At 42.9% G+C, this 125,157-nt stretch overlaps 6 protein-coding genes, 2 long non-coding RNA genes and 7 other non-coding genes across 22 annotated transcripts; 13 read left to right on the forward strand and 2 right to left on the reverse strand.

Annotated features, from left to right (window-relative positions):
- Positions 1 to 30,946: 30,946 nt before the first annotated feature.
- LOC120816401 (uncharacterized) lies at positions 30,947 to 39,882 on the reverse strand. Of its 2 annotated transcripts, XR_013467136.1 has the most exons (3): positions 39,751 to 39,882; positions 33,818 to 34,193; positions 30,947 to 33,733 (listed from the first exon to the last, which is right to left on the reverse strand). It is a non-coding gene; the product is annotated as an uncharacterized LOC120816401 (long non-coding RNA). The 2 variants fall into 2 exon arrangements; XR_005711839.2 differs by lacking the exon at positions 39,751 to 39,882 and having other exon boundaries at positions 33,818 to 36,004.
- A 26,826-nt stretch (positions 39,883 to 66,708) lies between these two features.
- On the reverse strand, positions 66,709 to 76,692 carry mylk4a (myosin light chain kinase family, member 4a). Of its 5 annotated transcripts, none has more exons than XM_040172018.2 (15): positions 75,849 to 76,692; positions 73,570 to 73,707; positions 73,119 to 73,215; positions 72,480 to 72,855; positions 71,687 to 72,051; positions 70,921 to 71,026; positions 70,319 to 70,412; positions 69,861 to 69,970; positions 69,498 to 69,639; positions 69,327 to 69,397; positions 69,102 to 69,230; positions 68,874 to 69,026; positions 68,706 to 68,784; positions 68,362 to 68,416; positions 66,709 to 68,048 (listed from the first exon to the last, which is right to left on the reverse strand). In XM_040172018.2, exons 1-14 carry the CDS (start codon positions 76,377 to 76,379, stop codon positions 68,363 to 68,365), a joined length of 2,445 nt encoding a protein of 814 aa, XP_040027952.2. In that variant the 5' UTR covers positions 76,380 to 76,692; the 3' UTR covers positions 66,709 to 68,048; position 68,362. The 5 variants fall into 5 exon arrangements, with proteins under 5 accessions (XP_040027952.2, XP_040027951.2, XP_077955424.1 ...); XM_040172017.2 differs by having other exon boundaries at positions 73,086 to 73,215; XM_078099298.1 differs by having other exon boundaries at positions 71,687 to 72,048; positions 73,086 to 73,215; positions 75,849 to 76,521.
- Positions 69,436 to 96,769, forward strand: rps8a (ribosomal protein S8a). 2 transcript variants are annotated; one of them, XM_078099299.1, is made up of 6 exons: positions 69,436 to 69,439; positions 94,609 to 94,715; positions 94,948 to 95,047; positions 95,261 to 95,436; positions 95,848 to 95,977; positions 96,616 to 96,769. In XM_078099299.1, the coding sequence occupies exons 1-6, from the start codon at positions 69,436 to 69,438 to the stop codon at positions 96,723 to 96,725; spliced, it is 627 nt and encodes a 208-aa protein (XP_077955425.1). In that variant the 3' UTR covers positions 96,726 to 96,769. The 2 variants fall into 2 exon arrangements, with proteins under 2 accessions (XP_077955425.1, XP_040027805.1); XM_040171871.2 differs by lacking the exon at positions 69,436 to 69,439 and adding an exon at positions 93,541 to 93,666.
- hectd3 (HECT domain containing 3) lies at positions 85,644 to 92,764 on the forward strand. Its single transcript, XM_040171816.2, has 20 exons — positions 85,644 to 85,837; positions 86,183 to 86,642; positions 87,179 to 87,432; positions 87,535 to 87,670; positions 87,951 to 88,072; positions 88,453 to 88,566; positions 88,793 to 88,875; positions 89,046 to 89,211; positions 89,321 to 89,402; positions 89,818 to 90,000; positions 90,104 to 90,156; positions 90,253 to 90,421; positions 90,501 to 90,614; positions 90,718 to 90,807; positions 91,109 to 91,315; positions 91,417 to 91,546; positions 91,682 to 91,756; positions 91,887 to 91,968; positions 92,073 to 92,144; positions 92,378 to 92,764. The coding sequence occupies exons 2-20, from the start codon at positions 86,289 to 86,291 to the stop codon at positions 92,460 to 92,462; spliced, it is 2,571 nt and encodes an 856-aa protein (XP_040027750.1). The 5' UTR covers positions 85,644 to 85,837; positions 86,183 to 86,288; the 3' UTR covers positions 92,463 to 92,764.
- LOC120816712 (small nucleolar RNA SNORD46) lies at positions 94,765 to 94,871 on the forward strand. The gene has a single exon (XR_005711896.1). It is a non-coding gene; the product is annotated as a small nucleolar RNA SNORD46 (small nucleolar RNA).
- Positions 95,099 to 95,168, forward strand: LOC120816710 (small nucleolar RNA SNORD38). Its single transcript, XR_005711894.1, has one exon. It is a non-coding gene; the product is annotated as a small nucleolar RNA SNORD38 (small nucleolar RNA).
- LOC120816711 (small nucleolar RNA SNORD38) lies at positions 96,310 to 96,372 on the forward strand. Its single transcript, XR_005711895.1, has one exon. It is a non-coding gene; the product is annotated as a small nucleolar RNA SNORD38 (small nucleolar RNA).
- A 3,349-nt stretch (positions 96,770 to 100,118) lies between the features above and the next one.
- LOC144405511 (uncharacterized) lies at positions 100,119 to 101,631 on the forward strand. Its single transcript, XR_013467139.1, has 3 exons — positions 100,119 to 100,212; positions 101,157 to 101,263; positions 101,597 to 101,631. It is a non-coding gene; the product is annotated as an uncharacterized LOC144405511 (long non-coding RNA).
- LOC120816713 (small nucleolar RNA SNORD46) lies at positions 101,313 to 101,419 on the forward strand. The gene has a single exon (XR_005711897.1). It is a non-coding gene; the product is annotated as a small nucleolar RNA SNORD46 (small nucleolar RNA).
- Positions 101,632 to 101,677: 46 nt separating the features above from the next.
- On the forward strand, positions 101,678 to 104,126 carry LOC120816643 (small ribosomal subunit protein eS8-like; the record flags this gene model as incomplete). Its single annotated transcript, XM_078098919.1, has 4 exons — positions 101,678 to 101,776; positions 102,253 to 102,298; positions 102,824 to 102,936; positions 103,972 to 104,126. Coding segments are annotated over 4 exons (366 nt in total), but the record flags the coding sequence as incomplete, so codon positions are not given.
- Positions 102,062 to 102,124, forward strand: LOC120816708 (small nucleolar RNA SNORD38). The gene has a single exon (XR_005711892.1). It is a non-coding gene; the product is annotated as a small nucleolar RNA SNORD38 (small nucleolar RNA).
- On the forward strand, positions 102,636 to 102,698 carry LOC120816709 (small nucleolar RNA SNORD38). The gene has a single exon (XR_005711893.1). It is a non-coding gene; the product is annotated as a small nucleolar RNA SNORD38 (small nucleolar RNA).
- Positions 103,846 to 103,908, forward strand: LOC120816707 (small nucleolar RNA SNORD38). The gene has a single exon (XR_005711891.1). It is a non-coding gene; the product is annotated as a small nucleolar RNA SNORD38 (small nucleolar RNA).
- A 3,412-nt stretch (positions 104,127 to 107,538) lies between the features above and the next one.
- On the forward strand, positions 107,539 to 113,959 carry acadm (acyl-CoA dehydrogenase medium chain). The gene is made up of 12 exons (XM_040172408.2): positions 107,539 to 107,713; positions 108,903 to 109,014; positions 109,529 to 109,626; positions 109,970 to 110,039; positions 110,348 to 110,448; positions 110,917 to 110,997; positions 111,129 to 111,259; positions 111,497 to 111,605; positions 112,084 to 112,224; positions 112,558 to 112,653; positions 112,813 to 113,061; positions 113,147 to 113,959. The coding sequence occupies exons 1-12, from the start codon at positions 107,699 to 107,701 to the stop codon at positions 113,216 to 113,218; spliced, it is 1,275 nt and encodes a 424-aa protein (XP_040028342.2). The 5' UTR covers positions 107,539 to 107,698; the 3' UTR covers positions 113,219 to 113,959.
- A 639-nt stretch (positions 113,960 to 114,598) lies between these two features.
- On the forward strand, positions 114,599 to 118,919 carry rabggtb (Rab geranylgeranyltransferase subunit beta). 2 transcript variants are annotated; one of them, XM_040172410.2, is made up of 9 exons: positions 114,599 to 114,781; positions 115,130 to 115,237; positions 115,617 to 115,814; positions 116,016 to 116,121; positions 116,287 to 116,339; positions 116,423 to 116,533; positions 116,804 to 116,929; positions 117,194 to 117,343; positions 117,878 to 118,919. In XM_040172410.2, the coding sequence occupies exons 1-9, from the start codon at positions 114,779 to 114,781 to the stop codon at positions 118,016 to 118,018; spliced, it is 996 nt and encodes a 331-aa protein (XP_040028344.2). In that variant the 5' UTR covers positions 114,599 to 114,778; the 3' UTR covers positions 118,019 to 118,919. The 2 variants fall into 2 exon arrangements, with proteins under 2 accessions (XP_040028344.2, XP_040028345.2); XM_040172411.2 differs by having other exon boundaries at positions 114,715 to 114,932.
- The last annotated feature ends 6,238 nt before the right edge of the window (positions 118,920 to 125,157 follow it).

Below are 125,157 nucleotides of genomic sequence, written 5' to 3' on the forward strand. Positions count from 1 at the left end.
GGCGCCGGAGGTTGACACACATTCTGCAGTAAATCTGACCAGAGAACAGCGGCGTTTTGCGGGGGAAGGAGGTGGTGGTCAGTGAGAGGAGAGAGGCGGAGTGAGCGGAGTGCTGAGTGAAGGCATAGCTAAACAACCAACCCGAGATGGGGATCAACTGTTTTAAAACCATCTGTGATATTAAAGAGGCAGAAAGGAGAAGGAAGCAGGCTGACAAGATTTTTCAAAGACTGATTGCGAGGTAATATAATAGTAAATGGATTTCAAAGTTACTTTAAAATGATGCAGTTAATAGGTGTTACATTTTGACTTTCAATCCGCAGAGCCTCTGTCAATATTTAGCTTTCTTTTAATGGGGTGACTTTATGCTACTGTCTGACACTGAGAAGGCAGCTACTCATTGGCCGTCATGGTCAAAGTGAATGTACCTGAGAGTAGTTGTGGGTAAACCATTACACTGTGGGAATCAGGACTTTTGGACATAACATTGTGAAATTGTAACTGTTTAAAGAGATTTTGCACAAACGTATTTCTATTATGATTTTAAATTCTTTAAAATGTTTTATAATTTTTTTTTTTAATACTGCCATGCTTGTCAATATGTTTATTCAATTATTTTTCATAAAGAAATAATACTTTGTTCTTAGCATGGGTAATTACTTTGAAATGTATAATATTTGAAGAGTCAAGTCAGCTCTTTGCAGATATCATAATTATTCACATCTTGGACCTTTGAGTTATTAAATAACTCAAAAGATCCAAAATAAAGTAAAAGCTCAGCTGTTAATAAAATGTGTGATTTAAAGGATAAGTGAGGCTTTTACAGTGCATCTGCACCAAATGACCACAGTATATAGATGTTTTAGATCTGTAGGATCGATGCAGTTCCATCAAGCACTTTGCAACGTGTTGATATTTTTGGCTCTCAAAGCTCCCTTTTCGTTCTCGTATGAAAACGGACACTGCCCCCACCTGCTCAAACCTCCACTAAGAAGTCCCGATGAAGGGCAGATTTACTTCCATATCTGCAATGTCTCAAACCAATATTAAGTTTCCTTAACCCATAGAAAAAGAAAAGTAAATAACATGTTTGACAATTTTTATACATTTTTTTGATAAACATGTTACAATATTATAAAAGCTGAAGAAAATCATACTACATCCCACATAAAAACCTGATTACTGTTTCGATTTGTAGTTTGAATTACATATTTAACATCTTTTTTTTCAATTCAGCCAAGGTCATATTTTGAAAGAGTGATGTGACAGCTGTCATTTAGGGAGCGCAATGCAATTAATTTACGGGATCAGCATTTAATCAGACCCAATGTGGCTAATTCTGATCATTTGAAATATGCTTTGATCAGCTCGGGACATACTTTTATTTTTGAACGCTTTAGAACGAAGAACGGTAATGTTAGCAGGCGTTTCAAATTTCATTCTGAGGCCATGAAGCAAATAGAGAAGCAGTATTTGGAGACAGATGTGTGCTTTTTTACGGACCAGGGAACTTCCAGTGTTGCAACTCCAAGGTGAATAAGTCATTTTCTTCACACCACAATGAATCGGTCTCTCGTGGGTTTAGGAAGTAGTTCATTCTCAAATGAATTAATTCAGTCACAACATGAGACGATCGGTGCCCTGGTGGTTACTGGCAGCGGTTCAGTCCACGGATGCAAACTGACCTTCTATCACTCTTCACATGGTCACCTGTGCAACAGCGTTGAGGTGTAGAAATAAACACTTTTATTTGATCAGCATGTCTTGTGTTTCAGTGAAACCTTTTTGGCATTACACGTGTGGTTTTTTCCTAAAAGGTGTAAAAGGTGTAACAAACAGGCAGGTGGAACTATACAGTCTTGCAGGTTTTTATGTTGTGGATTGGAGTAGTTTCTACACTGTGACCTCTTGTTATCCTGCCTTCACTAATTAAGATCAGACACTCGGCATATGGACATGAATGCACACAAAACAGATACTGTCAAACTCACGTTTTATTTTCTCTAATTAGGTATATTTCTAGGTGTTATTGAATGGTGCATTATAAGTACAAATGTTAAGTGTAGTATTATTTAATATTGAATTACATTGTATGGTTTGATTTTAAGACTGTGTCCACGATCTTAAAATCCCTGTTCCTTCAAAAAAACTGCCCTAAAGTCTGGAATCAATTGAAGAAATACAACTAGAAAGGAACTCTATGTGTCTAATACACAGTGCTAAAAATACTACATTTGCTTGTTAACAGAGATGGCACAGATTTTTACTATTAAACTGAAATACTTTTCACTCAAAGAAAGTGGGTTTGGACCAAAGAGTCTGCAATGATACTAAAGAAAATTTAAATCACACATAGATTGAGACTTTTGATGAGGCAGGTTTGCATTTTTCCGCATTTTTATTTGTTTGCATTCGATAGTAAAATATGGAAGCCTCCATTCAGTGACTCTTATCACCACTTAGTAGCAGGTACTTGTTAAAGGCGGTTGAGAAGAATTAAAGCCATAACACTTTGGATGTTCATTCCAGCGGGTTGGTGGGTAGTTGATTGTAATCAGGTCCTAACTGCTGTTGAGGAAGGGCATCTGTCAGCAGACTGTAAGGCAGGAGATGCTGCTAAAAGTGTCTGCAAAAGGAAGGAAGGAGGGAAGTCTAAGACGGAGGGGAGACAAAAATAAGTTTGTCATTTCTTAAAAAAACAAACACCAACAATTAAAAAATGTAAACACAAAATCCCCACCAAGAGTTGACTTGGAAATTTGACTTGGGTCGAATACCTTCAACGTGAAACTGTCACTATAGAGAAAGTGAGGCCCTTATTGAGCATCACATGCTCATGGATGCTATTCATGGTGCTCTCTTTTTGGCCTTATGGCTGTCAGCAGTGTATCTGAGAATGCAGTACAGTGTGTTTAAAACTGCTTTACAGCTTCGTCATCAGTTAAAAGCCAGGGCTGCACGGTTTTTGCACTAAGTTGCAAATGGGCCCCTTGATTTTGCCCGTAATCGCTCCATAGTTTTGGATACAGTGTGGGATTTTTACCCATTATGCACTCCTGCACATACTGCAAATGCTCCAAGTAGAAAGATTATCTCATTTCAGATAGGATGGCATCCAGATAACATTTGGGGGAAAAAAAGTTCATGGGAACTTTGATGAAAATAAACAAGATCTGCCTCTACAAATCTCCTAATCATTGACATGTTTGAAATAAATGTGGTCTCAGTCACACGCAAATCACAGCCTGGTCAGTGCTATAATATGTGGCTTGCAATGATGACATATGTGTGTTGTACTGCTCCTTTATCCTCTACAGGACACGAGAAAAAAAGGTTCTGTTCCGCAGGACACGGACACACAAACTCATGTCTGCTACAACTTTACAGCAAATCATGGGAGTCGACGTCAGCCTTCATTTATTTGTCCATTGGTGGAAACAAAATAGATGAGAAATGAAGTGCTGGGACTGGCCTGACCTTACGGATGATTGCCACCTAAATAGCTGGGACTGAAATTGAGCGTTTTACACACGGGCAGCTTCCCAAGACACAATTTGTCCTCAGCTTCAACGCACAATATGGCATAAATAGTACGTATGCCACTTCTAATACCACTTTCCTTGTAACTCTTATATCCCTCTTTGTATAGAAGCATAAGTAGAATAAAACCACTAGTCCATAAGCAGCCGTGGCAAAGCGGGAAGAGTTTGATTTTGTTTTCAGCGTGAAGTGTCTTATTTGTCTTTTTTTTTTAAATGTGTTCTGCTTAAATTTTTGTTGCATGTAGTTATTTAGCGTAAAAGGGCAGAAGCCATTAGCACAGAGTACGACATCTGGAGGCAGTAAGAAGGCAGTACTAACTAACATTTGCTTTCAAAACGGCTCTTTGTTAAACAAACTACTACGTGTCTACTACTAAGAGTATGTAGACAACATGCTCAGTACCAGGCAGAAAACACTTCATACTGGCAGTGTTGCCAAAAAGCAGATTCAAATAACTTTATATGATAAATACTCTTTGTAATTGCATTCCTTTGCTTTTTTCTTCAAAAATATATCTGTACTTACTCAATTAAGCTAACACCATTAGCCGTTAGCTGAGGACTTTGACTGTAAACTGGGGAAAATAGCCGGCCCAAATCTCTCCAAAGTCACCCAAAGTCTCCCACAAACCATTCTCACAAATTAAATATATTACCAAAATGTTGAACTATTCCTGCGAACCAAAGCTTGCATGAAAAGAAAAAAAAATCAAATGTATTTCTTTTGCCCTGCGCTAATTTCACTTCAGAAGTGGTTCCAACATCTGCACCGTCCAGAAATAGTATCAGCCACATGTATTTTGGGCTGCGCCTGTAAAGCAAACTGTACGTGGCCCTCACCTCGGGTATTTTGTTAGTTTAGGAGCTTAATCCAGAGATACACCTCAGCAGCATCTGCCTGGGACTGGTGGGCTTAGGACTGAGCAGGGATCACTTATAATGGAATCCAATCCCTGGCTGTCTGTTTGAGAGAGCTGGAACCAATCGATCAGAGGGGAGCATCTGTGAAAGAGATGTTCATAGAGGCAGCTTCGACTGTGCTGGAGCCAGGAGGGCTACTGTCTGATGCCCCGGATCTGGCATTACACTGCAGCATTACCACTTGATACGCCGGTCAAGCTGGCTCTGACGGAAAAAACATAGTGAGATGTGAAACGGTGAAGCTGACACATTTCTGCCCCGACTTCTAATTTTTGCCACCGTCGCTGTCTTCGACCCCCAACTTTGCGTTGTCTTGCATATTTTATATCAGTTTCTGCGTTAAGTCCTTCTCCTCTGAACTCAATCCCCAGTCTGGCCCTCTGCTTGAGCCCCTCAGCTGCTGGTCTGCTCTCACACTAACCCCCTTGTTTATATCGGGGACGCAATTAAGTCGAAGCCAAGTAGAGGAGTCCCAGAGAGAGAGGCAAGAGTGCAAGCTTGTGAGTCAAATTTCAACTCCCTTGCTCACACACTACTCCCTCCTCTTTTCAACTCATTTTCTTTTTCCCTTAATCCGTTTGGCTGGGTCTACACTCCCGCGCTCTTTGTCGGCTTAAAAGATATCTGTTCCTCTTGAAAGCAAAATATCTGAAATATTGTTTGATTAATTCCTCAAAAACTCTGGCACTTTCCGATTTATTTGATGTTACTGCAGGTTCACTTGGGAAGAAATTGCTTCATAGTTTGATTTACCTGCTGGAAATGGCTACAGGAAGGCATTACCTCATCTGTGATGTAACTTGAAATCCACACAACGTATTTATTCAACTTCATATTGTGATGAATGTGTTATCCTTATTTGTGTGTGTTTTTTTTCCATTGTCTACAATTTCTTGTAATTCCTTATATTTTTGTCTCGGAGGAACTGGTCTGGGGGCTGAGTTCACGTTTTCCACATGTGTGGTCTGCCGGCCCAGGGGACCTATCCCGGAATCCCAGACACACGTGTGCAGGCAGAAGCAGTAGTGCAACGCAGAGTAGATAAACAGTGCTCTTACCGGCCACCGGGCACACACTCAATATCTAAACAATGGCAAGTTAACTACTTTGCAGGAGAGCAGCAAAAGCAAACACGAATACAAACGCGTCCATCTAGTAATTTTGGTCAAAAGAAAATATCTCACAGAGACACTGCGTCAACACAGGTCATTTTTTATGGCTATGCTCGACTCATAGTTGCGGTGATGCAGTGTACCTACGTTTCAGGCGGGGGGACCTTGAATGTGTTAAAAAGCATCATTCCTCTCTCGCTGGATTTCGTGTTGAGCACCCCCGTTGCCCTTATTCAACATTCCAGCCCAGCGTTGCAAGTGTGCCTCACTTTCTCGGGGGAGATGCAGGAGAAACTCCAGGGATGTGTGCAGCGTTGACGGACAGGGGGATAAACAGAGGGATTGTCCCTGACCTCCCAACACCAGTCTGGAGGAAGACGAATAGCCCCCCAATGGGCCCTGAGCAGATAAAATACACCCTACCGTCTTCAACACCAGGTGTGACAGCCATCAGGGGTGGCCTATCAGCAGGGGGTACAGAGAAGGGGAGGCAAGGGTGAGGGGGCACATTAGGAACATATCAGCAATTACTCTCTGGGTTTATTTTTCTTCCTGCTTTAACGCCTGGATACCAAGTTACATTCATCCTGGGTGTTGATTGTATCTTACGGTCTAAGTGAGAACACTTTGCAGTCATTTGTCGATTATCTGATAATGCACTCGCATGTTAATGTTATGTTACAGCAGTCATTTAAAAGCCCCGCGGATTGTTTGTTTGTCACGGTTTTTCTTCAGTGAATTCGCGGGCCCCAGGGCTTATCCGGTGAGCCGGGTTCCGTCTTCGCTGTGTGCGTACCCACAGTTGCAAATCAACTTCTTTATGTAATGGAATTCGCAGGGTCGAGGACATGTTTACCTCTTTTTCCGGGCCCATTAGGCACTAAGCGGCTATATCATATCTGACACAAGAGAACAGCTTCAATCTGTTTAAGCCATGATCTCTGACTGCATGGGGCCCCTCATCTTCAGAGAGGGGCCCCATGCAACAGAGATATGAAGAGGGATGACGGTCATTTATATGTCCTGAACTTTAAACAATAATGTGTTATGGGTGCAGACATCCCACAGACTGGACAACTAAGTGGGCTCCGCCATGCCTAGTTTGTGCTGCAGAGCAGGACACAGGTTTCGCTGGAAAATGGCTCTGCCGAGCATCTTAGTCCATAAAATGACATGTTTTCTCACTAAACAGTACATGCTAATTCCGTCTAAAAAATGATCAGCAAAAATGAAAGAAAGAGGCTGTGTGCAAGAGAAGCTCGTGTGAAAAAGGGAAGCCCAGACCTCCAATTTCCTGTGTGAGCATTTTCTGTAGAGCGGGAAGGCCAAACCGCTCTGCGGCTATCAGAAATCAGCCCAACAGTCCCCTGAGCCACCCCTGCCCTCGCGATACCCTCTCCCCCCCTCCCCGCTTTTCCTCCGAGCCCAGGCCTCAGGGCCACTGTGAGTTAACCTCGCTCAGCCGTGACCAGAAAACAGAGTGATATCTTACTCATCTAATCCCCCTCTCAGTCATCATGCAATAAAGTATGCCTTGCAACCCTTGACCTCACAAGTCAGAGTCACCCCCTCCACCCTGTAGCAACACCAGGCTGCCAATCCCCACCGAGGGACTTATAAAGACGAGAAACGTCAGAAGGGTTTGAACCACAATTAGGCTTAGAATGAGCATAAAACAAAGCCTTCAAAAGGGCCAGTTCATCCAGTACACAAGTATCTGTAAAGAAGAACAAATAACACAACACTTTGGTCAAAGGTTTGCCACAGTCTTAACAGGATAGTTATTAAGACATTTACGTTTTAGCATTTGCTTTACCAAAATACATTTACAACATTAAACATTGGATTGTTTGCCGATGCTACACGCACATATAGATTTGACTCAACTGTTTTAAACTTTGTTTTTCTTGGCAGTTTAGTTTGAAGGATGGTTCTAAATACTGCAATATAATCCAACAATACTCCCACTATGTTGAAGGAGTCAGTCAGAAAAGCAAATTGGAGCTGCAGGGAATTTGAAATACTTCTGTTTCATTTTGAAAAAAAACTGCATACTTGATGAGTAAATGCAAAGTTCACCCGAAATCCAATGATTCCAACTGTTGAAAGGATTGTTGGTTTCTAGAGAACACAACGTATGACGTGTGCCAACTGTTAGCCAAACACACCACGATCTCAAGGGGTCACCTTCCATCTTCAGATTATACGATGAAGCATTTTCACAAGGAAGCCTTTTTTATTTTTATTTTTTTTAATCTTAAATGCAGATGCACAATCCCACAATCATTGTCTACCTGGAAAATAGATGTGGCTTTACTTTCCATAAATGCTCCCCATACTTTCCTTTACGGCTCCTACTGCCCCTTTTGAAATAGGTTTACTTCACCGAGGTTCTCTCCATCCTGCAGCACCAAGATGCTTTGGACAGATGCCGACTGCAGCGAATGCGTCCCACCGCTGTCCCCGCCTTTACTCATTTTATGTAGGAATATCGCAGCAGGGGACTTTCTGGCAGTGAGGACGTCGGGAATCACAGAGGGTATGATGAGCGCAAAATAAGAACGTGACAACTACAAGACAGACACGAACGCATGTGGAGAGCCTCGTTGCCCCGTGTGTTATTGCGCAAAGGCCGCGTGCCTGCATGCTCCCCTCGGTTACCTTGCGTGTGCACATGTTGATTCACAGCGCATGTAAATGAATGTGTGTGAGCGCAGGGGGGGGGGGGGGGGGGGCGAGAGCGAAAGAGGGTCCAGGTCTCCCTTGCTCCTGCACATCTGGGCTTTATATCAGGCCTTTAATTAATCCTGAGTGAAGGCCAGGCAGTGACAGGCTGACTAGGCAGGCTCCAGTCCAGGACACGGCCTGATTTATTACAAGTGAGCTCCAACCAGCATTGATTTATTTCGGACTCAGGAAAGGGGAAAGTGGAAGGGGTTGTGTTTAAGGGGATTGGGGGGGGGGGGGGTGGACACAGAAACAGCACTGTTACACTGGGAAGGGCGACACCGAGGTTGAGAGTGACTAAGAAAGGTGAGTAACGGAATCGAAGGCCAGCAGTGACGACAAAGGACTGGCGGCTCGGGGATGTTCGGTTTGAGAGTTGCGTACCGAAAGCCGAAGGCTTTCTCTATTTTTAAACTGTTGGCAAGCAGTGAACCTTTTGAGAGAAAGGGAGCAAAGGATGATGGATTTGATGAAGGGAGAGATTATGAAAGTTGAAAAACATTCATCAGGTGGGTTATGTTCCCTCCTAGGCACGAGCTGTCAGTCACAGTGACTCCTCTGGCCTTATCTTCCCACACGGGGGGGAGGGGGGGTGTAAATCCTCCCTCGCTCATTTGACTTAATCACGACGGTCATCTCAACTCAGCAAAACACAGGAAAGCATTTCCCTTCCCCCTTCTCACCTCCCCCAGGACGGCAGGAGCGGCAAAAAAGGATGTTCCTTTTATTGTCTAACACATGCATCAAGTAGCCACAAATGGTCACGCAACTCAGTGGCACGATTGCCGCGTGCATTCCTGTGTTTGTGTATGAGGTTATGTTGCTGATTCACTAATTTTTTTTTTTATCTTTACGACGAGAAAATGACGAGTGCGGCTTAGTTTTTATGAGCCTCGTCTGCCTTGAACATGTTTCCCACTGATAAGGACTTTTACGACAGGCAACTTTTACACCAATACACAACTTCTCGCTTGCAGGGTTGATGAGCCAGATCCAGTAGATGAATCTCTCATTGTGCAACAGACAAATTGGCTATATTTCTAATTTCTGCGGATTTCAGACTTTTTTTAAATTTTGTTTGTTATGTTAACATTAAAAATCACAAAAACCTCTGAAAATCTTTCCCTTTAAAGAGGCACGACCAAACTTTAAACCTTAAGGCCACCAATCAAAAGTCCTTGTATGATGAGTTGGAATATCCATTTGTCTGTCTCTGGTTTTGAAAGACTCTGAATCCGGCGGCCTGCTGTGATTAACGGGCCTTTTTAGCGCTATCGTCTAGACCTCAAACCCCAAAATACCTTTGGGCATATCTGGGCGACACATCATTGTTGTTCTAGAGCTGCCTCCCGCATACCCGCCACAACATGGTCACAAAACAGGGTAGAACTGAATGGACGCCAATGTTCTTATTGACCATCCATCAACTTGATCCAACAGGCTGGTGTCTTGTTACATCTTTATCTGGAGCTGGATTGCATGTTTGATTCTTACCTGCTAAACCAGTGTTGTAATCCCAATTAGGATTGTTCAATATGTCAAAAAAAAAATGTCTTCCATTCAGAGGAATGTTTTTCATTTTAGTTATTGCAATTCTTATCAAAATAATTCTTCAGGTAGGCAATAGTTTAATGTTTTATATAATCAGTGAAGGGCCTGCCTATATATAATCTACAAAATAACATAAATTGAAGTGCTGAAAATGCATTTACTGTTTCTAGTACATTAAAATATGAATCTTTAACACTAAAACTAAAACTCTCTAAACTCTAAAATCAACTTGAAGTGAAGGTATTAAAGTCTTTGCGTACAAAAGTTTGAACTAAACTCAACAAAAACAACCTCTGGTCTGTAAAGTGACTTTTAAATTCAGTCTTTAAGATGCTGTAGAATTAAACCTTAATACTCCCAGAAGGCGGCCGGATTCACGTAGTGCCGAATCCTCCCGCCATCACTTCACGGCGACCAAAAGGGGACACAGAGCGGCAGAGTTGAAGTTCCGGCCAAGAGTGGATTGAGCTCGGGTTGTTTGTGATGTAGAGGCGGGGGGCTTTTTGAGTGGCGTAGACTCATATCTCCGGCCACTTTCAGAGCCCCCGCGGGAAATGGAGAATTCAGCTTTGCCACCCCTTAAGAACATATTTATAAGCAAGCCCTTCTCAATACAGACATATATAAAGCTAATATTGCAAAGAATGTGCTTTTATAAATAGAAAATGTAAAAAAAAAGTTTTATTTTGTTTAATCTTTTGCTCAAATATCCTTGTTTGGATTGTGGGGGGTTGTTGCATTAACTCTGAGGGCCAGCAGCAAACTGAGACTTAAAAGACCCTTAGGGGGAATATTTTGGGCATTTGTTTTAAAGACATTCAATAAATTATGACATATTATGACACCCTAGAAGTGCTGGAGCAAATATTGTAAGGCTGCTTAGACTCACAAACCATATGTGCATTAGTCTATTAATCAGAAAACTGTCACTATGTGACTTTCTAGTCATAGTCTAACTTTCATGCAGACATGTCACGCTTTGGATTTACCAGAATATATAAGTAAGTAAGTAAGTGTGTATTGGGCTGTATGACCAGTATGCTGCGGAGAGGTTGGGTGGTCCCAGTTTGTTTCTACTCCCTCCAACAGCGAAAGTGAACAAAAGAGTGAGTAAGGACGCTTTTCACATTAGCTTCAGGCTAACGTCTGTAGCTTACTCCATAGAACTACAGCGCGCCTACTAACCACGCCCACAATACTACTACGTTAGTATCTAGTGCTACAGGTTACAACGAAAAACAGCCAAATGTATGAGCAGCTTTTATAACTGTGCAGTATTTTGAGATCTAACCGATCTACAGTTGAAGCGATAGCGTTCGCCCACTAAGTCGACTAAGTTCATGAGATCTAAAGTCGTTCTATCCACCGAAAGAATACACAGACGTTTGCTACAATGGAGACGCCTGGTAGTGTTTAACGCTGAGTGAATTATAACAGCCCATGTTTAAAAATATTACGTGATTTTAAGTTGCAATCCCAAATTTTTATTGTAAACAGGAATATAAACAGTGAGTTTGAGATGATCGCTGGAGGGGATCGAAATATAAAACGTCTTAGTTAGACAGATTTGTCTTAATTGTTATGGTCATCACCACTATCTTCATCATGGTCTACACTAACAATACTGTCATCATCATCATCACTGCCATCATTGTGAATGTTTGCTGTCATCACTATACTGTCGTTAGCAAACTCTTGATATCTGGTGTCTTTTTTGGAACAGGCGGCAAAAAAAACGGTCAGCCGGTTCCCCTTAAAATTACCGAGATCCTGTTTCTGTTTAGGTCATTTTTACATGCTTGAGGATTCGTGTAAATCACATTTAAAAAGCATATACAGCTCATTATACCACTGAACCTCTAATTCAGCCGAGTGCACTGGAGAATATTCAGACCTCATTTGCGGTGTAAACATGTCTTTACTTATCCAGATTAACACCGCATATCAGATTACGGTTTCTTACCCAACGTCCCTCAGCAGAGCAGTTTGTAGGAAACCAACAACTGTATCCCAAAGCAACTGGTGGCAGCGCAATATTTTCTCTTAATTAGATGTGTTTTAAGTCATTGCAATCTATCTAGTTCCATGCTCATGTTACAGCAGTTGAGCTTTTTTTTCCCGACGTGTGTCACGCTGAGGTGCGCTCGGCCCGCTCGCCCGGACGTCTCTCGCGAAAGCCCAAGGCCACGAGCAGCGAGAGACCCGTCCATCAGCGGCAGTTATTAGGAGAGACCACCGGTGAACCGGGGGCCATTTGGTGGGCCTAATAGCAACGTGAGTGGCAGAGCTGAGGGACAGGAAGTGTAGCCAGACAGGTCGGTGCTGAGAAAAGCACTTTTCAGTGAGGGGAGGCCTCCTTTTCGAGAAAAAAACCAAACAATGACAGGGCCTATTTCAGGCTCAAACACTTCCACGGCTTACTTCCAGATGATAACGCGGCGTGGTATCTCTGCGCTTTTCGCTCGGGGAGGTGGTGGAAAAAGCCCCAAATAATCAAAAACCCCGTCCAATTTTCAATGATGAACAGAAAGCAATCATGAACTATTGGATTATATGGACTATATGAAATGGATTTTATTTTCTCTCCTTTTCTGTGTGCGGGTGCTCGGTTACAATCGAAGCCAGTTTGACAATAACATTTGGGACCCCATATGTTTTAAACGCTCATCGACATGGGAGGCTTTCACTTTACAGCTCAGGGTTTATTGGGCGACAGCTTAAACGTAGCTCGGGTTTCACACGGGACTATTTCAATGTTCAACTGCTCTTCTCCACTCGTGCGACTGGAAGACGAATGGGAAAGGAGGCATCTTGGCACCGGTAACCGATATAAATTAAGTGAAAAGGCAAAAAAAAGTATAAACTGTGATGAGGGTTTGTAAAGACAACAGAAGAGATGTATCTTGAATCTACCGCCGAAAGACTCAACCTACTGTGCTACACAGCTGACCTTCACTAAGTGAAGATACTTAGATACTTTGCAGGGATCAATTCCAGGAAAAAATAATTGCATGCATATTTGATTGGAGCCTCTAGTATGCTCATTCAACAGTGGATTTCCTACCATGTAAAAACACTGAAAGCCAATGAAGTCATTAGTGGCTCTGACATCAGACTTGTGTGACGCCGGGAATCGCTCCTTATCTGGTTAAATGGACGAACGGCCGAGACAGATTTACTGTTCGGCATGAAGGCAGCCCTGAAACAGGAGACATTACGCCAGTGTTTTTCAATCACTTTAAACTCTGTAATTGCACAAAAGGGAATAGGCGGCTAAAACGATACTCTAATCTAGTGAGAGAGTCACAGTTTAGGAATCCCCACGCTGTCAATGTGAACGAGGGTGCATTCATCTCTTGAATAAGTGGCACGGCAGAGTACTGTGCATTTACTGATGTGGAATTTCTATTACGGAAATAAAAATCTGCATTGTTTTAATACTTACAAAGAGGTCTGGTTTGTAAGTATTGCTCCGGCTATTTTTTATATCTGTGGAGCTCATTAGGCTGTCTGCTATGAGTGACTGAGGAAAGATGAAGTTAAATGACGCTTGACCAGACAAAGATCCAAACCGGCAGCCATGACTCAACAGACACAGGTTTTTATTTACCATGAAACCTGTGAGACAGACAGCAAAAACTAACAAAAACAAATGCGGAGGTTGGCTGAGATTTTCAGTTACTGAAAAAGTGCAAGTCTTGCTCTTCAGCATAATCTGAGCCAGCTTTATACTTTACACTGAGCCTGGCTTTACACTTCTTCATGTTGCTCAAACACCTCGTGGTTTATAGTTTAACAGCCAAATAAACACACAGAAATCAGAAATCATCAGATGTTACACATTGTTATTCTATTTCTAAATACTTCCAGACTTCCCTCTTGAGGCCCGAGCTCGATTGCGGACATAAACCTTTAAGAAAGACTGAATAATTTCCTAAAGCAGAAGGGCACTATAGTTTTTTGCAAACAGCTTTCAAACAGGAAAGCTGGTTACTTTTTTAAGCAAGTGAGTATTTACAACAGCTTGGATTGGTTGACATGTTGCTTTATTGTAATGAACATGACACTGCAGTTTGGTACAGTTATGTGTGAGATTCTGAATAATAATGGAGGTCAACGGCACAAAAAAGCTGGATCAGGCTTTTGCAACAAGATACTTGCAAGAAGGATCATTTCATAAATCTTTTCATTTTTTGAGAATATTTAGGACTAATAATGAAAAAACGAAAGAGAAAGTAAAAATAAGAAAAGTCAAATTTAAGAGTAATGAAAACAATGACCCTTAAAGAAAATAGCTGGACTCAATGTCACATTCTGTGACGTAAATCGTCTGTGTTTTTTATTCCTTCGCAGCACTGCTGCTGGAACAAAAGTGTGTGTTTTTGACCCTGCTGAATTCTGGGAATTTTAGTTGTTGTGTGAGGGTCTCAGAAGTTCTGCACTCCCTCCTGGCAGAACTTCATAAGAGGACTCATGCAGCTCAAATATTCCAGCTTCAAATGATCTAGAAAAACACATTCACACTGGGTGGTTAAATGTGGGCGTGCACTGTGTGTGTGTTTGGGAGGGATGGGAGAGTGTGTGTGTGTGCGTGTGTGTGTGTGTGTGTGTGTGTGTGTGTGTGTGTGTGTGTGTGTGTGTGTGTGTGTGTGTGTGTGTGTGTGTGTGTGTGTGTTGTGAGCTGTTCTGAGTCAAATTTATTTGTCTTTAACTTGTGACTGTAGTGACTGAGAGCACTTCAGGTCCTGCCAATATCAAATACGCTTCCAAACGACTTATCTGTTACACTGTGATTATTTTCTTGGTTCAATTTACCCAAACACAACTCTTTTGCCGCAGATGAAAATTCAAATATTTCTGCAGGAATTAAATCACAGATAGGATTAAAAGGCCCTGCCGGCCACACGTCAGCTGTGCTATCGTGAGAGAGTCCAGAGGGCTCATGATGAAAGTGAAAACTATGCATTCTCACTCACATGATTCTCATCCAACCACGCGAGCCATTTGTAAAAGGTCAGTTTCAGCTCGTTGGGCTGGCGGCCAAAGAATATCTAATGGAATTCAAATCTAGCAACGGAAAATGTCCAACGTAACACAAATGGCTTTGTGAGGCGGTTGCTGGGCGGTGAGTAAATCAGAGGCTATATTGCTTTAGGCCTGTCGACCACCCTGGCTTTCCAGCTCCTAAAGCCCATCCGCAGGCCAGAAAACAACTATGACGCCCAACCACTGAACCCCGGTGTTTCTAGGACTAAATTCTAAAAGTCCATCAGCAGCCCGGAACAAGAAAAACAAGCAGTCTGATGTAATCACTCTGATACCTACAGAAGCTCCTGTCTGCCAACAAATACTTGGGAGGACAAACTGTCCTGTGACTATACGTGACTGCATGTCTTTCTTAAATTAATGACATCATAAATAAGGTATTATTGTTTTCATTCATTACTTTTATTTATTTTATAATGGTTAAGAGAGGGAAGGGAATCATTTGGCGGGTAGTATGAGTCTGTGGTCATTTGTTGTACGTGATGTCTGTGCATTTCTTTGGCATTAAATCTAAACAGAAATGGGTAATATACTGTGACTCGGTGCTGCTGAAATTATTAGATATTACAAGATTGAAGGAAGAATAAAAGAAGAAGACGGCATTTTATTCTAAAACAATTCAAACATGTATTTGTATTTTACTTTTACTGAAACAAGTGTTACAAACAAATAAAGTCTGAATGCTAAAATATATTTTGCTTAAGCAAACAACAATGATAAATTAGAATTACCAACATAAAGGATACCATACAATTGCCACCATTGTATTTACATCCTCATTGTAAATCAGTGCAATCACATCTTTCCTCTCTTCACTGCGTGTTGGTGCTGCGACTTTGTCCCTCTTTAATCCTCTGCTGGTGTCTATATTCACAAATTAAATTACAAAAAAAAGCCCAATTATAATCACAATTTGTTGTTTTTTTGGTCTGTTTTTCTAAAGGCCAGAGCAGTAGTGATGTAAAGTTAATGCAACAAATGTTTATTTTTTTAAATGCTTATTCAAACCGCTGCGTATGCAAAGCAGTTCGCTAACATAGAGCAACCAGGTGTGGTAACAAAAATAAAGGTGTAGAGACCTGGGAGAGCGTCCAAAACCCCTCCGTGGTCTCTTTACTCATGTGAAATGTCTTGAGTGCGCTGGCCCCACGCTGACCACCTCCCCGTGGGTAAAACCGGTACACAGGCTCCGTGCAAAAACTGAGAGGATGAAGTAATTTCCTACTCATGTGGTCTATTAAGTCTGGCAACTGTGTGGCACCGTACCTCCCCGGGCATTTCTGGAGACAATGATGTCATAGCTGTTACCTCAGTTGTACAGCCTAAGTGCTGTAAAGTACCACTGAGGCCACAGGCAGGTGACTCTCAGCATCACTGCTGGCCCCCCGTTTTCATAAAGAAACTCCCCCTCCAGGCCTCTCACAGACAATTATTTGCTTAGAGTTAAAGTTGTACAAATTTCTAGAGAAGCTCAAGCTTCCACCAGCAGAACCTGCAGACTGCACACAGTACACATCGTGCATGTATCATGTTATCATGCTGTCTGGCCATTGCCATTATTTACGATGGCTCCATCCTGCTTGAAGGGTGCAAAGTGCTGCTAATAAACGGTTTAGGGTTTCCTCATCTGCTCGCTGCTTGCCAGCAGCTTTACAGAGGCCGTTAGAGCACTGACAGTAAATAGAGGAGCTGGACTCTTTGCAAATAAATATCTGTGCATTGGGAGGAGGCGGGCGGCAAGAGGGTAACAAATGCACGTAAGGAGAGAGAGAGACAGTCAGGGTGTAAATAACAGGTAAGTCACGGCGTCAACGAGGGAAGCAGAGGACTGTTAGGCCTTGTTGAAAGAGCGCTTGTGCGGAGACACGCCAGCAATAATATTTCACAGGTAGAGGGATGACGATAGCACCCACTGGCAGATGAGAGGATGAGTAGGGGATGAGTGAGAGGTCCCAGGCCCTCGGTGAACTCACTCCACCCACCCACTCCCCACCCCAGTCCACGGCTGAGAGGAGATACCACAGGAGCAGGGAGGCTGTTATTCTCATGAGTATCCCGGTTCATCAGCAGATTCTTATCATGCCTACAGACTCAATCTTTACTCCAGTTCAACGATGCAATCGCTTAAAAAAAATGCTTTAACTTTGACCCAAAATGTCATGCCAGGTCAGCTCTTATTTTTGCGCTTTTCACGGGTGAGAATGAAGTTGGGGAAAGTGGCATATGATGTTTACTGGTGGAAATTCTATCTCCCGTAGGCTCTGAGCTTTACTGTAGCCTGACAAGTCTCATATCGCTGTCGTCATGCTGCCGCTAGCGGTGCATTTAGCCAACAGAGAGTACGAAACCTAATCTGCTGCCTGGCTTAATCTACTAAAAGCATCAGTTGTCTCTGGTATTAGAGGTTTAATAGTTGATAGCGCCACCCTCATCGCCATTCAAGACCATTCTCAACACTGATTCTTATTTATTTTCACAAGATATTTTCCAGAATTTCCCCAATTGGTACTTCTTTTCTGCAACCAGCCTGACTGGCTTCAATCCTCACAGATTATGGCTCATTTAAAAACTTGTTTTTCAAGCTGCAGTTTTTCCGAGGGGGAAAAAAAACAGTTTTGGGTCACAAATTGGATGACAAGATTATTACCAATCTGCGACTTACATGTAAGGTAGAGCTAGAATTAGCAGCCATTTAGCTTAGCTTATCATAAAGACTGTAACCAAGGGGAAACAGCTAGCATGGCTCTGTCCACAGGCGACAAATAGGAATTTAAAAAGTTGCTGTTTCCTCGAAATACATGTTATACATCATATCTTTTGCGCACTTTTGAAAACATGTAACTGCAAAGTGTTTTATTCTTGAACGGTCTGCACAGCATAGGTTGCTAATTTAGTGCCGTATTCGCAACACAGGAGAATTTTCCGACAGGGGAGGAAACATGTGGGCTGCGGGTTCAGTTTAATTGTGTCGGACGGGATCAGATGTCCAGCAGTCCTCCCCCCTGTCCTGAGGGAGATGGAGAGGGACAGAGCCGCCTCTCTGGCTCTGAATTAATCAGCCGCATCTCGCTGGTCAGTGAACTGAAGTTCATTAGACCGCTGGGAGATGAAATGAGTGGGCAGACAAAAAGAGGGAGAGTAGAGATGAGGATGCAATAATGATGATAATTGATGATAATAATGATGATGATATTAAGGGAATTCATTTAGCTCAAAAAGTGAGTCACAATCCTAATTGGTGTTTTATCAGAAGGGTTTATTAATGCTGGTGTTTGTTTCCTGTCCTTAACTTAGTTTAATTTAATTGACTCACTTAAATGTCTATTACTGTTAAAATGCTTGTGTTGTTCAGATCAAACCAAAAACCTACAAAACTGAGTGACGTATAAGAGTCACCATGTAAAAAGAAAGTTGGGTTAAAGCAAACATGTGTGTAAAACATTTGTTTTGAGATTGTGATTGATTTTTTAATAGTTTGACAAAGAAACAAACGTTCTCCAACGGCCGGTCAATGTATTTCTAGTGAATATCTAAAAAAATATTAGATGTTGACACAAGGGCCGCGATCAGATACGAATAAAAGAATGATTAATAAATACAACAATGAGAAACAGTTTTGTTAGATATTTGTCTTCATGTGACGTTTCAATCTCAATATATTTCCATTTAAAAAGGAAGAAGTGAACAGAATAAAACGGTGGAAATATATTTAAGCTTTTAAGAGAAATTGTGATTTACAGTAATACAAAGGTTGCTCTTTTCATTCACTAATTACAAGCGAAAGCTGATAAGATTTTAGTATGTTTTTGTTCTGAGACATCAATATGTTACGTTATTGTTATATATGCGATGGTGCTATTCTTTCTCGGTGTGAGCTTGTATGTTTAGAGTAATGTTACTACTTTGCACGAGTACCTTGTATTATTAAATGAAATATGAATTATTTTCCACTCCAATTCAAGAGTTGGATGTAGAAAACATTTAAATTGAAACATTTAAAATATTTTTGAAATGACTCAAAAGTGAACGAGATACGAGAAAACAATTATGCACATCCGACATCAATCCTTAAACTTGATGTGAGCTAAAGAATTATAAACATGAACCTCAGGAAAACCAATGAATCAAGCCTCCGCCCTTGATATTCTCTATTCAACCCTTTCACCCATCGCTGCGTCCTAGCAGGAATGTGCAGATACAACTGATAAAGGAGGCGGTGAGGCCGAGTGAGGAGAGGAGGGAGAGCTTAAGCTGCTCCTTGTAATAAGCAGCGCCGTAAAACTGTGTCACAAAAATGTTGCCCACTCGTTCTTCTTCTCTCCCCTCCCTTTATTCTTTATGGGTCTGTAGGCGCATTTGTTACTCGTTTGATGGGCCGGGGGAGCCGTCCGGGCCCCGGAGTACAAGATATTATTCTTCACTCGCCCCCTTGCCCCTCAGCCCTCCGAAAATAACAGCCTCCAGCCTACTGTTTAAAGTCTCTCACCAGAGGGAGCGAGGGGGAGGAGAGCAGCGGGAGGGGGGAGGGGGGGGAGGTGGGGGGGGGGCACCAAGAGGCTGAAAGATGTCTCCATAGCTCTCCTCTGAGGAGATCAAAGTGGACTATTCCTTCAACCCCGTGGCACCATAATGCTTCGGTGGAGTCAGAGTGAGAGCCCTCGCTGCTCAAGATGTTGTAACATGGATGATTAGTGACAGTGTAATACTTTGAACATGCTCTGTACAAAGGGAGAACCCAGCTGAGCGGGAGGCTTTAAACCTTTTTTTTTTTTTTTTAAAGGGGGGGGGGGTCGGGTTGTTCCTCAGCCACCGGAGAGCATTCGGGACTGAGATGTACAAAGATATCACATTCATTTTCCTCTTTACATACGCGCCTCGGGACTAAAGTACAACAAATAGAGTGTGGGAGGCGGCGTGCGTGCCTGTCATACTTTCCCTTATTAGAAAAGGGAAGTCTGGGACATGTTTTCCAACGTCTCAATGACATATTTGTACAGGGAATCGTAAATATCTGATCCATAATCATATATCTAATTATAATCTGATTATATTGAAGAAGACATTTATTTTATGTTCTTTTGGATTTTGATGTGAAATATGGAGTCTGCACTGATAATGCAAAGCTTAATTGTTTATTAAATACCATTGTGTTTAAACTTGTCTTATTATGAGATGATTTAGTTTGATAGTAGGAACGTAGAGAACCCTGTACGCCAAACACAAGAACAGTTTCTTCCTGCATGCCGCTGCTCTCTCTCTCTCTCTCTCTCTATATATATATATATATATATAGCTATATATTTGTCAGAAAATAGTATATTCTGCACCAAAGAAAATTCTTCTTTTTTTTGCTCAAATTCCACCGACGTGTCGGTCCAACTTGCTCCTGCTCTGTGACTTTGTGCAGAGTGTTGTTAAAGTCTCCAAATTCCCAGGTTGTGACTAAAGGAACATGCTTTCTCAATGATTACTCGCTGAGGGCCTTATATAGCAAAAACAACACGCACCACTCTCCTGCTTGTGCCGCCACTACAGAGCTTTATGTCGTGTGGTCGCTGCTGGATAACATTCATTGTTCATTGTACTTCAGTTTAGCATAACGCTTTGAAATGTTTTCTTCAGTGGAAAACAGTGAAAGTTAGTGGAAATAATGTAGAAATCAATTGAATACAATTGGTAAAGGAAGCCGATTGTTTGCCTTTATTCTATCTACAAGCTGTACTTCTTTATCAATTGGGGTGAGGCATCCTGGGATCATCGGACATGACGAACGTGAAGAAACCGAAGCATTCCTCATAATTATGTTGCTTTTCTTGTGGCGGTGAAAAATGATTATTCTATGCAGAGGAGACTCTTTCAAGCTGCGGCGCTCGACACCTTTTGCGGTGCGAATGTGTTGTGGGTCCTTTCAAGTGAGCAGAAACATGACCTCCGGTGAATGCTAATTTTGCTCAGCATCTGCTACTACTGTAAATAAAGTCTTTGCTCACTTTTAAGGCACAACAACTTTGTTGACAGCTTGTTGAGCTTCCCCAAATTAGTAAAAGCAAATATGTAAAATTAACACCAGAGAAAATATTAAATAAACTGCACAAGCAGCTTCTAAAACTCATTATTTTTATGTATTTTTTTTAAGTATTATTGTTTTAAAAAACATTCGTATACGTAGTACTTACAATACTTATGATACTTAAGTATCTAAGATGATGACCAAATTCACGTAAAAATAAGAAAACAATCCCAACAACCAGCTCAGGCTGGATCTTAAGTTGCACTTTGCTCACCCTGTTGGACCTCATGCAATCATCTCCACTTCTTCACTATCAGAACTATCAAATCACGTCTGCACGGCGGACTAACAGCTTCACTGCCAGGTTCAAGATACAGGCGACGTGATCCACTTATCTCGAGCGGGCTTTACTTGCCTCACCTGCCTGCCTTTCAAGAGGAACAGGAAAGAGAGACGGAAGGAAACGTTCCCCCCGGCCTCAGGCAGCCATGACAGAATCAACCACTTTACGGCACATGAAGGGCCCATGTGATCACATGTTGGATCACTTGACAGGTGGAGGTGTTTTGGTGGTGGCTTCGGGCCGGATGTTGTGACATCGCCCGGCACGTGATGCGCATGACAGTTGTAACGCACGTGATGTGCCGTGTTTGTGTGTTTCGAAACATCTGCACCTACTCGAGCGACGTCCTCGTCTTTTCAAAAGACCTTTTCAATTGGTTTAAAAATATTCTAAATATTCCTTTCATAAATAAACAAGTTTAAAATAAGACAAGAAATGAGCCTTTTATGGCTCAGAATAGACTTGTCTCTTTCTGCGTGGCTTTCATGTTAGAGGAAGTGCAAAACAATCATATTGTTGCATTGTTACATTTCCTTTTCTCGCTGTGAAAGCCTCACATTGATCTTTATGAGGTCACAGACGGTCTTTTGAACTCCCTGTAATAATATAATCTTACTCCAGCTACCAGTGCGTAGTACAGAAACAACCCCACTGATACGCTTTACAAAACAAAGTTTCAACATGTATTGGGTAATGTAGAAATATAATTGTAAAATTAATTAGTTACATTGTTGCAAGATTTTTTGTTTCGTTTGACAGCACTCTAATCACAGAAAATATATCTCTCTTCTTAACAGTTCTTCAATAATAATATAAGATGAAAGTTTAAAATATCGCCCTGACAGTAAGGCTAAAGCAGGGGGGTTCTAGGCCTCCAACCCAAAATGTTTTCTCCAATTCCAAGAATCCTTTAGGTTTTTGAAATACCTTCCACACTGTAGTCGCTCTCACTGGACCACCGAATGAATAGAGCTACGGTCCTATAGATTCTGGCCCTGACCTTCTTTTGTGGCTTCTACGCTGCTACCACTATTACTACTTCTGCTAATCCCTCAAGAAATCTAATACCATTGAGTAAATATTCTTTTGTTGGCCGAATATCCACTTCGGGGTATTGGAAGATCCCAAAAGGTAGCTTGATTTGCAATTGTAGCCAAAATTATTTTGGCATTGTGATTCAGAAGCAGCAGATTTATCAGCTGAACTCGACCCCGGTATAGAAGAAATGTGTTACCGAAAACAGCCCCTGGACGACATCCCCATGTCTGGCTTAAGCCTTTATATTCACAACATCTGGCTCAACGTCTGCCAGTGTGAGAAAGTATAAGAGAACCTCTTTGTCAAAGTACTCTTTTTTTTAAAAATGGCAATCGTTAAAGGGGAAATTGATGCTTGTATTGAGTTTTTGTCTTACAACTGCATCCTTTCAGTGTGTTTTCATGTCTTCAGTTATAATAAGCTCCCACCTTCTGGTTGCACAAAAAACAACAGATGCGGCAAATGCCGAATTGAAAACTCAAGGCTTCAAAAACCAAGCGTCAGCTTCTCATATACAGTCTATGATTGATGTCACTCTGTAGGTAGGTCACAAAAAACACACTTGAGTAACCAAACAGAACCAGTCTTCCTCTTTTATTGTCTTGTTAAAATCACTGGCCTTTAAACGGCTGTGCTGCAGGACTGTGTAAAACAAGAGCGAGAGAGACATGAGAGGAGAGTGAGACAACGGGGAGAGAGACACGTAATTCATCAGACGTGTCACAATGTTGAGTCATGCACTCAAACTTGGCAGGGACTACTGAGTGATGTGCTGAGCTCATATGAAGAAAAGAAGAAAAAAAAAGAAATCGATGATTATCTCTTAACCGTAGCTGGCTCGCTCTCGCTGTCAGGACCCATCACCCAGGAGGAGGAAAAACAGCATTCTTCTTCTTCTACAGCTGGAATAAATGACCTGACAGACTCAGTTAGAGGCGCGTGATGGGGCACCTGTGAGGGGCAACCACAGATAATGGCAGAAGAGGAGGTTAAATGCTCCGCTATTCCTGTCGGTACAATTAGCGTTCAACCTCGTCTGTCTGGAACACGTAATATGTCATAGAGATAGTGGAGAGAGACATGAAGTGAAGTATGAGGCTCTATGTGAAATATTACAGAAAGTCCCTACTAATGTATTTGCTCTTTTTTTTGTTCCTTGACCCTCTTACCTCCTCTCACCTCCACCCTGCTGTAGAGCCCAGCTGTTGCCGCTGCTGGAGCCATTTGGTGGTAATCAGGTTCAGGCCAGAAGGCCCACATCCTCTCCTTGATTAACACTTCTCAGATTCTAACACAGTTCTCGACTTCTCTTGAATATTCGGCCAGATTTGCTCACCTTCTGAGAGATGAATAGCCCTGTTGTTGACGTGTAAAACAGCTCCAGCTTTGCTACCCTGTGGTAGATCTCTCTACTCCTTTGAAGAGGAGAAATAATGTGCCCTCCGACTCTAATACCACTGATGGGTTTCAATGCCATATTTGTTTATTTGAACATGCCTGCAGTGGAAGTGTTCTACTTTTTTGTAATCAGCTGAGTTTGTGAAAGGTTTCCTGGCCTCGGGTTTTCTACCTGGAGTGGAATCTGGACCGTTCATACGCTCCATTACCACGGCTGTCAGGCCCAACGAAGTCAAGGCACAGCACACAGATTAATCCCTGACTGCCAGTGACATGACATCTGGTCTGGACATCTTAAGAGAGCAACATTTATTCCAATTAAGTATTTCCATTCTGATCTCAGTAGAAATTAAGCGCAATGTACCACGTTCCACTGTGAAAGAGCTCAATGTAAGGCACCCAGCCGGGGCGTGCCAACATTAAAGACGTTGTTGATGAGTTAGTCTGTGTCTTGAGATAATAAAATGTGTACGATAAGAATCTTCTACTGACGGGTTTCCAGCTCTTCCACTAATCGACAGTAGGCGGCGGTAACAAGTCCTCAGAAGTTCGCAATGCGCTAGCTGGTGTTGACGATGTTTAAATCTGGCTTAGCAAATGTTTCAAAGTGAAAGAAATTTATTTTTCATGGCTTAATGATACAAACAAACGTGTAAGAAAGATATTTATAGAGGGGGAAAAAAGTTATCACGATGGAGAAATTCCTTCATGGACGAGGAAGCTAATTACAGAGCTCATCTCATTTATGGCTCTCTTGCAAGTTGATTCAATATGGAAAAAACATTTCAAATGACAATAACAAGGTGTGATTAGAGTCCACACCTATTATATTGAGACACCAATTGGTTTTAAAGAGCCTTTTCAAAAAAGTTGTTTAGACTTTTGTATTTGTTGGGGAAACCTTTAACTTTAAGCTCTTGTTTAAATTGTTTTCCAGAATGTTTTTCAGAGGCTGCGGGATCCTGATAATCTTGATGATCATAATCACTTTTTAACGCCTGCATTGTTTGAGCCAGACGGGATTCAGCCCGGGTTTCTCTCTGTGGATGCAGACATGCGAGTGTGTGTATGTGTGACGTGTCATTAGGATGCAGCCTGCTACACAAACTAGAGGCTTTGTGGTTAAATAATCACACACCGCAGGGGGCTCTTCCCTCCTCGGGCTCGGGCTGTGAAGTTTACATACCTTTCCGTCCTCCTTTTATTTATCAGTTCTTTTCTTTTGATACATTGAACATGCCTAACCACGTTTCCCTCCGGTGACATGCACCTTTTCATTCAATCCCAAACACGGCCCTTTGTGCCAAAGGCCCCCCCGCTGCCAAAACTACTTAGAAGTGTCTTTGAAGTTTTTTTGCCCTGTGTCTTTGCTATATTAACCTTAGACTCATGGTGACAACACTAGAGCTTCATAGTTGCCCCACCGTTAACTCCCAATGCTACTGGCTCATTACACCGTTATCCTGACGGCGAGGCACGCTTTTATGTGACCAACAGAAAGTGAGTAACCTTTTCTCAAATCCCATCAACAGTGTTTGATTACAAAGGGATTGTTTGGCTAATTTATCTATTTATAGTTGGGTATGGCACGAAAAGGAAGTGACCTAAATTCATCTTGGGCTGATTGGCAGACGCATCTGCTCCGGCTCCATTCATCACGCACACACGAAGGCCGGCGGCCCTCTATCCGAGTTAACCCGACTTGTAAACGAAGGATTGTGTTTTTATCAAAATTACAATTTTAGAGGCAATCGTATGTGTGGAGGCATTTTTTTTTGGGGGGGGGTAATTCATTGTTTGGTTTGTTACCCTTGGTTACGTGTTACCTGGGCAAATGGAGTACCTTTATATTAGAGACAGCACCACCTGTAGGACGGCCGAGGTCCAGCCCTCATGAAAACGCATCGTGACTTCACATCCAGGTGAGAGCATGTGGTCAGAGGTCGGTTACCAACTCAAAGTGTGACCACCCGGACCACAAAAGAGCTCCCAGGAGAGAACTTATAAAAACTCCTCACCTGAAACCTCAACTGTTCCTTCTCTCTCTCTCTCTCTCTCTCTCTCTCTCTCTCACTCTCTCTCTCTCTCTCTCTCTCTCTCTCTCTCTCTCTCTCTCTCTCTCCCTCTGCAACACAACACTGACACACATGACCGGCCTGGTCATATTCCCAGCTCTCCTGTAAACAGAAATATGGGAGTGTAAAAGTGACAAACTAGGTGTGCAAGATGAGCCTCGACCATCATTCGCCTAATGGGGGCAGAAGAGGAAATCTGCCAAGATCTTGAAAAGCTGCTAAAGTTTCCATTTCCTCATCATATTTGTCCTCAACATTCTTGCCAAAGCCTGAGATTAAAAAGAAAACGGACATCATTTTCAACGAGTTAGCGGAGGGTCAGAGATCTAGTTTCGCTGAATTTGCATCGTATTACATCTGAAACTGTGATCGTGCATTAACACCAGTAGATGGTATGTTATCTTGTTGAAGCCACCGGGCAGTGAGTCATGTTGCAATTTTACACTGAATCAATCCAGAATAATTCTGTATTAAAGATCACCACACCTCTGAATCATTTTGATGTACGGGGGTTGTGTGTGAATTACGATACGTGTTGTTTACCGCCTTAACTTCCATCTTCAGGGATGAATATAAGTAATTAGAAGTGAACTGAAAACAAGGAGTCATTCTTTGTGTGAAGTGAGCCACAGAGAGGCAGAGAAAGCGAGAAGGAGAGACTGATTTTTTTTTTTTACTCTTTCTGCACAATTTCCTTTCTATTTCCTCCCTGAAGACTCTTGTCTGCAGAATGTGCAGAGTATGCTTTCCGCGGACAGGAGGCTGTGGAACCGGCCAGAACGAGGAAAAAAAGAAGTGAAAAAAGGGAGGGAGAGGGAGAGAGACGCCCCTCCTCCCTCTTGCATTGCTATGCAAAAAGATGGAGTTATTACCCAGAAATCCTCACCGCCGTGGGTTTTTTTCTTCTTCTTTTTTTCAGTTTTTATCCCGCAGTTCCCGGAACACTGAGCTACTATTACAACCAGAATACTTGGACCGCACACCAGTCCCCCGCTCTGACGTCGAGAGGAGAAGGAAAAACAAATGGTCCTCGCTGCAAAGTGCAACCCGTCTTTGTTTCTGACCTACATCACGTCTAACTGGTGTTCGAGTGAGACAGCCAATGGTAGACTGGGCTGAGGTTCAGCTGTGGGTAGAAGTATTACAACGGTCGGATGAAGTTCCCAGCCGGCCCACCTGTTAACCGTCCCAAACATTCGTTTCGCTTTCAGCTAATGACAGTGAGGAGGCTGTTAAAAGATTTGCAGTTTGGCTGTAATTCAAATGCACATTTTCTTTTTTTTCTGCTGATGATTGTTGAAAAAATATATTCATTTTTTACAGTTGTACTATTGTGAATCTGGACAAACATTCACAACCATCTGTTATAACGACATTTAGCATCTGAACAAAGCCTTTTTAAGAATGTCTTTCATACCAAAATGTTGCCAAAAAAATATTTAAAAAATAAGTCAGATGATATTTTCTTTGAGAGACTAACACTGATTATCTTGAAAGTGTATTTTAAATGTATGACTAACTTTTTCAAGTTTTGAAGTCAAATAAGATTAGGACTTAAAATAAGAATGAAGAATAAGTCATGCAAATTAATCAGATCTAATATGATCTTTGGAAAGTTTGTGAACCCAAATAAGAACCCTTAACTACAAATTCAGATTCTTCTTAATCAAACATAAGGAAACAACTTATTTTACTTGCTCCTCAACATTTGATGGTTAAAAGTGAACGTGAGCTGAACCTCCCATAGAGTTACCTTTGTTATCATTGTATCATGTTTGCCCTTGTGATAATCAGTGAAATAATATTTGCGGTCACCTAAACAGCCTTGGTCTTCCATCAAACATCAACAAACCCTTCCAACGAGGCCGAACGGACCACTATGTGTCCTTTACAGCCGTGCTCAGTGACGGCCCTCAGCCTGACGTGGCCCAGGACAGGTGGCGAGAACGACTGCAGTTACTGGCCATTTGTCCTGAACAAATTAAAGCCAAAGTCCAAGGGCCACTTGAAGCACCCTCTAAAATGCAGAAGCAATGCATTCCACAATGGGTGTTATAGCAGAGGAAGTTGAAGTCAAAGAAGGAAGGATGCCCTCTTAAAAAACCAGGAAATGAGACTCCAGGATGCCAACTGCTCACCACCAAGGATCGGGTCTCAGAGCGAGGTACTTACTCGCTCCGCCGCGTCTATTTAGCCGTCAACGGTGGCAACACACCTCATTTCGACGCGTGTCAGACAGTGCAGCAAACAACAGGGATGTTCTGCCATTAGGGGGAGGGGGGAGGCGGGGGGGTGCAATGCTAATTAATGTTCTAAGAGTAGACTACGGTGCTACAGGCGTCTGTGTGTATAATACAAGTTACAGCAGGTGAGCTTTCACTGCTACCACAAATGTTTTTTAGACAACGTGACATTGCTCATCTCTTCCTCTCCTCTCTCTTATTAAGTCACTGCTGACACTGGCTGTCAATAAAGAATACCTTACGGTGCTCGTCAACCGTGCTTCGCTTCGATCCATGAGGCTGAGTAATGCCCCCCCACCCCCCCCCCATGTAAAGGACAAAAGCACACACGCACAGTGACAGAAATCAGGTCTGGATATTTTAACAGTAGGAGGATGCAGGAGCAAGGCCAAGGGCAGTGGGGGGGGGGAGAGGAAGGAGAGGGGTGATGGGGAGATAGACAGAGTCATTAAGATAGCTTGGGTGTCAATGTAATTCATCAGGCCTGATAAGGCCGTGGCCCGCGGCCAAAGAGCAAGGCGTGGCCCCTTTACACACCAATCACTGTCAATGGTAGCGTCCCTCGCAGTCGGTCCGTGTTTTAACTATCACTATTAGATTTTATTATTATATATATATGAGAATGCACAGCTGGCACATTGGATCATTCAGCATCTGATATTGTGTTGTGTGAAATGCACGTGTAATTGCTCTCTTAACATTTTAATCATGTATGAGATATTTACAGTACGTGTGTGAAGTCTATGAGCCAGTACCACGCAAATGGAATCCGGGTTGAATCCTTTTTTACTGTGCCCCTTTTAAGCTGCTATTATATCACACATGCATTTAAATTCCTCACAAACTCCAACTTAAAAACAGTATTCTGTAACTATTGCAAATTAAGCTGAAGATACTATAATGCATAATAAAATCAATTTCAACCCAACTGGTGTTTTTCTGCATTTCTTTATTGATTGCCTGTACATATTTGAAAATATGAATATCCCAAAAATGTATTGTGACAAATATTTATCTCAGTGTGTCTCGATATGTTGTATGAATTACATTCTGTATACACCAATGAATATAAATGCTTACGGTATACATACGGTCTGAAATAAAACTCAAACCTACAACAAAAGTTGTTAAGTGATAAAATAAAAGCACATTTTGACGGACATTTTTGTATTTCCAGTCCTCCCATCCCCTATGTAGTGATACAGAGCCAATGTAAACTAGGAACTGTGCCTTTGCATGTTAACTTTCCACCCATGAATGGGATTTATGAAAACCAACATAGCGTCATTGCTTCAGGCAATATATTAAGTTGCACAATCTGTCAAGCGCGCACACACGAAGCCAAACCGAATCAGTCCAACTTTAACACATTGCAACTCAAAGGACGACCAGTGAGGAGAGCTCTCGTTTTTTTCCTCTCTTTCAATTAAACAATGTTCCGTGTCTCCAGGCGATGATGGATGAATCCATCAGCTGTGTCGTCTCCTGATTAAGTGGCTGTATCTAAACACAACTTCCAATCTAGCAACTAGTCTCGGTAGCAAACTGCAGATGATTGATCGCTCGAAAAACGATTTCCTCCCTCTCTCCTCCCTCTCTCCTCCCGCCCCGTCTCTCTCGGCTTGTCCCACCTCCCCTCTGTCAAACATCATGTGACCCAGGTGCACTGCTCCCCAAGTGGCCTGGCCTCGCAGCCAGTTCTTCACAGTGGAAAGCCGCACAAATGGCCATTCATATCAATCATTACGCACCACCAACCAGGCTTTCTGTTTCCAATGGCTCCCATGCAAAAACACTGCAGGTCCTGTTCTGAACATGAAAAGTTGCTTGTGCCCGCAATTCAAGGTGCTAAAACCGGGTTGATTTTTTAATTTTTTTTCCCCCCTCTTTCTGCAGTGTTCTATCAACGTGGCGGAAGTGAAACTTCGAAAGGTTTTCAACACCGTCTTGATCAAGTTGGCGAAGTGTTTCATACGGTTAGAGATGCTTTGATGAAAGAGAGCAGTGTGGTGACCTCGAGGGGTGCGAGAGGAGGAAAAGGCTCTAGCCCCCTGCCGCATTTAGGAGGTGTGAAGGGCTGTCCAGGTTCCAGTGTTAAGCATCTGTCCCACCAGCAACAAGCGAGGCTGTGTGGCGACCGGCTTACCTCTGCGCACAAAGGATGTCCTGTACTTCCCGTGCACACAGACACACTTAAACCCACACTGGAACACATGACCCCCTTAAGCTTTTCTCTTTGTCGCAAGGCGCACGTATCTGAGCCCCAGCTTACAAATACTTGTTTGCCGACAGCCTGCCGGTTTTCAGAGCAGAGAGGAGTGAAGAGCTTTAACCCACATCTCTTTCCCTCAGGCTGATAAAGTGCTCTGATAAGCCGCGAGGTGCTGGTGAAAAGTGGCTGGCCCTCAGCCCCCAGGGCTACAATATGAAAGAGTGGCTTGTCTGGAGCGAAGCAGAATAGAAGAGATGATGAAGCCAGAAAAAAAAGCCATGGAGGAAAAACAAAGTCCAGAAGAAAGGAATTGGATTGATGAAGTGGTCTGGGTGCAGCGTGCATGTCTGTATATGTGTTCGCTCAGGTATGCATGTGCATACATTTGTGAGAATTTACTTTCGCCACCAGCTGTGGGCGGCGGGAGGGGGGCAGGGTGTAGAACGGGGGAGTCCTGCCATGTGTTTATGTTGACTAATGAGCTAATTACCCAGCCCCTAATCTAGCTCAACTTGTGTCATTTCACAGGAATGCTGCAGCAGTCAAACGCTTGCAGATTATGGGTCATTTCCTGACAGTTAAAGGCAAACTACTACAGCAGTAATTCCTCCCCACACCAGGCGCTAAACCACAAGGGCTACAGCCCCTCCATTTGCTTCTTCATGAATTTATTGTCCTCAAATGTGACTACAGGATTTCCTCGTTAAAAGTAAGCACACACTTTAGCATTCCCTTTAGCATCTCGCAGTTTATTAGTTAGATGATATGACTTATGACATATTTTTTTGGGCACAAATAGTTCTTTGTCAGCCCTACAATTGCATGCAGCACAGACTGCCATCATTTGTACAGATTAAGTATCATACGGTTTGGAATTATCCAAAACATTTTTCCAAATCCATGCAAGGTAGATGTGGATCAATAAACCATATGCACAGCATACAGTACAAGAATATGCTGTTATTATACTACTTATGTGTTAAACTCACATTGTAGTGGTTTTGAAAGGTTTAAGGGAGATTTTTTAAGATTCTCATTGTGACTTTATTGTGAAAAATGTACTATAAATAAACAAAAATATATATGTTATGATTTATTTGTAGCATCGTATATTGTGATTTCTATTTAGAAATTGAATGCAACTTTATTCTCCTTTAGGAATTCCAATATGTTATTTCCGTGGCCCACGAAGGTCAATCAATATTTGTTTTCACAAAAGCCTTCAAAGGAAACTCAGCCTTCGGATGTGGAACTCTCTTCTTTAAGAAAGAGTTTTATGCCAGATGAGGTGGCGCAAAGTCATGTCACCTGAGTCTCTTTCGTCTGAGAGTAGTACAATATTGAAATGCCCCCCCCCAAACAAAGTGGAGGTGTGGAGCTGAAAAGAATTGCCCCTGCTAGCCTGTTCCTCATCTCCGCTGCGAGCGGCTTGAGGCTGCCCATCAGAGGGGCCGACAGTAGCCAATAGCTATTATGTAAACACTGAAAGCTCTTCAGGACTTGGCTGATTAATTGCGACTGTCAGGATATTTCAATTTTTTGGAGAAATATGAGGAGGCTTTGCTTACAGCGAAAACATTACAGTGTTGCTGGAAAGGCTCCATGTTGAGAAATAAGTTTGGGAAGTGCCTTCAAGTGTTTCAGGTCATTGTTAACAAATCCAGTCAGCACTCCGTGAAGTATTGCTCGCTTATATCTAAGAAGTATTTAAAGTATTAAAAGAATGAACTGGTGAAGGAATATTAACTTATAACCAATAAGATGAAAGAAAAAGATTTGAGGAAAGCAAACAAAAGTTGAATGTACTTTGGAGGCTTGAATCAATCAAATCTCTGAGGCAGACAGCATGGGAGGTCTCCATCCCCTCCACACGCCCGCAGCGAGAGGTGTGAGCGGGGATTTGGTGAGCTCACCCCTCCCTCCATCCTTCCTTGTTCATCATCCACCTCCCTGGGGTGTGTGCTGCTCCGCTCCCCCTCAACAAGCTCCCATCCATCACTCCTAAGATTTCACTTTAATAGGTGGTCCTCTTCCTCCTTCACACTCCCTCGCGGGAACATTTGGTTGAAAAAATCAAGATGGCGGATGGTGAAAGTGGGATTGTTAGAAACGTTTTTAGCGATACTGACAATGATTGGTAACTGGAGATCTTAGTTTCCATGTAACACTGGCTGCTTATACTAGTTCTGCTGTTGCTATCAGAGTTTCTCTTTTTCTTTTTACATATTTGCCCATCAGATATCAGACATGACAAATTCTTTACATGTGCAATCATTCATCGGGATTTATTTACTTCTGCACTTTACGAACCTTACGTACTTTGACTCTCTACCTTCGCATTGAAGTTACTGTAGTGTTTTTGCCAGAAACCGACAATGAATTGAATCTTGAATCTCGGTTCCTTACATCGATGACCGGGAAGACGTTTGTCAAACTCGCTGAATGTGTTGGTCTTCAAAGACCGAATAAGAGACAACTACATACTGTATTGGCCTACCCTGCAGAAATCAACACCCCAATACGTTGTACTGGGCTCAGAAGGCGAGTAACTGAAGGCTGGAGGAGCCGGGGCCGAGCGGTAGCTCCTCAATTCAAACAGGAGGCAGCTTGCTTGATATTTAAATGGCCTGTGTTTGTTTTTCTTCTGGTCCCGTGTGTGCACGTGAGCCCAGTATAAAGGGCTGTGTTCTTTTGAAGGGGATAGCACCAGGAAAGCCGGGGGGAAGGAAACCTTGCTTTGGTGTTTTATATATCAACGGAATGACTTCCCTCAAATAAAGACGTGCTCCGTTCCGCCGGTCGGGCTGGAACAAGCTGCTTGTTTCCTGTCCTGAAAACTCGCGGCGTGTTCAGAACAATGCAGCCGGCCACAATGAAGGAGATGTCTCGTCTGGAAGATATGCCAAGGGTGCTTTTGTTTGACCCGCGAGTTCAGGCTGAATCATTTGTTTACAGGATTTGTGACATTTGAATGAAGGCACACGATTGTGAAATTGGAATTGATAGAAATGCCGAAACAATAGATCCGGAACAAGCGGAAGATGAAAGTATTTCCCTTTGAGGCCGTAAAGTCTTTAAACTCAGGTTTTTTTTCAGCCATAAACAGTAGCCACAAAAGAAATCTGAACTCCGGGACAAAGACACATCTGCTGCTGGTGGAATTGTTCCTCTAAACATTCATAACTCGGCCAACCCGCCATGCAACGGACAAAGGCTTCCTCTCTGCCTCTCCCCACTGGGAGCTCGACGTGCGGAGTTTCTCACTCGCGCTGCCTCCTCATCAAATTACAGCCCTGCTCCCTCCTGTCATGTTGGCAAACAAAGGTCTTAAGGCGCACTCCCAGTGTAATTGCCTCTAATCTCAGACATAATGTGGCCTTTCAAGTCAACTAGTCGGAGAGAAAAGGGAGCTGTTGTTCACTCTGCCTCTTCTTTTTTTTCTCTTTTTTTTCGCCACTTGTGCTCTCCCACTTTCACTTGGAGGAGCAAGAGTTTGCTGGGCTCCGTTTCCCAGTCTGAAGCGGGAAAAAATAAGATGCTTTCGTTAGATATAGTCACAATGTAAAAGTTAGTTCTGGAACCTGAAGACATTACCGAACCTCTGCCAAAGAGCACGCGTTTGGTTGGTCAGGAAGCCGTCCCCGGTATCGCAGCAGTTCCTCGGTGAGCCCCTCCACCTTTGGCCTGGATTCTCTCCGTGGCGAGCATCAGGCAGTCTGCAGCTGGAAGTGTTTCTGCGGTTTGGCCAGGTGTCTCTCTGCCCTGCCCGGGACAAGGCCTCAGCGGGGCCTGGGACTGGAGTCTGAGCGCAGGCTCCCGGCGCTGAGCGAGCTGGCTGCCCCTCCGTGATCTGAAATGTCCCGCAGACCCACCTGACTGGTGGTCAGCTGTAACCGATACGACACAATAGCAGCGCCGGAGGGGCAAAGAGGGGGGGGGGTTGAAAATGAAGATGTGTGTGAGCGAAACGTAGAGCTGTGGAGAAGAGGAGAGAGAAGGTGAGAGCGGCTAATGGAAATGTTGGACAAATTCTCCAACCGAAGAGGCCTTTTGGTTAAATAATGGAACGCAGACGTTAATATGGTTTCCAGGGGCTTTGGCAAGCAGAGATGAACATATCGAGTAGAAAACACAGTATCTGATATCTGCGCTGTGTTGGGCTTTTTGAGCGAGTGGGGAGAGAGCGCAGGGTAAGAGGAGATGCAGTGTTTCTAAAACCGTTCAGCGGGGCTTTTTTAAGGAACCCAGCTGTGCGCCCTGGAGGTCCAGAGCTCTAACTGGGGCAGAATCAGCTGCAGCTTCAGAGCGGGGTTCTCCGTGACCTGATGTTCCAGGAGCCTCTGTGAATTGATGGGCCCCAGGAGAGTTGTCGCAAGGGCCCTGGAACAATCACCCATTCATCCCCGCAGCCACAGCAACGGGGCAAACACAAACTAGGGATTAAAAAAAAGGCTGTTTCTAAAATGGGAAATCGCCAAATGGTAATTAAAATCCTTTTTGGGGTTCTTGAGAGTTTGAAATAAATGAAGATAGGCGATAAGTTGTTTTTTGTAAAACTACCAATAGGCTTTCCTCTACCACCCACATTGAGATTTTTAAAAAAGAAAGAAAACCCCAAACTAAAATATTAAGAACATGAAATAACTGTACATTCCCCTTTGAATAACCCCCGTATATTTTTGGATAATGTGGCTGAACTGGCTCGAGCCCATCACGCCTCATGCGCCAGGACTACACACTGCTGTTACATAAGACAGCTGAGCCAGTCCAGACATTGAGACTAGTCCTTATGTGGACGCAAATGGGTGGGTTTCACTGCGTCCCCCTCGCCCAAACCCATTTACCATGACTGTATCAACCAACTTCTCTCCAGAGTCCCTCTCACTCTCAGAGATTAGAGGCCCGGAGGTCAGCTGCACATCAGTTACATTTTTCTGTGCTTCACCGGCCAGTTATTTATAGAGCAAGAACAAATATACAATGGTAGGAGGCTGGCGGTCAGGGTAGGAGGTGTAGGTTGAGCCCGGGAACATCTGTCCTTTCAAAGGCATCTCTTCCTTGGTATGCTCAGAATCCACTCCAGGGGTGTTTGGCGCTTCACTGGTAGTCAGAGAGATGGCATGCAAGTCAAAACAGAGCTGAAGAGGGAACGAAGAACCTCGTCCAAACCCGGCCGGCTGCATAGCGCAGCAACATGTTCCCCTCGACCCCTCACGGTATTTGCAAGGATCGTTTTTTTTTAAGATTAGCTTAATGAAGAGACAACACCGTGTCAGAAGAAACATTTATGAGGCACAAATGGAGAAATTGCCGTTTAAAACCATTGATTATTAGATAATGTGCTAATGGCCATTGATAGGGTTTAACCTGTTACCTGTATGTACAGTATTGACGACAACACACTGTCCAGACTGCTGTTGATTTTAAGATTGGGGAATTGGTTATATGCTTGCAGTATGCACAACAATATTATACGTCAATTACCTTCGCTTTTGCATATTGACACTGACATATTCTCAAGGCTGGAGCAGTATGTGTGTGCGTGTGTGTGTGTGTGTGTGTGTGTGTGTGTGTGTGTGTGTGTGTGTGTGTGTGTGTGTGTGTGTGTGTGTGTGTGTGTGTGTGTGTGTGTGTGAAGCTGACAGAGTCTCTGTTTAGTCTGTCAACATCAGAGATGCTTCATTACACACTCGTAAATCCTGCGCCGACACTCCCAGTCCGACCTCTCACTCTCTCTCTCGCTGGTTCTTCCTGACGTGCATGGGAAACAATCACGCACACAGACACACACAATAGGCTGATGCTTTGATTACAATGTCCACTTTTTTTTGTTTGTTTGAAATGAGCGCGAGTGAATATTTTAACAATCTGCGTGGTAAGATGACATAAATCAGTAATCATATGAAAAATTCTTCATATCTTCATATCATCATTTTATAATTATTTTGCCTTATTCTAAAACATAATTCAAACAAATTATTCAAATTCACAATACAATAATAGTGCAATAAGACTGTTAATATTATATTAAAATGATCATGACTGAAGGAAAAGGTTATTATATTGTCTGATAGTTGTTGTAAAACAAATATTGCAAATTTATTTTTGGGCTCAAGAGAGACAATAAGCAAAACTGGAAAATAACTAATTGAAACATTTCTCTTTTCCTGTGGACCTGATGTCCTCAGTCGTCCATTACAGAACAAGCAAGAAAACGTTGAGGATGAACAGCAGACTAAATAAACTCATTGAAATTAGAAACATCCCATTTATATTGGCTAAGAGGTTGTTTTACTAAACCGTGAGCTGTTTTGAAACAATTCTCGCTATCTACTATAGTATTAATTCTTTAGTTTTTATCAGCCCAATTGTAATTAGAACACCCCCCCCCCCCCCCCCCCCCCCCCTACTTTTTTTGTTTTGGCCCTTTTAACCCATTCAATTCACTCACAACAAATACAGGCCGCAGCACAAACCAGCGAGAGTCACTGGCGTGGGGAAAAAAAATTAATAATTACTAAATAACTAAAAAGCACCATAACTTTATCAAATATCCTTGTATGCACACGTCATAAGAATTTAATAGCTATTTGCTATTTGATTCGTCGGCATTTTTCTAAGCCTGACTGAAACATGTCAAAAACTACTTTTAAAGTAAGTTATGGAAATTAATTTTCAGGAAATTGAATAATATTTAAATGTTGTCCGCTAACTTCGTTTTATTGTAGAAATAATTGTTTATTAGAGGCAATGTGGATAAAATTGGAAAATGAGCATTTAATCCATAACGGGTTCACTCGCCTTCATTGTGCAGCTATTTTTCCGTTGGATTATAATGTAATTGGGTGTATTTCACGCACGCGGCGACGTGTTGCGATAACCCGCATACGGGGACTTTATTGGCCGTAATTAGGCCGCTTTTGTCTGAGGCCTCAAACGCAACGCGCTCTCCTCCAGGCCGGCCGCTGCAGAAGCACCGAGGTGAGAGATGAAAGGATGAAATCCGCAAATCAACATTCTGCCCCGACCCTTGTGCACAGGCATTCCTGTGAAATGAGGTCACTGCATAATCCGCAAACTCAGACGCAAAAAGAAATAATCGCCTTTCCTTTAACACGTCACAAAGTTTCGACATTACACATCGTAGTTATTCAAAAATGTTCACATTGGGAGGTGTTTTCGATTTTAAAAAAACAATTAGAAGTGTTATATATGAGGAGGAATTTATTATTCTTGAACCAACCCCCAGTTACGTCAGAATAATAATCATTTTCTTTACATAAACGGTTATAATTATAACGTTCATCCAGTAGCTCTTCTGGCAAAACGTATTTAAGTTCCGTTGGATCACGAATGCAGTTCATAACTTGGGAAGTCTACAATGTTTCTGCTTCAGAGCTTTTTCAGTTTTTTTTCACTCAGAGCCTCAATTAATTTTATTTTACCAAAAATCATAAATTCTATTTCACTTAAGATTTGAGAAGGTACTTATTTATAGTCATCAGAAACTACATTGTATAGCTGCTTGTGTTGTAAGCAAATCAAAAAAATGTAACAAATCCTTAAAATAATAGTAAATAACAGGTTATACTAGATATTTATAATGCATCGTGATTCAGCATATATCATGAAAAGTTCAGCAGAGCTGTCAAACTGCTGCAGGGAAGGACTCCCCCATAATTACATTTTAAGAGCAGAGGAAGCCGAAGGCCTGAACACCGTCATTCAGTCGGCATTAAATAAACACGAGACCCATCAGTGTCACATATGCCCCTCACACAGTCGCACTATGAATTATGACCTTCATAGCCTGAGATTTTAAAAAAAATGAAGAAAAAAAAACAGAGCTCATGATCAGACTTGAAGAAAACATCCTAAAAGCTATTATGATTTAATTAATAATGGAAGTTGACTAAATGAAACATGTTATCAGTTTAGTGTCTCATCAATTCATATTCACCCCCTCTAAGGATTTTTTTGTAAGTATGACACATTATTCAGTGTGGAGAGAGATCAGGAAGCAGCATGTTGTTACTTGCCCGGTGGAGAAACACAACACAATATCAGCAGACGGGGAAAGATGGAAACAGCTCTGCTCTAACAAATACTTACACGACCATCGGGCAACAAGGCAAAAAACACAAAGGGGATAATTGGAGTAATGTGTTGTTCTCGAAGAGTTTTACAGGACAAACTGAGACGTGATATCCAACACGTCATGGGATTTCTATTCTTCATCCGCCCCCGGCTCGCCTTTGATGCAGAGCGTAATAAAGCTGTAAGGACCTAAGAAGACATGGATTAGCGAGGGATCACACAGATTCAATGACAAACAATTATTGGGCGTGACGTTAAGATTAAAAGCTAAAGGTTGTTCCACAGTATCCGACTGGGACTCCTGCCTCGATGTCAGTGCAAATAATTCAACCATTTTCAGGTTACATTTGGTTTTTGAAAAGCGGATGAAGTGTTTTGTGATGTTATATTGTTTGACTAATATTAACCATCATTATTTATAATTTTTTTCAAATGAGATCATGTCATAAAATGTCTACAGTTAATTAGAATGTGACTAAAAGGAACCTGCACATATTTCTGTCTGTTTAAGCCAATTATTTCAATTGTATATCTTTTTCTGGACTTAAATTCAGATTTACAGCTCAATCCCAGACATTAGCTCTGTCCCTCTCCAGTTGTGGCTATAGTGATTTAGGATGACCTTTATAACCATAAGGTCAACATCAACATTGTTTTAAGGTGTCCTTGTGTGGGTGAGCAGTGCTAATGCTCTGTGACACAATAAAGCATTTTTAAATTGGTAATGAGAAAGGTTGCAACTTTTTTTTCCTTTGCCTAATAATAAAAAAAAATTGTTGTTTTGTTGTCTCTAGAAAGACCCCGAAAGACCCCAAAATACAAGGAATCATACTAAATATCTGTTGTATGGTTTTTATAATATTGCCAGGCAACAAACACACGCTGTGACTTGTTTTACATTTTCCACCCACTAACGAGCCTCCAGAGGGCCCACGCTTATGGTTTCAACTGTGCAACGCGCCAAATATTTAGAGTAATAGGTGGTTACTGTGCTATCTGTGCCACTACAAGCTGTCAATCTGGACCCCGGAGCTAATTAAAAAGGCCCCTGCGCTTTATTTGTTTGCACACACTGAGGGCAGACTGAAACCGTCGGGCGTGGGGGCATGACAAGCACGCCATGCCCCCTTAAATCACTCCCCTGTGCCAAAACGCTGACACCACACAATGACCCTGACAAAACATTTGAGTCCCCAGTGTGGGCGAGACGGGAGAGGGGGGGGGGACCTACTGATTGGTACGATTTAGGAAATGATCTGTCTTTCTGTATCATTTTTCTCCTTCAGCTTCGACATCACCCGGCTCTTAGTGTCTGTGTTACTCATGTTCAAACCCTCCTTGCATTGCATTGCATTGCATTGCATTGCATTGCATGTACCACCGTAAAGTACAAGATACTTTTGCATAGTTCAATAGAAAACGTACTCTGACTTACTGTATTGTCACAGGCCTGCATCCAACAGCTGATCTTTATCCGGCGTGGGGCGTCTTTCCTTCCGATCACTTCTCTTTTCTTCGTCCGGAACTCTGCTCTAATATGCTCGTCCCGAGAAGTGACACAAAAATGGAGCCCGGGATGGAATAAAAGACGCATGAGATTTAATTATGTGGAAGTGGAGTTCATCAGCTGCTGGGGCCTCGTGGCTCTCTGCTGCCACCTGTCTGTCTGTGGAGAAGCACATCAGGACCGGCTCTGAAGATGGACCTAGAGATTTGTGCTGAGTAATGCTGGGATCGCGTAAAACCCCTTGATTTATTATTAAAGTTTTTTGGTGTGAGTCAATGTAAGACTGACAAACCAAAGAGTAAGTCCAAACATGTCAAATATTCAATTTTCCGTAAAATTCCTGCCGGAAAGTTAAGGTTAGATGTTGAGCGACCAGACGTTCTTCAGATAAATCATTTGATTGACTCTCCCGAGGGCTGCAGTCAAATTGCGTTGATCCTAATTAAATCTCAAACCAGTGTTTGGAAATCGAACTCCTGTTACACAGGACTTTACAGCCTCACAGGAAGCCGTTGAAACTGTAACATAAATAGCAATCAAGCAATGAGTAAACCAATCAGCAGCTTTGTTTCAAAATATGCACCAATCAATTAGCAAATGTATTTAGATCCAAATTAAAAGACCAGATCAAAGCATCTCGGGAAATGCCTTTTGGACAATCTACAGTTTGTTTTGCTTAATTAATCTGCAACATTTCTAGATTTATACACGCACAACGAGAGATTTGGAGATTTATTCTTATCTGGCGGTATCTTCTCCTTCGCTGTGAAGATGGGAAACAAAAAGCGGGTCATTACCCCTCTTTAGGTTCAAAGAACTTTTCCTTACGTACTGGCGTCCCACTCACACAGCTGTCTCCCAGACGGCAAGCAGAGAGCTCCATCACCTGCATCCAGCTTGCAAACCACTAACACGTTGAAGTGCGACCCCGGAAGGCCGAACATCAAGTGGAGCGGGCATCGCGGTCCATCCACACAGTGGTGATCTGTTGTGCCAGCGAGGGCTGATACAGTAGTAGCGAGGAACGTTGTCTGAGCATGCGACAACGCTTCCCCGTGTCCACGAAACATTGAAAACAGACCAACGAGGCAACACGTTGCATTGATTTAGTCATTTGACAAATAGCTTTGGAATGCCTGTCCACGTGCACTCGTTTGAATGCGGTTGCCATGCGAGTATTAGGAAGGAGGAAACACGGTTTCTTATTTTAAGAACAGGAAACGAGACAGTGACAGCAGACAAACTTATCACATATTGAGACGATTGTGGTGGCCGCGGTTGGAAACGCTCTCCGGGTGGTGTCTTTATTGTCTCTCCGTGCTAAACTCCTGATGTGGTCGTCCTATTCATAAGATTGTCTTTCCGTCTGCCAAAACCTCTGCAGTCCACATGTTTATAGTGCAGGATCATGTTATCTAGTGTTTTCCAAGGAATCCGGTTATAAACTACCTGTTCATAATTATTTTCAGAGCGGTTGAGAAAACAGGATCAGTCACCACAGCAACACCTGGAAGCAGCACAGGAGGGAGAAGAAGGATCACGGTTTGACTGCAGCAGATAATATCACTGCTATATTTGTATTCGTGTTCGGCCGATGGACAACTCGCTTCAATACCAACCACAGTTTTTATGATCTAAACAGTGTAACACAAGACTTTTGAAACGCTAATGGGGCGAATGGGGTCACGTGACTTTAGAGTCCTGAGAGTTTCTAATTAGTGGAAGTAGGAGTTGCAGCGTGTCAATGAGTCGTGGACAAAGTAAGAGCTGAAGGGCCGACAAAAGAGGGTTCTTCATTATGTAAATGATTATTCCGTGTTCTCCTGGGCTGACACATTAAACATTCACTGATTGCACTGTGGCACCTGCAGAACATTGTTTCTGCCACAGATCACTGTTTAATTTCATCGTCGTTAACTTTGCTTTGTTAGATAAACTGGCATTTTCTTAAGAGGATCCAGTTGTAGAAAGGTTTACATTAGTAGTAAGGGTGTCGTTTAAAGAGTGAGCATTGAAATCAAGAGGGAAATTGTGAATACTTTAGGAAACATTTGGGGAATAGATATATGACCATATCTGTACTAAAAAAGCAGCCTCATAATTGCTTTTGTTGTATTTTCTATATAATCAACACTAATCAAAGACAAAAAAGACTTTAAAAATCCCCCTTCTCATTGAAAAAAGCAGAATATATGAATAAGCAAATATTTGGGGTTTCCAAGTATGAATAATTTCAACTGATGGATGCAATATGTTTCTTGCTCCACATCACGTCACAAGAAATTGGACCAGTTTCTGGCCTCCATCTCAAGTTGTGAAGTCCCACAATTGTGCCTGTTTGTACATGTGTTTAACTCAAATGTAAGACGAGCACACAGAGCTTTTATTCCCTCTGCACATGTCAGACTCTTTGTTCACTAAAGGCACACCGTCAGAGGGCCATCTTGGTGTTACGGTCTGACACTGTGTACTTATCGCTTTAGGCTTTTTTGCGCTGTGGAACCAGCTGTTTTCTGTTTTTTGGGATTTTCTGTACTGCCTTTCCATCCTTTGCACATTCTACCGTCGCCGTCTCTGAATCCGCCTTGTTCTGAACCCACCAGCTCTCCTGCCTGTTCTCCTGTCTGATCCCCGCGTTCCCCTCACCTGAGCCCGTCAGAAACCTCTCTCCACCCGCACTTCATCCACTCGCCAGATCAGCTTTTTCCATTCAAGTCCCACGCTTCACTTTTTGTTTTGTTGAGATTTGCCAAGCGCAAAATAACCCCAAAATAATTTATTCCTTGCAGTTCTTCAACACTGAAAACACTATCTGTATTAACCCGGCTAGCTGTTGGAAAAATCACTGAGGCATCTCACACAGATTTCTTCCATAGACGAATATATCAGGAGGCTCTCCCCCTCCTGATTCATGCCTTGTCTCGACCCTCCCGGGGCCCCAGCTCACATCCAGGTGGAGCTTCTGTTTGACGCCACAGGGCTACGATCCCAACCTGAAACACCTCTTCTTTTTTTTTCTCACTTCAGTGACTCTTTTTCCGGTTACACGTCACCGTGCGCTTTGCCGCCAAAAAAAAAAAGGTGGCAACAATCAAAAGATGCCCCGAGGCGAGAGGGGGCAGAGAGATGTGCAGAACAAAGGGAGCGAACGAGAGATAAGAGATAGTGAAAGCACGGGAGTGAAAAACGTGTTATCGCCCGGGCCTGTTGGCAGAGCTAGGAGCGGGGGGGGGCCTGGAGCGGGGGGCTCGCTGGAATATGTGTGGGGCCATAGGAAGTGCTGCATAGAGGAGATAACAGTGTGTGTGTGTGTGTGTGTGTGTGTGTGTGTGTGTGTGTGTGTGTGTGTGTGTGTGTGTGTGTGTGTGTGTGTGATGGAGGGGAGAGGAGGCGTGGGTCGGGGCGGGTAGGGTGGGGGAGGGTGGGGGGGGTGAAGGCAGTAACAGTGTCCTCAGCCCTGCCCTGCTTTCCTCTATTCACTGCCCGCATCCTGTCTGTGTGCTGCTCCCTGATGGCTCTTCATGAGACACCAGTGAATCCCTCTCCTTCCTGCCTTCACACAACATGCCCGGCTGGGGAGAGAGAAAGAGAGAGAGAGAGAAAGAGAGAGAGGGGGGGGGGGGGGGGGGGGGGGGGACATGTTGGACCCCAGTGGTGGTGATCGCTTGCGCTCTACAAGAAGGCCCAAGTCAAGTCGTTTCGTCCAGGGGGGGACGGGGATGGATAGCGACGACTGTCACTCTCTTTTAGCATAAACCTCAAGTGTTACACGGTTTACTTATTTTTTAGCCCAGCCATGATGCTTTTTTCGTACTCCAAGGTTTTGTTTACTTTGTTTGTTACTTTGTTACTTTGTTTACTAATTTAGTGGTTTTGCTTGAATTCACGTCACACGGGGGTGTGGCCGTAGTTTAGTGGGGGGGTCGACACGATGGGATACATTGTTTACACAAAAGGTATTAACAGGTCATCTAATTAGTACTTCAATCTAATTTCATTGATTGGAAAACTATAAATGACATTTTCCTCTCATCCACCGTTTTCATTTGAACATGTGGTCAGTCCGCAGATAACTTCAATCTAAAAACGTCTCATTATCTGCTATATTTCCATTTTCATGGCTATTCAAGAATCACTTCTCAGTTCCTGATTTGTTCTTCTCACAACCAACGTGTTGTTTAACGGGGAATTGATCAAACAAACAAACACTGTACAGGTTGAACATTTGTAATTGCTCAACTCGTGTACAGTGGAAATTGTTATAGGCTACACCGAAACGCTTCTTTTGAAAAGGGCAGAGGTCGGCTCTCTACTCTGCTGGATAAAAGCAGGTTTTTGTTTTATATTTTAGATTCGCTGATGAAACTCTGGTTTGTCAGGTATAAGGGTCTTAATATGCCTGCTTGTACGTATCCTTATTTTAAAAGTGAGAGAGCCTCACCAGCTGAAAATCATAATCTGTATTGTTTGTGCGATAGAACTTGTTGGCAATAGTTTTATGGTAATCAATTAATATAAATATTTCCTTTCTGCAAACAGTACATTGAATGTAGGTTTAGATTAATGTCATTTTTAATTTGTGTGCTTAACGTATTATCTGGCGATGAGGAACAGCGCAATAAAAAGCCACATATTACTGTGAACTCTGATATGGGAGCATTTTGGGTGGATCTTTCACTCCTGAGCGGGTATTTTTCCCAAAATAATGTATTTCACAATTGACATGGCCCTCGCCTTTGGATAGTTTTTTGATGTAATCTGTCATGCAAAGTTTAACACAGTTTGTAGTTGTTATGGTTGCTTAACTACTGCTTCCAACCTGATCAGGACAACACTTTAGTTAATCGCTTGGTAAATCTGTTCTTCCTGCAGCTCTGGTCCACTGAGAAATAAATAACAATAAAAGGAGAAGAGAAACTGTCATTTTGATAAATTCTTTCTGTTTCTTTTGGCTTTGTGTTTCTGTTGAACCCTCAATGGTTTGAGTATGAAATATGTGCCGTTAGGGAGGCTATAGAGCTGCAAAATGTGCAGCAGTAACTCATCCTTTACTGCAACAGAAAGTCCTCATTTATTAAGGGGTTAACAATCGGGTGACAGCACACGTCCCACCAAAAGTCCAGCCTTCCTCCTCACCATGGGAGGCAGAAGCGGCCGGAGTGCAGCGGGCCCCTGGGACAGAAGAACAGGGTGATGTATGGCGGGATGTTTACTGCTGCCGCGGTTGTGTCCACTCAAAAGCCTGGTAAAACTGGGTGGGCCAACCCCTCCCCCCTCCCTCCCCGCCCTTCGCCATTGCTTAGTTGGTGATGATGATTACAGGAACATCTACAATGTAGACCCCAAAAAAAATGGAGTAGCTTTGCACTTTAGATAACCTGAGAAAGCGCATCATTCACGGCAGTGACAGCAAATATATGGCACGCTGTTGTAAGACAGTATAGTAAAATCCATTCACACAGCTTCTGCTTCCAGGTTGGGTTTTTTTCAACCACATTTGAGTAATAGAGGGAACGGTTGTCTTTTCATACCTTAAAAATCACCCGTCATTTCTTTGGGGAGCGCTTGGGGGGAAAAAAACAAAAAACGGAGCTGACCTTCAGCCAAGCCATTTCTGCAGTGGTGAAAGCACCCAACAGATGGTGGTTAGGTTAACATTAGTCATAATACTCACGACGGAGATGATTATGACAATAATAGCTCCAGCTAGATGACAATCACAGTTACAGGTGGGGGATGCGAGGAGGAGGAAATGTGTATGTGTGCGTCCATGCAAACACCTGAGTGTCTTGGCAACCGTAAGAGGAAGGGTCCCGGTCATCGGACATCCCTGTTGCAAGGCCCACTCCCTGCAGCAGACCCCCTAATCAGTGGGAACAAAGGGGGGAGGGCGTTGAACAGCTCCAAAATAGCATGAGGAGTAGGAGGAGTGGAAGGATGTAGGCAATCTGATGCAGTGCCTCTGAGTGCACTTATAAGTTATGGTCAACTAAAGAAACAGTATGTAGGCAATGAATCTGGTAGATACCTTTGCGTGTGTGTGTGTGTGTGTGTGTGTGTGTGTGTGTGTGTGTGTGTGTGTGTGTGTGTGTGTCTGTGTGTGCATGCGTGCGTAAAAGGTTGTGCATGTGACTTCCTCAGCTGTCCATTATGAAGTGACAGCCTGACAAACTGTGGCTCTAGTGGTCGCATCGACTTCCTGACCCCACAAGCCACAACGTTCTTCCTGATTGACTTTTTCCTCTCAGATGTCACACAAGACGGAGAAAGGAGACACGGTTTCTGGGGAGGACTACAACACCAACATCTGTCGTCTTGACTACGGTGGCGTGGTCAATCGATCTGTACTCCAGCATGTGTGCACATAGTTGCATATTTGCCGCCAGGAATGGTGTCATTTTTAAATATTTCTGCATATTTTAAAAGAAAACCTCGGATGTTCACAGAGATCCGTTTTTGACGACACAGGGGGAAGCTTCTCTGTCAGTCTCTCTATGCAGCTCTCTCTGTCTGCTAAGTCCCTGTCCATATGGAGAATGACCCATCAAAAGCAGGAGATGATAAAATGGACAATAAGCGGGGGCCACCAGGTCCCCCTCCTCTGGGGGCCACAGATTAGGCCTCGTGCACTTCCTTTGGAAAACAGGCACCGGACCCAGAGGAAGCTCCTGTCAGCTGCGCTCCCTCACCTCCGTGGCCTCTCTCGCTCTGACTCCCTCTCCACTGCTCTCCGTCTAACTCTCTCTCTCGCTCATTCTCTCTGTCCCTGAGATGAAACACAGGCCTTTCCATCCACAGCGTGCCACCGTACTCCACCCGGATGCCATAGGCCAAGCCTCATCAGGCTACTGCAGCATGTCACACTGACACTCTCTTTTGTGTTGCTGCATGCCTTTGGCGACTCCATTTGAAAAGGGGAAAAGTAACCTTTTTTTGTGGGTAGAAAGAGTGTAGTGATAGAGATACAAAAATGGGCTGAGGAAGGTGAGGCTGAGAACATCCTGTTCTTCTAGACAGTGGAAGGTGAAGAGGGGTTCAGGTGGTCAAGGAAGGTTGAGCATGGATACGCCCTTTACTGCAGAGCCAAATCACTGTTAAAGGCATTACAGATCCGCCTTGGTTGCCTCCACCCTTCTACCGTCTTGGACGTGACCCAAAAAACGAGTTCTTTGATCTCTAGCAACACAGGAGTATGTTGGGCTGCATTGTTGCATGCATATTTGTTTAGGTAAGAATTTGTGTGTTTTATTTGCTCTTTGCAACACCCTTCCTCAGTTCAGTTTACACAGGATTTATTTTGTTTGTTAAGCTTTTCTTGTTCTACATCCAGTCATTTGTTTAAGCAAAAACTATTTCCTTCATTAACTCTCTATTAGTCAGGTCAAAACAAATTAAACGGAAGAAGTAACATAAAATTATGAAAAAAGAAATTATATTTTTAAGGAAAAGAAATGTACAAATGGGAAAAGCAACTCTGGAGTGATTGCATACTCTTGAATAGTAAAACCATTATCTGCCTCCTAAAAGATAATAATTACTTATCTGCCCAACCTGTGGCACTAATAAGCAACACTTTTCTAACATATCGACGGTTCAGAGCGATCTACAGACTATGTCTATCTGCAATATTTGCGTCATTGATCTGAATCTCTAAATCAACCAGTAAGTTAATGAAGTGTGAAAAATACATTGCATACTAATTGAGTAGGAAGTTGTAAAAATCTCAAAACGCTATTTGAGTACAGTGCTTAAGCAAATGCACATAGTTACTGTCCACCACTGCTTTTAGTAAGCATGTTATCATAACAGATCGAACCGCTGGCCCCGAGACACAAATATAAAACCATAATTGTGATTAACTGCAGTTGACTGTTGAGACCTTCTGGCGCACACCACGCCGAAAACCGTGCCGAGGTCGCAGACGGTAAAGATTGACATGTTTAGTGTCACATGTGCGGTTATTATTCCCTCCGCGGATTGAGTTCTGGTCTTTGTAGACATGGCAGGCCTTTCAGGAGACTGCACCTCTGTGGGTTTCCTTTCCAGGAGAACCGCCACAGGCAATTTGGATCTCCTGCCGGGCCAGGTAGCGCGCCCGCTGAGGGCGGCACATGGAAATCCTAAGTAGGTAATTCTGTCAGGCTTCCATGCGGCCCGAGCGGCCGCCGATTGGCTGGCAGCGCGGTGCCCTCTTCACCACGAGCGCCGCCACAGGTAATGTTTTCCTGAAGTCACGCCAGTGTTTTTTAAGAATTTCCACGCACGCAGGAGAAAGACTTACCTCTTTAAATACAAGCAGTCTTTTCAGCCAAGCCAACCCGGGGGCACTAAGCAGACTGAAGCTCTCCTTGTCCCGGAATTAAAGAGGTGAGGGGGATTAGTGCTCGCCGCAACATTGAGCGACACTGAACCGTGTTTGATTCAATCAAGCGCGGTAGAAAACAGCCGCAGGCGACTCTGACCCATCGCCTCCTGTTTTTTAACCCCGCCACGCGTGCAGCGCGCAGTCGAGACACTTCTGCCCCCCCCCCCCCTCCCGACCACACCGTCACCGAGTTGAGGACAGATCGAGCTTGAGGCAAACGTTGTTATTTTTTCCCCTTGACAAATTTGAGAAATTCACAGGAAAGTCCCATCATTTGTAATCAACATGCGGCTCCGGGATTAAAGGTGAGACACTGCTCCTTTCAGAGGAGCACTTACTCAACGTCTGCATGCTGAACAGCCCTATTTCAACGTCAGTCATGGTTTTTACTGAATGCCGGATCAACATTTTGTTAAGATGACGTTACTGAAGTGTTTCTCACTCTTTCTTCCAGTTCCTGAGAATACCGACCTCACCACTTACAGCATTTATTTAATCTAACAAGCCAACCCAACGTTACCTTTTCAGCGCACGGCAGCTTCTGACTGCGACGTGTCTCGCTATCGCTCAAGTCAATTTCATACCAGCCAGGAGCCATTCTTAAGCCAGACTTCAGCCAGACACCAGTACACAACGGGCCTCTGGGGACGGGTTCGGTGATTTGACAGGGGTCCGGGCCTCAAGCCGGTCCGGCCGAGCTGTGGAGGAACAACGTGATAAATGGGTCTTATCTGGAGGTTGCGGCGTTTGCGAAGCTGACTGTTTCCTTTCGATTACATTAGCAGGCAGGAAAATGGGACGCCGGGGTAATGGCTGGAATTCCATGGAACGAGGGGCAGGCAGCTGTTTTCGTGGTTTGCCGACTGATAGAGACCAGGAGGAGGCACGGAGGCGGTGTGCCGGGCACGGTCGGGGGAGTACTATTTGTGTTTTTTATATGACACTACATTCAAGTTTAAACCCCCTTTTTTTTGTCTTTTGTTTGTATAAATGACTCTATATACTCGATATGCGGCTCTCAGCTGATCATAGCCACTGAAAAAACAAACTGTTCAGAGCCAATAACCTGGTGACTGCATGGGTCCATTCCAGCAGATGGATTACTAGCTACCAACGTGACACCTGCACAGTTCAGGTGTCATCAGATTATTTTTGGCAACATATTGCTTAGAGATATAACGTAACCTAATGAAACATAATGAGAACTTTTAGTTAAAATAACTTATAAGTACAGTGATAGATAATGTATACTAATAATATGTGGTCAGCGTTGGACCTGAGTTGATGCTGCGTTGAAGAACCTTGAATTTGATAACGGTTGATTAAACAATCTTAATTTGCTTTTACCTTTAACGTAACAATATTTCCTTTAACATCAGACAATGCAGACAATGCGAAAAATGGCTCATTGTGACGACTGTGATTACACCATGTTCAAAGTTACCAACCATGGGCCTGTTTTTTTTAATAACTTTACACTAAATGAAAAAAAATCACTACATAACCAAGCGATGTAGTATGATATTGAGGGAAGGGGAAGACAGGGGGATTGTGATAAGAAGTAGCAGCCCAGACAAACATGGCGTGGCCCTTCCTCACTGACATCCTGAGGAGGAAACGGTGGCGCTCCGCTGCGTTGCCTCATCGAAGTGAGCCAGGATCAACGCACATTATCACTTTCCCTTCCTTTTGCTCTTCTTTGTTCGACGCTCTGTCTACGGTACTCACCCTCACGTCTAAATGTGTGTGCTGACTGCTCATCTGTGCAGATATCTCTCTGCACATATCATACCTCCTTTTTTTATTCCACTATAGCCACTTTTTTGAAACCTCTTTTTTCCTTTATTTCCATCAAGGATCCGTCATTCACTTATTTTACATCCAGCACATCACTTATTTTCCACACCTGCTTGTCACTGTTCTGAATGTAAATCATCTACCAAATAACTATAGATATCCACCAGACACGTACGGAGAGCTAGCAGAGGGAAAACTCCCCGGCTCCATAAATCACCATTGAGACAATCAGGCTAATTGCTGCTCAAATGGCTTCGAACGAAGCTCTGATTGAATAAGGTGGCTGGTCCATCTAAGCAGGGCTGTAATCTGACCTCTGGAAAAGGCATCTGAGAGAGTGTGTTTTTAAGCAAGGCAGGTCCGCTGGCACCGGGGACACGGCGGTGAGCGGCTCAGTTTAGCATTACAGTGGCGGCTCCCTGCGGGCCTGTCCCCCACTGTAGCAGCAACCGGAGGAATTGCAGGCACTCTCAGAAAGGGCTGGAAAATAAAGAGTGAGAGCAGAAGAGAACCAGGTTGTGCCAGTAAAATATGTGTGCCGCAAACACCAGGAGTCTACAAAAAAACTTTTGCTCAAAATACAAATGTGCCTGTTGAGTGCTAAGTCCTAAATATTTATGGATTTCTTTTATTTACATTTCTCTTGAGAGAGAAAGTTGATGCACATGTTTTGAGAAAGGCTTCGGCGTCAAAAAATGAAACCGCCACGTTCGGCCGATTTGACTGTGTTGTTGTTCACTTTCCATTTTGTTCTCACATCTATTCATCCTCTGGCGTGGTTATCTGCCCTCCGCATGCCTGTCCAGCACAGCAGGGTTCCCCCGGGAGAACAAACCCAGGGAGGCGGGGTTTGTCCACACAATCCTCCCTCCCTCCCTCCCACAGTCGGCCTCCTCCTCCCCTACTGTGCCCCTGCCTTTATGCCCTGCCAGTCGGCCTAATGACCCGGAGCTGATAAGACCAGGGGCTCCGCGGTGCCCAACGCCTGGTGCCAGCACTTCCCCCTCACACAAAGTCAGGGGTGCTGCGTCGCAGACGGGGCAGGTGATCAAAAGCAGGAGCCCGACTGAAAAGAAAAGAGAAAAAGCTTTCAGACAATGGGGCTCCATGACATGGAAATTTGACCCTTTTTTAAACCCTGATTGGACCTCCGTTCTCACAATGAGAGATTTTCGCACCGCGAAGCTCAGGCGCAAGGGATCACGTTGCTAATCTTAAAGTGTTCATTAAAGCTGCCTTTACGTCACTAAGTTGGTAGTGTCATTGTGGTTAGCGGGGTTAGCAGGTTAGCCTTAGCATTTTGCTTGAAGCACCCGTGAGTACAACCTGACAGGGTTGCTCACGTAGCCACAGAAACGAGCCACTAAAGACGCTCACCGGCGTTTACCTTTATTCACTTGAATCCATTGACCTTTCTCTTATATTTGATCGTCCGTTTTTCACCTTTGCGCCGCCGCCGCCACAGGCCGACCGCGTTGTTTGGCGAAGAGTTTCTAAAGCAGCTGCACCTGTAGCAACCGGGGGGCCTAGTCTAGTTTTTTTCTTTTTCCAGATTAGGATTTTTAGTGAAGTTGTTTGAGCTGAGAGGAGGACTCTTTGTTCCAGTTAAACATGAAACTTATTTTGGCCCGACACCAACACCTATACAGGGAGGTACACATCCTCACACACACACACACACACACACACACACAGATGTGTACACACAACCCTTCACTCAGTCCCTCGCTCAATCACTCAATAATTCACTCAAAAGCACACCTATAAAGAGTGTGTGTGTGTGTGTGTGTGTGTGTGTGTGTGTGTGTGTGTGTGTGTGTGTGTGTGTGCGTGCCGTCTGGCATGGCTGAGTGTAGTTACTATTTGTCTGGCCACATATAACAAGGCTCATCCATCTTCTTCAGGGACTGTTCAGAGACTGTTCGGAGTTTGGATTAAAAACACCTGGGCCTCAGCGCGCTGACTCATGAGGTGGAAACACGCTGCAACCCTGTCAGAGCGGCGAAGCTCTGAGCGGTCAGTCCAACGCGACGTCGGGCCTAAGGAGACGGAGACATGGGCAGAGACCAGGACCAAGCTGGCGCTGCGGCGCCGCGGGGATCTGGAACATTATACCTTCTTCCGCTGACACCCAAAAGACAGTTCAGCATACGAGACTCAAACCTACAAATAAATCTGTTGGAAAAGATTCCCTCATTAGCGATGAGGCTGTGACTCGATATGCAAAGCACCTCCCGCCGGTCGGCGATTGAAGCCAAACATTCGACATCCCCAGCAGTGAGAAGGATGTTAGCTTCCTTTGTGGTCTGTGTGCCTTCCTGCGCTTTTCTTGGCTTTCACAAAGATTAGGTCAACTACAGAAACAAGTAAGGTGAGAGCTGAGGTAGACTTAAAAGTGTGCCCATGTTGAAAGGTTGGTGTAGTCCACGGAGGAAGGAAGAACGGGGCAATCGGAGGGTGTTTCATAAACACATTCCAGAGCGAAAGCAGTAGAGACAATAAAAACTTTGCAGAGGAGAAATTGAACGCGGCGAAAGACGATAAAGACATAGTGTGTGAGTCTCCGTGTGTGTGTGCGTGCGTGCGTGTGTGTGTGCGTGGCTGAGAGAGGTGCTTTGACCTCGGTCAAGTCACTTGACTTCTCGGCACCTCTGCCTACCCCAGCTGTATCAACACGTCCCCACTCTGCCCGGGCAGGCGGTGGGCCGGTGGCGGCGTGTCAGGGGCCTGGCTTCAGCCCATCACACAGAGACTGACTGGGTGTTTGTGCGAGTGTGGGTGGAGGGGATGGAAGGTGGTGGAAAAGGGACCTGCAACCCTCACCGCAACTCAACTCAATGGAATTCAAATCATTCCTCTCCCACCCTCCCAACACCCCCACTGGCGACCATGCCCTGAGTAAACAAGCAGCTGGGGTCAGGGGCAAAGCAATCAGCACCACTGGGTAGCTCTTAATGGATTGCTGTGTTTGCTGACAGGTGGCTTGGTGGTGCCTCCAAATCAATAGGGGGTCAGTCGATGGCCCTTTTATGACATCTAGCAATGCAACAATGATGGTCTGAATGGTCAATGAAGGTCATCTCGCTCTTTGAACCCTCAAATTAAAAGGCGAAAAGTAAATTATAGCTAATTTCTAGCTGGGCTTTTATAGGAAATCCTATTCTAATTTAGCATCCAACTCATAAGAGCACAACAAAATCAGATCACAGCAGTAACGTTAAGAGTTAAAGGCCGCATTGAGGACATGTTAATCAAAGCAGGCGGAGACCTCTCGGAGGAGGTGACTTGGGGCGTCAGTGATGAACGCCTCACAATCCTCCTCGTACCCGGCAGTTCGCGGCGGGCTTCCTATCCCACTTCACTCTCTCCTGACGGCAGCCAGAAGAGGACGTGGATGTGGCTGCAGGAAGAGAGAGAGGAGAGTTGGTTGTTTGTCTTGACAGATAATATGAACACATGCAGAAATATATGGTGTGTCTCTCGTCTGTCACACGCATCTCACAAAAATATAAATAACTTTATTTAAAAAACATTACAAACAGATTTAGATGAGAAGAGATCATTTTGACAAAAAAGTTACACCACAGGAAAACTAACTTTCTATATTGCAGCACTGCTTGAGCAGCTGTTAAAGAAATGATGTATGTTGCATTTGTATCCTCCATGTCCCTTTTCAAAAGGATTTAAGGATGTTGGATGCCCTTAGCGGTGACATTAAAAAGAAGAAGAAAAAAAGTCTGCTACTTTGCTAATCCTCCCTCAACCTCTAATATCACTACAGCGGTAAATTTATCTTGGGGGAGGAGGAATGAATGGGCCCTTTTGTTTTATTATTATTATTTCTGGCACGGGGAACCACGCACACGTCTGTGCAGCGCTGACCAAAGGTCTTTACCCAGATGGCAATGGTGCTACAACTTATTGTACAACAAACACATCTTTCAGGGTTTCCAGCTCGCGCCGGCCTCATACGGGCTGGGACAGCAGCCAAACAATGCATTACCTCTCACCGCCTAACCTCCATTGCTTCCATCCCACATAGTTAGCCCTCCTCTGAACGGGAGCATCCCAATCCTCAGGCTGATTTACTGTCTGAGGGGACGCTACGGGTTTCCTGCTCCGGAGCAGACAGAAGCAGCATTATAGGACACAGCAGGCGGTATCCAAACTTTGGAGAAAGAGGGAATATTCGCTTTTAATTGCTTATCAAATATTGCATTGCATGCGTTCGGATGACAAATGACTATTTTCGAGTTGAGAGCGGCGGTTTGGGCCGCGAGGGCTCGGGTGTGCGGTTCTGTGCAAGTCTGTGTTCTGACAGCTGGCAGCAGAAAACCCCGCCGCTCTCCACATAGAGAAAAAAAAAAAAGCAGTCAATAACAGGAACTCAATCAAACTGCCCTGGTTTCCGGTAAAGCTATGCACTCTGGACTGCCTGGTCTGACAGAGGCTGGCTCGCTGAAAGACTAGTTGGCTGCACGTCGACCCCCACCGCAGCACGGAGAGCTCTTGGTGGGCCCCGTTCGCACGGCGCTCATTTTGTACCTCATCTGAATGAGGTTTCGTCTTTTGTTCGGCGTCGTTGGAAAAAAAAAAGAAAGAAAAAAACACGCCCCGTGCACGTCGCGATGCTTTGCCAAAGAAAGTCCTGATGCTAATGCAAGACAACGACTTGAGTTCTCCCGTGCTGGCTTTACATGAACGGATGAAAAGCAGAACATCTTTAAGACAGAAAATGCAACATGTGAAGGAGACAGCATTCCTGACAGATCAAGACATTTCCCCCAAACTTCCTGTCTGTGCTATGCTAAGCTAAACCAGCTGTTTCAGTAGTAATACAATCAAATTGTTACTGATTTTTCTTTTCATGTCTGTGAATAAAAAAGCAAACATAGTATAATACTCAGACTTTTTTTCAGTTTTTTTAATCAATAAGAAAACAACATTACTTACTTTTTGTCTACATTTGTCTATTGAGACATTCCAGCAGACCGAATTAGCGTTCAGTTGAAGGTTTCAAGCCACAGCTGACTACGTGGGTAATGGCTGATTGGAGTCCAACAATTGCGATTAAAAATGGTGCTGGTTCAAAATGTGCAAAGATGAAAGGTTGGCAAAGAAGCAGAGTTGAAGGCACGGTGGTGGCGGCCTGAGGTGGATGTGGAGGTATACGTGGCACACGATGTCACAGCCAGCAAACCTCAAGAGTGACAAGCAGAGTCGGCAGAGGTGAGCTCTCCACGCTCGGATTCCACAGGTCCTGTCATCACCTCCGCCTTGTTTAGTCTAAATGTCACTGTGTATCAGCTCACCGTAACACATAAATATTCCTCTTTTTCCCCTGGAGACAAAGGAGGAGACGGTGCACGGAAAAACCACATCTAGAAGCAAGCTATAAGAGATATTTATACGTTTAATGTAATATTCTTTCTTTTCAGATTTTACCCTTTAGGAGATTCCTTTTCATTTCAACAAATAAACTAAATGTTTCATATATAACTTTCAATTTGCAGAGGCAATTCGGAGATAAATGCTATTTTCCTTCGCCTTTATTATCTTTTAAATGAGAGGTTTTGTCTTTATAGGTGACACACAAACTTTCTGTGATACAAAAACAGTTTTTAAAACTCATTCGTTTGTGATCTTCACCATTTTTTTCCCGTTCCAAAGAAGTTGTTTACATGATTGCTTCGCACCATGTACGGCCATCGGTGTGGCCATCAGTGCAGTGATAATAAGTTATTACCTTTTTGAATGATGGCCAAAATGACAAAACTATGACCCAAATTGGACATGAAAAGATGTTCCTTCTCATGTCATCATGGCGGCCAGCAGCTCAGTAAGGCCCTGAAACAGCAATCACATCCCTCCTCATTTGGTGACACTGTTACCTACTCACAGTGTTTCTGTACCATTCGGACAGTGTAACCAATAAATGCTGACAACTTTGGTTGAATATATTGCACCATTATCTATATTTTTTTTCTGTTATGCATGGAATTTGATTGATTGATGGCCGGACCCACTTAGTACTGCATACACGTTATAAACAGGTATAGCAACTGCTTCCAACACTTAGATGTTTCTATGTCGGTTCACTTGATGATATAACATATCCTTTTTTCAAATAGAAAATTATTCTTATTTCGTCAGGTTTTATGTTATTTGATCCATATCTCATTAAAAGGAATATCAGTCTTTTGTAAGGCATTCGTTAGACCACAGACATGTAATATATGACCGCGTGCCTTTACCAAGGTGTCCTAATGAATGCTATATGGGTTGCTTTTCTTTTGCACACTTGTTTTACAAAAGAAGAAGAACTTGGTGACTCTGGAATTGAAGTGCAAAGTTGACGCCTGGAGCTCCAGGGACCAGCAGTGCAGTAAGGGCTTCAGGCTCAGTGATATCCTGTCCCTTTTATTAAACTTCACATGTTTAATAAACACCCACTTACGACATGTCATAGAGGCACCACCCTCTGGCGGGAGACTTCAACTACACTCAGGACCTCATATCACAGTGTATTGTGAGTCTTTCGTGAACTTGTCTCGGATGATTCCTGCTTCTTCGGCCCTGCACGATAAAAGAAAGCTGTATACTCAACACAAACAGATGGAGCTCCGGGCCACACACCATCACCTTCAGCGTGCTCACACGGACCACCATCGTCCATCTCCCCACTTTCTCACACTCTTTCTCGCCCTACCATGTTTAGAGCCAAAGCTCGGGACTAATTGAATAAGCAGCGACCCTGTGGACCGCCTCTCTGAGGGATTAGGATATGATCTCAAAAGAGCGCTCCTCAGAGGGCAAACACAGCCAATTTAGAGCCATTTCATGCTCTGCACTCCAGCGCACGAGAGGCCGGCATGAAGGCCACACACAAACACGCACGCACACACATACACACACACACACACACACAAGAGAAAAGTAATTCATGGCCTCGCAAATCAAGCATGCTTCGAATTCTGGTCTTTCTCTTATGAAACACAGCTGTTTTCTTTTTGTCCCGCCAAATAGGACATTAATTATATTCCACATGTTCATATGATAGCAGTTAAACAGTAATTATTACAAAAAAAACATCTCATATCACAGTTTGAGGAAAGAATAGACCCCTCTATAGATTTTGCCCCACTGGTTTGACCCCTCCATCTCTGTTTTAGCAAATGAATTGTGTTAATCCTGTTTTTAATGACGCATGCTTCCACTATGTTTATTAAAGTACCAATTGTGGACTTTTTCTTGCAATTATTGAAAGCAAAAGGGTCTAATTTACAGTCAAGAATTCCTGGTGATCTAAAGCATATATGAACTTTTTTTTTTATATTTTTGTCCAGTTTACATAGCATTTGTGTTGTTAAGTTACTATTATTATTCATGACAACTCTTTATAAAATCCTCATCTTTCATTGTTGCAAAATGTGTTAAATGCTGTTTTTATAAATATTTATTCTTAAATGTATCATAGATACATGACAGTTTATTCTTTGTACCATGGCTGTTTTGGGGTTTTCCCTGTCTTTCTTAAATATGAAATTCATAAACTTTCACATCACTTAAAACACCAATTCTAGGGGCTCCGGGGTTCAGATGAAGCAACTCAAACAGTGTGTGTTTTATTACATGCCTCAGTTATCCCGGAAAGGGGAAGCACATGTCTCGGTGAAACACGATCGAATACAGATTATCTGTGGATATTCTGCTCTGCTCTAACCCTCACATAAAATGAATCATAAAAAAGTCGGTCCCAATTCAGTGTACGTTATTTGTAGTTGTCTTCTTCAGAGAGCGACCATGGCTGTAGTTTATGTCCGCCTCTCTTTTTCCAGCTGCCTAATAGGACTGTGGCTTCCCCCCTGGCAGAACGAGAAGTATGCCATTAGTTCACCAGGCCTGCCGATGCTGTCAAAATACCAGTGAGGAGGAGATCTATTAGATACCTATATTTCCTAATAGAACAGCCCCCATCTCTGCCTTTCCCCTTGGCACACTGAATCAGGAGACAAAACCCAGATGACTGGTTTTGAATCTATGAAAACATGCACTAAGTACACTGCTTTGGATGTGGATTCTAAAAGAAAATAATGAAAAGCCACTAGTGGAAAAAAAAGGAAAAAACGCTTAAATTGAGAAGACACAGTTCGCTGTCGTGGGGAGCTCCAATGCCGACTGCACGTTTTAGTTTTCTCTTCTTCTTTTCCTGTTGATTTTATCACTTTGGGCGCCTTTTTGCAGAAACCTCATCAAAGGGGGACGGTTGCAAGAATTGAACTTTACCTTCTTCCTGTCCCACAAACAAAGTTAATAATTTGTCAGTGCCAGTCGCAAATCCTGCGTGCGATCTCACCTCATCTATCTTCGTCATGGGATTCAGAAATAGTTGGAAGCCTTCTATGGTATTTAGTACTGAGATTGAGTTCCACAATGAAGCGAGCCTGATTCCTTAAGTAGCAGAAGGAATGGTGCAAGAAAGATTTGTAATAAAACCCCGCTCAGGTAAATTACTTTTCAACCTGTCATCACCCGCAAGGGTAATATTATTGGAAACAGGCGGTGTGTATAACATGTGGATATTGGCAACTCCTCTCATGGTCCCTTTAGACTTGGGCACCGGTGAATTCCACTCTTCTTTTTGAATTATCTTTAAACTTGGATTTGGCGGACAAGTTGATGTCTTTTTCTTTCCACTGCAAATTATTTATTAGCTCAGCCGTTTTGGAATGAACTTTACATTGCAATTTTTGTCATCTTAAAGTTCTCTGTTGTCTGTGTTGGAGGAAATACTAATTACACTCACCTATTCATTTTGATGTTATTTTTAACTTTAACTAACAATGGTTATTCAAAGCAAATAAACAAGCTTAAGTTTTACTCTAAAACATTACAAATGTAGTTACATTAACAGTTAATCCCCAATTTAAATAGATCAATTTGACTATGTGTGAATAACAATGTACTGCAGATTTTTGTCTTCATATGTCCACACCTTCATTTGCAGAATAACGGGTAAATGCAGAGGAGTCAAAAGAACAATATCTTGTTTTGAAAATAACTGACACGCAAAATGTAGAGTTGCAAGGAAAATGCTTCAAATGTGTAATTAAGAACAGTTCATGAGTAAATGTTTGTAGTGACATTGAAACGTGATCCAAAACGACGGTTTGGATGGTGAAACCAACGATAATGAACCAATTACGTAGCTGAAATATGACGAACTAAAACCGAAAATAGTTTTCTCAAATAAATCACCAAAATTATTTAACGTTTAGTTTTAAAAAATCCAGTTTGTTTGTGCTCTGAGTAAACTTGTTTTGACTACCTCCTTTGTCTGACCAAAGCCTCATCCAATAAGCTGAGTCTCAGGGCGGTCCGCTGTTTGCGTGAGCTCTGAATCGTCCGGCTTTACAGGCTTTCCTCTTCTCCCGGGCCGCGCGCAGAGGCCCGCTGACTCGACATTCCCATCCCTCCATCCCTCTTCCTCCATCCCTCCATCCCCCTGTGTCCTGTTTACTCTGCAGCCCTGCGGCCGTGCCACCTCGGAGACACTCCAGACCACCGAGGTCCTGGCGACCGCCTGGTCTTGGCAGTGGATGGGCCCTCACCATGGCAACAACTGTGAGAGGTGCTGCAGTGGGTGGAGGAGTGGTGCTGACGGTGGCTTGGTGGTGGGGATTTTTTTTTTTTTTGTGCTGTGGACGGTGCAGTGGGGTGAAGGTATGATTACACGTGACCTGGCCTTGGTAAATAAGACGCATGGGGATGCTGTTGCATTGTGTGATCAGGTGACCTCTTGTTCGGGTTTGAAAAAACAGTGAACAAAAACAAGTGCCCTTGGTGAAAGCTTGAGATACTGAACCTCTCAGTAACACAGACATTAAATAACAACTACTTCTTGTAGATTTGTTACATTCTGGGTGGCAGGGATGTTTCATACCATCTTACTTAAATAGATTATGGGAGATTTGTATGTTAGTACTGTTCTGGGATCCTTTCCAGAGCCCCATCGCCCTCTGCTGGAACCCGCCTGCATTGTTCTACTTTCCTCAAGTCAGCAATAACGTGGTGCTTTTTTCCGCCAAACTGCTGCCTACCACAAAAGCGACTGCAGCTCCAGCACAACATCTATTTTTTGCACGGGTGGTCTCCTTCACATTGTTGAACTCAGTGACAGCAGGCTCTTGTGAATGTAAGAAAGCACTGGTCCACTTTTGAGTAGTAAAAGGAGTTCTGCTTAGGTCAGTCTGTCAGCAACCCATCAGCGCATGCAGCTTCGGCCAAGCAGCGCATGCAGCCATTGAAGTTTTTCAAAATGCTCACAGGAGGTTTTTATTCTCCATAAAAAGGCTGTCGTTGATGAGGGAGTTAAGGGGATATTTGTTTCTGTTTTGGAAGTGTTGCATATGAAGTGTTCAAAGGTTACTTTTCGGTGGGGGGCCGACACTCAGACGAGCATTGAGAGAGTCTGCTGGAGAACAAGGGTATCCAGCTGTTTGTACATTGGCCTCAACGTGGAACCATTTGGCACTCATTTTCGCCAGTGTTTGGAAAGTGGGTTCTCGCTCCCGTTCAATCAGCGGTGTTTTCCCCATGCTGATGTGCGCCGATGTGAGCTGATGTGTGCTGATGTGAGCTGTGCGGCCCGCAGGTTGGGATGGCCTCTCTCCAACTTCACACAACAGAAGGGAAGGGAGTCTGCTGAGGCAGCACGTAAAGGGGAAGGGTGAGGCTCAGAAAGGGCCATGATGTAGCAAATTGAGTTTGTGTACTTTTAATAAGGACATAGTACCCATCTTAAACCGTTCTGAAGGGGGTCTACATTCAAATTGATTGCTTGGTAAATCTGTTAAAAGTCCTGTATTACCCAATTAGCCATCCTCCAAAAAAAAATAGAAGCTTCCCAATTTATTTATTTTTAGTTCAGGTTTCTATGCTTGGACTGGGAAAAGCAACACAAAACAAAATAAAAAAAACGCAGCTTTCAAGTCTCCACAAAAACTCAAACTGAAACAAAACCTGGAACACTGGAGGAAAAGGTTGCCGGTGGGCCTCGACTCCAAAGTGTTTGTGTAGGGTCTTCAAGATTTTGACAGCCACAGGATATGTGTGGGCCATTGTTAGTCACTCTGAGTGCTACCTCAGTGGTACAACTTCCTCCTCCACCACCGACCAGCAAACACGCACAGTACGAAACACACACATCTATTACGACCACGCACATTTCTGTTGTGTGTGATTTGTTTTAAAAAAGAAAACTTTTTGACTAAAACTTGATCCAAATTTCCATATTATTGTCTTACTAAGATCTTAGTCATTACTTTTATTCATTCACTGTATTATTTGAAATTTAAGATTAGGATTTTTTTGGTTTTCATTTACATTTTTTTAATTATATACCAGTAGATTCAAATACCTTTAAATTCAGCTTCTTTTGATTTGGTTCACCCAAAATAAATAAGTAAATAAAACATCTAAAATATAAATAAATAACTAAACTAAAGGAAAGGAAAGGAAAGGAAATAAAACTGAACTGAGATGGATAATGCCCTGAAAATGTATAAGCAATATTTGATTTCAATTTAGTCAATGGATTATATAGAATTACATAATAATGGAACACAGAAATGATAATAACAATTAGTACTTCTACTAAACAGGAGGCAAAATAATAATTGTGTTTATATATTGTATGAATGAATGTAGAATATGTCGCTATAGATCTGCACATTACTATAATAAAGATTTGCTAAAGCACCGGACCTCAGATCTGTTTATAAGGGATTTTAGCTCCAACCTCTTTATGTGACAGAATATCAAGGAATTGGACAGGTCTTCAGCATTGTAACAATAATTGCATATAAATACTTTATTTCGGGACTTAACTGCTAAAATATAACGATGTCATCAAATCCTCTACCAGTAAGAGCATGAACATCATCCAAAACGCCTCTGAATAGACACAGACGCAGTAAATCTCTTCGCCTGCCACACAGCACATAAAATGTCTCCCTCAAAATGGGCTCTTTGTGTGGTCAAGTGAATACGGCCTGAAGAGTGGACCGCAGCACGGTGACTCTTTTCCTGTTTCCTCTGTCTAAAAGCGGACTGGACTGAAATGGAGACAACCCCCCCCCCCCCAAAAAAAAATACTCAAAACCAAGAACAAACCAGCGATGCATTCTAAGCCGTAATAAGGTCAGATGATTGATTCCCTTCGATGTTTAATATACATGATCAAAATAGCAAAAGACATTTATATTGTTCCACTGCCTGATGCAGATTACTTTATTCAACTGCTGTTGTCAAAATATGGGCTGTTTTGCAAAGGTACCAATTTCTCTCGCCACGCTGGTGCAAGAAATAACCAGATACAGAAATCCTCACATCTTCCGCATCACCTCGGTCTGACCCTTGTTTCTCATTTTCAGCATTGTGTCACGCTTCGAATCCTCCCCTCCGAGTCTCGAGCTCCATCGTGGGAAACATTTCACACTACAATAGCAGCAGCCGTACGGTTTGCCATTTGGATGCCTCGTGCCGTGTTTTCTTTGGCCATCCGAGCTGTTTTTGAGAGTCCGACCGAGAACGAGCTGAAGGGTCTTTTCCCCTCCGTCAGTACGGCCCCTGCTGCAGAGAGAGAGAGAGACCAGGACTCAGCTCATCGATCACTGTGCACTGGGAGGGAGGACAGACACTTTGGGTGGGATGGGAGAACATAACAGAGACATGTACATTGTGGATATGTGTGTGAGGCTCATGTATGTCTAGTATTTGCTTGTGTGTGTGTGTGTGTGTGTGTGTGTGTGTGTGTGTGTGTGTGTGTGTGTGTGTGTGTGTGTGTGTGTGTGTGTGTGTGGACGAGTAGATTAAGGAGGTTCCAATAAAACACGAGCGGGGTGTGTTGCAGGCGGGACAAGATGTTTTCATGGGTAAGCGGGTCAAGGGGGGAGTTTGTTAGTCCGTCTGGAAAGTGATAAAATGTGCACACAAGCTTGCATGGACACACAACAACAGAGGAAACGTGCTCCGTCAACAACAAGACGAGACAAGTATAAGAGAGCGAAGCACGTACACACTCGGGGAGGGGGGAGGGGGGGGGGCTGATGGATTAAGGCTCTCTCGGCCGCGGAGCCCCTCTCAGCGGGGCTGGCAGACTGAACAGAGACCCCGTGCAGGCCGAGGGGGGAGCCAGAGGGACGAATAAATACAAAGCTGATGGAAAGGGCCGCGTGTGGGACCGCCTGGCCGGCAGTAGGGCCCAACCCTGGAGGTGATGCGGAGCCGAGCAGATGACCCAACAGCAGGGAAAGCTCCAGGATCATTGAAGGCTTCGGCGTGGCCATTTGATCGGTGTTGAAACCTCCGACTGAAAACACCTGACACAGCAAGCTGCTGCGTTTGCCCCCCCCCCCCCCCCCCCCCCCCCACCCCCTCGTCTGGAAATCTATCCGGGCCCGATTGGTGGGAGACGGCTGTTTTCATTTGGAAAAGTCATGTTGCAGCGGCAAAAATGAAAGTTCACAGAGTAAAAGTATAAAGCTCATCTACTTCAGGTTCCTAGAACAAATGGTGCATTCATTTTACAACGTGAACACCTCATAAGAGCTTCAGGGAACAGAGCTGCTTCGACACATTATCACCTTTTTAAGTTGATGTATGGTCATGAGAATGTGAGCATAAAGTTTTCTATTTACACATCCAGGGGATACGGAGCAACATAGACAGGTTGTGTTTGCATCTATTTGACACTTAAAAGTCAAATATTAAATCAGCTGTGTTTTCGGTGTCTGCGGGGGGGAAATATTTGGCTGTTTAACAGATAAATTATTCACTACATTCACCCCGCCAGTCCTTAACTGTGTCTGCTGCGTGATGCAGAAATCCGTGAAATGACCATTTCACCACGGAAAAAATGTGATTGTACGTATGGCAACAAAACTACTTTGGACTTTGACTTCCTTCTCCACTCAGGCATCTGCTCATTTTAATACTAGTTATGTTTAACTGCGGCCACAAGTGACAATCTCAGGATAAGAGAAAAGGTTTAGGCTGAAAAATGACTTATCCCATCACGAGTGGGATAGTTGGACCGTGTATTCTTACTGGTGACCTGCAGGTCTCCACCAGTGGACGTGACGACACGTGTCCTGCCATTTACTGGTCTTGGATGTGGACTGTTTGCCCCTCACAAATCAGAACCACCTGCCCTGGACCCTGAGAACTGGCTGATCTTCTGTCCGGACCTCCTTGGAGAGAGAGAGAGAGAGAGAGAGAGAGAGAGAGAGAGAGAGAGAGAGAGAGAGCCTTTTGTTTGGACAAACGTCAGGACCAGCTCCGGGGCTCTTACATGAAACAAAGAGGGAATCTTACCCTTATCCTGCAACCCGGGGCCCCGTCACCTCCCTTCTGGGCAGGGCCCAACATCTTTTAATTACGTGCAGGAAACTCCTGTTACAAAGGACACTTTCTTAGTCAATCTGCAGGGAGGCTGCGAGGAGTTCTGGGGTCACCCTTCCTCTCTTTTCTCTCTGAGTGTGTGTGTGGGCGGTAGGTGTATCCACTAACAAACGAGCGAGCATGCCACCCAGACACTCAGGTCACTGCTGACGCTCCTGCAAAGCCAAGGTGTCACCTGCTCCGTGAGTGCGACCCCCCTCCCCATTCAACACACACATCGACATCAAAACGCCACAGCTGGAAAGCAAAACAATTAGCAACACATCTCATGAACTTCACAAAGAATTAGAATACTTCGTCAATATTGGTAATGTTTCACATTAGAGTAGAGAGCTTTTTTCATACGCAGCTTCTTAGCTCCGGTGGTCTCTAACTGACAAGAACTCAGGCTCTATTTGTTATCTTTAGGCCCAATAAGTCCATCTGGTTTTGGTTTGGCTCCTCTGGATCGCCCCTGGAGATGTGGATGGAGGGGACTTAAGGGTGGGGAGGGGTGGTGGAGGGGCAGTCCGAGGAGGCTTTTTTCTTCTCTTAAATTTAATTTCTCACCATTCCAACATGGGCCTTGGTCCACGGATAGAGCGACAGCTTCAACCCTCAGGCTCATGAAAGCTATATGCAAAAAAAAAAATAAGAAACGAGAGGGAAATACTTGGAATAAATCAGAATCACCTGTTTTTCAAATGGCCTGAATGTTCGGTGTATTGGCTATTAACTTATTCTCTCTCTGGCTGGGTTTTAATAGAGGAATGCATGAACCCTCTATGAACCCCTTCGGATCTGGAACAGTCAGTTTGTCCCACCACATGATGTGTAGCAATAAATAAATAACAGGCTAAACAAAGAATACACATCTCTCCAGGAGTAATGTTATTGAAGGACATTTAGTGTTGATGGTTATACATGTACAGTAGCCAGATCCCCATAAGTGACTTTTGGCCAAAGTTTTCTATATATTCTTTTACAACCTTTTTTTCAATTTTTAAATTAATAAAAAATGCGAAGCAAAAAACAAAAGTAAATGGAGCATTTACATTTTTTTTACAACATAGTTTTTTTTTTCCTTTTTTGTTGGCTTAATACACGATTCTCTGGAAACATTCCTGTGGTGGTTTTCCATATTTAGCTGGACATCTCTCCTCTCGTCCTCTTCACAAAGGGAGCTCAAGTAGATTCCAGGTTTTCATAAAGTTGTCTCTCATACATCTTGTCACTGTCCAGTGCATGTTCTATAAATAACAATCGAATGAAAACAAAAATAACCCCAAAACTGTGAATTATTTTGTTGGACTGTACAATTGTATGGGCCTCACGGTCTCTAAACTACTGGATGTAAAATGGGTCAACTACTGGGTTTCTGGGTTTTCTGGTATTTCTGTACAATTAAATACCTGTTTCCTGTGGTACTCCCCAATAAAGTCTGCAATTATCCTTGACTAACCCTGCGGGCCCTGTAAGTAAAGACCCAACTGTCTTTAAAAAGATAGAGCAGGCTGAAAGTTGAGGTATACTTTGTGGAAATGTATATTGAAATGTACACAGGCTCCTCACAAATGTCCTCGCTGTCAATCTTTTTCATTGTCGGTGTCTCAGTCCTTCCTGTGACTTCTATAAAAATCTGATAACCTTTTTTTCCCATGTCTGAGTCAAAGCCCCGTTCCCCTACATCATCATCATCATCATCATCACCGTGTATTTACTCAGGGGGGAAAAACATATTACAACCACTGGCTCCCTCAGATGCTCTTTATTAGGCTCCTTGATCAGCTGTAATTTTATCCTCAGAGGGTGTTTGTGTATTTTAAGGGTTGAACCGTCCTGGCTTAAAATTGTGAAACATTTCAGAAAAAAAGAGCAGAGATAGAAAAAATGCTTCAGGAACAGTGTGTTTTCCTCTTAGTCCAACTTTAAAGACGCTCCTTTAAACTAAAGATATGGGATGACGTGGAATCATGCAGTTTATTAAGGAAATGGTGTAAAACCACCTCAGTTGTGTATCTGTGAGAATTGCTACCTATTCACAAGCAGTGTCCTGTTTAACTTTAATAAAATAACTAATTTGTCTAAAGTGGTACACTGTGATCTCGTAAAAGGGGTAAAAAGGGTCAGAATCTCTATTGGATACTGCAATAACAAGCTATTCACATATAATTTTTACCTCTTCATTCAAAGGCACATTCGTTTTCTGTTTTCATCGACACTGGATTCTATGATATCAAGCTGAACTTCAGACAACAGTAACAAAAGGAAACCCACCATCCTTTGATGCATTATTACAGTTTAATGGCTGTGTGCACACTTCACTAAGACATGCTGCATTTAAAATGGTTAACTCTGTGAGGACGACCTCTTTCACTAGCACAACTAGTTCAACATCAAATAAAGTAACATCACACCTTTAAATTCAATTAAAACCACGTGAATGTAGTTCATACAACATTTCATCAACTTAAGCCACATTAAGCAAGAAGTGTATTACTTTCCGTTAATGAACCTTCACAGAAGGCGTGAACATTTTGATTTGTGAAAAGGCATCTTCAGAATATGCAACTAGAGTGAAAAATAAGATTAAAAAAAAGTTATAAGTCCATGTTTCTAGCTCAAGCTTTAATAATGGCTGATAAAATTGACACATGCAATTAAGATCTACAATTGTGCGCTAGGCTGATAAGACCTTAACTGTTTTGGTTGGCTTTGAAGTTAAAATAGTTTTCCTTCGTAAACAGCTGGACAAAGCAAGAAGAAAATGTGGCTGGATCTGACCAGCCTTTTCTAAGGAACTAAGGTAGCTTCAGTTACGATCTATGTTTAAATAAATAACATTATAAAGTGCACATGCTACAGCTCATGACACCCACCGCACAAACCCCATTCTGTCCGTACATACAATACACAGCCACCATTCTCCAAAATATGTGACATTTAGTATTTTAAAACCACAGATAAGCATTTACTTACAGCCCGAAAATAACTTTTCTTACTAGATAATAACAGGGTGGATAAATGCAACACATATTAATTCAGTCAAGTGATACAAATCATGCTGTGGCTTTCAAGCAAAAGCAATGAACAATAACAGCACAGTGTATTTGGTTATAAGTGGATATTTCAAAATGAAGCCGATGGTAAAATGTAGACCTCAACTTTTAAAGGCAAAGGTGCGACACATGATCAAACTGTTACATGATAATACTAAATGATTCAAAATACTGCGTATGAGGTAACAAATAACAAACACAAACAACCGAAGTAGGAGACTTGCCATTAATGAGAATAAAAAATGTGTAATCACATTTTGATGTTATTTTTTACTTACTTTAAAATGTTCATTACTCATTAAAGTCTCATTTAATCCCAATTAAACTAGATTAAATTAAAAGTGCTTTTGACTGCCTGTTGTTTTTGTGTATCACTGACATAAAACACAACGACAGTGGATCAGGAAAAGGGTTTGTGGGGTATCCTGAATTTTAGCCCATTTCACAGGTGCATGGACTGATTCCTGATTCTTGATTCCTGATTCCTGAAGATGAAGGTAATTTGCGTGGACGGGAAGGTTGGTCCGAGTGGCCACGGCTGAAGCCGTCACATCTTTGTAGCCCTGAAAAAAGACAGTGTACTTTAAATGGGTGTGTGTGTCTATATATAGACACACACACACTAAGAATATATATATATATATATATATATATATATATATATATATATATATATATGGCTTGTACTAAGTTTCTAGTGACTTCTATTCTGCCCTGTAAAACTTTGAGCCATGTCTCCATCTTGTGGATGTTTTGGGTGCATATATATTTCGGCCTGTTTGAAATAATGATCTCTTTTTGCAAAAAATATGAACTTGAGCAGCTCAAACAGAATAACTATTAGAATTATTTTGAGCTAACAGAAGAGGGACCAACCTCAACTGTCAGTAGTCGCCACACACGATGAACGCCGTGATCTGCACATCGTTTTCTGTGAAATAAAGCAAAGAAAAGAACTCAATTAATTCTAGGTTTCTCCACATTAAAACAAACTTTAAAAAATGTGAAATGTTGATATGATACTCAGAGAGTACGCATCATATTTTTAACGGATATATTATATTTTCCGTTTAAATATAAAGTTTTTTTTTTAAATAGTTAAAAAAAAATATATTATATAGTTTTTTTAAAGGTTGAATTTGAATGCTGTTTTGCAGTATTTTTTGTTTTTCACGTAGTTTCTGACAAATGCAAGCGAGGACCATGAATGTGAACCCTACCTTTGTATGAAGACGATGATGGAGGACTGGGCTACACAGCCAAGGATGCCTCAAGGCCTCAGATGCCCCTATCCTCCAACTGATGACACACACACACACAAGGACACACACTGTATGTACTTTGTTAAAAACCACCACACAGCACACACAGAGAGTTGCGATATTTACCTTTTATTCACAATGAGGAGTCTGGAGATGAAGTCCTTGGCTTCTTCAGACGTGTCCGTAAACTCCTGCTCCTCAAAGTTCCACTTGCAGGCCAAGATGTTGTTTAGCGTCTCGTTGTCATCGTCGCCGAGGAAGGGACACAGGCCGCTCAGACTGAGAGGAAGATGAGGTCGGATCCTCAGCATTAGCTTGCGCACGTGTGCGCGCGTGTTTTGTGTGACCACTTACAGCATGTAGGTGATGACGCCGAGGCTCCACATGTCTGTGTTGAACGACACAAAGTCGTAGTTGATGACTTCGGGAGCGAGAAACTCCGGAGTGCCAAAGTTCACTCGTAGCTTCTCTCGCGGTTTGTATCTAATGTCGGGGCAAAGGGGACAAATTCATTTGGTTTTGGTTTTAAAAGCAGTTGATCAATGTGTCAAGTGAATGGAAGCAAATGCTGGTACTTACATCCTAGCAAGACCAAAGTCGATGATTTTGATCTTATTTGTGACTCTGCTCACACACAAAATGTTTTCTGGCTGAAATTTTGAAATAATTGTTGGAGTAAACTTTGAGAATGTGTTACATCTTCTTCTTTTCTTCAAATAGTACTACAATAAACATGAATGACTTTGTTACCTTTAAATCCAAGTGCAGGATGTACATTTTGTGCATGTGCTGCAGGCCTTCGCAGATCTGTCTGATGAAAAGAACAGCGTCCAGCTCCATCAAAGTGTAGTTTTCATCAATGATCCTGTCAAACAGCTCCCCTCCACCGACGCTAAAGGTTCGAGACAAGGACACAAAACACATCAATCTAACACCCAACGTTAAGAGCGCATCAAATTAGGTCATTTTAGCTTAATTAATATCAAGGATATGATTATCAACAAACTTTGCCACAATTCTAAAGGGCATGAGTGAGTCTATGAAGGACAACAATCAGGTAAACGGAGCTGATTTGAAAGAATATGTGCTGGAAATATAAAAGAAGGAGCATACTATTCAAGTACAAGGATGATGTCATTCCTTGACTCATAAGCTGCATAGAGCTGGATCAGGCTGGCATGGTCCAGGTTATTCATGACCTGGATCTCATTCTTCACCACCTCCTACCAAAAACACAGGCGCAAAACGGAAAGACAGACAGATGCAGAGGTAGACAAACGGACACAGTTGCAGACAAACACACAGACAAGCAGCACACACACACACACACACACACAGACACGATGAGAAGTGTCAGCTGTTCTCTGCTATGAGACAATGCATCTTCTCTTCTAGGTCAAATATTTTCTCACCTAAGTGAGAAAATATCCCCTGTGCTTCTGTTCCAAGTGGCCTTGTAGTGCATTTAGTGGGCACTGAAAACTGGGCCCCTTTGCCTCCATAATGTGTTGTGTTTTTCTCACTATCGTATCAAAATGGGGCTAAACAAGCACGACGAAACCGAACGTTACCTTTTCTTTCATACTCCTGGCTTTGATGACCTTTGCCGCCAAAGTCAGACCGGAGGAGTTTTCAACACATTTGTGCACCTGGCCAAAACGCCCCCTTGAGGAGAGGGAGAGCAGAAAATAAAATAAACCTTGTTAGTCGCTTGTGAGTCCCAGTCGGCGACGGCATCGCCTCCAATCGCCACCGTCACAGTTGTGAAACGGGACAGAGGCGGCGTTTCCACGCCTGGTCCATAACTTTGTCGTTTGTCAAACAGAGAGGTTTAAGGACATTGTTGAGCTCAGTCTGTTATTTCATCAGATCTCAGCGGGGCCGTGTCTCCTCTTTGAAGACTCGGATTAACACTCAGTGATTAGCTACCAGCTGGCACCGGGATTCTGTTTCACATACCACCCAGGCCCCGGGTAAAAATAGCTGGAGTGACTCTGGAGTTATGGGCCGAGGAGACGGGACGGGTTGAACGAGGCCCCCGTTCAGCCTAATTGCGTATTAGGCTGAACGGGGGCCTCGTTCAACCGGTCTTTGGTCTGCGACACACCAACCCGTCATCGATAGCTGTCGTTTTTCACAACGGCCCCGAGACAGTAAAAGTACGGGCGCTCACCCGCCGAGGACCTCCTGCCAGTTGATGGTGTAGAAGTTGACGATCTGGTTGGGTTTGGCAGAAACTATGCGGTGGTTAAAAGGAGCCGCTGGAGGAGAAGAGGTGTCTGAAGAAGGATGGGAGGGGGGGGGGGGGGAGAAAAAAAATACAATCCTTTTTAATAGATTGTGAGCAATGTGAGAACAGCTTAATCAAGCGCGGGGAGGCATTCGGAAGGGAGCGCGGCCGCTATAATCGAGTTAGCACGTTCAGAATTAACGTGCTGGGATGAGCATCAACTACACGCATAGCTGCTTTCAAAGCGCTTTAGCACAGCCCATCATGTGGTGGCAACCTGCTTCAGGTTGTACTACTGTGCTGTACCCACTTAACATTATCGAACCAGCCAGGAAAATATCAACGTATTAAGATTTCATTTATGAAATACAGCCCAGCCCGTGTTGTATATCTGAGGCACTTGCTGATGTTGATTTGACTTTTTTAAAGAATTGTGAAGAACATTTTTACTAAACAGGCTATTTTCAAGTGAAACAGATCATCTTGTCAGTGCTCTCTGGTGGACAAACCATGGTAACGTTGTTTTTAATTTACAACACACCTACTTTTATCCACTGCAGGATCTTGTTGTTTATTTACGGTACATACCTGTAATAAGCGGGTATATTTGTTGTTTGAGTCAAAGTAATTGTGTTCTAAAAGTCTCCAACATGTGCATTTTCTAATAGTGGCTGCGTTACTGTCGTATTGTGAAGGACTCTCCACTCACCAATAAAGTACCGCTCTACCTCCCCACCTTCCTCCTCCTCTGCATCCTTCTCTTTTCTCTCTCTCTCCACCCTTTGTTTCAGGTTCAACTGGAATTGAATCCCATCTGCCCTGAAGACGGCCCAGCCCTCAGACTCCAGCTTCTGCTCGTCCGCCTCGTTGTCCACCTTCGTCTTCTCCTCCGCCTCCGCCTCCGCCTCCTCCTCCGCCTCCTCCTCCGCCTCCACCACCACAAGGCTCTTTGTGTGTTCCTCCACGACGAAGAGTTCCTCGGTCACGCTGAAGCTGCTGCTCACTGTGCAGACCTCCGATATCTGGACCTGCTCGACTTCTGGAGATGAAAGTGCATCTTTGCAGTCGTCACTGCTGTGGGAAAGAAACGTTGGTTTTGTTTGTTCGTTTCTGTCATCTCTGTTTGCATAGTTTCAGCTAAATACTGTAGACGTGGCTAAAAGGTCTTTATAAAGAACACATTCTAATAAAAACATCTGTAGGATCTCTGAATTAGAACTATTCAGAACTTTTTACAGAAGAGGCTCTGTTCTCAGACGCTGAGTTAACAAAGAACATTAATCAAGGAATAAGTTTACTATTACTCTGTTTTAATCTTTAATCTATCCCTTTTTTAATGCGTAAAGCATCCAAACATTTTAAAGACTTCCATCAAATCAAATGAAAATATATTGTCAATTTAATATATTTTAAATCGTTAGGCAAACGATTACGACACACCTGAGTGATTACTTGATTATTATGATGAAAAATCATTCTCAGTAGGGTTGAAAACAAACTACCTTGTAGCAGGCAACTGTGGGGCTTCAGTTACTTCTTCAGAAGGAGCATCTTCCTTCTTTTCTTCCTCCACCTCCTCCACGTGGAGCTTTGGTTCCTTCTCCGTTCCCTCTGCCTCGTTCACCTTTTCCCCAAACCCGTCCTCAGCAACCGCCTCAACGACTTTATGTTCGTCGTCCACGGCCGCCTGCGGATCTTTTTGCAGGCCGTCCACCAAATTGCAATCGGGGGCGTCGGGTTGTTGATCTTCTGGGGACGATGCAGCCTCCAGATCCAGATTTCCACCGGTGAGCTGGTGACCTGATTTCTCTGCATTCTCCCTGTTGAGTTTCTGCACCTCTTCGAAAAGCAGTATCTGCTTCTTCAAGGAGATACTTTCTACAAGAAGTCCAAACAGGATTCAGAGTCTTTTTTTCTGACTGCCAGTAAGGTCATTTGATATATTTCACTTTGACATTTCGAGCTTGGTTTCCGTGTCACAGAACAAATAAATGCTAAAGTCGGCCCCACGGTTGTACGTGTGATGGAATAAAAAATGAATTCTTTAAGCTTTTGCTGTTTCTGTGTCTGGCTGATTGTTTCAGATGCATTGGAGTTCGAGCACTTACTCATTTCTCGAGAATAGAAGTTGGTCTCCGCACCTGCTGTGTCCGGAGGCTTCATCTTCTTTTCAGCTTTCAGACCCTCTGGGCTCATTGGGGGCTTGTCTATCCCATCTCTACCTTTGTGGTCCTTTAACTGTTTAATACAAACGGGAAAGAAGACGACACTCAACCGATATACCGACATTCAATACTTAAATTCTCAAAGAAATGATCTCATTTAAAATGTTATAGCAAAGAAATATCTTATATATTGTTATTGTTGTTCACCAGAACATTAATTTCTGCTGTCTAAAATAAAGAATTCAGCAACGTCAAACTGCACAATAAAGCAAAATTTACCAAGTGTAAATAAAGTGTATTTTTTCTCATAAAACAAAATCAAGTAGTAGTAATCAAGTAGTGTAAGCTTAAACATTTTTTTTTTAAAAGAGCCACAAAATCAAAAGCTTCCTCAGTTCCTGTACACCTACAAGCACAATAAACCTACACATTTTCCACATTTGCGAGAGGTGAGGTACGGCTTTGGTCCATGGAGCTTTATCTTGTGGGAAGTTTGTGGAGAACTGCGCTCACATGCAGGAGTTATGTCTTGATTCCCTTTACTCGCTTTATTAGAGGTAGGGTTCTAGCAAAAAGACAAGATGGCAACGCTTAGTAGGGTTACATGAAATAATGAAGTTAGGGTCTTATGTAAAAGCACACAACATTAATCAAAAATCAAACATACAATTCGACTAAATTACAGCAAACAGTTTGCTTTGATGAAGTCACATGTAATTCACACGCCACAACAAACTAATCATACATATTACGTGAGACATAAAATAAAGAGAAACAGAAGATGTGAGCAACACTTACCCTGTTTTCATCTTAGTTATTAGCACATTAACTGCACGTCTCCATGCTCAGACTGACTCGCATTGTGGCATGCCTTTGATTATTCATAGCCGATGGATAGACAGCGGTGAATTTATAGCTTATCACTTGTCGCACTCAGCGGTGGAATGCATGCCGCTGACCCCGAGCGGAAAATATCACAGGCGACCATAGGCTGTTGTTCAGATTTCTCCGCTGAGGAAACTCACTAAACACTCTGCGATCAGGTCGGCATGGAAAAAACCTGTCTCAAACTCCGGGGGTCTCACATTTGTTTTCCGAACGCTGTCGCGAGGTAAACAGCGGCGGATCCATTTACAGTGCAGTGTTTCCCCAGTGACAGCTGTTTGTTTTTTTCTAGAATTCAAAACTCTGACTGGGGGGAGGTTTGGAGAACGCGTGAGAAGGCTGTAGTAACAGCAGTTGTCAGGTATCTCACACCTACGGAGGTGGAGGATGATGGAGCTGTGACCTGACAGGTGCTCTGGTGACCACAGAAATCCCCAGAAATGTGAGTCACATAGAACCTGTCAGAGTGGCATGCAGCCATTAATCATCAGAATATAATCTAGCTACAGAATTAATGATCCAAATCTTATATTGGCTTGAGCTTCCTTTAAAACAAAGTTTAAAAAAAAACTGACTGTACTGTTGCACACTATGACAATAATATCCCTTCAAGTGTGGGATAACCTGACATTACAACTATTCACTTTTCAATGGTGTGTCAAGAGGTATGACTCCAACCTTGATACACTCAGTAAGCTTAGTATAAGAGTAAATGATTGTACTGGTTGGATTCAGCAGATTCAGTGTCGCAGGTCAAACATGTTTGATTGAGCAAATTCACAGCTGAAACTGAAACATTATGTAAGGATTCAGAGAAGAGAAACAATATTTACAGAATACACGTTGCTAAAAGTGCTAAAAACTGACATTTGCCGAAACCTTTAAATTAAACGTGCTGTGACAGCAATATCAGCAGGACTCGCAGTAAACGTTTTGGGGGCCATTCCGCACTGCAGGACGTCAGCCCAAGTCAACAGAATCAGTCAGTGGAATCGCGTTGGCGCACACTTTGGCGGGGCGGAAACGTGCCTCATTTAAGTGAGTCATGACTGAAGAGCGAAGGGGAGCAAGACTGACTCATCACAATTTGTTGACACCCGACATCTGCTCAGAGGGTTAAATAACTTTTAGACCACGAGCACTGCCGCTCCGATCCAAAAACAGCAATTCTAAACCGGGACCCCTCACATTGCCCCCCTCCCTCCTCGCCCCTGGCCTCCCCTCTCGTGCCCCGCCGGGGGGTTCCAGAGTAAGCCTCACGCCAAGGAGGCCATGTGGCACTCAGCACGGGGCGTGGGGGGGGGGGGGGGGGGGGGGGACAGCAAGCAGAAATGTCAGTTAAACTGTGGTTCCACGTAAACCATGAGTGACGTATTTATTCTGTAGTAGCTCTCGTGGCGCTGTGCAATTAGCACAAACTACCTTAAAATCACAGCAGTGGCTTTTTAACCCAGACGCATTACTCAACACACACAAGCCAGGTCCCATTCATAAGCAAAAGTTGAACTGTTTCAGTGGTCAGCTTGGCTGCTACGATCAATTTCACGTCTTCTGCCAAGAACAGCAACAAGAACAAGATCTTTGTGTGATCTGAGAAATCAAAGTCAGCAAGGAACACATATAGCATCTTTTGCAACACTATTACAAGACAGGACGTCCGTGGTGATGGATGGGCTGGAATAGGATGGCAATACAATCTCAACAGTATACAACATTAAAAGCCATGTGTTGTATTTATCCAAAACCTACTTCATGACAGACGCGTTTTCACATTTCCAACTTGAAGGAAAAGACGTTTTTGCCATAACATTTGAGTCTCACCTTGTCAAGCTTCTTGTGTATTGTGTCCGTAGATGATTTCCCCTTAATGGCTTGCTTGCCTTTGCTTTCTTTGGATTTGCCTCCCTTCCGAGCAGCAGAACCTTTAAAAATCAGCTCCATGACCCTAGAACTCTTCACCGTCTCTCCGATGAAGCTGATCACCTGCTGCATGCTGAGGACCAGCTTCTCCATCCCTTCGAGCTTCTGAGCCTGCTGCTCGGACCGCTGGTTCACCACCAACATTATGGTGCTCATCTCTTGGCATATCTCCCTCACCTCCCGCCCCATAACCTGGGTCTGGCTCACCATCTTGGGTGGAATATGGATCTCCTCCTTGTCAACCTTCAGGTTCTCCATATCCATTTCAATACCGTCAATGTCTTGAGACATCCCATCTAATCGGTTGAGGACCTTTTCTTGAATGTTGATGAGCTTGTCCATCTTGCTGCTGAGGGACTCAATCCTGTTTTGGATGAGGTCCATACTTGCACCATTGCCATCTCCTACTGTGTTCATTACCAAGGAACTCATGGCCCCCGGTGATGTAAAAATCACGTTAAGACACCAACTTGGGACAAAAATAGGACAAACAGCGTCCGTAAAACAGACAAAAATACTTTTTCAAAAATCGTAGCCAGCTCTACCCTTCAGTGCAAACTAATTTAGATACCAAAAAAACGTTCTAAAAAGTTGCTTTTTTTTGAGACATCACCAATAGACAACAATCCATACGAAGATTTGAAAGCTCTGAAGCTCAAGTAAAGCCAGCTCAGACTATAAGAAGCCAAAAAACACTTATCTGTTCCCGTCAAACTGTATCCCTAACGTCTGCTCCCTCTGCACTAGAGGTGGTATTAAAAATGGAGTGAGCCGGCGTCCATAAATGTAAATGGACAGTCTACGTCAGCAGGGGTCAAGTGTTTGGGGTGTTGGTTTGGCACAACTCGGGCTGTCGGACATTTGAGAGCCTTCAAGTGTTAAGCCAACCACCGTCACTCCACTGCTGGGCGTCAAACGGGTTACTGTACACGGAGCCTCTTCACGGGGACAATGCTCATTCAGTTTCCCCTCTTTCTGATTCAAATGGCAATGACATTATCTCCATGTGACATATGGAAACGTCTGGTCTACGTGAAATTACAGGTGGGGTAAAATAAGCAATTGTATCGTCATTTATAAATACAAGTTGTGTTGACATTTTAAAGGTCTGAATTGTATGGTAAAATCTGTTCAAATCCCCACCTCATCTTTTGAATGTGTGTAACTTGGACAGTCGGAGGAAACATAAAGGAACATGCAGCTACTGGCTAAAGGGACCCACAGTACAGTAGTCTTACGTTCAGCCCTTCTGCTGAAAGAAGAGATGGGCGACATGGGTGATTTATATGATGCCTACTCACTGACAAAAACATCCACCGTAAACCTCCCTTAAGAGAGTACGTGATCTATTTTAACTCAGCTCGTGTAATGTGACCTTAATCCATGTTCCCTTTAACTCAAAATATGTCTGACTTATTCTCATAACAACATGTGTTTAAGTCAACAGGGAGGGTTGCACAGATATTAAATTCCTAAGCAAACACTGAACACACGCTATTGTCAAAAATATCTAAATGTTAAAATGCACTCGCGGGTTGTTCAGTGAAACTAAGCTAACCATAAACTCAAGGGTGATATGGTTTAGGGAGAAATCCATCTCTGCTCAACCCACTGTGAAATGCTTAGGCGGCAGACTGAGGGGCTTAGCAGTGGGGCAGAGTGGGGGAAGGAAATGAGATGGAGTTTTTACTTGTCAGCTCGTGTGTACTGACAAGTCATCGCATCAGCTCGCATATTACTCTCTTCCACTCGCGATGGCTTCAGCGGTGAGAACAAGAGGACTCCGAAGGGGCAGAAACAAGACGGGAGTGAAATCAACCATCGATCACCCGGGGCAGGACAGGGAGTCGCACCTGTCCTCGGATGCTGACAGATGACTCGTTTGCATCACGAGGAGTCAACTTTCTCGTGACGCGGCGTGTATCCACGCAAGCAGCCAGAAGGATGCACAAAAACAAAAACAAATAGATTCTGCTGTTTTTTTCCTGCACGTTGAAAAGGTTACCATGCATGACTATGATGTCTTTCATTGCTTCCAGGCAGGGGGGAGGGGGATGCACTTGAAGGTCATTGAACCCTTTAGGGGGATGTAAACAGACCCCATCGCCTCTGAGGCGTATTGCATGGAGCAAATGTCGTGTTTATATCACTTACACTTTACAGTGAAACGAATGCCAAGGAAAGTAACAACTTCCATACTGGTGGCCAAAGTCCTCGATGATCCCTCTCTGCTAAGCTCAAGTAAGTGTGCACCCAGACTGAGCCCACCAGCCGGCAGGTGGGAATTCACTGCCCCGCGTAGTAAGTGCATGAAAGACATGCTGTTCAGTTAATGTGACGGCGAAACTAATGGACCGTTTGGAGGCATCGTCAGCTGCACGGATGAAAGCCGTAACAAACAATTGCAGGGTTTTTTTGTGTGTGTGTGTGTGTGTGTGTGTGCGCGTGTGTCCCGGTTGAGCTTTTCTGTGGATTGTCACCTTGCCGTGGTGGAGAAGCTTGTGTGTTCCTGAGATCCCAAGAGCGACGAGGTCTGGAGCTCTGCTCCCGAGAGGGTCGCCCATGGAGGTGTACGGGTCAAGGGGGAACAGCCAGAGGATGAGGACTTAAGGGAGCATCCCACCTGCAACAAAAAAGGGCCTTCGGAGACTTACGGACGCCAGTAGATCCTGACCGATATCTGGCTCCCCCGCGTTAACAAAGTCCCGCACGCCTGGAGTGAGTGACAATGGTGATGGTCGACCTCGCAGTATGAAGACGTACCGGCTTACAGACGTCAACATTGAAAACACGGAAGGGTAAAACGATACACAGCAGAGGGATTAGCTCCTTTGAGGTGTCTTTTTCTGTAGAGTGACTTATTTTACAGAGAAACGGATTATTCGAGCGGCGTACAGTTACTATGGGGATTTAAACCAAGTCCTTTGCATTTGATGGGAAAATTAAAGTTATTGTAATATTTAGGTTGCCTAAAAATGCCTTTACGGTCGTACTTACGACATCATCTGGTTACAAAAAAAAACAGAAAATGGCACATAAACGTGTACATGGGAGAAGTTCACCTTCGGGGCTTTCTGACAGATAACCGTGACAAAACTATTTCAAATGACTTCAGTGATGTGTGAACACTTTGGATCAGGACATGATTATGGCTGAATGAATGAGGACCAAACAAAGTAATGGAGGCTGGATGGTATTACATAACTTAGTTTTGGTTGTTTTTTTTACATAATAAGTCAATAATATCGGCTTGAAATGTGACCTGCATGGCCTTCTGTAGTAGGCTTTTTATTTGGCACGGGGACAAGGTGAACTTTTAAAATGGAGCACCACCTCCCCACCAGAGAACACAATGTCCTAGGAGGCAGCAGGACTGTGTGCTGTGGCGACTGTCCAGTCACCTCACCGGTCTCCACTCAAACATTGCACAGCGTGCCAGCTTTGGCTATACTTTCTCTTGGAAACTTGTTGGCTTGAATGTGCGTGGCGGCAGTGAAACTTAACTCCCCGTGCTAATGTCTCCGACTTCTCTGCTATTCTTTCCCTCTCGTGTTTTCTCTCGCCGCGCGGACGCCATTTTCTGCGGCTGTGCGTTACACTTTTTTCACTCGTTTATGTAAATTCTTTAAAAGCGTAGATTCAATACATTGACTCCCCAGCACGCACACAGTATTGCACATGTTCGTTTTCATTTGTCATAAAAGAATGAACTCTTTACTAAAGTATCCCGAAGTTGAGCGATTTCGTTGGACGTGCACTTATGCCTTTTGAGATTGGAACTACAGCACGTAAATCCTCATGAAATATTATAAATGTTAAACATCCTTTGATCTCAACCCGACTTGACTCATGTGAGGCCTTTTATGTAGGTCTTAGACAGGCCTTCCTTCACGCTTGGAGTTGGTCCAGAATCCTTCCACCACAAGATTAAATGACCACAGGCCGCTTGCTCTGACGTCTGTGGTCGATCCTTTGAGAGACTGGTGTTGACCCACCTGAAGGACATCACGGGACCTCTGCCGGGGGCCCCTTGCTGCTACCGGGCAGACAGGACAGGGGATGATTCCGTCAACATCGGGCTGTTCCACGTCCTGCAAGGGCCCCCGTTTGTGAACTTTCACCATCGTCCCAGAGACATTCCAAAGTCACCCAAGATCACAAACCTCTTGACAGATAGAAGGAGCAGGTGAGGCTGGAGGAAATCAAACCGCCGCCCAGACCATCATCACGGCTCTCACGCTCTCCTCGCTGGTCTTCACCTTTTACACCAACTGCTGCACCTCAGGGGACCCGTCTGTTGAAGGCTTGAAATTTGCAGACGACACGTCCACCATTTCTCAGGACATCAAGTGATCTTCCTACATCGTCAAGAAAAAAGGCCTCAGCAGAAGATGTGCTTCCTGCGCTACTTCATCACTATCACTTCACGTCCATCGGACCAGCAGAACTACAGAGAAGCCTTCCCTCTATCCAGGAAAGATCACAGCGGACCCTTAACACCCTGGATGCCAACAGTTTGAACTGCTCCCCTCTGAGAGGCGCAAAGAAACAGTCTGCGCCAAAACAACCAAGTCACTAGCGGCTGCTCCCAACATGCGATCCCTTAAAATCCAAAAACTGTCAATAACCCTGTAACATCCAAACTTTCCCTACTGCCAATATAGATTCTTATTCTATAGTTTTGATGTACATAATCTGTCACTGTCAATTGAAATACTGTGCATAATCCAGCCCATGTATTTCTATGGGCAGCCAGATGCCTTTTGGCCAATGATTCAGATTCTGAATGCTGTTGCTCGTCTTTAAACAGGCAAACGAAGGTGAGCGCACATGTCCCACGTACTGGCCTCCCTCTACTGGCTCCCAGTATGTTTTAGGAGTGATTTTAAGGTTTTATTTTGTATCTATAAATCATTGAATGGACAAACATACGTCCCATATCAACGTCACTCAGGTCAGCTGACAAGTTCCTTGTCCTCACATTGAGACTGAACAACAGCCTTTGCAGCTCTGGCTCTAAAACTGTGGAACAAGTCGCCTGTTTTTAAACCCAGTCAAAAAAAAGATGTTTTTCAACTCACCGTGAGAGCTGCCTTTGTGTATCACCATCCTTTTCCAGGTTCCATTAACTCACAGACTATATTTCGACTTATGTTTCGAACAGAAGGGGGCATTGTCCATCTGTGTAAAAGGTGCATAGTGAGACTGCTTATTCAAAAGTCAGATTTTATATGATTCTCCACTCAGAAACGTTATAAAATACTTGACTTGAGAGGTACCTGTGAAAGCAGTGGAAAGTGAGTCATCTCAAGAGACAACTCTCCACAGCAAATTTTTATAAATCTTCAGAAAAGAGTTTCAAAGTCAAGTTAACATGTTTAAATGAAGTATTTTTGTTACTGTGTACTACCATGGACTTTGTCTCCAGCACAGTGCGGTGCATGCTTGAGGAAGATATTCCCGGATGCACTATTATTATCAATGTGGAAACGTAAGGAGCGTTTTGTATTGAGGATGTCAAAAGGGTATTAAAGGTTAGCAACAGTACGCAAAGAAAGCTTAGTCGCATACTTGTACATCTACCTCAGTAAATGTCATCGTGGATCTCCTGAATGCCGAGAGAGGAATGGGAACGAGAGAGTTCTCGGCGGCGTGATGTCTGACGGCATTAAGACACAGTAATGTGTGTGTGTGTGTGTGTGTGTGTGTGTGTGTGTGTTTACATGTGTCATTTTTATTTATTCTGAAGCAGATTTTTCCTGCATAATATAGCCTTATAAATTGGGGAACAGGTGAAGTGAAAGGTTTTATTTAATGTGCAGTTTTTTCTCCACCAGATGCAATGGCACCACTGCACAAATACACCGATGATATTTCACTGCGGCAATGCAGAAATCACTCGAGGGCCACAAAACGCAACTATGGCAGTCAAGCTCTATCGTTAGAGCTCATTGTACCTTCACAGCAGATTCTCCAAACGCCGCACTCATAAACACCATCAACTTGTTACCTCATGTTCTCTCCTTCCTGCTGCTGTACATAACATAGTAAAACGCACATCAGTCTCATCTTTCCTTTGCTGGAAGGATTACACACCACATGTTGAGCTATCTAATTAAATTAAATGTGACATTTAGCTGGATGTTAACGTGGTATTGTATTAGTGCAAAGTTAAGCAGATAATGGACAAAGGAAGTATACATTTTAAAGACACAAAAATTGATTAAAATAAACGTGTTAAAAAAGTGAGATTAAATCTAAAAAGAAATAGAAAAGAAATTCATTTAAAATATCTAACCATAAAATGTTTATTTATAGAAGAAATAAATATAAAGTAGCTGTTAAATACGTCCCAAGTAGGCACGAACCTGTATTTATAGTAGGTGTCAAAGAGGTGGTTAAAGTCTATATCAGTGACACTAGACAGCTCGCATCTGTGATGCTTGTTTGTTGTCTGAGGTCAAAGTAATTAGAACAGTATGATTAGTGAGGAAATTCATTTCCACCCGTCGTTGCCATTTTCTCTGTTGTTGAAAACAAACAACATTGAATCTACACTAAATAGCAACAGCAATGACAAAGTTGAGGGAGGGAAATTGCTTAGTTTTGAACAACTTTGTTTAATCAACCTCAAGATTTCATTCACCTGCAAAGCATCACCTTGAATCTGCACATATCTCCACTGTTAAACACTTCTTTTTATACCAGTAAGCGTGGTTCTTAGATGTAGTTGCTGTCTTCCCCTCTGAAGATAGTCCAAACCTTTTTAACAGGATCTAAGGTATTAGTAACAGATCACGGCATTCTGTTATCGTTCAAGTCCATTGACTTTTTTTGCACAATACACTGGATTCCTGTTGCCCTTATTCTTGTAATTGTAAACAACTACAGGAATTTTACGTCTTCACACTTTTGTTCCATAATCTCTCAAATATTTAAACACAATATAACTCCACTGTCCTTTCTTTCCCTTGCCTTTATCAGCGATTAAAAGCAAAACACACATTTTTTGTCCATAAATCTCACAATGCAAAAGGAAAACCGTAACAGATTCAAAGCCCTACTAAATCAACACCACCATTACTACGGAGTTAGTTAGAATATTACTCCACCCAAAAACAACGCGCGAGTGTTCCTCAGCCAATTTCCGTTTGTGATTCAACAAATCAAACAGCCTCGTACGTACCTGAATGGCAGGTGAGGCGGATGCTCTGCGCCTCCTCCGGTAGCGGAGTAAATCACACAGCCTGCTCCAGAGGAAGGAGGCCGCCAGACACATGCTGTTCACCAGCCAAGTGTCCCAGCCAGCGACAAAGCTCTCAAGGTCTTTAGCTGCACTCTTCATTCTGCAGCTGGAGCCGGTTATTTTCCTGCCTTTAACTACAGAGGAGCTCTTGCAGCTCAGGGAGAAGAGATTCAAGAGGAGAGTGAGAAGAGGTGACAAATCGGAACCACCCTCCACAACACTCGCGTAAGCACTTAGAGGACGGGCGGTTTGTCCTCGCGATGAGAGGGACAGGTGCGAGTACAAAGGTGTCAAGCTCACTCAGAGACCGTCGCCCTCTCACATCATCTAATCCTTCCATCTCGCTCCAAAGCAGGACTTTTATTTTCCTCTCAGAAAATATCTGAACGAATGAGACACAAATTGCATCTTCAACAAATGGAGGTAATAATAATGGGGGTCTAGTCTCCCTGTCAACACAGAAACTTGTGTAAACTAATACCCTGTGCTATTGGATTACAGTTCCAAAATGTCACACAGACTATCGCCATGGGGAGCTTCAACTCAAAGGTTCAATTTTATATAACCTTGTATTGTTTAAACCCTGAAGGAGTGTGAAAATGTGAACATAACGTTATTAAATGCCAATCAAAATCACCAATCATGTCAAAGATACATACAGTAATCGCTGTAAGGACCCTTTGGCTGTGAACGCTAAACGGCCACAAGTCCAAGAATGCATCATCTGGTTGACGGTGGGCAATCCCAGCTATGAACAGTGTGTCTGGAAATCTCCACGGCCTCCTCTTGCTTCGCCGTCGGCTCTGCCAAATACAACAATGGGTGTATGGTGCTCTCGCCGCTCAAATTAATCTCTTGGCTACTGTTTGGAGGGGGGATGAAAGCAAAACTGGTCCCTGATTACTCACAATGTCTGTGTTTGCATTATAGTAGACTACTTACGTTAAAGTGACATACACCACCCGCTGCTGGTGCTACTTCAGACTCTAAAGGCCGATTCAAAGGGACAAAATGTATAAATACTTCTTGACGAGAATATCTTTTTTTCATTTCAGCTTCATACTTTTACACTTTTCCAGGAGCAGTGCTTGGTCTTCACTTCCTCTAATTAGGGGAAGGAGGTCAGCCTGGTCATGTTTCAGCTGTTGGCACAAAGATGAACTAACTTCGGCTTGGCCATTCTCTTGGAGGGGGACACTTGGATGTCAGCTATCTCGTTCAGAGCTCTTCCTCAGTATCACTATACTCGGCCTGGACGACCTGTCTGGTGTGTTTCTGTTGTGTCTTGTATTATCAGAGAGGGGAGAAAGTTGCAGTGAAGAACCTTAAGTCTGTTAGAAAATAGCAACACAAAATCTGTTGTTGTTTTTTTCTTCAAATTGTGTTTTTAATTTGTAACAATAAGCCAAAATAGATAAAATACCATATTATTGGAAGTCTGTAGCCTTTGTAGAAATGGGGAGCTTAAAGTCTTAGTAAAGTAAAGTTTGTTAAACAAAGCCAAGCCAATTTTAAACAATAACCTATGTAAAATCCTAAATCAGGGGTGCCCAATAGGTCGATCGAAGGCGCTACCAGTCGATCGCGTGCCATCGATTTTTTTTAATGACGCCAGGTCACGCATGCGCGGTCTCTCGCGGGAGATGACCGAAACTAATGCTAATTAGCTATCATTGCTTACTCTCATTCCAGAGCAACCCAGGCTGACTCCAGTAAGATAATTATTTTTTCAAACTATGGCGTTAATTCATAATCTAACTGTGCTTTAATCCATCTATTGAATGTGTAATATAAAAGAGCGTTAAGGGCGGCATTATAATCAATAGTACAATAGATATCCAACCCGCACTCTCCGCTCTGCATCTGCAAAACTACTCGTCCCTCCCTCACTGAGAGCAAAACACTCGACTAGATCATGACTCTTTGCTGTCCTTGCGCCGAAATGGTGGAACAAGCTCTCTGACGACACCAGGACCGCAGAGAGCCTTCACATCTTCCGCCGCAAACTAAAGACACACCTCTTCAGACTCTACCTCGACTAAAGACTAACAAATTGTAGCACTTAAATTGTACTTGTAACGTCACTCATCTATAGCAAATTGTAAATTGGCTTATTTGAGGAAATTGCACTTTCTTGTTTCTTGTTCTCCTGAGTTTGTACCCTATGGTTGAATGCACTTATTGTACGTCGCTTTGGATAAAAGCGTCAGCTAAATGACATGTAATGTAATGTAATGTAATGTAATATTTCAAATTTCAGCCGACATTTGGTATGCAAGCATGTTTGTGCCCACTTTATTTACCCAAATAGTAAAATAATCCAGTTGTGCCAAAAAGTTTAGACTGTCAAAAACATTGCTTGATAATATATATATATATATATATATATATATATATATATATATATATATATATATATATATATATATATATATATATATATATATTGATTTAGTATTTTGTAAAGGGTTTGATTAATGTCCACTCTTAATTCTCAATAAACATAAATACAATTCAGTGGGGCGACTTTTATTTTGAAATATCAACGACGGAACTCGCAAAGGTTCAAAGGTCTCTTATCCGCTTCCGCGTTGTCCGAATTGGAACGAAGTCGGATAGAAGAGTTTTAAAAATACTTCTCGCAGTAAGTTTACGATGATGCTGTTTGTATACATCTCCCTGGCTTTTAGCTCATTAAATACGTATCTCCCCGTGGCATGTGACGTGCTTTTTGTCGAGAACATGTGACGTTATCCTAAACATTCCAGTATACAGTAATATAAGCTAGCGTGCTAATGTTAGCGCTTTAGAGGAACCTATATTTGTATTACTGTGTTAGCCGACTGGTCACTTAGCAGCAGATTGTTAAAACCCTTTAAGGCTCCAATAAATGAAAGCTGAAAAACCAAATGAAGTCGTAGCTAGTCGCTACCGTGTGTAGCACTTGTCCTCAAGAATGTTCGCTTGTGTTTTGCTTTTGTTTTGACAGGAGCACCTACGCTCAACCAGGCAGGGGAAAACAAAAAAAAGGCAGTGTTGTAATGTCAGCTGACGGTCTCCTGCTGCTGAGCTACTGACCCACCAACACCACCATCATGTCTCTGGGGGACAACCCTCACCTGCTGCTCGGCAGGGTCCGCTTTCTCAACCGCTGCATCGAGTGTTTCAAGAGGGGCGAGGCGTTGCCGGAGTGTCTCTGTTACGTCCCCAAGGAGGTGTGCTACAAGATCTGCAAGGATTCGTCGTCCGCCTCCTCGGCCTCCACCGGAGCGTCCGCGGGAGGCTCCACCGCGGGGAAGACGCTCGTCGCCGTCTTCGAGAGTCCGCACCAGGCTCCGCAGGTCAAGAGATGCGCCAAGTACAACATAGAACCGAGGAAAGGGACCTGCGTGCGGACAACGGGGGAGGAATATTGCAACAGCCAGGGCCTGTGGGTCAAAATCAATAAGGTGAGATTCTCTCTCTGAACAGGAGCCGTTCGATGGCTGCAAATAATCAACATGTGATGCTTTGGCTGTCAGAACTACAGCGCTTTACTAATTACATTACAATGCAAATATTGTCACATCAATATGTATTCTGCAGTATTGATATTACATTATTCGCCTATTTACAATCACATGCTATTATCTCGATTTGAAAGGCTGTATACACATAGTTATAGTTAGTGGAATATTTGTTTTCATGCTACAAACATGCTTTGGCAAAATATATATTTTTAATTGAGTGACTTTTTCTGTCCTATGAAATAAAAGTTAGCATGTTGTCCCTCCAAAATAAATGTTGGTTTATATAGTAAAATAGAAAATAAAAATGCCAGCTTAAAATGAAACCTAACTATTTTGATAATTAGATGTCATATCCCGCACAACCCCATTAGCCCCTCTTCAGCTTGACTGCTTTTGTCACGTGTCACTTGGCTTTAGATGATTTGAAATGCAGTGGGCAAACACACGTTGACATAACCATCCGTGTCCACATGCAGGAGCAACTGGAGGAGCACCGCCCGGCCCAGGAGCTGGAGGAAGGCTGGATCCTGGTGTGTAAACACAAAGAGGGAGGCGACAGGCTGGTGCCGGTGGAGTCGCCGGAAACCACCAGTAGACAACAGCAGCTCTTCGGCTATGACCACAAGCCCTGCAACAGGTGGGAGCAGGTGGTAAGCGTGGAGAACGCGCTTTACATGGGCTCCAAGCCCCAAATCGCTGAGTGCGACGAGGCCGCTGTCCAAAAGCTGAGGTGAGCATGTTTGTAATGTATCGGATCAGAACGTCAAGACTTTTTGGTTTGTCTTTAGACAGGTTATCAAATTGAGCTGTTGTTCCCCTTCAAATACCAAAGGTATGTTCCTCCCACCTGGGCATATGAATGTGACGAGGACTTGGTGCATTACTTCTATGACCACATAGGGAAAGAGGATGAGAACCTGGGCAGCGTGAAGGAGTGCGTCACCAGCATCGATGTTTCCTCTTGTTCGGTGAGTCCAGTGCTCTCAGGTATTTGCAATTCTTTTCTTTTCCTCTTCGAAACTGTCCAGACATCCGGACTTTGAAGTCTGCATCTGTGTGCATTCTCTATCGCCATAAGAATGACACTGAATATTCTGTTTTTTAGCCCCTGACGATATAGCCGATTGCATTCAATTGATTCAATTGAATTGGTTGTTGAAATGAGTGTTTCACTTAAAAGCAGTGTAATAAAACAAGTCAGTCAGTGGAGGCTCTAACACGTGGAATCACCTTGGAATTGGCTGATAGGAGGATCCCACCGGAGGGGCGAGCTGTCTGACGGACGGCGACACTGAAACCTACTGGGAAAGCGATGGCATGCAGGGACAACACTGGATTCGGCTGCACATGAAGAGAGGCACTGTGGTCAAGTAAGCAAGCGGCTGAGCCACAAAGTGGCAGGTCACAAGGAATCGGTGACGACTTTAGTGTGTGGGGGGTTTTTCTTGGCTATTTATTGTAATCTAAACCCGGACATCCCTGTCGTGGTTTAGATTACCTGAGGTTTGTCTGTTTTTCTGTTTTTAGGGAAATTTTACCACGTAGTGAATTTTTTTGATTTGCTTGATGATTAATTTAAACGGCGTAACACAAACCATTTTGCAACAACTTTGACTGTGTTTGCACTGCGAGCATCATTGTTAAACAGAGCGCAAACAAACCTCCTCTCGTCCCGCTTGCGTCCCGCGCTCTGTCCCGCTCTTGTAGACACGTCTTTATCGTACATAATGTGCTTCTCTTTGCTCTCCAGTAAGTTGATATTGACCGTGGACTCTACGGATGATAACTACATGCCCAAGAGAGTCACCGTGTACGGAGGAGAGGGAGACAACCTGAAGAAGCTGAGTGACGTCACCTTAGACGAGTGAGCTCTCTTCTGTTACTATTGTTGTTAAATGCAGTAAATAAATTGAGAAACACAGAAGACAAAATCTGATCTGTTTAACAGAAGGCCAATATCCTCCTGAAATCTTGGTAAAGCCCCATTTATTAGAAATGTTGTATTTATGAAGCACCTGCCACACTGAGGGCATTAAAGAGTGTTTGACTACAGTTGGTTTGAACCACCCCTGGTCTTTTTATGCCTGTAGCAACCTGATTGGAGAAGTATGTGTCCTGGAGGACATGACGTCCCATCTGCCCATGATTGAGGTCCGGATTGAGGAATGTAGAGGTAGCTTTTAAGCACGTTTTATGGTCATTTGAGATATTTTATCTGACTTAAACACTTCAATACACTTTATAGGGGGGAAGGGGGGGTTTGGCTGCGAAAGCCTGCTTACCTCGCCTACTTAGCTTCAGTAGTGTCGTAACGCACCTGAAACAATGCTTTTGGCTCCACAGATGAGGGAATCGATGTCCGGATCCGAGGATTAAAGATCAAGTTATCGTGTGAAAGAGACCTGGGTCTAAACGCTGATGTTTTCCAGTCCTCTAACTTGGTGCGTTACCCCCGTCTGCAGGGCAACACGCCCGAAGTCCTGTACCGCAGAGCACTGGTCATCCAGAGGTAACATTCATCTTTAGTTTATGTCCAGAAAGTTTTAAAAATGTCATGATAATTTGTCATCATTCATTCATCGTATGTCTGTTGTATTCTTCTGTCTTTCTATCCGCAGGTTCATTTGTCTCCTGGACACTGTGCTCCAACACTTGGTACCAGCCTGGGACTACAGTCTGGGTACCTTCAACCACATCAAAGTATGTCATTTTGGACCTTTTAAAATATACAAGACGGACAGTTAATAAGCAACAATAGACTCCAACTTGCTTACCAGATATATAATAAGTTCTATATGAAAAGGCAAACACCATTTGTGGCTTTTGTAAAAAAATGTAACGCTGTCATTGAGTACTGTGATGAAACACTGAAGGTATTAAGTGGAATGAAATAGTATTCTTTCAGTGCTGGTGGATACATTCTATAACTAATATTAATTATAGAATATATGAGAAGATGCAAGGAAAATTAGTTGCTCACGAATATTTGATACCATTCCACTACAGTAAATAGCTTGTAGTACGTCATCGTGATAAAAGGCTGATTCACTGACGCGTCTGTATTTTAAAACTGGAGAGCCAAAATAACCAAAGGACCTTCTGTGGCGCCCTCTAGAGCATAAAGCAGTTCCTGCTGCTGTCCAAACGCCGCTCGGCACTCATCACGCAGTGCCTGAAGGACTCCGAGACCAGTAAGCCAAACTTCATGCCCCGGCTGTACATCAACAGACGCCTCGCCATGGAACACAGAGACAACCCCTCTCTGGACAGCAGCTGCAAGAACACCGTTTTCAATCAGGTATAAGAAAAGAAAACACTTTGTTCGGTTTGATGATATTTATTTATATGAACGGCTTGGAGAAACAAGTATCCGAAGTTTGATGAATTTTTCCTCCTTGTAGGTGTATGAAGGCCTCAAGCCATCCGACAAATTTGAGAAGACTTTGGATTATAGGTGTGCAGACTTCTCAGGCTCATTTCTTGCTTGTACATAACTGAAACTCGAGGGAATTTGAATCTAAATGAACCGTCTTTCCTCTCTGCTCGTCAGATGGCCTGCGCGCTATGATCAGTGGTGGGAATGTAAGTTCATTGCAGAGGGAATCATTGACCAGGGAGGAGGATTTCGGGACAGCCTGGCTGACATGTCTGAGGAGCTGTGCCCAAGCTCAGCAGAGTGTCCCATGCCTCTGCCATTCTTCAGCCGTACGTCCAACCAGGTAAGCACTCCCAGTGCCCGAATGTTTGAACTCGTGAATTTGACTGGACAGTGTCCTCATCGGCTTGCTGGTCTCTCAGGGCTCCTTGGAGGCCAGAGATTACTACGTGCCCAACCCGTCCTGTAAAGAGTTCCACAAGTATGAGTGGATCGGTCAGCTCATGGGCGCCGCACTCCGAGGGAAAGACTTTTTGGTGAGTGATGCTGATTCTTCACCTAATTGAAGGTCGTGAACGACGCTATGGCGAAAGAAAAGGGGCGATGTTGAGGCTTGATTCTCTTTGTCCATCCTTGTAGGTGCTGGCTCTGCCCGGGCTGGTGTGGAAGCAGCTGACTGGGGAGGCCGTTAGCTGGAATAAAGATTTCCCAGCTGTAGATTCGGTTCTGGTGAGGACATTCGTATGGTTACACTTGCTCATTAAGTCTGAAACATTAGTTTATTGTCAAGATCAATATTTTTTATTATTATTATTATTTTTAATATATATTAAATTTGAGTTTACCTAAATGAATAAATCTTATCGCAATCAAATTGTTTTGAATTTGGCAAACGGCCCTTAAGGGGAGCCCCACCGTCTTGTTGCTTTCCCATTTCTGCATTCCACTAGAAAAGAAATGAAGCATCTCTAACTTGTGATGGGGCCACTAGTCCTTCATCGCATCATGTTACATTTGGATTGGTGTTCAGGTGAACCTGCTGGAGGCCATGGAGAATTTGGACCAGGAGACGTTTGAGTTCAGGTTCGGTGAGGAGCTGGTGTACACTACCCTGCTGAGCGACGGCCAGATGGTGGAGCTCATCCCCGGTGGAAGTAATGTGGCCGTTCGCTATGAGGACCGCAGCGAGTTCATCCGCCTGGTGCAGAAGGCTCGGCTAGAGGAGAGCAAGCAGCAGGTGGGACTAACTGTAGTATGAACTCGTCCAGCAGCTGTAGTGTGCGTGGGTGTTTATGTGTGTAGAGCGTATAAATCGACATGGCTGTTTGTGTATCACAGATTGCGGCCATGCAGGCAGGGCTGCTGAAGGTGGTTCCTCAGGCGGTGCTTGACCTGCTCACCTGGCAGGAAGTAGAAAAGAAAGTGTGTGGAGACCCTGAGATCACTGTGGAAGCCCTGAAACGACTCAGTAAGTGTCCAAAGAACAAGCCAAAAATGTAGTCAGGTTATCAAATCCACATGATCAAACATAGATAGTGGATTATTTTCATTTAATTATTGTTGTAAGAACTCATGTTTTTTTGTTTTTTTTTCTCACAACCAGCACGATATGAGGATCGTGAACAAAGTGACGTCCGAGTGCAATACTTATGGGAAGCACTGACAAGCTTCACTAATGGTCAGTTCACTGTTTCCTTGGTAACATTTTACAGAGGATGTTCATGCTGAAAACAAACACCTCTGCTATGAAGAAGAAATTACTGACATTTATGGTGAAAACGTAGTGATCTTTCAAATTTTGCTTTCAGAGGATCGAAGCAGGTTTCTGCGGTTCGTAACCGGTCGAAGTCGTCTTCCTGCACCTATCTACGTCTTTCCAGACAAACAAGGGTGAGTGCAAGTACATCCCCTACATATATATGTATAGTTGAAGATGCTGTTTTCTAGAAAACTGCTTACAATAGAACGTTTTCGTTTTCGTTTTCCGGATTTAGGTCCGAAACCACCGATGCACTTCCACGGTCGTCCACATGTTCCAGCACTCTTTATTTACCCAACTATCCAAGGTAAAGCAGTGTTCTATGTTTGGTTCATGCAGGATGTGTTACAATTCTCTTTTAAAATAGAATGTAAGTGTGTTTTATGGTGCTATACCTAGCTTTCATAGTCCATCCTACACTTAATTAAATTGATATAATGCTGACCCCTGATTTTTTTATAAAACTGCTTTTTATTGAAAGTAAAGTTACAGGAATGACCTCCAATCCTTTCCTATCTTCTTGTTTATTCTGTCCCGCAGTGCTAAAGTTTGTGAGGAGAAGCTACGCTACGCTGCTTACAATTGTGTGGCCATCGACACTGACATGAGCCCCTGGGAGGAGTGATCTGTCGTGCTTCACTGAGCCAACACCACCACTGTGTGAAATCATGGCATGTGTTTCACCATATCTACACAACAGTCAATTAATCCATGCTGTATATGATAAATAATTGGAAATATTACAATTACTTTTGTTTTTTTTGTGGGGGGATTTTATTGTTCTGAATGAAACTGAAAATGAAGGGATGTGTTTTAATTTGTTTTAGAATTTGTGGAAGGTTTTGATGTCAATGGGACATTAAAATGTAGTGGTTTGACTTTTCTTCATAAGTAATGTTGTACAAATAAAACTAAAAACAGCATCCATCCACTCATTATCTCTGACGGTTTATCCTATTCAGGGTTGCAGGGGGATTGACCCTCAAATTCACTGGTAATAAAAAGTGTTCTCAGTCAAACTATAATGCATGTCTTAGGACTGTGGGAGGAAGCCAAAAAAAATCAATCTAGAAAAAACACATGCTTAGAGTTAGCTGAAAAAAATACAATAAACACTTGGGTACAAACTGGAGATGGTGGTTTAGAAATATCATGAACAGCAAATCACTTAATTTGAAGAGGGAAACATTTTACAACAAACAAATCTTGTCATTTATTTGGTATAACTTGGACAAAACAAAAACAGATTTTTGTTAATACTGATTTGATTGTAGGACTCAAACACTAAAATCATGTTCTGTACAAATATCCACATAAATGCTTATAAATAGTAATAAAACCAAAACATTGAATTAGAATTTACCCCAAAGTTCTGTCATGGCCTTTGAAATAGTAGGTTGAACAAATATCCTCTCTGTGGCATTTACAGATTAAATTAATCATAACGATGTATTTGCTATTCTATTTTATTTTATTTACTGTGTATATATTGTGCATTTTTCATTCTCACTTTATTTACTGTACTGCTGCTATTGCGCACAAATTTCCCCTTGGGAATTTAAAAAAAATAATTTTTATCTATATTTTTGTTTCCTTATATTCCACTGCTATGTTCATACATCAAAAGTATTCTATACTGTAATATTATTTGGTGCATTTATTAATTGACTCACAGGGACTACAATCTGTCCAACAAAATCCATAAATTTATCATTGAAAAAACCTATGAGAATAACGTTGGCTGCGAGTCAGTTCTCGCGATAACACGTTTCTTCAAACCTTCCCATGAACCTTTGCGATTCCTCTTTCTAGCCGGCGCCTGAGAATGGGTACGTGTTTTCATGCTCGGGTCGGAGGGAGAATCTTTGTCCATCTGATGTTTTATGAAATGAATATTTCTTTAATAGTTTGCTATCTATTTGCTAAACATTATTTGAAGAGATGCGTCTTTAACTTAGCGGACTACAGTCAGTTTGTTGCGTTTTAATGAAAAGATTTGTGAAGGCTTTGCGAAGTCCTCCAAGATGGCTGCACTCGTTGGCCATGGAGTTGGCGTAAGTGTGATAGAAAAAGGCAAAATTCGCTGTTAATGAGGTATTCTAATATTGAAATGCGATCCAGTGTTCTGTTTAAATTCTGTCCTTCGGGATTAATGTTTACGTTCTTCAAAGCTCCAAGCTATTGGCGAGGCAAAGTCGATTTTAGCATTAGCTAGCCGGTTAACGCTGAACATGTCACGTTGCTATGCTAAAATTCATCGTAATGGTCGAAATAATTATTTTTAAATGAATGTAGCCACTTGCAATCTTGCATATGCCGAACCTGTATCTGTAACTAACGTTTACGTAAGCAAGTCCTAACGTGGACACACGAGTTGCATGTTAGCCCTTAGTAGGCCTACGTTTCTTTTGAGGGCCCAACATTTCTGTTGTGACTGGTGAATTGGAAGCGTTTTGACAAACACGTGCTTCCCATTCCGTTTAATAGAACTTCAAATTAATATAGGAATTCTGACTTTCATTTTGAATAATCGTTAATGCAGCTAACCATTGTACTCAATTCACGGAAGTGCAGGCACCATTCAGCTGATGGAGGGATCTTAGAAATGGCTTGAGCTACATGATGAAACCAATGGAATCCATAATTAATATTGCGGACAACCTATACCTTGGAGAACTGATTGCCCAAGCTCAGAAAATAACACTGCAGTGTCCTTTTTGTTGTATCATGATTTAACCCCCGCTCTTGTCTATTCTAATCTTGTATTTCAGGTATCTCCAGGGATAACTGGCATAAACGCCGCAAGACCGGTGGTAAACGCAAGCCCTACCACAAGAAAAGGAAGTATGAACTTGGGCGCCCTCCTGCAAACACAAAGGTATGTATGAGCCAGTGTTCACCTACTCTCAATCTACTAGATTTTGTAAAGCGTGAGTGATGAAAACATGACCTTAGGTTTGTCTTTTTGAGCCGTCTTGGTTCAAAGTTCTAGACCTACCAATGTTAGGACTTGTCATAGTTACACTGACCCGCTTCAACATATGCACTGTACGGTTTACAGTTCTGTCATAACTTTTATCGACACAAATTAATGTGTGTGTGTTCTCTAGATCGGACCTCGTCGTATCCACACCGTGAGGGTCCGTGGTGGAAACAAGAAGTATCGTGCTCTGAGGCTGGATGTTGGCAACTTCTCATGGGGATCAGAGTGTAAGTTAATTTCCTGTTCTATTTTTCATCACACTGCCTTTGTTACACGTCTTTCTATGATGATAACTTTGTTCAGTTCTGCTACTGATTGCAAATGGTGATAATACGACACCTGAGTAAGGCCTGTTCCCAATGTGTTGCCCTTTTAAAGATATGTTTGACTAAAATAGTGGGAGAATTGACAGCTAATGGCCTTTTAATATATGAATGCAGGCTGCACACGCAAGACCAGAATTATCGATGTGGTCTACAATGCCTCAAACAACGAGCTTGTCCGAACCAAGACCCTGGTGAAGAACTGCATCGTCTTGGTCGACAGCCTTCCCTACAGGCAGTGGTATGAGGCCCACTTTGCCACTCCGCTGGGACGCAAGAAGGGAGCAAAGCTGGTACGTGTGCCAGAATTAATGTTTGTTTTTATGCCGTTAAGTGAAATACGAATTTATCATGGCCCTTCGCCTGGTACTAGTAGGTAGCTGAATTCCCTTCATGGAAATTGGTCGCACCTCCATATATTTGCTGGCCTTTTGCACTAGTCCGACATTAAAGTCTAAAATGCACTTTTCAGGGGATGCTTGATGGTGGGCATATACTTGGTTACAACTTGCGTCACCAACCGAAAAGTAGTTTGATCTCCCCAAAAGTCTTTCAATGAAGATAACTTCAGTTCTGCTACTGAATGACAGTGATGAAAATGAAGACCCCCCCCCTTGCGCTGTTAATGTAGTTTAGGAGAGTTGTGAGCTTTTCATTTGCTTGAATGTGCACTAACTGAAGTGTATTCCCCCCCTCTACTGTAGACCCCTGAGGAGGAAGAGGTCCTTAACAAGAAAAGATCAAAGAGGACCCAGAAGAAGTACGATGAGCGTAAAAAGACAGCCAAGATCAGCCCGCTCTTGGAAGAGCAGTTCCAGCAGGGAAAGCTCCTTGGTAAGTCCACATGTCAAGTATTGTAGTAGCTATCCTAAAATGCTTTAGGGTTATTTAATCCGCATCTTTGTAAAGACTGGTTGCTGTTAGTGGTTAAAACACAAGACTCCAGTATCTTGTTAGATGTGTCTGACCTGTTTCCTGGGGTTCATAATTTAATTTAAATATTCTCATATTTTTATAGCGATGTCATTTTGATAATCTGGTCTTTTGATGTTTGGATACATTCCACTTTATTTAGATATAAATTTCTACGTTCAACCAGATTTAAAAGCACTAGAATACTATTTTCCTTCATGGCATGCGTTAGACTGTCTGATTTGGTGCACGTCTTTCAATGAAGATAACTTCAGTTCTGCTACTGAATGAAAGTGATGTTATTAACTACTGAGAAAGACCTGTTGCCTACATGGACCTCTGCTGCATTGTTGATTCACCCCATCTGGGGAAGTTGGATGGTTGAACTTGCCCCCTATACCTGTGTTGCCACCAAATAAAAACTTCTACCAATTATGTATTACAATGTAGTTCCATAACATTTCTGCAACCTCAAACAAATTATTTGAGTCACTTACTATTTGTTTGCTTAGAATTTGGTTTATCCAGCTCATCACTGATTATTTTCTCCCCTCCTGCAGCTTGCATTGCATCCAGACCGGGCCAGTGCGGCAGGGCAGACGGCTACATCCTGGAAGGAAAAGAGCTTGAGTTCTACCTGAGGAAGATCAAGGCCAAGAAAGGCAAATAGATGTACAGCTGTTTGATACTTCAATAAAATACAAACGCCACAAACTGTCTGCTGACACTTCATGACTGGATGTGTTTAAATCTTGTGACCAGCTTGGACATAACATGTGAGAACATTTTATAAAGTGCATTAATTCTAATCTATATATTAAGTATTAGTTGGTAACCCGTTTAATATAGTGTAAAAATATATTGAAATAATGGCGGTTTTATGTAATTTAAACTTACGATGTATTAAACCAATAAACTTAAGGTGCCTGCATGTTCTACAATAAAATCAAAGTAACTGTTCGTGGGGGAAAAGACTGACAAGTCTGTACTCTGTGCCAATTATTGATATCAAACCAGAAATCCAGCTCCTCGTGCATTGAGACCTCAATTAAAGCCATTTACCCATTTAATACAATCACCTGAATAATGTTATGGATTAGAGCATTTACGTCTGGACCAGATGTGGAAAAACTTCCTTTAATCTTCAGAAGTAAACTTGACTAATTGTGGGGAGTGCTTTGCTGAATGGTTAAAGCCAAAATACATGTCAGACCTGCTGCTTCCTTAGAAACCACCCCGACCCCACCAGGTTGTCTGTCGGGTCTGTTCTGCTCCCAGAGTCGAAACAACGCGCAGAAGCGGCGCTCAGTTCTTGTGTTCCACACATCTGGAACAAGCTCTCAAAGCTGCCAGTCTGCTGAGACGAAGACTTCTGTTAACGTATAAATCTTAAATCTGATTTAGGATTTCCAATTTTAACCCTTTAAAAAGTCCTTTGTGAGTTTGCTTCAAATCCCATTCACAAGCAAATTTCTCTATTCAATAATATTCACAGGGAAATATGTTAAAGCATGTCATCGTAAGTGAATACAGTGGTTCTGTCACCAACTCTTAACTTTTTCTGTCAAGACCCACTTTGGAGGAAGAAAAAGTTCATAGGCCAACGCCCAACTCAATTGTAGCAAATCAGTCCATGTTGACTGGTTACAATTGAGCAAACTGATTTGAGAGTAAACTCTTCATCCCTTCAGGAACTTGGTGTCTCAGGCTCTGCTCTCTCCCTTCTCTCGTTCTACCTTGAGGGCTGCTACTACCGGGTAACCTGGAGAGGATCCGTGTCGGAACCTTGTCCTTTTACTACTGGAGTTCCTCAGGGTTCCTTCCTGGGTCCCCTCCTCTTCTCGCTCTATACCAACTCTCAGCTCTGTCATTCGCTCGCATGGCTTCTACTACCACAGCTATGCGGATGAAACCCAACTAATTCTCTCCTTCCCTCATTCAGGCACCCAGGTGGCAGCACGGATCTGACTGACATCTCTCAGTGGATGTCTGCTCACCATCTGAAAATCAACCCAGACAAGACTGAACTACTTCTCTTTCTGGGAAACGATTCTCCGACCTAGGACTTGACGGTTAGCTTCGGCAGCTCCAGTTAACGCTCGCTTTGACTGCTAGTAACCTCGGCGTGACGCTTGACTGTCAACTCTCCCTGACTCCCAACATTACTGCGACAACATGATCCTGTAGATACACGCTCTACAACATCGGGAGAATACATCCCCTTCTCACTCAGTCATTTCTAACTTACAAATGACATGTAATGTAAACCATTGTAAAAGAGTTTTACAACACTTGCAACAAATGCAACACTTACAGTGGGTGAAAGTGTCAGAAAGGTCATCGAAGGTCAAATGACTTTGAAGGGGCTCCATTTTCTGCATGGTTGTTACCTTTACTCTTTATACGTTCATGACAGAATCTATCAGAATCTATTATCTTAATTAGATTTATCATATATGCAAAGAATGCTGGAACAGAACGAATACTGCAAAAGTGGTTAAACTAGTGTGACGTGACCCCCCCATGATAGAATAAAGTGTAAAGTAACGAATTGGATCAGTTCCACCACTGCAGTACAATATATGAATGAGGCAATAAAACAATATTTCGCAGGGGTTATGTTCCTTGAAAACAGCGTTTTGTAACGAGCACGTAAGGTGAATCTAACTGGGGGGAAAGTCATGTTCCGTATGACGGTGGACCCCACGTGATCAATCCCGCTGCAGTGATTGGCCGAGAGGCGCATAGTTGCGTTTTATAGGCCAAAGGCTTTCAGCGCATTCTGTTTATTGGGGCCGGTGCAGTAACGACATTTAACAATGCTCTTCAATAAGGTACGTGCCGTTCAAATAGCTTGAACTCACTAACGTGTGGCCTACATTCGTTATTTACATCTAGCTTCGTCCGAGTCAATCAAGTGACTGTTTTGCTCGCTAACGTTACGTCACAAGACGTCCCCACTACCGTTCATAACACCGCGAGTAGTAGTAACCTGCCGCATGTTGGTCACAAAGCGACCCGCTCTTATAACGTTCGTTGAATTGAATATATCGAAGCTAACGGACGAATTGCAATGCAGGAAACCTAAGCTGAACTGATGTAAGTAATAGTAGTACACGTAGTAGTAGTGTTAATAGTAGCGTTACCACTATTCGTAGTGATAGCTAGTTTCTAGCCGGCGCCTGAGAATGGGTTTGTTTTTTTCATGCTCGGGTCGGAGGGAGAATCTTTGTCAATCTGATGTTTTATCGAAGGAATATTTATTTTAATAGTTTGCTATGTAGTTGCTAAACATTATTTGAAGAGCTGCGTCTTTAACGTTTTTTGTCAATACTGGCTTAATTGTAGGACTCCGACACTACAATCATTTTCTGTACAAATATCCACATAAATGGATTATAAATAGTAATAAAACTAAAACATTGAATTAGAATTTAGCCCAAAGTTCTGTCATGGCCTTTGAAATAGTAGGTTGAACAAATATCCTCTCTGTAGCCTTTACAGATTAAATTAATCATAATGTAACGTTTCGTGTCAATAAAGAGCCAGGTTCTTATCACTCGGGTTTATTGTTGCCTGTTGTCGGCCACAGCCACGCCATTCCACACACCCGGTCATCAACTTAGTCAGAACAGAACTTCCCCTTCCTGTGCTCCCCGAAAACTACACACATTCCCCGGAAGGGGCGGTACCCCAACCCTGGCCTACGTAACAGTAACATTAATCAGAGCCATATACATTTATGAACTTAAGGCACGCTACAATAATGATGTATTCTATATATATATATTTTTTTTTACTGTGTATATATTGTGCATTTTTCATTCTCACTTTATTTACTGTACTGCTGCTATTACACACACATTTTCCCCTTGGGGATTAATTAAAGTGTATATCTATTTTGTTTCTTTATATTCCACTGCTATGTTCATACTTCAAAACGGTATTTTATTCTATATTGTAATATTATTTGGTACATCTGCATTTACTAATTGATTCACAGGGACTATAATCTGTCCAACAAAACCCATGAATTTATCATTGAAAAAACGTACGGGAATAACGTTGGCTGCGAGTGAGTTCTCGTGATAACACGTTTCTTCAAATCTTCCCATGAACCTTTGCGATTCCTCTTTCTAGCCGGCGCCTGAGAATGGGTACGTGTTTTCGCGCTCGGGTCGGTGGGAGAATCTTTGTCCATCTGATGTTTTATCGAAGGAATATTTCTTTAATAGTTTTCTATGTAGTTGCTAAATATTATTTGAAGAGATGCGTCTTTAACTTAGCTGACTACAGTCAGTTTGTTGCGTTTTAATGAAAATATTTGTGAAGGCTTTGCGAAGTCCTCCAAGATGGCTGCACTCGTTGGCCATGGAGTTGGCGTAAGTGTGATAGAAAAAGGCAAAAATTCGCTGTTAATGAGGTTTTCGAATATTGAAATGAGATTCAATGTTCTGTTTAAATTCTACCCTTCGGGATTAGTGTTTACGTTCTTCAAAGCTCCAAGCTATTGGCGAGGCAAAGTCGATTTTAGCATTAGCTAGCCGGTTAACGCTGAACATGTCACGTTGCTATGCTAAAATTCATCGTAATGGTCGAAATAATACTTATTTTTAAATGAATGTAGCCACTTTCAACCTTGCATATGCCTAACCTGTATCTGTAACTAACGTTTACGTAAGCAAGTCCTAACGTGGATACACGGGTTGCATGTTAGCCCTTAGTAGGCCTACGTTTCTTTTTAGGCCCTACATTTCTGTTGTGACTGGTGAATTGGAAGCGTTTTGACAAACACGTGCTTCCCATTCCGTTTAATAGAACTTCAAATTAATATAGGAATTCTGACTTTCATTTTGAATAATCGTTAATGCAGCTAACCATCGTACTCAATTCACGGAAGTGCAGGCACCATTCAGCTGATGGAGGGATCTTAGAAATGGCTTGAGCTACATGATGAAACCAATGGAATCCATAATTAATATTGCGGACAACCTATACCTTGGAGAACTGATTGCCCAAGCTCAGAAAATAACACTGCAGTGTCCTTTTTGTTGTATCATGATTTAACCCCCGCTCTTGTCTATTCTATCTTGTATTTCAGGTATCTCCAGGGATAACTGGCATAAACGCCGCAAGACCGGTGGTAAACGCAAGCCCTACCACAAGAAAAGGAAGTATGAACTTGGGCGCCCTCCTGCAAACACAAAGGTATGTATGAGCCAGTGTTCACCTACTCTCAATCTACTAGATTTTGTAAAGCGTGAGTGATGAAAACATGACCTTAGGTTTGTCTTTTTGAGCCGTCTTGGTTCAAAGTTCTAGACCTACCAATGTTAGGACTTGTCATAGTTACACTGACCCGCTTCAACATATGCACTGTACGGTTTACAATTCTGTCATAACTTTTATCAAATTAAATTGTGTGTGTTCTCTACAACACCTGAGTAAGGCCTGTTACCAATGTGTTGCCCTTTTAAAGATATGTTTGACTAAAATGGTGGGAGAATTGGCAGCTAATGGCCTTTTAATATATGAATGCAGGCTGCACACGCAAGACCAGAATTATCGATGTGGTCTACAATGCCTCAAACAACGAGCTTGTCCGAACCAAGACCCTGGTGACCCAAGAACTGCATCGTCTTGGTCGACCGCCTTCCCTACAGGCAGTGGTATGAGGCCCACTTTGCCACTCCGCTGGGACGCAAGAAGGGAGCAAAGCTGGTACGTGTGCCAGAATTTTTGTTTACATGCCGTTTAGTGAAATACTAATTTATCATGGCCATTCGCCTGGTACTAGTAGGTAGCTGAATTCCCTTCATGGAAATTGGTCGCAACGCGCCAGTTGCATCTTAACCTTATTTCACTCCATATATTTGCTGGCCTTGTTGGACTAGTCAAACATTGAGGTCTAAAATACACTTTTCAGGGGGTGCTTGATGGATGGCATATACTTTGTTACAACTTGCGTCACCAACGGAAAAGTAGTTGGACCCCCCCAAAAAAGTCTTTCAATGAAGATAACTTCAGTTCTGCTACTGAATGAAAGTGATGAAAATGAAGACTGAGAAAGACAAATTACCTACACCCACCACCCCCTTTTGTGCTGTCAATTTAGAGTAACGCAACTAGTGTTTAGGAGAGATGTGAGCTTTTCATTTGCTTGAATGTGCACCAACTGAAGTGTATTCCCCTCTCAGATCAGCCCATTCTTGGAAGAGCAGTTCCTGCAGGGAAAGCTCCTTGGTAAGTCCACATGTTAACTATTATAGTAGCTATCCTAAAATGCTTTAGGGTTATTTAATCTGCATCTCTTTGGAAAGACTGGTTGCTGTTGGTGGTTAAAACACAAGACTCCAGAATCTTGTTGGATGTGTCTGACCTGTTTCCTGTTCATAATTTAAATATTCTCCTCTCAAATTCATATATTTATAGTGATGTCATTTTGATAATCAAATCTTTTGATGTTTGGATACATTCCACTTTATTGAGATAGACATTTCTACGTTCAACTAAGTTTAAAAGCACTAGAATACTATTTTCCTTCATGGCATTCGTTGCAGACTGTGATTTGGTGCAGGTCTTTCAATGAAGATAACTTCAGTTCTGCTACTGAATGAAAGTGATGAAAATGAAGACTGAGAAAGACAAATTACCTACCCCCCCCCCCCCCCCCCCCTCGCGCTTTTAATTTAGTGTAACGCAACCAGTTGTGAGCTTTTCATTTGCTTGAATGTGCACCAACTGAAGTGTATTCCCCCTCTACTGTAGACACCTCCTCAACAAGAAAAGATCAAAGAGGACCCAGAAGTACGATGAGCGTAAAAAGACAGCCAAGATCAGCCAGCTCTTGGAAGAGCAGTTCCAGCAGGGAAAGCTCCTTGGTAAGTCGACATGTTAACTATTATAGTAGCTATCCTAAAATGCTATAAGCCTCGTTTATGATTCTGTGTTGTCAGAGCGCCGCAGACGCAAGACCCCCTTGCGTGCCTTTTCACACCTTCCTTGCGTGTCGAGCCATTTTTCTAGGCTTGCGACGCAAGCCTCCCGCAACGCACAAGGCATTGGTCCGCTAACTACATCCTTTACGGATTCTCACATTTCCGCTTTCATAGCCGATACCACCATTATTAAAACGAAGAATGTTTACGAGAGAACGGATCAGATTTAAGAACTTTTGTCGGAAGAAATGCGTAAATATGACCGCTTATACAAGCAGTCATTGGCGGGTTGGATTCACCGAGGGAGATCGCACAAGAGGTGCACAAAGTTGTGGAGGAAAAAAACGGGACGAATGTGTCCGCGATGAAAAGCAGCAGTGGCTATGCAGAGGGCAATAAAGTCTAAGATGAATAAATAAACAGACTCTGTAGGCAGTCTTCAACAAAAACGCGTTACTCCCCCTGTTCTGGCAGTGAATTGCTCTGCGACACAGGCAAGCCTTTTAGAACCATGAATTGAAACGAGTGCGTTGACACAGAAGCATGCGCCAGCCTTTAGGGTTATCTAATCTGCATCTTTGTAAATACTGGTTGCTCTTGGTGGTTAAAACGCAAGACTCCAGAATCTTGTTAGATGTGTCTGACCTGTTTCCTGGGATTCAGAATTTAATTTAAATATTCTCATCTCAAATTCATATATTTATATTGATGTCATTTTGATAATCAAATCTTTTGATGTTTGGATACATTCCTCTTTATTTAGATATAAAATTATACCTTCAACTAAGTTTAAAAGCACTGTAATACTATTTCCCTTCATGGCATTCGTTACAAACTGATTTGGTGCAGGTCTTTCAATGAAGATAACTTCAGTTCTGCTACTGAATGAAAGTGATGATAATGAAGACTGAGAAAGACAACAAATTACCTACAAGCCCCCCGCTCTTAAATCACTGATTATTTTCTCCACTCCTGCAGCTTGCATTGCATCCAGACCGGGCCAGTGCGGCAGGACAGACGGCTACATCCTGGAAGGAAGAGCTTGAGTTCTACCTGAGGAACATCAAGGCCAAGAAAGGCAAATAGATGTACAGCTGTTTGATCCTTCAATGAAATGCGAACGCCACAAACTGTCTACTGACACTTCTTTCTAACGGGATGGGTTTAAATCTTGGACATAACATGTCTTAACATTTTATAAAGTGCATAAATTCTAATCTGTATATTTTAAAGTATTAGTTGGTGTTACGTCCCCTGTTCTGTGTGTGTGTGTGTTCATTCATACAGGTGGTACTGATCATCCATGATCTCCGTTCATCTTGGCTCCACCCACTCTCGTTACCCGGTTCAGCTGTTTCCACTCATCTCCAATCCCATCATGCCCTTCTGTCAGTATATGTACCCCTGTGTTTGTTTCACCCAAGAAGGGTGTCACTCCGGTTGTGTGTATGGAGTGCTGGTGTATGGTAGTTATTTAGTTCTGGTGATGTGGTGTACTGTGTATTCAATTAATTGTGTTTTTTCTTTGTTATTTTTCTTACAGGGGGATGAGGAGTAGTTTAGCCCTGCTCCGGAGTTTACATACCTGCACGTAGGGTTACTCTCCTGTCTAACAACACTAGCTACACCTGGCTGGGCCACCTACTGTAAGTTTGGTTAGGGCGCCTTGTTAGTGTGCCAGTTAGTGGTTTTCGTTGGGAGATAGGACAGGTAAGGGGGTGGGAGGCATTTTGTTCTTTTCTTTGCTTTGGTACCGCCAGCCCTCCTCATTTCCCCTGTTAACAGCGCTTAAATAAAAGCCTGCTTACCCTAACTTCAGGTATTGTTGTTTTCTTGCACCTACGACGCCATACCCGTTTACTGGTCACAGGACGTCCTCGGCAGTGGCGTGAATCCCACTCCCCTCCTGGGGAGTCAGAACGTAACAGTTGGTAAACCTTTAATATAGTGTAAAAATATATTTAAATAGCTGTTTGATGTCATTTAAACTTAACATGTGTTAAACCAATAAACTGAAGGTGCCCGTATGTTTTACAATAAAACCAAAGTAACTTTGTGGGGCAAAAGACTGACAAATCTGTACTCTGCGCCAATTATTGATATCAAACCAGAAATCCAGCTCCATATGCACTGAGACCTCAATAAAAGCCATTTAAAAACAATCTGACAATCCGCCTACAATCACCTGAATGTTATGGATTAGAGCATTTACGTCTGGAACTGATTTGGAAAAACTTCCTTTAATCTTCAGCACTAAACTTGACTATTTTAATTGTGGGGAGTGCTTTGCTGAATGGTTAAAGCCAAAATACATGTCAGACCTGCTGCTTCCTTAGAAACCACCCCGACCCCACCAGGTTGTCTGTCGGGTCTGTTCTGCTCCCAGAGTCGAAACAACGCGCAGAAGCGGCGCTCAGTTCTTGTGTTCCACACATCTGGAACAAGCTCTCAAAGCTGCCAGTCTGCTGAGACGAAGACTTCTGTTAACGTATAAATCTTAAATCTGATTTAGGATTTCAAATTGTAACCCTTTAAAAAGTCCTTTGTGAGTTTGCTTCAAATCCCGTTCACAAGCAAATTTCTCTATTTTTCAATAATACTCACCGGGAAATTATCTGTTAAAGCATGTCATCGTAGGTGAATACAGTGGTTCTGTCACTAACACTTAACCCTTTCTGTCAACTCACTTTGGAGGAAGAAAAAGTTCCTAGGCCTACGCCCAACTCAATTTTAGCAAACCAGTCCATGTTGACTGGTTACAATTGAGCAAACTGATTTGAGAGTAAACCCTTCAGGAACTTTGTCTCAGGCTCTCCTCTCTCCCTTCTCTCGTTCTACCTTGAGGGCTGCTCCTACCGGGTAACCTGGAGAGGATCCGTGTCGGAACCTTGTCCTTTTACTACTGGAGTTCCTCAGGGTTCCTTCCTGGGTCTCTTCTTCTCGCTCTATACCAACTCTCGGCTCTGTCATTCACTCGCATGACTACTACCACAGCTATGCGGTTAACTCTGGCAACTCCATGTTAACGCCCGCTTTGACTGCTAGTAACCTCGCCGTGACACTTAACAGTCAACTCTCCCAGACTCCCAACAACACAATCCTGTAGATACACGCTCTACAACATCAGGAGAATACATCCCCTTCTTACTCAGTCATTTCTAACTTACAAATGACATGTAATGTAAACCATTTTAAAAGGATTTTACAATGCATATCTTTTCAAAACAAAACTAATAGATATGTGTGGACCAACTCAATGAGCCTGCTTTCCACCTTACCTTGGTGGGATTATTGATGGGGCGTTTAAATTAGACAAGCAGGTTAGCTCTGTGATTAAGGCTAGCTTCGGCTTCTAGCCAAAGTCAACCGCCTACAGCTTGTGCAGAATGCAGCAGCCCGCCTCCTAACCGGGACAAAAGCATGGGCACATAATGCCAGTGCTTTCCTCTCTCCACTGGCTTCCGGTTAGGTTCAGAATGGATTTTAAGAATCTTTTATTTGTTTTTAAGTCTCTGCATGGACTGGTCCCAGAATATTTATCCAGCCTTATTAATGTGCATCAACCCTCCAGAGCCCTGAGGTCAGCTGACCAGCTGGTTCTGAACGTTCCTCGGTCGTTCCTTAAAACAAAAGGAGATCGAGCCTTCGCAGTAGCGGCTCCCAGACTGTGGAATGCTTTGCCGTTTTCTGTGCGGTCTGCGACGAGCCTTTCCACTTTTAAAACTCTTAAGACTCACTTCTTCACATTGGCCTTTGGCTGAGGTAAATCACCTGCATCGATCTTTTATGTGTTCGCTTTTTACTGTTTATTTTATTTTTTGCTTGTTTGTTTTACGTTTGCTTGTATTGTTTTATTGATGCGGATTGTTTTTATCCTGTAAAGCACTTTGGCTGGCCACTGGCCTTTAAAAGTGCTGTATAAATAAAATTGACATTGACATTGACATTTCCACTACAAATCTTTTCAACTTGCAGACGTGATACGGCCACCCTCAATTCACTCAATGTTGAGCTTTGATCTGTATTTCATTTTGAGAGAGGCAACAGCAGGAAAGTGGATCTCACAGGTAGGAGGATGTGGCGTCGAGACGCAGAATGCCCACAGCCTCGTGTCCGATGGATGGTCGCCAAGAGCAACGAGCATGGAATCTGGTTTGTGCTCCATGTTGATGGTCACATCTAGTCATCTGGGGAAAATGCAACACTTACGGTGGGTGAAAGTGTCAGAAAGGTCATCGAAGGTCAAGGGGCTCTATTTTCTGCATGGTTGTTACCTTTACTCTTTATACGTTCATGACATAATCTATCACAATCTATTATTTTAATTATATTTATCATATTTGCAAAGAATGCTGGAACAGAACAAATGCTGCAAAAGTGGTTAAACTAGTGTGACGTGACCCCCCCCCCCCCATGATGAAATAAAGTGTAAAGTAACGAATTGGATCAGTTCCACCACTGCAGTACAATATATGAACGAGACAATAAAACAATATTTCCCGTGGGGTTATGTTTATTGACTGTAAATATCGTTTTGTAACGAAGGTGAATCTAACTGGGGGAAAAGTCATGTCCCGGATGACGGTGGACCCCACGTGTTCAATCCCGCTGCAGTGATTGGCCGAGAGGCGCATAGTCGTTTTATAGGCCAAAGGTTTTCAGCGCAGTCTGTTTATCGGGGCCGGAACAGTAACGACATTTAACAATGCTCTTCAATAAGGTACGTGCCGTTCAAATAGCTTGAACTCACTAACGTGTGGCCTACATTCGTTCTTTACATGTAGCTTCGTCCGAGTCAGTCGAGTGACGGTTTTTCTCGCTAACGTAACGTCACGGCGGTTTTGGTCTCCGTAACACAAGACGTCCTCACTACCGTTCATAACACCGCGAAAGTAACGCCTGGGCCTCAAGTAGCCTGCCGCATGTTGGTCACAAAGCGACCCGCTCTTATAACGTTCGTTGAATTGAATATATCGGAAGAAGCTAACGGCCGAATTGCAATGCAGGAAATGAAGTAATAGTAGTACACCTAGTAGTAGTAGTATTACTAGTAGCGTTAGAACTATTAGTGGTGGTAGCTAGTTGTGCTGGTACTTTGAGTTAGCTGTGCACCGGGTCATAATTATAGTTAAATGTTCTTAATCAATACACTAACTTAACTTACAACAACACATTTTTGCTGTTGTCCTTCCATAAACACTACTTGTTTACATATAAATAAGATATGTTGATTCTTTTTCAAGTACTTTTTTTCAAACATACTGATACAATAGGCAGTATCAATGTTAGTACTAGTACAAATAACATCCTAACAACACCCGTCCCGAGCTGCCACAAACATTGGCATCTGTCACGGCAGCTCGGCTGGTGACAGAACGTGCCCTTGATAGCTGCCACTGCCACAATTGGAGCCAGCTCCTGCTGAAAACTCGAAGGTCGTTGAACACAACTCATTGGAGGCCAGTTTTGAAAGATGTTGTTGTGTGTGTGTGTGTGTGTGTGTGTGTGTGTGTGTGTGTGTGTGTGTGTGTGTGTGTGTACAAAAGGTGCGGCTACATTTCAGGAATCAGGAATCAAGAACATTTATTACCAAAATATGTTAGATATACAAGGAATTTGACTTGTTGTTTGGTGCTTTAACATTTGTGTCAGTTTTGGGATCGCTTGATAGAGGAATAGTTGCAGCTCATAAAACACCATCTTTTTTAAAAGCCAGCAGATAATCGAAACTTTATGGATTTGGAAACTGCCTTCACTTAAACCCTAAATGTATAAGTGACCCCTGTGCTCTTCATGTCTACCTCTGTGAATGCAATCCATCGAAGACACTAACTGGGAAGAGCTAATGTTTTAATAACTTGTTACTTAAAACAGAAAAATTAGGTGTGTTTTAAATTCTCCTTTCACAGGTTTTAAAAGCCGGTGTGCGGTCTTGGGTCCGGCTGCAGAGATCCAGTTTTGCGGCATCCGGTGCTGAAGCATCTCACTCGGGCCAACCAGCATCTCCCGGCTTCTCTTTTGGTGAGTGGGATGCAGGAACCTACATAATATTAAAGGATAGCTTCACTTTCTGTCATACCTGCTTTAAAGCAATGGCAACTTCCCCATATCTACAATGAACTAGTTATTGGTTGCTGTAATTGAAGCCTCGTAAGGCATTGTGGCCTTCTTTCCATTTTATGCTGAAAAAGATTTGAAACTTTAGGGCTGACACAATATGGTTGAACACTTTTCATGAGTGGCAACGTGATTCGATCAGCATATTGCTTTGAAACTCTGTCAACTTATGTTGTTCTTGTTTGCCATATTTCTTAGTGAATTATTTTTTTGTCATTGTAACATCTGTCAAACTGAGTATATGCAGCTTGAGACATCATCATTCAGGGGGTACGCTTCATTTGGCAGAAGCTCTGACACAGTGCAGTGAAGCAGTGGGCCATTTCAAAAATGATGTGGAAGAAAATGTGTTCCTTTTTCTTTAAAGGCGGTTGAAGTTGCTCATCGTTGCTCTTCTTTCTTCTGCTTTGCCCGACAGAGCTGACGGATGAGCAGAAGGAGTTCCAGCAGCTGGCGAGGAAGTTTGCCCGTGAAGAGATCGTTCCTGCCGCGCCTGCTTATGACAGGAGTGGTGAAGTGAGTGTAGCACAAATATTGAGTTGCAGCTGGTGTGTCGTGTGTGTGATTAAATACAGCTTGTCTTGATAAGTTTGCTGACGTAAAGGCTTTTAGATGTCATTGTACGTTGTACTTTCTGTCTGTATCACTTGGTAAAGTCGTGTGCGCTAAAAGGTCACAAGCATTGTTCAGCGTTGCAAAGCTTTTTAACGTCCATTATTTTAATTTATTCTGTCATTATAAGTTATTCGTACGGTCGCGATCCTGCTGTAATGAGAATTTATCCTCAAGTTGGTCTTAGAACAGACAGAAGTTTGAATAACTATTTCAACCATTTGCTTATTTATTCATCATTTTGCAGTATCCTATGCCCATCATCAGGAAAGCATGGGAGCTCGGTCTGATGAATGGTCACATTCCACAGAAATATGGTATGTTATTTTCTTGCTCACTGTTATTTATTTATTTATTTTTTATTTGAAAAAGATTAATCTTTTGCATGACGCCATCCAGGGTGCCTCCTTTGTGGTCGGCCATGCAGTTCCTGTCACATATTATCTAAAGATAATGACCTAATCAAACCCCTTACTTAATTAATATATATATTGAATTTGCTGTGTGAAACCTTCGCCTTAGTTTGCTAATACGTATTTTTGGTATCCATGACGATGGTTTGTTTTATATGCAAGTTGGTTGAGGTCTGTTTAAAACCCCGCTATGTTTGTCTCTTTGTGTTCAGGTGGAATGGGCTTGTCAATCTTTGATAACTGCATCGTCACAGAAGAGTTGGCTTACGGCTGCACTGGAGTACAGACCGCTATCGAGGCGAACTCTCTGGGAGTAAGTTGCTAGCATTTGCATTACAGTAGTATCTAACTAGTATTTCATCTCTTCACAAGAAAATAGTGCTATCCACCGAATAGAACAGAAATTTAGATAAATGGTATTGCAAAGGCTGGAAATATAAATAAAAAAACACACACATCTGATACCGATTTTTGTGGGGAAATTTATTTTGACACTCCCGCTGATTGTTATGCAAAGTCAGCCGATTACAGTCAAACAAACACACCTTCGTCAAATTATATGGCCACTCATCTGTGCGTCTTGTCTAATGTGATTTCTATTTGGACGATGTTATGTTATTAGAGAGGAAGTGCATTATTGAGGGTAATAGCCCTGTTGATACTGAGGATTGTGATCATTTTCTGCCATATATATTGAAAAATGTGCATTAGTCATAACGCTGATTAATAAAGGTGACCATAGTTCAGTTGAAATAAAGTTATACCTGTTTTTCCCTTTTAGCAAATGCCTGTTATTCTAGCTGGCAGTGACACACAAAAGCGCAAATACCTTGGAAGAATGACCGAGGAGCCTCTTATGTGTGTAAGTATTTAATAAAGTAGCAGGGATTTTTTTGCTTTCCTTACTTTATTCTACTTACTATTCCTGTTCATCTGGCTCAATCTCACACCAGATCTGATGGAATTAACTAAAGTGTGGTGCGTTTTCGGCAGGCGTACTGCGTGACGGAGCCCGGGGCCGGCTCTGATGTGGCCAGCATCAAGACGCGAGCTGTAAAGGATGGCGACGATTATGTTGTTAACGGGCAGAAAATGTGGATCACCAATGGAGGGAAAGCTAACTGGTGTGTGTGTGTGTGTGTGTACACCAACCACATATACTCCGTTTACACATTATGTTTGGCACGCAGTTTTTGGTCCAACCAAAACTTCCCCTTATAACCATATCCAGGAGTTTGGACTGTAATAGTTCTAGCTGGACCTCTGAGTTTGTGTAAATACTTGGAGACACAATGAGAACATAAGCATCCATCCCTTGTTCTGACGGTTCTGAACCTTTTATACCTCTTTTCTATTCCTAGGTACTTCCTCCTGGCCCGCACTAACCCAGATCCTAAATGTTCCACTGGCAAGGCCTTTACGGGCTTCATTGTGGAGGCTGACACTCCGGGAATTCTGATAGGAAGAAAGGTAAGATTAGGCTCAATGGATTTGTCCTCTAACACAAATCAAATCTAGTTTTGTTGGGGATGTCACTTTTAAAATAAGCATTTTATATTGTTATATTTGTACAGCTGACTGTGCTTTCAATGTTATCTTGAAGTAAAAGGAAACTTTCTTGTTTTTCTCGTGTTATTACATGTGTGCACCCAACCCGCTGTGATAGATGAAACGGGGGGAGGGGGGGTATATAGGGATGCGGCTCCAATGGTTCAGTGAAAAGTCACCAAAACCACCAGATTCCAACAATAGAGCCACCCGGGTTTACTTGAGACTTATTTGAGAGGATCATTGTGTTTATAACTCTACTTTTATATTAGTGTTGTGTCAATCATTATGATGGAGGATTAGATTATATTTGAAAGGGAATACGTCTGTGGAGATCTGTTTTAAAATGAACTCTGATGTGTGCAGACGAGATAACGTGTATTTGTTTTTGTGCTTGTAGGAGATGAACATGGGCCAGAGGTGCTCTGATACCAGAGGCATCACCTTTGAGGATGTGAGGATACCAAAGGAAAATGTCCTGATTGCAGAGGGAGCTGGCTTTAAGATTGCAATGGGCGCTTTTGACAACACCCGGCCCCCAGTAAGTATTGGCCTTGGTAACAGTGCACTTTACTAAATGGTGTCCTCTAGCAGCAGAATATTATACCTTTAGGATACATGTGCACATATAAACAAATAAGTTTAAACTGATTTAAATTTGATTTCTATTGAAAATCCGGAAAACATAAAAAATAAAGTTCAATGTTCATTTTTTTTTTTTTCACCAGAGATTACTAACACGTGTGTATTTTACATAGCATCTGACGTCACCAAATGTAAGGACACTCGAGGCAAAGGAAACACCAATGAGTACTTGTATTTGTCATTGAATATTTCTGTCTGTGATAGTACTAATGTAACGAATGCAATGCAGGTGGCAGCAGGAGCAACGGGGCTTGCACAGAGGGCCCTTGAAGAAGCTACTAATTATGCCCTTGAGAGGAAGACTTTTGGCAAAGTTATTGCTGAGGTTTGTTCTATTTCTTTTATCAGCAAAAAAAAACCCTGCGCGTTTGGTCCAAGCCAGAGTTGACTGCATCACGCTGTTGTGGCAACGCTGTCATTCGTGTAACCATCATGGTAACGAATTGTGACCACCCGTTTTAAAGTGCGTCCTCCTGCTTCACAGCACCAGGCCGTGTCCTTCCTCCTGGCTGAGATGGCGATGAAGGTGGAGCTGGCCCGGATGGCGTACCAGCGCTCCGCCTGGGAGGTGGACCAGGGCCGCAAAAACACCTACTATGCCTCCATCGCCAAGGCATTCGCCGGGGACATCGCCAATCAGGTGGCCTCTGATGCCGTTCAGGTGTTTGGAGGAAACGGCTTCAACAGCGAATACCCGGTGGAGAAGCTGATGAGAGACGCTAAGATCTACCAGGTGGGTGGTCCCGGCTGCGCTCCTGATCTCTGCCAACAGACAGAGCTTCATTTTGCTGATTGTTATTTTTGATATCCGTTGCTAGATCTACGAGGGCACAGCTCAAATCCAAAGACTCATCATTGCCCGAGAGCACCTGGGAAGATACAAGAAGTGAACCCTGCACACCTGACTTGTCCTCGTTCCCAAATCACGTGTGTTCTGCTAACACGGTAGTAACGTATTGTTTGACTAGAAATTGTAAAGAATATGCCATTGCTATGATTGTTTGCCTTAACAGAATTCAGATGTAGTGTTTTGGTTTTGTTGAAGATGAGCTCAGAACAGTGGCCTTTATTTGATGACTTGTTGAGTTGAGGATGCCCACATTCAGGCAAAATATAACGTGTCCGTGTCCTGAAAGGCCACAGCATCTATTGGTTGTAAATAATTGCTGCCAGGCACAAACACTGCTGTTTTTGGTAGCCATCTGGACATTACTCTGTTAGGTGGTTTTTTTTATGTGATATCAGTGTAAAACCAAGCAGAACCAATTAAATCTTTATCTGTACAAATCGGTTTCTCACCAGAATGTGTTGCTAGTATTCATTTTGTTCAGAAAAGCAAGCTGTCTGAACCTGTTTACGGTCGTATTAAAAGCATTAAGGGTCATAACAACAGTTCTGTGTTTTAGATGATTGATTTACATCTACCGTGTTTGTGGGATACGTAAAATGCATTTTGTGGTAATCAAACATAATCTCCCGTTTCCTAAATTCAACCATCAGTCTGGCTTTACAGCCTTGTGTATATATTCGATGATTTACGTATCATTTCATGTAATTTTGCAATACAGTTGCACAATTCATCTGTAGGCATTTTTCAACACAACAAACAAAATAAAAACAATTATACATTCCTGTAGTGCAGCTACAGTTTTTAAATGTACATCATAAGAATTGTAAACTGCTGCCCCCCTGTAAACTGTGTGCACTGATGCAACCCTGGTGTACTTTGTTTAAAGCAGAACATTTGCTTTTTACTTCTACAGACTGCATTCATGCGTGTGGCGCTCAGTTGCTTAGATTATCACGGCAGAGAGAACTTCCCGATCAAGTGGAAAAATCTCCCACGTCGGCTATTTATTTTGGAGCTTTTGAGCAAGTCACTTGGCCTTCATCAGATAACTGTTTACTTTAATTATAACTATTTTATATAACATTTAAGAAAACGGTCTAATTTCCACTCATTGCTGATAGCATAATAATTATATATAATGATTCATAAAATTAGGAATATGATCATATGTAATATAACTTTGCTAAAAAAGTGACAGTTCAGTTTAATGATTATAATATGTGTGTAAAGATATAAGGACAAAATATATTCATAAAACATGGAGGGGAAAAAAAACATAATTCCCGATCCGTAGTCCTGAAACTGATTCCCTATTTTGTTAAAGTAAACATTCATTTTGTTTATTTAAATGTTATAATACAAATCAGACAAATCAGTCACATAATGATGATAATAATACGAACAATCCCCAAAAATGACTAACAAAATCCGTTCAAGCCGGAGCACTTTGCACTTTAAAGTCATAAAGCGGATCATTTGCCAAACAGTAGAGGGCGCCAAAACTCCGAGCTGCGCCAAATAGAAGGAGAAGAAGAAGAGGAGGAAGAAGAAGAAGAAGAAGAGGAGGAGGAGGAAGCCTGATCATGCAAACACAGTTAGAATGGTAACCGGTGTCATGTTGTTCTTGCTATAGTTAACGTTAGTCACTGTAGTTTGAGATAACATTGCCTCAATACATCGAAGTGTTCACATATCTTCATTCTATCCAGCTTCAGCGCCACAGTCGACCATTATTGTGTGAAAGCAGCTAAAATGTAAGCTAGCATGAGTGCTAGCATGTTAGCTCGTTGATGGCACCATCTGAAAACAACTCGTTCATTTAGCTTCATGTTACGGTTTTTCTCAGTCGCGTTTGCCAGCGGCATTTTGCGGTGCTGAGGATTACATCGAATTGAAACAAGGCCAGTCTGAATCTGCATTACGTTTTAAATGTGTTGTGTCGTACTGTCAGGGTACCCAAGTGAAAGATGTCATCATTAAGCCCGATGCTCCCAGCACGCTGCTGCTGGACAAACATGCCGACTACATCGCTGCCTACGGCTCCAAAAAGGATGATTATGTGAGTAAACACCCATCTTCAGGGGCTTGTTTGTTTAGTTTTTTTTTATCAACTTTCCAGTTACTTCAGTGTGCTTTTACTTTTTTGTTTCAACAGCACAATGTTCACGCGTTTAAAGGCAGGTTCATATTTACATGTTCCTGCAATATTTTCCTGCTTGTAGATTTTATTCTGTTTACTGCCAACACACCCTGTATTTTGTTCACCTGGGTTTTTACCCTGTTTTATTATACAACATTCATGAATTTGCTATTTTTTTTTACAACGTTGTTTATTATTTTACTAAATAAAGCAAATGGATTTCCTGTTTCCATGGTGCTGTAGAGTATTACGGTCCTGCTCTCCCGTTCGTTCATGTTTCCCGTTTGGGTTGACGCAGGAGTACACGCTGTCAGAGTACCTGAGGATGAGCGGCATCTACTGGGGACTGACTGTGATGGACCTGATGGGGGAGCTGCCCCGCATGAACCGGCAGGAGATTGTCGACTTCATCAAATCCTGTCAGCACGAGTGTGGAGGCGTCAGTGCCAGCATCGGACACGACCCCCACCTCCTCTACACCCTCAGCGCCGTCCAGGTGACGCCATGAAATCCGACCGAATCACAGACTGTTTAATAGTGTATTCTTAAGCAGCCGTGGTTCTGTGTTCTGCATCTGTGGTTTTTAGTGATTGTTCCTCTGGAAGAATCTTTGATTAAAATTGTAAATTCTTCATTTCTGTTTTATTTTGTTTTTAATTTTTTTTGTCTAATCTATTTAGTTTAATCTCTTCCTCAGATCCTTTGCTTGTATGACAACGTGGATGCGCTTGATGTGGACAAAGTGGTAGAGTACATTAAGGGGCTGCAGCAGGAAGACGGCTCATTTGCAGGCGACAAATGGGGTGAGCATTCCTCACAACGGGTGAATGAAAAGAAGACAAGATTTTTAGTAAAGGAGATACAATAATAGTTGTATAGCATTTGTTTAGATTATAGTTTCCTTTTAATACAGTATTTAAATACTAGAATATGTTTGAAATTACAATTAGAATGCGTTATCTTCACAGGGGAAATAGACACAAGATTTTCCTTTTGTGCGGTTGCTACACTTGCATTACTGGTATGTATGTATTTTCACGTACGTACCTCTTTTCTCACGCGTCACAATCTGAAGATGACTCTCGCTTGCATCCTTCTCCCCAGGGAAAGATTGACTCTATAAATGTTGACAAAGCCGTGGAGTTTGTCTTGTCCTGTATGAACTTTGACGGCGGTTTCGGCTGCAGACCCGGTTCAGAGTCTCATGCTGGTCAGGTGAGTCCACCGATGTCCTCGCGTGGGAGTTTCACTTATTCTTTCATCTCAGCAACAATCTTAAGTTGAGGAAATTGCGTCCAACTTGATGAAATCACAAACGTGAGGCTGTCCGCTGGTCTTGTGGGACAGAGTTACATTTATAAACTGAGGCGCCGTCAGTCCCCCGACGTTTACTGAAAGGCGACGGCAATTACATTCGCACTCCTCTCGGGCTTCAACGGGTCCTTCTCAAACGTATTTGTGATTTTCTTCTCCCTTGTGTCTCAGATATACTGCTGCTCTGGCTTCCTGTCGCTCACCGGTCAGCTGCACCAGGTGAACGCTGACCTGCTGGGCTGGTGGCTCTGCGAGAGGCAGCTCCCGTCCGGAGGCCTCAATGGACGCCCAGAGAAGGTGCGACTTGGAAATTGTGTACCTCCATATCATTGTTAAACATTTACCAAATCAGACTATAAGGATTCCTGAAGTAACTCTACTAGGTCTTATTTCCTCTGGTCTGGTTCACCAAACTACAGTTATTGGAAGAGTTAAAACGGCATCATCTGTAGTCTGTAGTTATTTAAAGTTTCCATTACTAGTCAACAGTATTTAACTTTACACTTCAGTCAGATTAGGTTGCAGTACTGACCCACCTCTGGCCTCCTTTGCCGCGTTCAGCTTCCAGATGTGTGCTACTCGTGGTGGGTCCTAGCATCCCTCAAAATCATTGGGAGGATCCACTGGATCGACAAGGCCAAGCTGCGTTCATTTATACTCGCTTGCCAAGATGAGGAGACCGGAGGTTTTGCCGACAGACCGGGAGACATGGTGAGCTCTCGCATGCCACCCACGCCGGCATGCCGCAACAGAAATGGGAAACGTATATTTAATTGTCTCTTGACTGAATCCTGTCTCCTCTTCCACCTCCTACAATCCCATACTTGTGTTTCTCTCCAGCCACAAGTGCAAAGCACAGTAACGTACAGAATGAATATTGGGTATGAATTCACTAGGTACAGAATGAGCGGGATTAACAGTGTAAATATTCACTGAAACTCGGCAAAAAATAGACCACTACCTGAAATTCATAACTCATGCAAATACATTTATATGATCTACATAAACCCGGTTAGGTCAAGTGTGTGCTGACTCCAACGCTTGTTGAGGACAAAGAGCCCCTCACATCGGCGCCACGCTCCACATTTCCCACCGCTTGACTTTGACGCGTACTTTGCATGCCATTATATTTTTGCCTCTTTTAAAAAAGTGTTCTTGAATTGAATTTATACAGCGTGTTATTTATAGGAGGAGGACATGCATTTGTGTCCACGATTGTCATTGCGCCTCCCACTGTTCCCGCAGGTGGATCCTTTCCACACTCTGTTCGGAGTTGCGGGTCTCTCCCTCCTCGGAGACGAACAGGTCAAGGCGGTTAATCCGGTCCTCTGCATGCCCGAGGACGTCCTTCAGAGGATTGACCTGCAGCCTGACATCCTCAGCTAGTCATCATCATCACCCCCCCCCACACACACACACACACCCACCCACCCACTCACAAAGACGCACTCTGCTGAACAACCACGGCTGGATGTCAGCAGCAGAGAGCCGCACACGCGTCTCTGTGTCAGCTAAGGTCTACGGATACCCGTTTTGAGATGCAGGACTTCGTCTCTGCTACCTAAAGCCAAAAAGAGTTGTGTGCAGTGGTGAGCTGGTTTCTCTGTCTTCAAACCCTCAACCGCTCAATTGTTATCGGCCAGAAGACGGAGACCATTGTCTCTCTCTTTTTAATGTGCGTGAATGACAAAGAAGTATTCAATCTCTCTATTGAATTGAAAACACATGTGTGGAACAGACGAACATGAGCACGTTTGCTCAGTGGATTCCATGTTTTGTGGCCTGAGACACTTGACCGGTTTGAAGACGTCACATCTTTCTTTTTTCTTCGTTTGTTTTGAACTAGTGCAAAACTACTACAGCTGTGGTAATTGGTAAGACCTGGCGATGCAACAAAGTAGTGTTGATGTTCCTTCAGCTGTCAATCCATGCAGATATTGTGCTTTTTGCTGGACCTGGTTAAAAAAAGGCAGTATTTTTGTTTAAACGTACTCGTGAGAGTATATTTAACGTCTCATCCACACTCACAGCTACACTATTTATTTAGATCCATGGTACTCTGCTGTATTTGGTGATGCAGCTGGGGGTAAATGCTTCAGATTCCCTCCCAAACTGAAATATTTCTTTTGGGTTTTTAATTCTTGAGTGTTTTAACCATACTAAATTGGTTAAAATGTTGTTTTCTTTGTAATGCCACACACTTGTCTTACTGAAAGCAAATTGTATCTGTTGTTGGATAACTGTTCATGACATCATAATATAAGATAAATAAATCAAGTTGAATATATTTATTCAGTGTCGGTTCTTATGCAAAAAAGCTGCTTTCTGTGGCCAACTTTGAGAATGGAACTTATTTGTTCTCTTGGTTAGAGAATGTAATGTTGAACATTTCTTTTGTTTGTCTGAATTAAAACATGTTTCCAGCTAACATTTCCCAACAATAAAAGTCAGAAAGGCATGCGACATGCTTTAATTCCAGGTTTAAATCACGAAAATAAGTGTTTTTTAAATTTAAAACCGATCTATGGTGTAACTGTGACTCACTTCAACCTTTCTACATCACATCCAATTTGAAGCTGCAGCAATAACGCCGGCACCCCAGAAAAGGCCACAGCTGACACCGAATGAGAAATTGGGTTTCGTGGCCGTGGCAGATTGTAATAATGGAGCGTGAAGATTGATGCGCGCCCGAGGAATTAGAGGCAAGAAAATTCTGGCTTACATGATTTCTTCTTTGTAGTATAGATAAGTGTGGTATGATTCTCCTGCAATGTACAGCCGCATAAGAAAATGACGCTTTTTTTCCTGGGACACTCTGAAAATGACTCATGATTAATGAATGCAAAATGTCTGTCCTATAATAAAGCGATGACAGTACAAAGGTGGAAGATTACCACCTCCATTCACTAATGATGGCTTTGAGGGTGGGGCTACACATTCTTGTATAGGGTCATAAGGTTGGGGAATGCGGTTGCATCCTGACATTTTGGCTCACTTTGCAGCAGTAGGCCTGTGTTCCTTTCGGAGGGGAAAGAAGGTGGGGCTGCATTTAACTGTAGTTATTTTGCATCTCTTTGTGGTCATTTTATTTCCATGTTAACTTCACACAGAGCCTCCGGGGCCTCTGGTCCGGCGATACGTCATCGGGGTCCGTCTGTGTCCATCCGTCTGCTCCTACACGCGTTGTTTCATCGAGTCCATCGAGCGTCTCAGTGCAGCTCAGAAGCCGCAAACAAATATTTCACAGACTTGACAGCCTTGTGCGTTTTCTATTTAGTTGTATTTTTGTAGAGGCCTTAGGAGAGCAGTAATCTTTGCCCCCATCCTCCCGCCCCCCCGGTGCCTGGGCAGAGACAAGCACGCTTGTTGTTGTTAGGCTACCGAGAAACCCCCACCAGCTCTCATTATCGAAGAAAAGAGAGACGACGAGGAAGACAGAGGGTGGTAGAGAAGGAAAAAAACAACAGCGTGATTGAGCGATGGAGGCCGAGAGTGAGAAGCTGCAGAGAGGGAAGCAGGAAGAGAGACGGATTGATCGCAGCCTTCGGCCCTCGGTCTTGTTTTGTTTGTAAGGAAAAGGCACAACCCCATTTTTCCTCCCTCTCCTCTTCTCAGTCTTGTCATCGTCTTGTTATCTCAGCACAAAATGTGGAGGGATTAGTGCAGGCCACAGGGGCTGAGCCAAATGTGGCTGAACCGCAGACACGGCAGACAATCGGCTTGATAAATGTTTAATTAAACCGCCGCAGTGTTGCGTCTGTACGTGGTCGACTCACAAGTTTGGTGGGAAATGGAAATGCTTTTAAAACGTCTCGGGCGAGAGATTCGCGTTCAACTTTTCACCCCCATCTGTGGTTATTATCAGGAAATAACATTATTTTTGCCCGACTCCTCTGGCAGGGTCTGATTTTACAGCTCAATACTCTTGTCATGGACAGAAGACTTGTTTTTTGTTCGGATAAAGTTTGTTTCCACCGGATCGGGAACTTCCCTCGTGTCACTGTTCACAGAGCAGCAGCTCTGCTGGTGAGGAGGCTTTGGTCAAAGTTCTGCTCTCCTCCACCTGTCACACATTCATGTGTGACGGGGCTTTGATAAAAGTTAAAGGATGTAAGCCGATGTCTGAATTCCAACCTAAAGGTCTGAGGATCAGCAGCAGTCCAGCTGAAGGAAAGCAAACGCTGCTCTGCTGAGGCCCGCGCAGACTTTCTGTCTGTCGGAGAATCACTTTTCAGATGTTTCAGTTCATGTCGAGGATGAAAATGACATCGCAGTTCATTTTCAGGGAATGAATCAATGTTTTGGGAGTGTACTCCGTTGTTGAAGAAATGAAAATAAAAAGAACACCGCTCTCGTGTTAGATAAATAGGAAGCGATTACTAGCAGCTTAGCTTAGCATAGCACATAGAATGGAAACAGAGAGGCAGCCGGCATTTTTTTGTTCAAAGTGAACAAAATCAGCCGACCACAGCTTTTTAAGCACAGAATTTAGTATTGTTGTGAGCAGGAAGTTGTTAGTTAATTAATGGAGGCTCCAGGAAATTAAAGCTCACGATAAAGCCACCATTTTTTTCTTTTGCGTGAATCACTCAAAACAATATAAGTTGTTAGTAAGTGAGTTTTAGAGGTGATTTCAGGCCTTTATCTCTGTTTCTGTAACAGCGTTGAGATAAACTAAAATAAGCTGTTTCTCTTCCTTTCATTCATTTGCAGTCAGTTCTCATCAGGCCTAACTAATGCCTTTATTTAGCTTTCATTTCCTATCAATATACTGTTATAACCACTAAGGGGCAGTGAAGCACAAATCCTGCGCACACCAACTGCATGCTGATGATGATGACCATTTTCAGAGGTTTTGTTTTTTTTAGTAGATGATGGAGATACTGTCAAAAAGAAACAATGAAATAACCTTAAAGGGACTCGGGACAGTTTAAGACAAACCATTACTCATATTAACAGAAGGAAAACATCATGTAAACGAACACGTGGCATTTCATGCTTCCTTTTACTGGCAGCAGAGTTAAATCCTTCGTATTGAATCAAGATGATTCATCCCGTCAAGCCGTCCGGGGAGCAGAGAAGAAACATGGAACATCAGCTTATCCGCTGTTTCTGCAGCTGGAGGCATTCTGATGGGCGACTTCATCCTCTGTACACAGCTGCAGTCTGAAATGCTCCACTCGTGCTGAGTGCTGCTTGAGGTGCGCTTTATGTGAGTCACAGCTACACAATACTTGTTCTACAAAGCAAACCACCACTACATTTTAAATGGTTACTTAATTAAAAGATAATCAAGAGCATTTTTCACGAAGCAGCATAACAAAAAGACTGAATGTTATAGAGGGTTTCAGACAGAGAGTACAGCTTAAAAACGGTCTCTTAAAGTCCCAGAACATACTGTACCTCAGTAATCTTTTAAAATGTTCTAATAGCAAGTGGCGGCTGCTGATCTGTCTGACATTATGACTAGTTAAATATGCGAGAAAAAATCCAGATTTGATAAATCTATCCATCTGTCATACAAAAAGCAGTTCTGCTGACGCTTTAAGGGCTGCGTGGGGCAAGAGGAGGGGCACAGGATTGAGAAGATTAAAGCTTTTCATGTTTATTACGTAATCATTGAGCATCGTCCATAGGTGAGTACAGCGAAACCTGCAGGGATGACAAAACACCATTATTATTATTATTTTTTACAGTTCTTACCCTCTCCCCTAAAATGCAGAGTTATTTGGCATAAAGGTTTACATAAAGAAGTTATTGCGTTTGGGTAAAAGTAAAACTCCAATCTACAAATTCACCTCCCTCTCTTTCAAAATGTTGTTTCCAACTTCAGACCCTTCTCATCCACACTGACAGATGGTGAAGAACGACTTGTCTCCATCAGCTGGGAACCGCCAGCGGTGTCTTTGTGCGTGCGTCCGTCAGCACGGGAGGAAGGTTACAGGGATCATCACTCAGGCGTCCTCACTGGACTAAAGCCTGGGAACCAGACCAATGGGGACCATTCACATCCAGCAAATGGGAACCAGACCAATGGGGACCATTCACATCCAGCAAATGGGAACCAGACCAATGGGGACCATTCACATCCAGCAAATGGGAACCAGACCAATGGGGACCATTCACATCCAGCAAATGGATCCCGGTACTCCGAAACTGGAACCAGAGTCTCTCGCTTGGTGTCTTGTATTTTTAGATAGTAGTTAGTTAGTTTTTTTTTTCTTTCGTATTGGTCTTTTTGTCTCTTTTCTGGAAAACCTACATATAAGAAGATGAAGATATAAGTGGTGCTGGGTAATTAACGGAATATCATCACGCATATTATTTACATGATGATTTAAATACCTTGGTTATTATTGTCTATAGCAAATTTTTCAACCTTTAATTGCATTGCATCCATTTGGAATTTGGAAACAAACCCCATTATGTGCACAAGCGCTGCTAGTTGGAGAGTTAAAAAAAAAGAGAAAACACTTGTTATCTTGAAGGCACCGTGGTATACGTTTCCCATCCTTCCCGGGGCTGACAGCTCCTTTTCACATCCAAAATGATGACGGTGTATTATCCACAGTCTCCTAATCGGCCACAGGAAATTTCAGATGCGCGGTCTGCAGATGACCTTGACTCGCTCTCCCTCTCTCAGCGGGATGTGCAACACTGAGAATTTAATCCGTGATGGGGCACTCTCTGAGTTCGAGGATTACCTTTTTTTTTCATGCTCTGTTTGAAAAGCTTTCACAGAGAGAACAGTGAGAGTGGGAGATTTGGTGATCACCCCAATAGAGATATTGATTTGTTTAGACCTGATATCAACCCCCAGGCAAGATTTCAGAGAAAACACGTGAGAAATGTAGTGAGTGCTGACAGCTCATCAAAAGAGGTGTTGAGGGCCAGCGGCCCCGTGTTGGCTGCTCACAGGGTTTGGCTGTTGGCTCCGGTCCACGCTCCCCCTTTCCGACAGCACATGTTTGTACCTCGGTGGATTTCTGCATGTTTGTTTTTCTGGTAATTACATATGCTGTAAATCAAATATATAAAATAAAAAAACTGTGATTGGTTCTTTCATTTCTCACACTCCGTACTTCATGCTCGCTCGCAAACAAGGCCGACGTCTTGAAAAAAATTGTATTTACTGGAGGTGTCATGTCGTCTGGCGGAAAGGCGGCCTGCAGCAGAACTCAATTACAGCCTCCCTGTGTAGGCAGGAGAAACACACAGGCAGCACATGAACAACTGAACTACCTCCTCTCTGATGATTTCATCAGTTTCTGAGCAAAGAATATTGCAAAGGAAACTGCCTACTAAGAAAGTGAAGAATGGAAATATGATGTTTGGTTGGTTGGGTGGGTGGCCGTGTTTTTAGCTCCTTGCCTTGGTGTTTTCAGACAGACATCATCTACTCAAACCTTTTTTTTCGCTGGGTCCACCGTTGTAAGAGTATTCTTTTTTACATATAGTTACAAATAAAGAATCCCTGACTTCCAAAGAGAGTTTAGGAAGCCCAGGATTCTACAGTAAGTTGTTAATGTAACCTTTAAATCTGTAACAACGAGTGTTATTATTTACTTGTCCGAATTGTAGAGGTTGTGTCATAGGCCATTAAGACCGACCATAACAGTAGGTCCACTTAACGAGAGCAAGCATAAGAGCTTCTCGTATCTGCTTCCATCAGGATGTAAACGCGTCCTCATTGCGTCGCCTCACGCTTGGTCTCGGTGGTCCGATTTACTTCCCAAAGTCCAAAGACAAGTAGGCTGGAAAGTAGATTAGGAATTAGGTAAAGGCCCTCAATGCAACTCTTTGGGACAAACAATATCTGCGAGCAGTAGAGTTTCAGGAGCCCTGAACGGCGTCCAAGACGTCGCTTTTGTTCAATGCAACACTAGCAATTGGTTTTTGCATTCACTTCAGCACCTAGGGGAATCGTCCATTATGTCTGCAAGCCCGAGTTTATCTTTCACTAAACTGTCTCCCCGCCAGATAACATGAATTCTCTCTGATAAGAAACACAACTGACGTTTTACAAGCACAGCAGCCTGAATGCAGGTTCATTTGTCATTTTATCAGCATGACTGAAAGAAAAGATTAATACACCCAGTTTGTGCCTCACATGCATCAGGATACGTCCAGTGAGATGATTTACTGTCACAACCGTCACAAAAACCTGCTTCCTCCTTTGGAGAACAACTTCCGCAGCGCATGGATTGAGAAACAAACCACTGGCAAAGAGGGAGAGTTGGGTTGGGTTGATAATAACAAAAATAAATAAAGATTTTTTTTAAATTACCCTCTGAGCTATAAAGGCATAAAAAGATATTTGGCCACAGCTGATCATTAGAAGGATCCATGAAGGGCCTCTTTGACTGGATGGGAAAAACAACACTGAATGCAATGGGAATGTATTTGCAAGAATAATCAAAAATGTATGTTTTTACCCAAGTGACGTGTTTTCCATTTGAAGACTTTATCAATTAGAATTTCATAATTTGTTAAAAACATGGACATTTCAGCCAGCAATAACTTGT

The sequence above is a fragment of the Gasterosteus aculeatus genome, chromosome 3, assembly GCF_964276395.1.
Source record: "Gasterosteus aculeatus chromosome 3, fGasAcu3.hap1.1, whole genome shotgun sequence".
Taxonomy (NCBI): domain Eukaryota; kingdom Metazoa; phylum Chordata; class Actinopteri; order Perciformes; family Gasterosteidae; genus Gasterosteus; species Gasterosteus aculeatus.

What these genes read in the sequence shown, in the direction of transcription:
- rps8a (XM_078099299.1), top strand. An exon ending in GCCCTCCTGCAAACACAAAG is followed by an intron (nt 94,716 to 94,947) that starts GTATGTATGAGC and finishes TGTGTTCTCTAG; the next exon opens with ATCGGACCTCGTCGTATCCA. An exon ending in GCAAGAAGGGAGCAAAGCTG is followed by an intron (nt 95,437 to 95,847) that starts GTACGTGTGCCA and finishes CCTCTACTGTAG; the next exon opens with ACCCCTGAGGAGGAAGAGGT.
- mylk4a (XM_040172017.2), bottom strand. Translation starts at nt 76,379, where the DNA reads ATGAGTTCCTTGGTAATGAACACAGTAGGAGATGGCAATGGTGCAAGT. An exon ending in CTCGCAAATGTGGAAAATGT is followed by an intron (nt 73,216 to 73,569) that starts GTAGGTTTATTG and finishes TGTATTAAACAG; the next exon opens with TTAAAGGACCACAAAGGTAG. An exon ending in CTCCTCATTGTGAATAAAAG is followed by an intron (nt 68,785 to 68,873) that starts GTAAATATCGCA and finishes GTGTGTCATCAG; the next exon opens with TTGGAGGATAGGGGCATCTG.
- hectd3 (XM_040171816.2), top strand. Translation starts at nt 86,289, where the DNA reads ATGTCTCTGGGGGACAACCCTCACCTGCTGCTCGGCAGGGTCCGCTTT. An exon ending in GAGAAGACTTTGGATTATAG is followed by an intron (nt 90,157 to 90,252) that starts GTGTGCAGACTT and finishes TCTGCTCGTCAG; the next exon opens with ATGGCCTGCGCGCTATGATC. An exon ending in TCCGAGGGAAAGACTTTTTG is followed by an intron (nt 90,615 to 90,717) that starts GTGAGTGATGCT and finishes CCATCCTTGTAG; the next exon opens with GTGCTGGCTCTGCCCGGGCT.
- acadm (XM_040172408.2), top strand. An exon ending in TTGACAACACCCGGCCCCCA is followed by an intron (nt 112,225 to 112,557) that starts GTAAGTATTGGC and finishes AATGCAATGCAG; the next exon opens with GTGGCAGCAGGAGCAACGGG. An exon ending in TTGGCAAAGTTATTGCTGAG is followed by an intron (nt 112,654 to 112,812) that starts GTTTGTTCTATT and finishes CCTGCTTCACAG; the next exon opens with CACCAGGCCGTGTCCTTCCT.
- rabggtb (XM_040172410.2), top strand. An exon ending in GCTCCAAAAAGGATGATTAT is followed by an intron (nt 115,238 to 115,616) that starts GTGAGTAAACAC and finishes GGGTTGACGCAG; the next exon opens with GAGTACACGCTGTCAGAGTA. An exon ending in CAGAGTCTCATGCTGGTCAG is followed by an intron (nt 116,534 to 116,803) that starts GTGAGTCCACCG and finishes CTTGTGTCTCAG; the next exon opens with ATATACTGCTGCTCTGGCTT.